The sequence below is a fragment of the Carassius auratus genome, unplaced genomic scaffold (genome assembly GCF_003368295.1).
Source record: "Carassius auratus strain Wakin unplaced genomic scaffold, ASM336829v1 scaf_tig00215316, whole genome shotgun sequence".
Classification (NCBI taxonomy): Eukaryota; Metazoa; Chordata; class Actinopteri; order Cypriniformes; family Cyprinidae; genus Carassius; species Carassius auratus.
Window position 1 is genome coordinate 363,972 of NW_020528035.1, and position 144,179 is coordinate 508,150.

Below are 144,179 nucleotides of genomic sequence, written 5' to 3' on the forward strand. Positions count from 1 at the left end.
CTACCCCTAAAATTAAGTTTGAGTATTTGAATTAACCGTGAAATGGAGGAGAAAAGAAAAGAAAAGAAAAATTAATGCAATAAATAAGAGCAAAAGGCAGATGAACCAAATGCCAGTTACAAGAAGTGTCAGTCAGGGACACATGACTACTTGCGATCGGTTATGTAACGGTAGCAGGACAAAGAAAGTTTATAAGTGCAGCAGGTCTTTAGTAATCACCAAAAGAAGGTAGTCTAATAAATCATATCCAAAAGGCAAAGGAAAGGGTGTGCAGTAATCCAAAAGGTGTATGCAAATGTAACAGCTCTGCATAACAAAGACAATGACTGACAACTCAGTGAAAAGAGGGTTATGTCACAGTGGGATAACTAGGAATCTAGGAGCACATAAAAATAATCAATAACATACATACAGTAAGCTAAGGAAAACCAAATTTAAACCAAGCCAGACATATCTTTATCTGCTTGAGAAGACTGTAGGTGCTATCAAATCATTAGTTTACCCAATATTTCAAGTCCAATTAATATGTTAGTATAGAACAAAATCAAAATCAAAACTTGTTTATTAACTTTCCCAAAAAGTCTCTCATCTATGCTTAGCCTAGCTTCACCAGAATATGACAAAAGTCCCTGGATGGTCCAGTATAGGTGTGTCCAGCTCTGTTCCTGGAGATCTACCTTCCTAAAGTTCTGCTCCAACCTTATCAAACACAATAGCTGCTATAGCTACACTCTTCATTTCACAGTCCTGCAATAATGACAAACAATCATCTCACATTTCCTGTCCTACACCAAACTATGAGTGCAGTTGCATTTTAAAGCCAATTCATACTGCACAGAATGACACAGACCAGTGGCAAGAACCGACTGAGTAAAGCATGTCACTTCTTAGATGTTACGTTACAAAATTATTCTTCGTGTTCAGTTGGTGAAAAAAATACTGACCAATGGCAACCATTGCAGACGGGAGTAACACACTGATAAAACAAATCCAGACAAATGTATCTGTTGTCATTTGTCTGCATCTGTTGGTGCACAATTGGCCTTTAGATCAAATATATAATGGTGATTAAGTGGGCATTAATAAATATATAATATATATAATATATAATAAATATATAAGTGAGCAGTGATAAATTTTGCTAAATAAAATGATCCTGCTAGAAGAATAGCATGAGAAATGGATTATGTCTGTTATAAGTTGAATTTAGCATATTATGACATTTCAGTGTGGTTGAAAAACTTCTGGAAAAAACCAAATTAAATGATATAATATGTGGAGTGTGTACTTGAGGGTATTAACTGTGACAGAATGATTGACAGGCTGTTTACAGAGACGGAATAATTATGTGACACAATTTTATGACATGGTAGTATATCCTTAAGCCTATTGTTCTGCTACACACTCAACCTGTTTCCTCTCAAAAAGATTATATACTTTTAGGGCACAGTAAAAGTAGATAAATTTGAGAGTCTTAGAGACAAGTTCATAAAACTCAGAAGAAACTGAATTATTACGCATCGATATTAATTAATTTAAACAAATTTGTATGATTTTTCCCATGCTGAATATAAGTTTAGGCATTAGGGTTTACAGTGTGTCTCATAAAGTTACTAGTTATGCCAGTGTGTGTATGTGTGTGTGTGTGTGTGTGTGTGTGTGTGTATATATATATATATATATATATATATATATATATATATATATATATATATATATATATATATATATATACTTTTTTGTTTATTATTAAAAACCTGATGCACTTAGATCCTCACCTAAAACTTCTCTTTGTCCTGCGACCATTACATAACAGACCACAAGTATGGCTCTAGCAGTAGTTCAGCTCATCCTCCTTACCCAGGGTGAACATCTCCTTGAGGAACAAACAGTTCGGGGAAACAGGTAGACTTTCCCAATTGCTCCCTCATGTACTTTATATATGCAGGCTTTAAAAAGCCCCTTAAAGTCATGTTGCCTCCTGATGATGACTTTGTGCCAAATTTTAGATCTGGGTTTCTGGATTATTGGATCCAGTGGGTAAGGTGAATGAGGATCACAATCACCTGTGGCCCAAGAACTCCCAGAAATCAATCTGATTTTGAAATATTGGCTTAATTTTTATTTTATTTTCTCTTTCATATGGAATTAAAACAAAGGATTAAAACAAATAAGAGCAAAGGCAAATGACATTCATTAAAAAAAAAAGCATTACGGGATCCATCTGTACAGATTATTAAAGAAAAATTAATGATTAATCTTTTAACTTTGCATTCTAGTTGCCATATTAGACCTTTGGTCATTTTCCTGAAGGTTTTTCGCTTTAGTTTTGCTTCCTTCAGCAAATAACTACATCATTCCACAAGCTACTCTTACCTTGCTGTGATTCTGAGAGTCACTCCAACTGTCTGCCAACAAAATATAAAATGTATTTCCTGAAACACATTCACTTGAAAGATGAAAAAATACCTTAGCTAAAGTCATTCTCAACGCATATTACAAGTCAGCTTGACCACACCTGTGGTAAGTGGGTTGTTAAGTTGTAAACTGTAACTGTAATAATGATTATCCTCCTTTAGCCTTGCTGAACCCAAATGCGATTCACATAAATACTGTTTCTTTATACATTTTGATTGTGGCAGTGCAAAACCACCACTAGTGGCCAATGCTTTACTTCACTGTAGTAGTAGGTTGCCATCTTTTTGAAGAATAGCGCTTTATATACAGTACTGTTCAATATATTATATACTGTATATGAAATATGAAATGAAAACAAACACATCATGCAAATAGGGCTGTTTGGTAAAACACAAACCTTGGTTTGTCTTTGTCTTTTTTGGACCTGTTTTCTTTGGGGGTGAAGAAATACATAGACCACCTGGTCAGTTATTTTCTGAGCTACTCAATGTTACGCACATCTTTAGGACTATTGTTTCAAAGCAATACAGAAAAATGACTCAAGAAAGTAATATGGGAGCGAAAACCAAGAATCCTCTAGTTACTGCGGCAGTAACTCGGCAGCTGCTAGCAGTTTCGTAGTTTGCTATTCAGGATATAGCCATGGACTTCAGCCACTGATAGTGTAATAATAAGAGTCAGCAAGAAATAACAGATTTTGCCCCTTATCTTTTTAAACAGCCATGGTATCAGATTTGACAGTGGACCTCAGTATTTCCATGATTCATCAGGCAGTCATCTTTATTTCATTCATATCGTGTTTTATTATGCTGTACATGTGTTAGAGAACATGAACACATTTCACAATAATATATAAACAATTCCTTGTCACTGCAAATTCATTTTCAGCATGGAATTACTTTTCAGTCTTTAGTCTCTATTAGTCTTTATAATATTAATGGTGTCTGTCATTTTCAAGCACTATCGAACACTTTTTTTTTGTTGTTGTTGTTTTTTTGTCTCTATAATCGTGAATGAAATTGCTGTTTGGGATGTTAGGAGATGAGAAGGACATAAACATAAGGTCAAGTCGGTTTCTCCTATGTGCTAATGTTTGTCTTTTACCTGTAGGTGTTAGGTAGAAATAACATTTTGCCATTACATAGTACTACTGAAAATATAAAGTAAGCACCTTGTTGATTCTGCATGGGGTCAGCATGCAACAATGTCATGACTATTGTTTTTTAATTGCTAATATTTTAGATTTTACGACTTTTGAAGTCATAAACCTCCTCACGATAGACTTGTTGAGTTCTTTTGTTAAATACCTTCTATATGTCAGGCTGACAACTGCAAAATTATTTTTTACGAGTGCATATCTCTTCTCCAGAAATCACACATTTCTTCTAAATATAACAGAGTCTGTCAAAAATTACACATGGGCGTTTTGGACACGTGAGAGTTTACAGGAGGGGCCCTCTGATATAGTCTGTGCTCAGGAACTCTTGGACCACAACTCTCACACCATAGTCACACCTTCTCACACGCCTGGATTCTGAGCAGACAGGTAAGCTATTTAATCACTAATATACTAAAATATACTTATGTGAAGTATAAGGTTTAAGACTAATGTGAAGATAAAGATGCTTCTAGTTGAATATTTGTAAAGGGTTTGTTTAGTATTTTATGCTTTACAAGACCCCTTAGATTTAGATTTAAAAAAATGTTGATTCCCATTAGGGAGCACATACATTAGTCTGTTCAAGAGAACATCATAAAAGCAAGATAACAGTGTGTGCCAGATAGTCTGTGCAATATGAGGAAATGGTGGAGATAAGTTATATGACTTTTGAACATTTTAGTGGACTGGACATTGTTAAAATGTATTAACAAGTGTAAAAAACAAAAAGTAATTATAATAAAAATACAGTTAAAATTAACGGATGCAAACTAAAGGAAAAGCTGTTTGTAGCCGTTATGCCCCAAAATGTTCAACTATGAAATTATACAAGATCTAAGCAATCTTTGTTCTTTATCTTTTTATTACTATAAATCAAATCACTTTTTTCACTGTTATTTTTTTTTCCATTCTTGTTTTAATTGTTTATAATCTGAAGTACTTCTTTGAGCTGTTATGTTAGGTAGTTCTTCTCACCCTCTGCTAACTTATTTGCATGACAAACATTTCATACAAAGTGTGTAATTTTGAGTGCTTTAAAAAGGCATATTATTTTTTAAATATTTACAATAATTTAAAAGGGACTAAGGAAAAAGAACGATTGAAAATAATAAAGTAAGACTATATATATATATATATATATATATATATATATATATATACATATATATATATATATATATATATATATATATATATATATATATATATATATATATATAAAGATGTACAGTGTAATAAAACAATGAAGAGTATATCTGTATATATTTTACATCCCTTTGGTTATGGTTTTACCTTTTTCCCTTATTTCCTCTTTTTTATTGCCATAGCTGTTGTTTTGGTTTTTTAATGGTTTTTATGATTTCATTAAGTACTTTGAGCTGCATTTTATACACGTAAGGTTGTATACAAATAAAATTCATTATTATTATCTCTTGATCAAGGAAGCACTGTGTAAATTCAAGTCTTTCACAGCTGCACACTGAATAATTAAGGCAAGGCATGTTAATTGACATAACACATTTTAAAAACTGGGTAATTACTAATTAGTGGACAAAACATAACTGCTAAAAATGACCAAATGGGTTTAAATGCATGAATCTCAAAGACTTAAATTGTAAAAAAAATAGGTGCAGTGCAACTGTTTAATTACAGAATGTAAATGATGAGAAATGTGTTTCTTTTGAATATATATATTATTAACATATGATAGACATATATGAAATATTACATAATCACCTATATTGTTTGTCTCAGGATGTTCTGTGACAAGGTGCTGTCCTTTTTGAAGAGCCTATTGAGGCGAAAGCCACTGGAGCCCGATGGTGAAGAGTCCAACTTCAAGCGTTGTTTAACCACACTCGACTTGGTGGCCCTTGGGGTGGGAAGTACACTTGGTGCTGGGGTCTATGTCCTTTCTGGGGAGGTTGCCAGAACAGTAGCTGGTCCCAGCATCATTGTGTCATTCTTCATTGCAGCAGTGGCATCTGTGTTCGCAGGCTTGTGTTATGCAGAGTTTGGTGCCCGAGTGCCCAAGACTGGCTCTGCCTACCTGTACAGCTACGTCACAGTCGGAGAGGTGTGGGCCTTCATCACCGGCTGGAACTTGCTGTTGTCATACATCATAGGCAAGAATAAACATTAATGCCCAGCATTAACAGTCCATTCAAACAACATGCTTTATTTGAGCTGGCTGTTGTTGTTCATTCATATTGACAACACCCAAAAATGAAATTTTTAAAGACTGGAACCATAAATCTCTGAATTGCCCCTTTACAAAGACCCGTCCCCCCTTCATTACTGTTGCTATGTCTGACAAACCATGGCACTCTCATGTCACATATCATCTTCTCACGCAGTGAAAAATACATCACTGGGCAAAGAGAATACTGACTATGTGCCGACAAAGAAGGCAGAGTAGATTACTTTTGGTATGAAACAAAGTCTCAGCCTTCAAATTTTGATATTTTTAAAGAAATGTAAAAAATAAATGTTCAAAGATCATAAATGTCTCATGACAGGTCGCTGTAGTGCCTGTTTACTTGTTATAGCATGAGATAAACCTGAATGAACATCAGAAGGTATAGTTTATCTGCGGAGAGATGTCAATGCACACTATTTTTCAAGTTCATGTCCACCGACGTTAATATACTCTCTTGTCTGGTTTGTTTGTCAGACAAAAATGGCAGATTCTGTATTATAATTGGTCAAATCGAACAATGTTCTTCCGCGGATGAAAGCAATTCTAGTTTTTAACCACTAATGGGCAAAAAGTTACATAATGTAGCTTTAGTCTAAAAAACCATGAACTCACAGTGCCTTTAGCAAACGCAGCTCAGCTCAAATATGATTTTCCATAAACTATTTAACATCCTCCAATCATTTTTTAATCAGTGATGTTAATCTTACAAGATATATTTATTACATTACTAAATTATTATGCCTATAATTATATGCCCTATAATCCTTCTTATCAAATGTTTGAGATCTACTATCAGTTTGTATAACTGAACTGCTTGATCTGAATGACTTTATTACAGGTACATCCAGTGTGGCAAGAGCATGGAGTGGCACTTTCGATGACTTGATTGGAAAAAAGATTGCCAATTATTTGAGTGAAAATACGCCAATGAATTTACCTGGCCTCGCTCCCTATCCAGACTTCTTTGCAGCTGGCCTTATTCTGGTTTTGGCAGGCAAGTAAAATTACCAAAACATTTTGTAGTGTAAATAAATGAGTTATGTCAAGAGACAGTAATTTGAATCAACATGAGTTAGATTTTTGTTGATTGTTTAAACTTTTTAGGTATCCTTGCATTTGGGGTGAAGGAGTCTGCCATTGTCAATAAGATCTTCACAGCTATAAATATGGTAATTCTGGTTTTTGTCATCATTGCTGGATTCATCAAGGGTGACATTGGAAACTGGCAGATAACAAAGGAGGAAATTTGGAACTACACATCAACTGCGTATGTTGCATTATGACAATTATTAGAGCATTTGTGGTAATGGGAAAGAGTTTGACTGCGTTAAGTTCAACAGCTTTAAATATTAAACTAGGAAATTGAGAAACTGTTTAACACACATTTTAATTACTTTTTTAAATTACCACAATACATTGAAATAATTTTTTTGACTGCTATTTTTGTTTAGAAATATCTCCTCAAATGAAACTTTATCCAGTTTTGGAACTGGAGGATTCTTTCCCTTTGGTTTTGAGGGAACTTTTGCTGGAGCCGCAACCTGTTTTTATGCCTTTGTGGGATTTGACTGCATTGCAACTACAGGTACTTCAACAAAATCTAAATTCACAAAACATCAAAAAATTAAATTAAATGAAAAGTAAAGAAACACTAGGCACCTGAACACATTCACATTCCTGTAGTCTGAACACATAATACACATGCAGATGACATCACTGTTTTAACAAAATTGCTTTTTTGTAGTTTATACAAAGACAACAACCATATTATTTTAAAAAACCTGCAATTTGAACCCCTTTTTTTCAGACCCCTATGTGTCCCAATGTGCCTACTTATACTAACCTTAAAGTATAGGCCTACTTTTTTGGTGAAGAAAAAAGACATTTGAGTATGTAGTAGAAGTGCAGGCAAACTTTGGGACATACTATCACATATTACAATTGCATATTTAAAATAGGCTTTGTCACACTTGTTACACACAAAGAGTCACTGTAAACTGGCCTGTCAATCATCTTGTCACAGTTAACATTCTCCAAATTTAATTAAATTTTACTTTCTACCCTATTGGAAAGAAAATAAGTAGCACGCTAATGTGCCAGCCTTGAGTCTTTCATGTGGAGAACTCTCCTCATATTTTCTGCATAATGATTCATTTAAAAGCTAATTGCTGAACGGAAGTTTATAAAAGTTCATATTATTGTTGCATATGTAGTATAACACTGATAACATTGAAAAAATATTTTTTACTAGGTTAAATGTTGATCATTAGTAACTTAAACCATCCTTCGGTCACACCATGTTTGTAGTTTTTTAACACTTTTTTCGTGTTCGTAGTTATGAACCAAATCCTTCTCCAAAGTCCAATGCATTGTGGGAAATATTAGCAATAGAGTGTGAATAGATCCACACTTCAAAAAACTACTTGAAATAGTAGACTATCCGGGGACTTTTGGCATACTCTTTTCAACATTTAAATGCTTTGGGACACACTTATTCTAATCTCATATACTATATAGAATGGATAGTATGAACTTTGGGTGATGCAGGGCTAGTTTCCTAGTGTCGACCTCTTTGTTACCATGGTTACCTATTGTTTGCACCTGTTCTTTTTAATTTACTCATTAGGTCAGTTTATTTTACACCCGTTTAGTTCAGTTCCTGCAGATATCATTGCATGCATGTCCTCCTGGAAATTATCCTGGATATTTCTGTTTTTGGATTAAGGAGTATTTAGTTTTAAAGCCATTTGTCATGGATAGTTACAACAAGCTTCAGAAGTCTTGGAGCACAGTAATCTTAAAGTACTTTTTTCAATATTTTTACAATCTGTGTATGTGTCTTAATTTTTTAAATCTCTATCACCTTTATCTAGGTGAGGAGGTCAAAAATCCCCAGAAGTCTATCCCAATAGGAATTGTGGCTTCTCTTCTTATCTGTTTCTTGGCTTATTTTGGCGTTTCGGCTGCTCTCACCCTCATGATGCCCTACTACCAACTAAGTGTTCAGAGTCCCTTACCTGTAGCCTTCTCCTATGTGGGCTGGGATCCTGCAAAATATGCTGTGGCTGTTGGATCATTGTGTGCTCTCTCAACAAGGTGATGCAACACATTGACCCATAAGGCACTTACTACGCCAGACACATACTGTTAGGACTATAAAAAGCAGTGTTGCGTGATCTGTAAGAGGATACTAGAGAAGATGCTCATAAACTAAAAAGGAAAGCTGTTCATCAGTTTGGTTAAATTAGCATCATAAAATCAAATGTAGTATGCATAATGCAGGGCTCTATTGTCACAGTTGTCAAGGATTTATGTTAATGCAGGATACATCAGAACAGAAGTTAATTATTTAACATATATCAGTGGGAATAGTCAAAACAGTCCTTTTTATCATTAACAGTCTGTTTTATTGTTTGGTTCTTCATTCTACTAAACCACCAGCACATCCAGGTTCACTAGGTTCTATATGGGAGATAGGTTTTTAACTTCCAATAGTCAACTTTACACAATTAAAAGAGCAACTATGAGAAAGAAGCAAGTCATTTGCTTAAAAGTGCAAAATGTTTAAAATAAATTACAAGGTTAAACTAATGAAACAACATTGTAATGCAATTGGTTTACTACTCCACAGTTTGCTAGGGGCCATGTTTCCAATGCCCCGTGTGCTGTTTGCTATGGCCAGAGATGGACTGCTGTTCAAACCATTGAGTAAAATGAGTTCCAGACAGAGCCCTGTCATCGCCACACTTGCTTCTGGAATAATAGCAGGTAATTCTCTTTACCAAGCAAACCCGATTCCAAAAAAGTTGGGACACTGTACAAATTGAGTAAAAAATTAATGAAATAATTTATAAATCTCATAAACCTATATTTTATTCACAATAGAATATAGATAACATATCAAATGTTGAAAGTGAAACATTTTGAAATGTCATGCCAAATATTGGCTCATTTTGGATTTCATGAGAGCTACACATTCCAAAAAAGTTGGGACAGGTAGCAATAAGAGGAAAGGTTAAATGTACATATAAGGAACAGCTGGAGGACCAATTTGCAACTTATTAGGTCAATTGACAGCATGATTGGGTATTAAAGAGCCTCTCGGAGTGGCAGTGTCTCTCAGAAGTTAAGATGGGCAGAGGATCACCAATTACCCCAATGCTGCATAGAAAAACAGTGGAGCAATATCAGACTGGAGTCTATCAGAGAAAAATTGCAAAGAGTTAGTCATCATCGCCCACATTCCATAACATCATCCAAAGATTCAGAGAATCAGGAACAATCTCTGTGTGTAGGGGTCAAGGCCGGAAAACCATACTGGATGCCCGTGATCTTCAGGCCCTTAGATGGCACTGCATCACATACAGGAATGCTACTGTAATGGAAATCACAACATGGGCTTAGGAATACTTCCAGAAAACATTGTCGGTGAACACAATCCACCGTGCCATTCGCCCTTGCCGTCTAAAACTCTATTAGTCAAAAAAGAAGCCATATCTAAACATGATACAGAAGCGCAGGCATTTTCTCTTGGCCAAGGCTCATTTAAAATGGACTGTGGCAAAGTGGAAAACTGTTCTGTGGTCAGATGAATCAAGATTTGAAGTTATTTTAGGACAAGGACAACCCAAGCTGTTATCAGCACTCCGTTCAGAAGCCTGCATCTCTGATGGTATGGGGTTGCATGAGTGCGTGTGGCATGGGCAGCTTACACATCTGGAAAGACACCATCAATGCTGAAAGGTATATCCAAGTTCTAGAACAACATATGCTCCCATCCAGACGTCGTCTCTTTCAGGGAAGACCTTGCATTTTCCAACATGACAATGCCAGACCACATACTGTATCAATTACAACATCGTGGCTGCATAGGAAAAGGATTTGGGTACTGAAATGGCCAGCCTGCAGTCCAGATCTTTCACCCATAGAAAACATTTGGCGTATCATTAAGAGGAAGATGCAACAAAGAAGACCCAAGACAGTTGAGCAACTAGAAGCCTGTACAATTTGTACAGTGTCTCAACTTTTTTGGAATCTGGTTTATACACCATGAAAATAGTAACTAATCTATGACATACCCTAGGTAACATCAAATCAAATCTCTTTATTTTCATAATTACCACACCAGCCCCTTGTCTTCTTTGAATTTTTGGCTCTATAATTCTGTTAGTGAACTATTTCTGTTTTTTTTTTTTTTTTTTAGCAATAATGGCCTTGGTGTTTGACCTGAAGGCTCTAGTAGACATGATGTCTATTGGAACACTATTTGCCTACACCCTCGTAGCCATCTGCATCTTAATTCTTCGGTAAGCTTCAAACACAATACATAATATAAATAATAATCCATGAATAGTATTTTAGATTTTATGACTTGTTTATTTTTATTCCTGATGTACCCACACGGATTTTGCAAAGCACACAGAATATACATTCACACTGAAATATGTAATGGCACCTTAATTTACATAACACACAATATGATGAAAATTACATAATTGCCAAAATTTAATATATCAAATAACAGTTTTTATAACAGTTTTTATAACAAATAACTTTTTTACTGACATGGGGTGGGGATTCTTTGTCATTACCTCAATGCAATTATATGAACTTACGTAATATCAAAATAAATGACATTACAGAATTGATGCTAATAACAACCAATTCATTTTTTACACAAGTTCACATTTTCGAGTCAAAGTTGATTATGTTATTATGTAAGGTTTTCAGCAGCAAAAGAACAAAATCACTCTATGGCCCACCAGTGCCTCGTCACACCTGCCACAGACCCTGAGCATACACCCATGACGATCATGTACCCTCAGTCAAAGTTCCATTCTATCCTGCCATTCAGTTTGTCCTGGAAGCAGTGCCTGCTGCTTGCTTCATCCGAGAGCCAGAACCTGCCGTTTGCTGTCATCTTGGAGTGCCCAGTGCCCAAGTTTGGTTTGTCCTGGAGACAGCAGCTGCCATCCTGGATTTAAGTCTGAACCCCTAAAGCCCTTCTTCCTCCACTGATACTATTCAGCTTGTTGATCTGTTTGTTTCCATCTGGAGCCTTAGACATTTCTTCTCTGCTGGTCCTGTCCAGCTCTACGCATTATCTGGTTCTGTCCCGGTCCCTGGTCTTTTCCCCTCCACTGGTTCCACCCACCATGAAAGTCTCTCTGGTTCTGTCCAGGTCCCTGGTCCTTCCTCCTATGTTTCTGCCCTGCATCAGAGTCTCTCTGGTTATGTCCAGGGCCACTGGTCATGCTCCTCTAACTATGCCATTTGTTTGCATGCTTTGTTAAATATTTAAATCCAAAAGCATCTATGTTTTACTATAATAAGTGATACATTGATCATAATGAATACATTTTTCAGGATTTAAAATTAGTCACACAGAAGTAAAGTATTACGAACAGCCTGCTTATTCAGTCGAATCTGTTTCTGTTTATTTGTAGTCACAGTAGCCAATATACATCACATTTAGAAATAATTATCATTTCTATATTTTTATAAAGGTTCCCCAACAAAAAAATATCTCCAGACAAGACTTATGATGACGGATAAAATATGTTACTAAATAAATACATTATTGTGATAGAGAATAAGAAGCTGACGTCTGATTTTTGTCGCTTATAAATATTTCTGCCTTGTATGGTGATTATAATCCATATTGAATCAAGTTATTTCAAACACTCACTGCTGACTGAAAGTGAGTTTTGAGCTCAACTTATTTAAAAAACAAATTATGCTGGTATTATAGCTGTTAGCTTTACGAAATGATCTGCGGTGCTGACTCTCTCCAGACGGGATAAACTCTGCCTTTGGTTTATAGCCACTCCTCTAGCACCAGCTGGCCCGCTCAAAGCCAGGAAGTGACAAGCTGTAACTTGGCCTACATCCCTTTAGTGTCACAGTGGTCTTCCTTTTTTATTTATTTATTTTTTGTCTTCACCATTGATCTCTGTCTAACTTGCTCCACCTTGGACTTCTGATCCCTGGGCATTGCCTTGCTCCTCCAATCTGCCAGCTCAGTGGTCCTCAGTGCCTGTGAGCTGGCTATGCCTTGGTCTCCACCTCCAGCAGCTACTTCTTGAGCATTTGATTCCCACTGTTGCCCACTACACTGTTTGATCCGTGATTCTCCAGTTGTGGTTTAGTCTACCTTCCATTGGCTTCCCCAGGATTCTCAGTATGCCCTTATTTGTTAATGTGATTTCTGATTATTTGTCAACCGTTTCTAGTTAAGTCAGTCAATATCCTGTATATGTATACTCCTTTGTCAATTGTATTTGTTTCACAAGCTGTCTACCCCCCACTGCCCCCCCCCCCCCCGGACTTCCTTTTATTTGAATTATCTCCGTCTTTCAGTAAAGTACTATGTTTTGATCCACACCTCAGTTTTTCATTTGTCTCCCTTTCAACAGTGTTACATAATTAGTACTCAAACCCCCCCCCCAAATAAAATTCATTTTTTTTTTTGCCCTTTTTGGTACTGCCTAATAAAATGGTTTACTCTACATTGCACAATACCAATACTACAAATTTTCACAGTATTCAGAGCAAACAAAAATTTTCAGAGCAAACACAATAATACAGCAGTGCACTAAAATCAACTATTTTTGTCCACACAGGTACCAACCAGAGCTAGATGAGATCAATGAGAAACAAGAAGTTCAGAAGAAATGGAATCCTTTTTGCCCTTCTAAAAAGGCATCTGCTACAAGTTCTAAAGTTGTGTCTGTGCTAACCATATTTACCAGTGAGTTTCCGTTTTAATCATTTGATGCTTCAATCTGATGAATAAGTGTATGATTATGGTGATGAAGTGTAGCTAATGCTTCTGTAAATTGGACATGCTGGCAGTATGCAAATTAGTATGTAATATGCTATATCTAGAAATGTTAATTTTTTAATTCTTGCACAATCACAGAGAAGGATGGGAAATGTACTGTAGTTTAGTCGCACAAGCCCATCATCTCACAAACAAGCTAAATAAATAGTTTCTCCAAAAAACATTAGCACAAAGTAGCACACAAAATAAATACAAACTACATATGCTACATTCTACTGATAAATAGCATTTTGCTGCAGCCATAATTCTTTGTAAAAAATACCTTAGAATTAATGGAAATTCCAAAGCTTAGTAACTAGTAACTAGTTCCATATTGAAAATTAACTCCCTATGCATTGTCTTTTGACGACTTGTATGCGGAAACCCCTGTTTACTCTGTTCATGAAGCCTGATTTGTTAACGTTTGTGTAGCTGCACAAACCAATGTTGCTCGAGCCTGCCAGAGGGGGCAGAGTTGACTGCTATATAAGTTGGCCCTGAGCACCATTTCATCAGATTCTTCTCCTTCAGCAATGAGACCATCTCTTTACTGACTCTGCGACGAAGCAAGAAGCTCAGCCTGCTCTCTCTCTGTCAAATCAGGAATCCTTCAGAGGACAGAGTTTCCTTGTGGCTATCTGGTGATTTAAGAAAAGAGCAAATTTTCTGAGCAGATTTCAAGTCGCGCATTGGTTCAAATGTCGGGAGTGTAGCTCAGGCAAGGATCCCTTGCACGTAGTGGACGTCACAAGGAGTGTGTCGCCTGTCTGGGGGTTTCCCATGCAAAGGCTGCATTTACAGAGACTTTGTGTTCTCACTGCGAGAATATGTCCCTCTCCCATCTTCGCTCGTGGATCGCCTTTTTCAAGAAGGCAGTCCTCCCAGATCTGTTTTTCTGACTCCTTTCTCTCCAAAGGAGGAATCAGCAGGCCATCTTCTCGGGCTCAAGTGATGTTGCATCAGCCCAGCGTCTGCGTGGTTCACTCTCACCGCAGCGCATCATTTCGCTGTTGTGCTTTGCACTTGAGGCTCCACGCCCCTCATCGGATGCAAGCAGACTCATTTCCTTTGGTGCTTCTAAGGAAGAGCTGTTTGTCAACGACTCAGTGTCTTTGATTGCATCTGACGCTGACAAATAGGCGTGTTCTGGCAAAGAACCTGAAGCTCCCCCTCCATCTCAGTCTACATGACTGAGCATAGACTCTAAATGCTGATCCGCATTCTTGTGCACATTGTGGAGGAATTTGGCCTTGAGTGGTTGGCCTCCTCGGTGAATGGTTCCTGAAGGGACAACGTCAGCCTTTGTCCCGTCAGCGGTTTTGGTCTGAAAATCAACCCAGTCCCTTCAGTACTGGATAAAACCCGCATTCCATCCCACGCCTGGTGCCTGGGCCACATTTGTCAAGGTAACCCATCACTTCCTCAAAGCTTTGGCCCCTTGGACAACTTCTCACCTCTTCCAGTCAGGCTTAAGTTGGGAATTACCTCCTAAAGGTGGTCACAACAGATGCCTCCAGCTCAGGCTGGGCTGCTCTGTACGAGGGCAACCCGGCATACGGCTCCTGGTTGTCCGACAAGCGTTGCCTGCATATCAATTGCCTCAAAATAATTTATGTTTGTCTGGCCCTGAAAACCCTTCCTGCCAGCCTTAAAAGAGCACCACATCCTTGTCCATTTGGACAACACGATTCTTTGTTTTACTTATCTTTTTTTTTTCCTTTTCATTACCTATTTGTATAGTTGTACTTTTACATTTTATCTGTATTTAATGTTCTACTGTTAGTGTTATCTGTATGCACCAAGGGTCTGAGAGTAACACAATTTCAATTCTCTATGTATGTACTGTACATGTGGAACAATTGGCAAAGCAGACTTGACTTGACAGTGGTGGCCTCTGGTCCAGTGGAATCTATCTTGTGGAGGTCTGTGCGGCCGCTGGCTGTTCATCACTGTCTACCTTTATTAGATCCTACCATTTGGTCTTATCTGCTTAAATTTAGCTTTTCCCCTCCCCGTGGGTGGGAAGAGTTTCATCAAGAAGACCTCAGAATATTCTCAGGTCCCTTTGTTCAGGCTTATGGAGCACTTGCTTTTTCTATAAAGTGCATGCATGGTGGCACTTAACTTGTAAATAGAATCATTTTGACATGAATGCACCATTGTTTAAGTTAGATTTTAATGGGTATTTCTATAATTTTTGCGATTTTATGCTACAAATTAAAATCCACTGCAACTCCTGATTGATTAGAAGAGCAGGTGGTTAGTAAAAAATTTGAATCAAATTATCATAAATAGCAATAATAGCCAATATCATACCAGGACAAGAAAATTAAACCTTTCCAGATCAACAATAAAGTTAATTTAACCTACATTTATGCTATAATGATATCATGTTAACTCTCTCTTCTCCACCTAATTTTTACTTTTAATGTTATTTCTAGTTGTGTTTGCGGTTATCCTGAGCGTGACCATCACAAAAGGTGTACAAGCTGGTCTGATTGAGGAGTGGTGGATCATTTTGATTATCACTTTGGTTGCGGTGGCGTTTGTCCTGACTATCATTATTATTTGGCGACAGCCACAGAATGGTACCAAAGCTGCATTTATGGTAAGCTGTCCTCACTGTCCAACACTTTTTACATCATTTTAGCAACAAGAAATGCATAAAATGTGCATGAATGTGTTATTCTAACACTGGTTCTGAAGTAAATTTGCTTTGGAGCCCAGATTTTACATTCAACAATCCAACACAGTACCAAAATGACAAATTCATTAATCAGTAACAAAAACGTAAATCATATTTTTTTTTTTATTTTACCATCAGTACAGTAGGTCAATATAATTTCCAATTTTACATTAACATGACACAGAGCAGAAATGTACTTTCATCAATTTAACACTGGGCCAATTAATGAAACCCTATGAAATTTTGTCTTGTTCCATCATCTGGTAATACAGCATATTTTCATTTAATTGCAATTAACATGCCATTATGTTTCAATAAACTTTACATACAGTTTGCACTTAAGTATTTTCTATTAAAGTATTTTATTTCTAAGAACCAAGTACCACTGTTGTAAAAGGGGTCATGAACTGAGAAACCTAAATATTTTAACAAATAAGAAGTCATTGTACTATAAAAAAACATCCGGTAAGTTTCAGAACTCAAAACTTTCCTCTTAGTCTAAAAACAGCTTATAATGAATCCAGTCTGCCAAAACAATCTTTTATGGAATGCTCTACTCTAAGATGTAATGGTGTGGATAAGCACCGCCTCCACAGAGGAAGGTGTAAAAATATTGAAAACAAAGTGGACCTCAGAGAACAGTACAAAATAAAATAAAAAATGAAGGCAGGTCATGACCCCTTTAAGAACTTTGTAATGTTTGGGTTAGAATTACAGTAGTTCAAGATTGCGTTTGGTCTTGGTCAGAAACTTTTTACATTTTTCTGTAGGTCCCACTTCTGCCACTACTCCCAATTTTCAGTACATTCATCAATGTCTACTTAATGGTCCAGCTGGGGGGTGAAACTTGGATTCGCTATGCAGTGTGGATGGCAGTGGGTAAGACAACAATCACTATTTATAAAGAGTCCTATATACACATTTAAAAAGTGCTGTCTGGCTGTGAGGATGTGGTTTGGAGAAGGTTTGAAAAGTAAACTTATCAAACTCTTTCAATCACAATTTAGTCAGCAAACCTGTTACAACATTATTTAACAGGCCTGAAAAGGAAAGGTTATAAGAATAGACAAATGTATTATTTGAAATTGCGAAATATAAAATTTTTCCATGTATGAAAACAACCTTCACTGGACCAGGACCCATGTAATAATCAATATCATTCGGAGAAGCGTTTTACCATTATCAAAACTTTTGACATGTATGCAAATTTCAGATTTGACCAATAATTGTATACCAATTGTATAAGTTTAATTGTATTTTCTAACAAAATATAGGCTTGCTCATCTACTTCTGTTATGGAGTGCACTTCAGTGTACAGAAGAAACGGAACCAGTCTTCCAAACATCGCATCAGTGTTGAGACAATTGATGTTAAATTGGAGGACAAGAAAAAAATGGGATCTACTACACCACCACTACAAACCAAGCTTTAAAGCCAACAATGATGTCAGTGCGTTTTTCCCGAGACAGAGAAACTACAACATGATTTTTGTTTTATACTGAAATTTGAATAAGTATGAAGGTACTGCCCCAGTGTCAATAGTTATTAAGCAGCTTTTATTTTTATTACATATTTATTGTTATTGTTACTAATCATAAAGCCTATCGATTACACAGAAAATCAGGTACTAGTATAAGGTACTAATCAGGTACTACTCAACCCATGACATTTCTCTTTCCACCACTTTTACGTTTAAAATAAATTTATATAAATGGACTTAGCTATCAAATATCATTGCACAGCACAACACTATAGTTAATTAGTATGCTTTGTGAAAAGAACAATATTTTTTTATCTGTTAAAAAAAATACTATGATTTTTTTTTCCTAGTTGAGCTTGAAGAGGTTCTGTAAATGTGAACACTGTAAGAAAATGTTCTTCATATGGCTCTGCTGTGTATATGACCTGTCTTATGTAGCACATAATCTTTTTCCAGGCCTCTGTTATGACTGTTATTTATCATATCTGAGTGTATTCACCATTGCAAGGCATATTAAACAATATTTAAAATACAATTATTTTCAGTGTTGTGTATTACATTTAAAGGATTAGTTCAATTTTAAAATAAAATTTCTTAATAATTTACTCACACGCAATCGCGCATGTCATCCAAGATATTGACATTTTTCTTTCTTCAGTCGAACAGAAATTAAGTTTTTTTTTGTTTTTTTTTTTTATGAAAACATTCCAGGATTATTCTCCTTATATTGGACTTCAATGGCTATCAAACGGTTGAAGGTCAAAATTACCGTTTCAGTGCAGCTTCAAATGGCTTTACACAATACCAGACGAGAAATAAGGGTCTGTAACAGAAATGAGTCGAACCAGACAAATTAAAGAGTCTATCAAAGCTGTGTGTTTGGAACACGAGCCGAATTCCTCAGGAAGTCATAAAACATTCTATGCCACAAGTCCCAAGGAAGATAACCAACCAACCAAGTTGTTCACACAACAGCTTTCAACATTAACACCACTAGAACAATTATTGACAATTTTAATTCACAGAAAAGATTGTCAAATTTGTTGTTCATAATTGAAATGCAACGCTGGACATCACATGGAAACCCATGATATCAAGTTAAACACTTCCATTGACTTCCTCCCCACCTAGCAGAACCAGACTGAAATTCCTAAGGGGGGAAGGGCTTTTGTCTCAACAGAAGTATTTGTCAAGAGAATGGCAAAGAAACTGCTTTTGTACATATACAGTATTGTTCAAAATAATAGCAGTACAATGTGACTAACCAGAATAATCAAGGTTTTTCGTATATTTTTTTATTGCTACGTGGCAAACAAGTTACCAGTAGGTTCAGTAGATTCTCAGAAAACAAATGAGACCCAGCATTCATGATATGCACGCTCTTAAGGCTGTGCAATTGGGCAATTAGTTGAATTAGTTGAAAGGGGTGTGTTCAAAAAAATAGCAGTGTGGCATTCAATCACTGAGGTCATCAATTTTGTGAAGAAACAGGTGTGAATCAGGTGGCCCCTATTTAAGGATGAAGCCAACACTTGTTGAACATGCATTTGAAAGCTGAGGAAAATGGGTCGTTCAAGACATTGTTCAGAAGAACAGTGTACTTTGATTAAAAAGTTGATTAGAGAGGGGAAAACCTATAAAGGGGTGCAAAAAATGATAGGCTGTTCAGCTTAAATGATCTCCAATGCCTTAAAATGGAGAGCAAAACCAGAGAGACGTGGAAGAAAACGGAAGACAACCATCAAAATGGATAGAAGAATAACCAGAATGGCAAAGGCTCAGCCAATGATCACCTCCAGGATGATCAAAGACAGTCTGGAGTTACCTGTAAGTACTGTGACAGTTAGAAGACGTCTGTGTGAAGCTAATCTATTTTCAAGAATCCCCCGCAAAGTCCCTCTGTTAAAAAAAAGGCATGTGCAGAAGAGGTTACAATTTGCCAAAGAACACATCAACTGGCCTAAAGAGAAATGGAGGAACATTTTGTGGACTGATGAGAGTAAAATTGTTCTTTTTGGGTCCAAGGGCCACAGGCAGTTTGTGAGACGACCCCCAAACTCTGAATTCAAGCCACAGTACACAGTGAAGACAGTGAAGCATGGAGGTGCAAGCATCATGATATGGGCATGTTTCTCCTACTATGGTGTTGGGCCTATTTATCGCATACCAGGGATCATGGATCAGTTTGCATATGTTAAAATACTTGAAGAGGTCATGTTGCCCTATGCTGAAGAGGACATGCCCTTGAAATGGTTGTTTCAACAAGACAATGACCCAAAACACACTAGTAAACGGGCAAAGTCTTGGTTCCAAACCAACAAAATTAATGTTATGGAGTGGCCAGCCCAATCTCCAGACCTTAATCCAATTGAGAACTTGTGGGGTGATATCAAAAATGCTGTTTCTGAAGCAAAACCAAGAAATGTGAATGAATTGTGGAATGTTGTTAAAGAATCATGGAGTGGAATAACAGCTGAGAGGTGCCCCAAGTTGGTTGACTCCATGCCACACAGATGTCAAGCAGTTTTGAAAAACTGTGGTCATACAACTAAATATTAGTTTAGTGATTCACAGGATTGCTAAATCCCAGAAAAAAAAAATGTTTGTACAAAATAGTTTTGGGTTTGTACAGTCAAAGGTAGACACTGCTATTTTTTTGAACACACCCCTTTCAACTAATTGCCCAATTGCACAGCCTTAAGAGCGTGCATATCATGAATGCTGGGTCTTGTTTGTTTTCTGACAATCTACTGAACCTACTGGTAACTTGTTTGCCACGTAGCAATAAAAAATATACTAAAAACCTTGATTATTCTGGTTAGTCACATTGTACTGCTATTATTTTGAACAATACTGTATATGGACCAGAATGAACTCAAAAAGACTTATAAATGAATCAGTCCATCGTTTCACTCCATATTAATTTATGTGTAACCCACACATTTGACTATCATGTTATAATCACCTATTGTGTATGTTTTTTTTAATAACTATGGGATAGCTGAAGGATACATAGTCATGTCTGGTATGTGTGTGATTGAATGTACTTGCATGAAATAGCCCTGACAATCATTTATTTGTCACATGTATCATATTCGTGTTAAAGGAATCATGTCCAAAATTATACCCTGCAAGAGCAGGAAAATTCGGACCACATGCTTGGTAAGATAAACATATGATTTATGATAGCCCCAAGCCAAGACAATATCTGATTGGTCAAGACAACATTTGAGGTGTGGCCAACAGGCCAGTTTAAAAACTGAGGACACCATAAAATCTTTGCTTTTAGTCTCTAGCTTTTAGTCTCTAGCTATGCTGCTGCTATCAGTCATGCCAGTTTCTAGTCTCTAGCTATGCTTCTGCTAGCTTGTAGCTTCTAGCCATGCTGTTTAGTCATCACTGTTCCTTGAGCACGGTTCCAGCGTGCTTCGGCCTGCAAGCCGGCTGCTACTTAGCCACAATGAGAAGGAACACAACCTTGTCTTGTCAAACTTTATTTCTTTTCTTTTCCGTTTGAGAGTTTCGTGTTCTGAGTTAAGTTTTGTAACGTCGACCTCGTCTGCGCGTTTCAACTCCAACCAGCCACACAACTCCAGCTTCAGACAACGCCCAACAACCACGGGCTTCCCAAGACGTCACTTCAGCCACTACTGAACTTCCAGCCAATCAGCGACACCGGGATACCCCTTTCAACGGGAGTCCCTTTCACAGGAAACCAAGGCAATGTATCCCCAGATATTTGTTGTGCTGGTATATCTAATATATTTTTATCCCCATTGAGGAACTCAATGCGAGGGCTAATTACTTGATTGATGGCTGTTCATGTCTATGCAATTTAACGTATTGCTGTAAACTTGGGATTCCATATTTCCATTCTCTTAAACTCATCTTTTCCTAACTTTCGATCTTCCTGCAACTTGTGTGAATGTGTGAGTGCGTGCGTTTATGTGTTAGATTAGTTTATATGTCTTAGATTTATCTAATAAAGCCTTATTCATATTGAAAAGAGAAGTATCTTGTGTTTCGTGCTTACAAGTTAATGTCTTAAACTGCCGATCTTGTTACTGTGCTAAGTGATAGTGTTTCACTATAGTTTGGATTTTAGTATCCAGCGCAGATTTGATGTTAAACGGCTCGTTCACTGAATCGCAGTACGTCTCAGTGACCAGCCGTGAAACAGTGATTCTGTTCAAATTCCCTTTAAAATGTTAAATGACCCCTTTTGAGCTAAATTGACCTGTTTCCATTACAGGTCTTATAGTGATGGATTGTTGCATGATAGAAGACTAGTTAGATATGCAAAAGCGAAAACCAGTAAGGGCCTTATAAGTAAATAATATTTTGTAACTGATACAGAACTTAATAGGTAGCGTTGCAAAGACTGTAAATTGGGTTAATGTGATCATATTTTCTTGACCTGGCAAGAACAGTAGCATCTGCATTATGGACTACCTGTAGCTTGTTTATTGAAGATGTAGAACAATCACTTAGCAGTAAATTACAAAAGTCCAGTCTTGTCATGAATTAATGAACTAGCTTTTCTGCATCAGGAACAGGTAGCATGTTCCTTAACATGGCTATATTTCTAAGATGGAAGAATTCTGTTTTTGTAACATGGGAAATATGATTTTCAAAAGTTGCTGTTTAATATAACACCCATATTTTTGACTGTAGAGGAAGTGACATTGGTAATCCAATCTTTAATATTTTTAAAAACACTCTTTTAGCTTTAATAATTTAGAAGTTGCATCTGGTCTTGTTGAAATATATAGTTTTATATTAAATATTAAATATATATATAGCAGTTAGCAAATTGTGGCACTTCGTACTTTACTTGCATTAATTGAGATGATTCCCCATTTAAATAGTGATAACGATCTGACAGGTAGGATCTAAACCATCTTAAGGCCTGTCCTTGAATACCTGTATAGTTTTGTAATCAATCTATGTCGAATGCAGCACTAAGATCAGGTAAAACTAGCAATGAGATGCAGCCTTGGTCTGATGCAAAAAGCAAATCATTTGTAATTTTAACAAGTGCAAATAAAAATCAAATAAACTACTCACAGTGAATGTAAATTGGACAATGGCTGAGACATCTGGTGGATCTTTTACACCGTTAAGCCTAGATAATATGCTTGATGAAGTCGCTCAATGACGAGGAAAAACTAGATGTGCGAAATGTGGAGGAGAACATGTATATGGTAAATGTGAACAAGATGCTGTATTAAAATGTTGTAATTGTGGTGGCAATCATAGAGCAGCTTATGGAGGTTGTGAGAAGCACAAAGAGGCAAAAGATGTCCAGAAATGCAAAATTATTTATAAAGTTTCCTATGCTGAGGCGGTTAAAAAAATTGAAATGGAAAAGAAAGATAGTAGCCTAATTGGAATGCCAGAAGTGTAATTGCAAATGGTCAAGAATTTAAGAGATATATACATAATCTGAAAGAAAAACCTGAGGTCATATGCATTCAAGAAACATGGTTAAAACCACACCTTGATTTTGTATTGAAAGGATATAATGACATTTGATGTGATAGAGGAAAAGGCAGAGGAGGAGGGTGTATTTATTAACACTTATTAAATTAGGAATACCGTATAGGTTTATTAATACCAAGGATCATGAATGTGTGGTAATTGAAATATTTAATAAAGATAATGTTAATTTTACTATCATTAACTATTATAATCTATGTAAAGTAATAAAAAGAGTGAGTTATTAAAAATTATAGTTAAGAGAAGCCACAGAGAGATTTGGTGTGGGTACTTCAATGCTCACAACAGTTTATGGGGTAGTAAACAGACAGATTTAAATGGTGAGGCAGTGGAAGAAATGATGAATGATAGAATGTTAATGTGTTTAAAGAATGGTTATGGTACTAGAACTAATGTTTAGAAAAATTAAACTTCTTGTTTAGATTTAACTCTAGTAGATAGGAAAATTGCCAGTAGATGTGAATAAAACACTATACAGAATCTTGTAGATTACAATCTGCAACTAGATGGAGGTACTGTTACTTCTTCAACAGTCAAAAATCTGGGTGTTATATTCGACAGAAACTTGTCTTTTGAAAATCATAGTTCCCATGTAACAAAAACTGCATTCTTCCATCTTAGAAACATTGCCAAGCTACGAAACATGTTATCTGTTTCTGATGCAGAAAAGCTAGTTCATGCATTCATGACCAAGTTCTGTATCAGTTACAAATTATCATTACTTACCTATAATGCCCTAAATGGTTTAGCTCCTTCGTACCTAACTAGCCTTTTACCACGCTAAAATCCATCACGCTCCCTAAGGTCACAAAACACTGGACTTTTGGTAGTTCCTTCCTAGGATAGCAAAGTCCACTAAAGGAGGTAGAGCTTTTTCACATTTGGCTCCCAAACTCTGGAATAGGCTTCCTGATAATGTTCGTGGTTCAGACACACTCTCTCTGTTTAAATCTAGATTAAAAACGCATCTCTTTCACCAAGCATTCAAATAATGTATCTCTTAAATTGTGAGTTTAGCTGTATCTGATCAAATGTGCATTCTTATTCTTTAGCTTGGGTTAAAATAATTAATTTTACTTTGTTGGACCAGCAGCTATGCTAATGATGTCTCTATTTGTTTCTATGTTTTGCCAGGGGATTTACATCCCGTAGTAACTAGGATTTACACAAACTCCAGTCTGGATTCAGAACACCTGAAAAGAGATGATGCTGACCATCAGAGGCCCCCGGATGATGCTAACCCTGAATCAACAACAGAACTAACAAATATTGCTACAAGTGTGACTGAATCATAAAATAATTATTAATAATATTAATGTGGCTGACTACAACTTGTATACATTTTTCAACAAATCCTGTCATACGCGCACAAACTGACAGTCACCACTTATAAGCTATTACTAAATATTGTAGAAACATAATTTTCTGTAAAGTTGCGTTTTGTATTGTAAAAAGCGCTATACAAATAAACTTGAATTGAATTGAACTGAATGTGAATGGGAAATAGATCAAAGCACAAGCATGGGTAGTGATCACTTCCCAATTACATGTGCAGTTGATATTGAATTTAAGATTGAACAGAGTTATTTGCCCCAAAGATGGAATTTTAAAAAAGCAGACTGGGAGAAATTTGTAGAAAGATGTGGGAATGGGGAAAGTATATCAATTAATAATGAACAAACAGTTGATGAAATAAATAGCAGTGTCAGTTATTTTATATTGTATGCTGCCAGCCAAAGCATTCTTGTTAGTCAAAACCAAAAGAAGCAAACCAATGTTCCATGGTGGAATGATAAGTGTTCTGAGGCTATCAAGGACAGGAATAGAGCTTTTAAGAATCTGTGTAGAACATTAACAATGGACAATCTTGTTAATTACCAAAGGAAGAAGGCATTAGCCAGAAAGGTTATTAAAGAGGCTAAGAGAGATTCATAGAGACAGTTTTGCTCAACAATAGGAAGAGAGACCACTTTAAATAAAGTATGGATTGCGATTGCAATCCGTCAAATTTTTATCCTTTTTGCTTCTTCCTCATGTATAAGCGTGATTTGAACTCGAATAACATTCCGTAGTCCAGAAACTTTCTTTAGGTAAAGTTTAATAACAAAATTAACTGGAAAAATGTTACACGGTCAAAAAAACTGTTTCGCTTCAATATTGCATCACAAAAAAAATAACTAACGGCCCTGGCCGGAAATGACATCATTGTCAATATGAAATATAATGCACATATTCAATTATTTACTTTTATAATTATTTACAATTCTTAACACACAATTATATATTTATTCCACATCTATATAAAAAACAAATAAAATGAATAACATATGGCTCTTACACATCCGGCCTCTAATTGGTTGGGCAGGAGACCAAACAATTATTATAGACATTAATACTAAGAGCCCTTAAACTTGGACATTTATGCATAAGAAATAGCTACTTAGTTCTTCCACGTTTCTTTAATTATCTTTACTCTTGATAGCTCCTTGTTAGTCCTCATGCTTAAATTGCTTCTTGAATTAAGCACAATTTATTTACAGGTCTCTCCAGTACATTTGTTTTGGTCTTTAACTTTACACGGCGTACAGTTCCACTGGAGTCTGGTATGGTTTGAATTACTCTTCCCATTATCCATGAATTGCGAGGGGAAGAACTGTCCACAACTAGAACCACATCGCCAGTTTCAAAGTTCCTTTTTAATTTTGACCATTAGCAGTAGCGTTCTTGTAGAATGGGCAGGTACTCATGAGTCCATCTGCTCCAGAACAAATCAGCAAGGTATTGGATTTGCCTCCAACGTTTTCTCGCATATTGGTCCTCCTTATTAAAGACACCTGGTGGTAAGATGGGTTGAGTTTTCAACAACAGTAAGTGGTTAGGTGTCAGAGGCTCAAGGTCATTTGGATCTTCTGAGGTACTAGTTATTGGTCTGTTGTTGACAATGCTTTCCACCTTGCACATGATGGTATGAAGACTGTCATCATTAATAGTCTGTTCCTTTAAGAGAGCGTTGAGTATCTTTCTTACAGTACGGATTTGACGCTCCCAAACCCCACCTTGATGAGAAGCAGCTGGACTGTTGAAGATTCATTTAATCCCTCTCTGTAGCATGGTGTTTCCAATTTTGTTAAGGTCCAGGTTCCTCAGTGCTTCTCGCAATTCTCTTTCTGCGCCGACAAAATTTGTTCCATTGTCTGAGCGCATGACTGACACCTGTCCTCTTCTACTTATAAAACATCTCAAAGCGTTTATGCATGAATCAGTGTTCAAACTATCTGCTATCTCAATGTGTACTGCTCTGATTGTTTGGCAAGTGAACAACATATCTTTTTACAGTACTCCGACCCCATTTTATGTCGAAGGGTCCAAAGTAATCTACGCCCACGTTCGTGAAAGGGGGTTTATTAGGTAGCAAGCGGTCTTCTGGCAAGCTTGCCATTTTTTGCTCACCAACTCTTCCATTGAGTCTGCGACAAACTGCACATTTATGGATAAGTTTTCGAATTGCTGAATTGGCTTGGGGGATCCAGAATTTTTGTCTGAGAGTAGATAACATGTAGTTTCGACCACAGTGTCCACCTCTTTGATGAATATCATTTAAAATGAGAGTTGAAATCTTGGAGCATTTTGAGAGGATTGCGGGATGTCTGGATTCCTCTGGCATGGCTGCTCTGTTGAGCCTACCTCCCACTCTTAGTATCCCATCCTGAAGTACAGGGTCAAGCTTGAACAACTTACTTCGTTTCTTAACAGGAATATTCTTTCTCAGAGCCTCAATTTCATCCTGAAACTGTTGTTTTTGACTGACTTGAATGAGCTGAATTTCTGCTTGGTTCAGGTTTTCCAGGCTCAATGACCTTTTCTCTATTGTTGATCTGTATTTTTGCATTTGCTCCTGTAGAAGAGATGCTTGTTTTTCTGGGTCTTTCTCTGATTGAGCAATGGAGTCTTGGAATTGTCTCCTTACTTTACATAATTGTAAAAGTGTTTCTTTTAGTCCTATCATCCATGCCACTGCCTTTTTCAGACGAAACCAGCTTGAGTAGAAATCAATTAGCTTGCTTACAATGTCCTTGCCTTCTTTAATGTTAAGAACATTGACTTTGATTTCACCTTTGATTTCAGGGTCTTGTTGTGCTCCTTGATTAATTTGATCTCGGCTTTGTGGCCATTCTTCTTCTGGTTTCCACAAAAAGTTGGGCCCTTTAAACCATCTTCTTGCACAAAGTCCTTTGCTTTAAGACCTCTAGTAGCTTGATCTGCAGGATTTTGTGCTGACTTGACAAACCTCCATTGTAATGAAGTAGTAGCATCCCGTATGAGTAAGATCCTGTTTGCTAAAAATGTTTTGAAGCGTGCACTATCATTGCCAATGTAGCTGAGCACTGTAGTGCTATCCGTCCAGAAAACCGACTGCTGTAGTGGAATTTGAAGCTCTTGTCTAAGTATTTTGTCTACTTTGACGGCTATAGTTGCTGCTGTCAGCTCAAGTCTAGGGATTGTGATTTGTTTGAGAGGGCTAACTCTTGACTTTCCCATCAACAATGAACAATGTTTCTGATTTTGTTCATTTGTAAGTACCAGATAAGTGGCTGTGCCATACGCACTCTCACTTGCATCAGAGAAATGATGCAGTTGCGCTTCTGTTGTGTTACCAAACTTTTCTGGTTTTACACACCTTTTGATCCGAAAGTCTGAGAGGTGATTTAAATCTTCAAGCCATTTGACCCATTGATCAGCTCGTTTACCGTCAATCTCTTCGTCCCATCCATATCCTTGTTTGCACATATCCCTCAGAAGAAGCTTGACTGGTAAGATGAGTGGCACCAGAAACCCAAGAGGGTCATAAATTGAGTTAACAACCGAGAGAATACCTCTCCTACTGAATGGCATCTCTTGTACCTTGATCTTATATGTGAAAGCGTCATTTTCTGTACACCACTGGATGCCAAGTGCTCTCTCAATATGCAGAAATATGCAGAAAATCAAAAATAAGTCAAGGTCCTTTATTCCACTGGCCCTTTGTTCTTCTGGAATAGACAATAGTACTTTCCTACTATTGCTTACCCACTTGGTTAGGCAGAAACCTCCTTCAGCGCACAACTTCCGAACATCACTTGCTAAGTCAATAGCTTCTTGTTCTGTAGACACAGATTTCAGGCAGTCATCAACATAAAAATTGTGTATAACTGTTTCAACAGCCTTCGGACATGCTACTTCTTTCCTGTCCTCAGCAGTCCTTTTCAGTGCATAAGAGGCGCAGCTAGGTGACGAAGTGGCTCCGAATAGGTGCACCATCATCCTAAATTCTTCTATAGGTGCATTCAAACTGCCCTCTGGCCACCAAAGAAAACAAAGCAGATCTGCATCCTCTTCAGGAACCCTCACCTGATAGAACATCGACTCCACATCTGCCATCATGGCTATTGGTTCTTCCCTAAATCTGGTACGGACACCAATGAGTGTGTTTGTGAGGTTCGGACCTTGTAGCAATTGGCTGTTCAAGGACATGCCTTGAAACGAAGCAGTACAATCAAAAACCACTCTTATTTTATTTTTCTTTGGGTGGTACACCCCGTGGTGTGGTATGTACCAGACTCTGTTGTCATTGCGAACAAGCTGTTCGGGGGGAACTTTAACTGCATATCCTTTGTCTATTATACTTTTCATGAAGCTACAGTAATCTTCAAGCAAACTTGAGTTCTTTTGAAGCTTTCTTTTCATGTTAGCAGCACGCAGTTCGGCAACACATCGATTATTTGGCATTTAGATTGCTTCATTTCTCAGGGGTAGTCTTACACAGTAATGCCCATTCTCAAACTTAGTCTTTTCCTGCACCGATTGCATGAACTGTTTGTCCTCCATTGACATTTCCTCTTTCTCCTCATAGTGTCGCTCTGGGAAATCTGTGTTGTACTGTTGAATCAACAATTTCTCTATCTCCACCACTGAGAGACGATTAACTGTATGATGTGGCAGTTTGGACTTTTCTGCAGTGTTGCTTTCTTTCTTGATGGGTCCATTCACCACCCAACCCAGTGCAGTTTTCACAGCATAAGGTCCACGCTGTTGACTGTTTATGATGTATCATGGCTCCATTGCCTTTGCATTGTTGGCTCCAATCAGAAAGTCTACATTTACATCAATATTAGGTATGCTTACTTCGTTTAAGTATGGCCATTTTTTTATGTGTTCTTGTTTAGGAATGTTCTCACTTTGAACAGGGATACTGCTGTGTGTGAAGACTTTAGGTAACTCGTAATATTTTGTGTCTTCCAGTGCACACACTTCCAAGTCTGTGAGAATGAAACTGTTTACTAACTTCTGCTCATCTGTTTTATTTTGACACATAGTGCTCAGTAGAATTTGAGTTGGCTTCCCTTTCAGGTTCAATTTCCTTTGCAGTTCACCAGTACAAAATGTAGTTGTACTTCCTGCATCCAAGAAAGCATATGTTTCTACATATCTATCACTCTTCTTCGACTTGACTTTTACTGGCACTATTGACAGCACACAGTTATCTCCTCCAGACTCTGTGTTCTCACTTGATTGGTGATTAAGGGAGACTTGGGCACATGAGATCTTCTGTTCTTGTGTTTCAACATCTTTTGTACCTTTTTGGTTATCTTTAATGTGCAGAATGTCTGGGTGTTTTTGAGAACATTCTTTACATTCCATTCTCTTTTTGCAAGTCTTGCTAAGATGGCCTTGAGTTAAGCATCCAAAACATAAGCCTTTAGACTTCAGGAAATCCACACGTACATTATGTGGCTGCTCTTTTATTTCACTGCATGACTCTAGAGCATGATCCTTGGTGCAAAACATACATGGTTTTTCAAAGGCGTTGAGGCTCTTGGGGGGACTGACTTGTTTCCTGGACACAATTTGAGGCCTTCTTTCCTCCATGCAAATGTTGGTTGCAAAGCTGCTCTTTATTACTCCTTTTTTAGTAGGATACTTTTCTTTCTGATTTCCCTTTGCTATTACAACATTGCGATGGTCCAGTATGTCACCAAAGAGAGGGTCCATGGCCACTTTAGCTTGACAATCAATGAAGTCAACTAAATGAGGGAATCTTGCTCTGAATCCTTGTCTCTCTTTGATGTCGTAAGCTTCTGATCGCCACCTTTCTTTCATCTTGAATGGTGGTTTTGACAGTATAACTCTCATATTGGTAGGATTGTCCATTTCCTCCATGAACTCTCCATCTTCCATTGTATTCCGACAACCAATCAGGAACAGACAATATGCACTCAAAGCTTTACCATCATCAGACTTGATCTGAGGCCACTTTAAAGCTTTATCAATATAAGCACTAGCTATGATTAGCTCGTCTCCATAATGCCTTTGGAGCAATTGTTTTGCTTCCTTGAAACCTCTGCTTGATGGCATATATTCACAGATTCTTACAATCTCTTGTGGCTCCCCAGCGGTGTACTGTTCAAGGTAATATAACTTGTTTTTTTCATTGTCTATCTGGTGTTCTCTGGTATGTTCAAAGGACCTGATAAAAGATTTGAAAGTCAGTGGATCACCAGTAAACACTTGGATGTCTTTACTTGGAAGCTGAATTTGTCTTTGCTGTTTCACAAGTAATTCAGTTAAGTCATTTTGCTTCTGCATAATTTGAATAAGGCTGTCATCTGTTTGACGATTGTTACTGTGGCCTGTGGCTCTTGATGCGTCAAATGGTGGTGCAAGTAACACTGGGATTGAGATTGCCTTCATTTGAGTTTTTTCCACAGATGAATGACCTGGTGAATCATTACTCAGTTCTGTTTTCAGCTCTGAATACTTCTGGTGGATTCCCCTCCTTGGCTTAGATTGTACACTGCTTCTGCCGTCATCTGATCGTTCATACTCTTTTAGGACCTTTGATTTATCATTGCTTTCTGCAAGAGCTGTTTCTATTTCAAGTTCCTCCATTTTTGCTTTAAGTTGCATTTTTTCAATTTCAAGTTGTTGTTTCTTCTTAAGGGATGCTGCCCTTGAACTGCACGTTTTGATTCTTCTCTTGCGCAAGCTGATGATACTGAGGAGGAAACTGATCCACTTCCAACATCTGAATCATGTTTTTTAGATTCACTCTTGTTTGCAGATACCTGTGAGGCACTGTCGTGAGGACTAACATCATCCTCCATATCAACATTATCTTTTTGGCCTTTTTTATCACCAACAGCAGCTATCCAGTTTTCTGTTTTCTTTTCAAAATCTCTCAGGGAGTCCAATTTAGGATGAAACCAATTTTGTTGATCTGCAATCTTTTCATCTTCAGGCAAAAGATCTTGTACTTTCAAATTTAACTCAGTAAATTCGTTTAGCAATTGTGCAAAGTCAAGTTGCATCAAATCTTGTACATTCTGCAGATTTTCTTCATCAATCATCAACTTTTTAATGGCTTTGCTTTTACTGGTAAAGGCGGGCGTACACGGTGCGAATTCGGATGGTCGGAAGATCGTATGTCCACACACACGGCACGAGTGAGTTTATCTGAAAATCGTACGGACGACATGATATACGACACGATTTTACAACCTGCGAATTCCAGAAGCAATCGCACGAAGTTGATAGACGCGTTCGACTTGAAGCAGCGCTGCACGCACAGAAGGATCACTGTATGACATTACCGCGAGAGCGATATGAGAGCACACATATCCAATGCATTCGAATCGCTCTCGCCGTACTTTGATGTCATACAGGTGATCATTCTGTGCGTGCAGCGGTGCCTCAAGTGGAACGCGCCTAATATAACTGCTCTCCCTCTCTCATAACTGCATATAAAATATTGATACGAGCCGTGACTGTTTCCTACACGTACAGGTTATTTTTCAGCAATAGGAAACCGGGACGTTTGGTTACCCTGTGTGTGTGTGTTCTTGTATATGGTTTATAAATATCTGAAATGGGTATTAAAATGTAAACATGGTTTGTGAGGACAATTACTGTGCTCTCGTAAACCAAATGGCTTTAAAAAATACTATACGGTGTTTAATAAAAATTTTAAACATGCATTTTTCGTGATGGATAGAGGTAGTGTATGGGGATATACAGTATAGAATACCGTTACGTTTATGGAGAGTCTCTGTAAACTACATATGCGTGTGTGAGCGAGAGAGGGAGAGAAAGAGAGAGAGAGAACTAAAAAGGCATTGGAATGCGTTGCTAGAAACATCATACAGCACTCGCTGTTCCTGTCAGACTTCAGCTGCCGTCTTCGTCTTTCTTCTGTGGTTTTCCTAGTTCTTGATTGGTCAACTTCTGATAAATCAACAAATCGGCTCGTTCAACAGCACAAATGGCACGAATTCAAATCGATAGCTCACGAACTTTTTAGACATGTTTAAAAATGATCGGGAGGTCGGGAAGTGCTCGTAAGCCACTCTGCTCAGCTCGTAATTCATCGCAAATTATATGAGCCGCGACCATACGAGAATACGCGATTTCCACACAATTGAAAAAAATCGCATGCGAACTCGTACGACAACAAAAATCGCACCGTGTACGCCCGCCTTAAGAGCAGATAATTTCGCTCTTCTTAGTCCAATGCGTCGGTGAAACTGTTCTTCCAACGCTCTTTCAGTGGGTTTAGGCGCCCTCTTGTGTTCAGAAAGTGCAACGTCCTCTCCCTCTTCAGCCATCTTAATTCAGTCAATGCACAAACTGCTTGCAGACGATTAAAAGTACGCAAAACACCTTTCTGTATCAATCGTATACATTCCAGTTTCTTCAAACATGCATTGCCTTTTTATAGCTGATTTAAAGTCCGTTACCTCAATCAAAGAGCCGAACTTTAACAAGTAGCGACGTTCTTCTCTGTGACGCAGTTTTAAATCCACTGGAGAATAAAGCACTGTCCACTATTCATATTCCACGATCGTTAAACATTTCAGTGTTCAAACACCGACGTTGATTTCCTTGATGATGTCTTTACCGTCGAATCAAGTGCGCACCTTCCGCACACTTTCACTTTAGTTTTCCATTTTCACTGCAAGTTTTTTGACTTTCTTTGTGATTGCAATCCGTAAAATTTTTATCCCTTTTGCTTCTTCCTCATGTATAAGGGTGATTTGAACTCGAATAACATTCCGTAGTCCAGAAACTTTCTTTAGGTAAGGTTTAATAACAAAATTAACTGGAAAAATGTTACACAGTCAAAAAACTGTTTCGCTTCAATATTGCATCACAAAAAAAAAACTAACGGCCCTGGCCGGAAATGACATCATTGTCAATATGAAATATAATGCACATATTCAATTATTTACTTTTATAATTATTTACAATTCTTAACACACAATTATTTATTTATTCCACATCTATATAAAAAACAAATAAAATGAATAACATATGGCTCTTACATGGATGATGATTAAGAAGATGATTTTAAGCCTCCACAGGTTTCTGTCTTAATTAAAGAAGGCACACATGCAATCTCAGATATGGAAAAAGTCAATATGCTTGCTAGAGCTTTTGCAGACATATACAAGGGTAGCCACCTGGAGGAAAGGTATAAGAAAAGGAAAGAAGAGGTAATGAAAATAAATAGGATTATCTTAGATACCAAGGTGTCTAATATGTCTATTATGGATTCTGAAATTAATATGTCAGAACTTAAAAGGGCATTGAGCAATACTGCATACTCTGCACCAGGGACGGACAACCTGTGTTATGCTATGTTTAGAAAATTGCCTGATAATATATTGTCACGGTTGGTAAACCGTGATCTTGGGATGTTTACACTTTGTGGTGAAGTCTGTGTGTTCCGCGTCTGCACTGATTAGTTGTAGGCGTCTCCGTTAATTGTATCAGCAACAGCTGCCACTAATTACTCATCCACTATATAATGGCTTGTCTCACGTCTTGTGTTTGTGAGATCATTGTTCTATGTTTGATGTGTTAACCCCCCGTCTGGCTTCAGTGTTGTTTTGCGTTTGGATGTCTGTGTTTCCCCAGAACCTCATCCACTCTTCGCACGTTCACTCAGCCACGGACACTTACCTTCGGCTCTATTCCCCGCAGTTCCTGTGCCACTCTCTCCTGCTGCCTCACGCCATCTACATCCTGATTACTCACATTCTCTCCACCACTGTCTGGACTTCCCAACGCTTCACCATCCCCTCGGAGTATCGCTGTCTCATCGTCATTGTTTGTTTATGTACCATCGCCATATCTTCTCATTAAAACTTTAAACTCGCTATTGTTTCCAGACTGTCCTTTCACCAGCCGTCACAGAACGATCTCACCAACATGGAAGCAGCGAGCACCAATACCCTCACCGACTTCATGCACCACAGTGTCAAAAGAATTGATCAGCAGCAGGAGAGTATCTCGAACACCGGACGCGCTGTCCAAGCGCTGGTGGCACAGGTGTCCGAATTCACCCAGCAGATCCATCAGCTCACATCTCCCACTGCGCCCATCGCACCGCCTGCGCCGTCCGTTCCCCCGGGGATTCCCCAGGACCACTTCCGGCCAGAGCCGTGACTTCCGGCACCGGAGAACTATGCGGGTGAGCCAACCTTTTGTAGAACATTTCTTAACAAATGCTCGATGCATTTCGCTCTACAGCCCCGCACTTTCGCTATGGAGGAATCCAAAGTAGCGTTCACCCTCACACTTCTCTCTGGCAAGGCTGCCTTATGGGGAACGGCGGTGTGGGAGAATCAACACCCGTGTTGTGCCTCGTTCCACCTCCTATCGGACGAAATGAAGAGAGTCTTCGACCAGGCCACAACCGGCAGGGAGGCCGCCCATCGCCTCTCGGAACTCCGGCAAGGATCTTCATCTGTAACCGAATACTCCATCGAGTTCCGTACCCTGGCGGCCGCGTGCCAGTGGAACGAGGCGGCGCAGTGGGATAGATTCCTGCATGGGTTATCTGACCCATGCAGGTGGGTAGAGCTCGGCTGTCCCGGAGGGAGAGGGAACGGCGGAGGTCCCAAGGACTATGTCTATGCTGCGGAGGCTCTGACCATAGCACCTACTCTTGCCCGGTAAAAGATTCAGCCTGATAGTAAATCTGAGGCTACTATCGGGTGGGATCTCCGCTGAGAAGTCCTCACCTACATCATCGACCCTCCTTCCGGTGAGACTGCGGTGGAAGAATCAACATCATGAATGTCAAGCCCTTCTGGACTCCGGAGCCGAAGGTAATTTCATTGATTCTTCACTTGCACATCACCTGAACATTCCTGTCCTTCCTGTGTCTCTCCCCATCCATGTCACCACACTCAATGGCCAGGAACTGCCTCACGTCACACACCATACAGAACCCATCACACTGATCACATCTGGAAACCATCAAGAAACCATATCCTTTTTCCTCATGGACTCCCCTGTTGCTCCCATTGTTTTAGGTCACCCCTGGTTGTTCAAACATAATCCACGAGTGGAATTGGGTTCTAACACTGTCACATTGTGCAGTGAAAGTTGTCATGAGTCTTGTCTGGTTTCTGCTTGTCCTGTTGTTCCTGTTTCTGTTTTTCAGAAGGAGACCATGGTTTTGCCAAACGTGCCCGTGAAGTATCTGGACCTGAAGGAAGTGTTCAGTAAGTCCCGGGCTGCTTCTCTTCCTCCGCATCGTCCCTACAACTGTGCCATAGACTTAGTGTCAGGTCTCTTTCTATTCCTGAGAGGGAGGCCATGGAGAAATACATCATCCATCCTTCCTCTTCTCCAGCGGGGGCGGGGTTCTTTTTTGTGTGTAAGAAGGATGGCTCGCTGCGACCTTGTATTGATTACCGAGAGTTGAACAACATCATTTGGTCCGCATCAGGAAGGGGGATGAATGGAAAACTGCCTTTAACACCCCTAGAGGGCACTTTGAATATTTGGTGATGCCGTTCGGGCTCTCCAACTCGCCCAGGGTTTTCCAAGCACTTGTGAATGACGTGTTGAGAGATATGGTAGATCAGTTTATATATGTTTACCTGGATGACATACTGATTTTTTCTTCATCTCTCCAGGAACATGTTCAACACGTCAGACGAGTGCTCCAGAGGTTACTAGAGAATGGGCTTTTTGTCAAGGCGGAGAAGTGCGTATTCCATGCACAGTCGGTCCCCTTCCTAGGGTATATCGTGTCGTCTGAGGGAATACGAATGGACCCTGACGGCTGTGATAGATTGGCCATCTCCAGATTCCCGTAAGGCCCTACAGTGGTTTCCGGGGTTCGCCAATTTCTATCGTCGTTTCATTCGTAATTTCAGCCAACTAGCCTCACCTCTGACAGCCTTGAGTTAAGGTCTGAAGTTGTCCAGTGGGGTCATTGTTCCAACATGGCTTGTCACCCAGGGATAAATAGAAGTAATGGGTTGTTAGACAACGATTCTGGTGGCCACGTATGGCTCGCGATGCCCGCAATTTTGTTTTGGCTTGTTCAGTTTGCGCCAGTGGTAAGTCATCTAATCAACCTCCTGATGGGCTTCTTCAACCACTTTCTATCCCTTCGAGACCCTGGTCCCATATCGCTCTAGATTTTGTTACCGCCCTCCCGTCCTCTAATGGCATGATGGTCATTTTGAACGTAGTGGACCGGTTCTCGAAGGCGGCACATTTCATTCCCTTGCCCAAATTACCGACAGCCAAGGAGACAGCGGTTACTGTTTTAGATCACGTCTTTCGGCTTCATGGCCTCCCAGTAGACGTGGTTTCAGACAGGGGATCTCAGTTTATATCCAAATTTTGGAAAGAGTTTTGCAAATTATTAGGAGCGTCAGTTAACTTGTCGTCGGGTTATCATCCCCAAAGCTACGGACAATCTGAGCGAGCCAACCAAGATTTAGAGAGGACGTTGAGATGTTTGGTCTCCAAGAATGTTTCGTCCTGGAGTCAACAACTCTCTATGGTGGATTACGCCCACAATTCGTTGCCAGTGTCAGCTACGGGCCTCTCTCCGTTTCAGTGTAGTGTAGGGTACCAGCCACCAGCGTTTCCCAGTCTGGAATCTGAAGTCGCGGTCCCCTCCACCCACGCGTTTGTCCAGAGGTGTCACCGCACCTGGACCAGAGCCCGTGAGACTCTGCTCCGGGTGAGGGAGCGCACTAAGGCCAAGGCCGATCGCCACCGGTCAAAGCCTCCCGTCAAAAAGTGTGACTTTCTACCAGTAACATTCCATTGCGATCTGTTTCTGATAAATTAGCTCCCAAATTTACTGGCCCGTTCACTATCACCAAAATCATTAGTCCGGTGACAGTCCGCCTCAAACTACCTCCTGCGTACAAGAGGATACACCCCGCCTTTCATGTGTCCAAAATTAAACCCGTGTTTTATGCACGTATTAATCCACCTACTCCGGTTCCCCCGCCGCCGCGTCTCGTAGATGGGGATCCGACATATTCGGTTAATTGCATTCTGGACTCGAGATGGAGGGGAGGAGGATTCCAGTATCTGGTGGACTGGGAAGGTTACGGTCCGGAGGCGAGGAGTTGGGTACCTGCTAGGGACATATTGGATCACTCCCTTATTGATGAATACAGTCAGCAGGTAGGCGCTTCTGGGAACTCCAGGAGGAGTTCTTTGGGGGGGGGGGGTACTGTCACGGTTCTCGGGATGTTTACACTTTGTCGTGAATTCTGTGTGTTCCGCGTCTGCACTGATCAGTTGTGGGTGTCTCCCTTAATTGTATCAGCAACAGCTGCCACTCATTACTCATCCACTATATAATGGCTTGTCTCACGTCTTGTGTTTGTGAGATCGTTGTTCTATGTTCAATGTGTTTACCCCCCGTCTGGCTTCAGTGTTGTTTTGCATTTGGATGTCTGTGTTTCCCCAGAACCTCATCCACTCTTTCGCACTTTCACTCAGCCACGGACACTTACCTTCGGCTCTATTCCCCGCAGTTCCTGTGCCACTCTCTCCTGCTGCCTCACGCCGTCTACATCCGGATTACTCACCTTCTCTCCACCACCGTCTGGACTTCTCACCGCTTCACCATCCCCTCTGAGTATCGCTGTCTCATCGTCATTGTTTATTTATGTACCATCGCCATATCTTCTCATTAAAACTTTAAACTCGCTATTGTTTCCAGACTGTCCTTTCACCAGCTGTCACATATATTGGAAAAGAAAGTTATAAAGGTGTTTAACAAAGTATGGAATGAAGGTAAATTACCAAGCATGTGGAAATGGGCAAGAATCCTTTCATTTACTAAACCAGGTAAAGATTCAAGTGACCCAGGAAATTATAGGCCTATTGCACTCACTTCACATTTTGGAAAATTTATAGAAAAAAATTATGCGTTTGAATTATTTTACAGAATACATAAATTAACTTAAAGGGTATCAAACTGGATTTCAGAGATGCAAGTCAACAACAGATGCTCTGGTCAAAGTATGCAATGAAATTGAAAAGTCGTTGATAATGAAAGAAGTAATGGTGGCAGTTTTCCTGGATATTGAGCCTATGACACAATGTGGAGAGAAGGTTTATTTATTAAATTAGGAAAATTGGGAATTAATGGAAAAACGTATAATTACATACTTGACTTTCTCTCTCAACGTTCCATCAGGGTCAAAGTGGGAGATGCAGTGTCTGATGAGTTTATTGTTGAAAATGGGATTCCTCAGGGGAGTGTAATCAGTCCTATCTTGTTCAACATAATGATTAATGACATATATGAAAAACTGGGAGATAGTCACGAAGGTCTATTATATGCAGATGATGCTGTCATTTGGAGAAGAGGACGTAATATTTCATATGTTAATGATAAGATTCAAAAGGACATTCATGTACCGGAACAGTGGGGAATTGATTGGGGTTTTTAATTTTCTATTTCAAAGTCACAGGTGGTGTATTTTACTAGGAAAAAAAGTCCCTGAAACTTATAAAATTATGCTTTATAATCAGCAACTTGAAAGAAGTGAAAAGTTTAAAGGGGGGGGGGGGGGGGGGGGTGAAATGCTCGTTTTCACTCAATATCCTGTTAATCTTGAGTACCTATAGAGTAGTACTGCATCCTTCATAACTCCAAAAAGTCTTTAGTTTTATTATATTCATAAGAGAAAGATAGTCTGTACCGATTTTTCCCGGAAAAACATCACAGACTGGAGGCGTGACGTGTGGGCGGAGCTAAAGAATCACGAGCGTCAGTAGGCTTTTGCGCTGAGAGCGTTTGGAAGCTGTGACATTACCCAGAGCCGTTGAAAAACATATTTAACGGCTCTCACATTACCTTGAGGAAAAAACCATCATCCAAAATAAACCATGGCTAACAGTCAGATTCAGCCATTTATTTATGATCCAGAATCAGATCCCGAGGCTGAAACTGAACGAGAGCAGCAGCAGCAACGACTCGCTCCGAGCGGGGCTCGAATCCGGGTCTCCGATGGGAGGCGGACGCACTAACAAGGAGGCAGAGATATTTTAAGCAGTTTTACTCACCGCCTGCGGTTCCAACACACGATCGTGAAATGCAGGGAACAAACACAAACACTTGCACAACTCCGTTGATGCTCTGTAAAAATAAACTCCAATGCTGTTTTTTCTTTGGTAATCTGTTCAGGGTTGTCTTGCCCTGGCAACCAAAAACACTCCTTTTGTGACATTTCGCGATGCTCTCGCTCTGATCAGTGATTGTCTGTGCACAGCCTCTCTCTGCTCTGCTATACGGGAGCACGCGCTCTTCCGGCAGACGTGCCCTTAGCACCCATATAAGGAAATTCCACTCCATCTAACGTCACACAGAGCTATACTCGAAAAAAACTTTCCGAAACTTGTCACAAACCGGAAGGAGTATTTTTGGAACAGAAATACTCCTTCAAACGTACAACTTAATTTTTTTAACTTTGTCCATGTTTAGCATGGGAATCCAACTCTTTAACAGTGTAAAAAACTCAGTATGCATGAAATAGCATTTCACCCCCCCTTTAAGTACCTAGGAATATGGTTAGATGACAAACTTACATGGAAATATCACATTGAATATATTGAAACAAAGTGCAAAAAGGTAATTAACCTTATGAGAATGGTCACTGGGCATAGTTGGGGAGCTGACAGGCTCTCTCTGATTAACATAAATCATTGATAAGATCAACTATTGATTATGGTTGTATAATGTATAGCTCAGCATGTAAGACATCCCTTAAGAAAATTGAAAGAATGCAGTTTAAAGCTTTGAGGATTGCCCTGGGTGCTTTTAAAACAACTCATACAAGTGCTTTATTAATTGAATCTAAGGAAACCCCTATTAATTTAAGGTATGAAAAATTGACAATAACTTATTGGGTAGGTTAAAATGAAGTTTCAATAACCCAGCTCTGTCAGTACTTAGTGATTGTTGGGAATATTCTAAAAAGTCCAGTGGATTTGGTTGGAATCTTGACAATATAGTGAATCATTATGGATTAAAAGAGTTGAAGTATGGCCCAGCATTAGCTTTAAGTAGTGTTCCTCACTGGCTGCTTCCAGTTCCAGAGGTAAATATTGATTTATTAGCGGGAAAAGGTGAACATCACACTAAGCAAAGTTTTACTGAAGCCTGCTTAAGTTATTTAAATACTTCATATTATGGATATTTGAAAATATTTACAGATGGCTCTAAAGAACCCAAAGGTCATTGAGGTATTGGGATACCAGGATTTGAAAAAGATGGGTATAGAGTGAGTGACCATTTATCAGTATATTCAATAGAGATGACTGCAATAATAACTGCCCTTAGGTGGGTTGAAGAGACTAAACCTCTTAGATCAGTTATATGTACTGACTCTATGGCAGTATTACAAAGTTGTATAACAGATAATGCTATACGTGAAGATTTGGTATTAGAAGTAAAGCATCTTCTTTTAAATATTATAAGCCTTCGACTAGCTGTGCAGTTCTGTTGGATTCCAGGCCATTATGGAATAGATGGCAATGAAATTGCTGATAAGTTATCTAAAAAAAAAAAGCTCTGGAATTAGATCAAGTAGAAATTCACATTCCATTGAGTAAAGGAGATGCTAAAGCTTTAATTAAATCACAGATTATACTAAGATGGCAAGATGAATGGGATTCAGAGAGTAATGCCAGACACTATTATAGGAACCAGAACTGTGTCGGAGGGAAAATAATCACCTCATTGGGTCTTAATAGGCATGAAGAAGGTATTATAACCAGATTGAGGTTGGGCCACATAGGACTGAATTCCACTTACCTATCATTAATAGGTAAACGTAATGGAATATGCTCTGAATGTAAAGTATTGTAGGATGTCACCCATGTTTTATTTACATGTAAGAAATTTGATAAACTAAGACAGAAGTGGAAAGACTCAGACGCAGAAAATTACATTCATAATATTTTACAGGAGCAATGTATGCAGGGAAAAAGAAGCAAGTATTTTATTACGTATCTTAATGATAAGTAGAAGAATTTAGCTGGGTTAAATTATATATGTTATATTTTGAGGGGGGTGCGGGGTTTTGCTATTATTTTATGATTTTATGATTTAATGTGTCAGTTACCAACGTCCTTTTACACACTCCTGTGTAGTAGTGCAGTAGGTGGCGGTATATATCGTAAAGATATGACCCGCCAATAAGCAGAAGAAGGAGAAGAAGAAAAAGAAGGTGGCAGTGTTTGCGCCATTTGAGTGAATACCAACCATCGCATTTCAGAAGAAGAAATCCAAGAGTCCTATCGATATTTACAAATTGATCAAGGAGCGCTTCTTGGCGGAAATTTGGGTGATTATTAAAACTGTTTGCATTATTTTGTTGTGTAAGAGCAATTACAGAATGTTCTTTTGTAAGTTAGTTGTTTCATTTGTTAAAGGTGTAAAGTAAAAAAAATAATCAACAGTGCCAAAGTTAATCAAACCATTCTGCAAAGTTACCGGTAAGTTAGTTATTTATCAGCGTGCGACATGTTTTTTGCTCGTGTTTACATCTGCACCTTCACGAACAATGTAAATTCCTTGGGCAGTTTTAGCGTTTGAAGATGCTTTTGACAGACATTATATTTAGCTATGGGTTAGCTCTGCGGCTAACTGTACTAAGGAGGTTGGCTACGGTCATATTTTGATGGTTTATTGTTCTAAATCACTGCAAGACACATGCAAGATAAATTTCATGTTAAGGTGCAATTGTAACAAAATAGCAATGCTAATCTAGCCTAAACTAGAATGTCTTTTAGACCACAAAACCGAAGAACATTCCTCAAACCTGTCACATAAAACAGACTCTAAAAGGGGTTGGGCCATGACTTTGTAAACAGGGATATCCTGTCATTTTTTAATTAAAATTACCCACACTTTAGTATTTTTTTTTTAACATAATTTAACTTGAGGTGGGTCTATGTAATTAGCACTTGTCTGATAGATTTACTCTTTTACAACAATTGGAAAGCTCTACTTTATGTACCATTTAAATTGTGATGTCAGGCCAATAGTATACTGTTGTAAATAGCTGCGAACTCTAATCTTGTGACGTGTTAATTGTCATAACAAACCAGATTATATTTAGCATTTTAATATTATATCGACATTGATTAATAAGCAATGTCTAGTTAGTGTAAGCTTGAACTTTATGTGTGTCAGTTTCTTAATCTCTACCAGCTTTGTGAATTGATAATCATAAATGAAATAATTTAGTTTCAAATGCTTTTGCGAATTGCAAATCTATTAATTAATTTATAGTTAATACATACAGCTGATGTGCCTCTTCTATATATGAACATGTTTTTAATTTCTAAATTAAAATTAATTCAACTGTAAAAAAAAAATTATGCTATGGTGATGCAGAAGTCCTGATATCACAATGATGAAATAAATTCTCATTAACAGAATTCAATTCTTGCAAACCTTATTAAGGTGTTTGGCATCACACTAGTCCACCAAAAAAAGGCACTTCCAGTATATCTTAAGTCTGACCCCTCTTTAGTGTACATTTAAAGAGAGTACATATTACAGAAATAAAATGATCCAAAAGAATATTGCAAGTGTCTGAAAACATTACTTTTTAGGCTGAATATTAACTGCAGTTAATAAAAATGGTTGATGCATTAAATTTATAAATTAAATTTATATTAAATGCAGTGAAAATCCAAAATGAAATTCCAAATATGCCCCGAAAAAGAGAAATCCAGGAATCGCTGCAGCTGAATAAACAGATTTATCTGCTTTCATTAATAATTCAAGGTGACAGATAAAAACACGACTGGCAATATATGGTTTATCGGAGTTCTTATTATAATTTTCATCATAATAAAGTATAGCTATGATGAAACCCTGCTGAAAAAAAAAAAAACATATGCTGGTTAGGTATGTTTTGATGCTGGTCCATTGCTGGTTTATACTAGTCATGTGCTGCAAAGGACCAGCATAAACCAGCATAACATCGACAAAACCTACCTAACCAACATATGCTGTTTTTTTCAGCAGGTAATGATAATCGACATAGCCTTTATCACTGCTAAATTAAATATTATGAGCCTTAATTATTCTAAGAAGCCACATAATCTCGAAGGATTTATTTTTAACACTCGACTGAAGTTATGAAGTGAATTTGGAGACAAAACATGTTATTAAATGTGGTATTTTCACTTGCTAACAGATGGAGTAGCATTTACTACACAGAGACGTAGTTCACTGAGTAGATATGCAAACAGCTGTCATTATTGCAAATGATTTTGTCGTTTTCATAATCCTACGATTATATTGTCTGCGATTTTGCATAGCTTATCAAAGAACTACAGCTCTGTGTAGTAAATGCTGTTCCACCTGAAAGCAGGTGACGGAGATTTACTGCTGCTAATCACATATTCAGATTTACTGACAAAATGTGCAAGACCATCGCAATTAATCGCATTCGACTAATCGTGCAGCCCTAAATATTTAGTGTCATTTCAATTGAAACTAGTATGTCATGTGGTTACATAAATTTATAATTACACATGTAATGATGTTTTAATTTAGTACATAAAAAAGAAACGAAATGTAATTTCAAATAATGCACTACAGCTAAATTGATCAAGTATGTTTCATGTGCTTTAGTAATTTAGTCACATCAAGTGTATTACTTAAAACACAAAAGATTAGTAAAACAATGATTGAAAATAAATAATTAAATGTGACATTATTTAACATTTTACTTAAATGTTTACAGTCATGAAAGTGTACTCTCTCTGTGACTCTGTAAAGACTTGGTGCCACTGTCAGCTTAATCACAATAATAGCAATAAATATAAACAAAGTAATATTTTCCAGAACTTATATGGTCAGTTTTGTCACTAATACTATTCTTCGAGTGTTAACGCATCAATATTTTTTGGATCTTTTTTTTTGCCCCATTCTGTGTAAATCATTGTAAAAATGTCTCAGTTTTTTTCTGTGTTGCATGATAACATATACATGCAATATAATAAAATCTGTTATACAGTATAATAATATCATCCATGTTATTTTTGTATTGCTGTAGTAGTCTAATGATCATCTCTGGTGCCATTTTCTCAGTTTAAGAAATCCATAATCAAACGTAATTGATTTACCTTTTCTGTTCTGACTGTGTGAACTCTCCGACTGCTGCCTGATTCTCTTAACTTGTCTGTAAAGGTTGGCGATGGACACATTTGATGGCAATGCCAGTGAAGACACAAATGAAGCCGAGACTATTGGTGCGCAGAGCCTGTATTCGACGCTCGGCTTATCATCAGAAGATTTGGGTGCACTTGCTCAGATTCCTGAAAGTGAAATCAGCGTAGAAACCCTCCCTCATCTAATCATGCAGCTCAAGGCGAAGAGAGCCCATGAAGAGTCAGCTACCGCAGACACCGACTACCGAGACAAGTCTGGAATTTCACAGGACAAGCTGAATACACCTGAAAGATGCACCAGTGACAGAAGCAGAAGCCCATTGACTTCCAGCTCAGCGCGGCGCTCTGGGAGCCATGGGAGCCATGAACATCATGGGAGAGGGGAGGGGCATAGGAAGGTTGAGAGGCACACAGGAGGAAGAAAGGACCTGGGTTACAGGAAGTCATCCCGGGAAAGACAAAGTGGCTGTCATGTGACTGAGGAGACGGAGTCTGGTGACATCCCAATGGTTTTCCCACACAAATGCTCTCTTTGCAAGTGTGTGCTGAATTCCATGAAGGTAGCTAGCAAAAATAAAAAGATATGTGGTAAATTGTGCACCATGATAAAACAAACAATTAAAGGAAAACAACAAAAATACCTAAAAATGGTATGTTAGCATTTTGTAAAATCACGTATTAAGTCTGGGCATTGTGACTAATGGTTCAAAAGAGTTTATATGATAAAGCAATCCATGCTGCTATCAGCATGTAGTACTACTTAACATTGGGAAGTGAGGGAATAAAAAAAAAAACCAGACAAGTCAAGGCAAGACAGGGATGATGTGAAGAGTTTCATTTTGGTTCCCTCATTTTATGGCTTCAGATGTGACTCGTTCAATCATGTTTTCTTTGGGTCCGAAGAAGTTCAAAAACAATCCGAAATATTTCAAAAACAAATGTATTTAATTTACTAGAATATCCAAAGTTAGGCGGCATCATTTAAATAAATATATTATACTCATGCACTGTACCATGATGTATGATTTTCTTTTTGGATGAAGGTTTTTTATCATAATCCTAAATGCATATGTTTTGTTTTTTTTGACTGTCAGACATGGAAAGACCATCTTTCAGGTGTCCGCCACAAATTGCGTGAATCAGAACGAAGTACTCGCTCATTTCCACCCCCTAAAAGACCCAGCAACTCTGAATGTAAGAATAATAATTTCATTACTTCATTATTAAATTAATTACTTACACCCCAGTGTCTTTTAGTTCATGCCAGAGATCATCTGCAAGCTAGTGTACTCCTAGAAGTGGACAGATGTAGAAAATTACAGCAAATATACAATTAATTTCCCTTTTTTCTTGAAATTTACATTTATTCGTTATTCATTGATTTAAACTGCAGACTCCGTTATCCAAAGTGACTTACATATGAGAAATACAAGTTATTCAACTTAAAGAGGCAAATAATATGAGTGCTTGTAATACAAAGTTTAGAAACATCTTTTAGAATAGTACAAGCTAGAAAAGGGAGGGATTAATGGAAAGTAAAAGCATATATAGATATTTATTTATTAAGATGCAGTTAAGTGCTCATAGTAGAGATAAACCAAAAATATTGATCTTGTCAATTCCTCTGTATAGCTCTCATGATTGTGACATTAGCTAAAACTTATTGGCTTTTTATAAAACGCCAATTCCTTAAGTGTCATTTTCGCCAACTTGCTGTTTAAAGAGGAAATACATCAACATGTGAAAGAAAACTGGCTCATCATGCCATTTCATAAGGTTTTTAAGGTTTAAAATGTAATTATATTTTAATTTTAAATTTCACTTGTGCAGGCTCATTTATGTATAGTGCTGTATACAGTTTTATAACAACTAAATTGCACAAAATTCATAAATTTAACTAGTTTTTTTTTTTTTTTTTTTTTTTTTTTTTTTTTTTTTTTTTATAAGGGGATCACTACATGTCCACCATGTCAGACCACTTCTACCCTCCTAAGGTAATTTAAGTTGTGTGTTGCTGTCTTATGTTCATTTATGTTATTTTTGCACACAAATAGCTTCTTTTTTTCATGTGGTTATGTTATCCTCAGTCCAAAACAAGAGTGGTAGTAGCCAAGTTTCCTATGGGTGCTGTGGCCTTAAGTGAGCTTTTAGAGCTTGGCAAACCATTCGGGACAATTGTGAAACACCTGGTGTTCCCAACAAAGGTAATTACACACCAGAAAGACACTATACTGTACATTTATTCTCAGTGGTGACCCATTTTGTAATTTCACAAAAATTTGCAACTTTGTTTTGCCCACCATTGCTTTATTTTTGTATTGTGATTGAGCAGTAAACATGCTTAACAGTGTCTTGTATGACTTATGTAACATAATTTTATTACAGTGATATTTAAAGGGTTAGTTCATCAAAATGTAAAAATATTTTACTTGCACTCCTATTGTTTTAAACCTGCATGACCGACTTGTGTGAATGTGAAAGGTGAGGTTTAGCAGATAGCACCATAAAGATTCTGTCATTAATTACTCACCCTCATGATGTTCCAAAACCATAAGAACTTCGTTCATCTTCAGAGCACAAATTAAGATATTTTTGGTGAATTCCATGAGCTATCTGACCCTCAGTTTTCATATTGGGGTTTAACTATCCCTCTAATTGATGGATTGGAGTTACCTTTGGATTACTTGCAGATTATTGTGATGTTTTTATCAGCTGTTTGGACTCTCATTCTGATGGTGGTATTGCGCCCGTTCACTCATTCACCCATTCACATTCCAGTCACACTCATACACACCTAGTATACGTGAAACAAGTTTGTTTTTTTATAGGTGTTTAAGGTGCATTAATTTTGTTTGCTGGGTAACAGGGATTTTTGGAGTTTAATTCTCACAAGGAGGCTCAGAATATGGTCAGTCACTTCAAGTTGAAACCAGCCTTCATAAAGGAGAACCCAATAATCCTGTACTTATCACCAACAGTGGAAGGCATTCATGTAAGTAGGAACCCCACAAATCACAACCTCTATACTTTGTTTAACAATCTATCCATTTATCCTGGATTTCCTTGACCGTTACATTTTGTTTGCATGTATTTGATTGACAGGCACCCAACAAGTTTGATGCGCCTTCACCAAAACGAACAAAACGTTCAAATGCGCCTTCGGTGGTTTGTTTTTCACGTTTGCCTTCAGGGGAGGGCGTGGAGGCTGAAGTGCTGGAGCTTGCAGGCATGTTTGGTGAGGTGTGGCAGTCAAAGTTCACTGACTGTAAGGTGAGGATTACCATCTTGAAGAACTTGTGATGTCAACTTGTAGTGAAACTCAAGAAGTCTTTGTCAAGTCAGTGTAAAGTCTTTTAATTTACAAACGAGTGGCGGTGGAAAATGTACACTTATCAGCCACAACATTTAAAACCACCTGTCTAAAATCGTGTAGCTCCCTCTCGTAATGCCAAAACAGCTCTGATGCGTCGAGGCATGGATTCAAAAAGACCTCTGAAAGTGTCCTGTGCCCTCTGGCACCAAGACATGAGCAGCAGATCCTTTAAAGGTCCTATGACATGAAAATTTCACTTTCTGAGGTTTTTAAACATTATAATGAGTTCCCCTAGACTGTATATGGTCCCCAAGTTTCTAGAAATTCTAATCGGTGTAAATCGAGATTTAGCAATCTTTCTCTGCCTTTGAGAAAATGGAAGCTCAAACGGGCTGATCTTGAATCTCCTCCTTTTGACGTTATAAGGAGAAATGTTACCTCCCCTTTCTCTGCTTTGCCCGCCCAAATATTTACATATAATTAGGTCGCAATGTCAGCACAGGCATTACAAACAGACTTTTATGATATGGATTCGACAGCACCGCCACAAACAGTGAGTAACAGTGTTCATTAATGCCTGATCTGTGATCAGTGATTTCTGATGTGTAGCTAATCATTCAAGTTCACACAGGCTTTCTTTCTAAATCGTTTAATACTGTTTATGCATCAGTGAATCAAGCCAGTGACTAAACGATCAACTTCACGTTGTTTCTCTTAGTAGCATGAAACAAATCTGTCATACAGTTTACAGAGAGCAATCAAAGAACGCTCCCTTTTTTTCTGGAGCTGTCACACATCGGGAGTATTACTTCACTCTTGCCTAAACTGCCATAACAATGAATGACACTGTTATGCTGCACAACAGAACTCTTACTGTGTTCATGTAGTTCATTCGTGTATTTGCTGTTAGTTGTGGTGAAAACATTTTGTGAGAGAAAACGTGTTGCAATAATGACGAGATCACTGCATTCATGCGATAAACAGACTCATTGCTCATCACTGCAGCCTTTCATGTGATGGGAAAAGATCGAAAAAATTATTATATAATCAACACTTCCACGATTCGTTAATCTCGACAGCTGTAATAGTAAAAAAATAAATAAAATAAAAATATATATATATTTTGAGAGGGGTTCCAGATGTAATGTGCATTTCGAATGCAAAGGTGTCAGCCAATCACAACAGTTGTGGTTTACTCGGAGTCTCACAGCAGACACGCCCCTTCAAACAGAACATTCAAGCCAGAGGGCTAATATGAGGATATAAAAATGCTTTTTATTTCTAAATTTTAAATGTAAAAATCATACTAACAATATAAGTACACCCAAGGAAACATTAAAAAGCATTTAAAGAAAAGGAAATAATCCATGTCATGGGACCTTTAAGTCCTACGAGTTGTGAGGTGTGACCTCAATGGATTGGATTTATTGATCAGTGGTTCTCAAACTTTTTACTGTTGTGTACCACCCCAGGGAGCGGTTGCACCAGCTAGATGTAAAAAAGCTGGGTGTAAGCCTTATGCTGTGCTTTGCAATGTCCAGCATTACGATAAATATTTACAACTGTTGCACCAACTAAAACTACGATCAGACACAACTACGCCCTGCATAGACGATGCACGCAGACCCTGACACATTGTCCTGCAGTGATAGCTGAGACGACCTTCACACTGCAATGGCTACAACTACTGACAGCCTATAAAACTGAATTGCTCAAGACTTCATAACAAGTGAAGCCACTGCACCATGATTTCACTGAGTGAACATTTTCTAACAAGTCCGCATCTCCTTGCACATTCCCATATGAAAGATTTCTTCAAACAAACATCAAAAATTAAGGCGACAGGTTAAGTAAAATAAAATGCATGTAATACAATGCTTCTCTCTAGAGTTATTTTTTCTAACTCACTATCAAGTTTATGTACAATGAATGTCTTTCTTGAGGTAAATGTGACTTTACGTGACATTTTCTATTTTACAGATGTCTTTCTGTGGCTGAAAAAAACACATTTATAGTTTGTATTTTGTGACAAAACCGACAGAATTCGAAAGCTCCACCACATACGCCTACTCCAGTTTGAGAACCGTTGCTCTAGATAGTCAGTTGGATTGAGATCTTGGGAATTTGGAGACCAAAGTAACACAGTTAGCTTTTTGGTATGTTCCTTATACCATTCCTGGACAATTTTTGCAGTGACACAATGCATTACCCTACTACATTAGTGGCCACTGCTTAAATCACTGTTGCTATGAATGGATGTTCATGGTCTGCAGTAATCTTTAGGTAGGTGGTACATGTCGAAGTAACATCCACATTAATGTCAGGGCCCAAGGTTTCCCAGCAGAACATTGTGCAGGTCAAAACACTGCCTCCGCCAGCCTGCCTTCTTTCCATAGTGCATCTTGCTGCCATCTCATCTCCAGGTAAACAACATTCATGTATCCGGCCATCCATTTGTTCTAAAAGAAAATGTGATTCATCAGACCAGACAACATTCTTCCATTGCTCCATGGTCCAGGTCAGACGTCACTATGCTTTGGTGGTGGACAGAGGTCATCAAGGCCACTCTGACGGGTCTGTGGCTATGTAGCCCCATATACAGTAAAGTGTGATCCATTGTGTTCTGACAGTATTCTTTCACAGCCACCATTGAGTTTTTCAGCAGTTTAAGCTATGGTAGCTCCTTTGTCTTTCCTTGCACTACTCTTGGCAGACATTAATCACTGCGTACCGGGAGCAGCCCATGTGATTTGCTGTTTCTGAGATTTGTTGTCTAACTGTCACTATTTAGCCTTTTGTCAAAGTCACTCAAATCTTCTAGTTTTCCAATTTTTCGTGCTTCGTACATGTGAAATTCAAGAACTGACTGTTCACTTGCTGCCTAAAACAGTAAATCATGTCCTGTAACAGGTACCACTATAACAATATAATCAATATTGTTCACTTCACATGCGAGTGGCTTAAATGTTCTGGCTGATCAGTGCGTATATATTGATACTTCACTGAGATTATTAAATTGAATCGGTTTATTAAACATTTTAAATTAATTGTATGAATTCATTTTCACAGCCTTTGTAGAAATACATTTTGTTTGTTTGTTTGTTTCAACAGTAAAACTCTTGTATGTCTATGTGTGTGTAGGCATTGATTGAGATGGTTGACTGGCGTGATGCTGATATCATGGTGAAGTATTACTACAGTAACCCACTGAGGATTCAGGGCAAAAGTGTTAAAGTGTCCATGTCGCACATCACAACCCTGAGGTAAGAGACTTTTGATATCCCAAGCCCTAAAGAGGTACTTAGACCAAGGAGTTTGATGTTTAATAAAGTAAACAAATGTTTCAAACAGATTAAAGTGCAAAATAATTATAAAGAACAATAGGTAACAATTTACAATAAGGTCTTATTAATTAACCTTAAAAATGAGCAATAACTACATTTGTTACGAAAGTTATTATTCTTTGTTAAAAAAATACAATTCTTATGTTAGCTCGAGTTAATTAAATCATACAGTTACAATATTTGATTTTAACAAGGTGCTAAACTAAGATGAATAAATGTTTAGAATAATTTTTCATTGGCAGTTTATACAAACTAATGAATTAACTAATGTTAAATAATGGAGCCTTAATGTAAAGTGTGACTAAATATTAAAGAATCAAAAAAATTTCAAACAATATCTAGGGCATGTAGTAGTCCAGATTAAAAAGTAATAAAGTTTAGATCAGTGAACACTGTGGAACCAAATAAATAAGAAACGAATGTTTAAAAAACCTTCCGATATCAACAGAAGTCAACAGGCTTTTCAAAATCCCAAATATCTTTTGCCATCATCTTGTCTGTCTCACCTCACTCTTCTTGTCAGTCAGCTCGCGATAAATGAAATCTGATCTGATACGACTGTCGTTCGGCACACTCCATTGAGCAGCCACGTCCAGTTTTAATTGTAGTGTCTGTTCTCTAACTGAACTAAATACTTATTTCGATTAAATTACTATAAAAAAAAATTAAATGACGGTTGAGGTGGTGCTGCAGTGGGCTAGTGACATAACCTGTGTTGCGGCTTTACATGGGTAAAACCATCTATAACAGCAAGCTTACTACATACATTGGTGTTGTGCATTTTACCCAGTTGAAGGGAAAAACTATTTTTAATGATTTCACAAAAAAGGGGGGGGGGGGGGGGGTGAAATGCTATTTCATGCATACTGAGTTTTTTTACACTGTTAAAGAGTTGGATTCCCATGCTAAACATGGACAAAGTTTCAAAAATTAAGTTGTGCGTTTGAAGGAGTATTTCTGTTCCAAAAATACTTCTTCCGGTTTGTCACAAGTTTCGGAAAGTTTTTTCCGAGTATGGCTCTGTGTGACATTAGATGGAGCCGAATTTCCTTATATGGGTCCTGAGGGCACTTCTGCCGGAAGAGCGCGCGCTCCCGTATAGCAGAGCACTGGGAGCACAGGCATTCACTGATCAGAGCGAGAGCATCGCGAAATGTCACAAAAGGAGTGTGTTTTTGGTTGCCAGGGCAAGACAACCTTGCACAGATTACCAAAAGAGAAACAGCATTAAGGGACCAGTGGATGGAGTTTATTTTTACAGAGCATCAACGGAGTTGTGCAAGTGTTTGTGTTTGTTCCCCTGCATTTCGAAGATGCTTGTTTTACAAACAAGGCCCAGTTTGACGCCGGATTTGCACATCGTTTATTTCTTAAGGATAATGCAGTCCCAACGAAAAAGGGTCACGATCGTGTGTAGGAACCGCATGCGGTGAGTAAAAGCACATCAAGTAAACAACATGCGATGTTGTCATCAAACTGCACTTTCCACATGTACAGCTTAAAAAAAAAAAAAGACGACAAAGTGGAACTTAGTCATTTTCCAAAACCGCTAAGCAAATATATACAGTTTCAGTACATACCACATAGAGACTTCGTTGGTGATGCTGCTCTTGTTAAATTTCAGCCTCTGGATCTGATTCTGGATCATAAATATACGCTGAATCTGACTGTCAGCCATGGTTTGTTTTGGTTGGTTTTGTCCTCAAGGTAATGTCACAGCTTCCAAACGCTCTCAACGCAAAAGCTTACTGGCGCTCGTGATTCTTTAGCTCCGCCCACACGTCACGCCTCCAGCCGGTCGTGTTTTTCCGGGAAGAATCGGTACAGACTATCTTTCTCTTATGAATATAATAAAACTAAAGACTTTTTGGAGTTATGAAGGATGCAGTCAATGATCAGTTTTAGTCTCTTCTGTGGTGGTTTCAAGAGAGAGACTGGAAGGTGGCCGCTTGGTCTGAATATATATGTCTAGTTGTGGGGCAAAAAGTGTGTGGAAATGTAATGGTGCTTCATTTAAAGTACTATTTTAGTCAAGACAGTCAGTTCAGATTTTGCTGTACAGGAGCTCAAGACAACATTATTTTAAATGCTTTCTTAACTGAAAACCTTTTTTTTTTTTTTTTTTTCAGAGATAATAGTCCAGAGTCCAGAAAATCTGACTCAAGCAAGTACAGAAGACTAAGAGAAGAGTCTGTATCTAGTAAAAAGGACAAAGGCGACAGCTCAAACCAGGATGCCACAGAGAAAGAAGACGAGTTGATCAAAAGTGAAGACAAGGTTCTTGATGTTGAGGAGGGAATTCAGTTGGAGGATGAAACTGGGCTGCTTGATGAGGGGTCAGAAGGCAGTGTGGCTCAAACTGAGGAGAAAGAAAAAAAGGAAGAGGAGGAAAAGATGGAAGAGGAGAAACCTACCACTGCTGAGGAGGAGAATAGAGAGAGAGGTTCAGAGCAGAATCAAGAGGAAGAGGTGAGTTGATAGAAGGCGGTGTGTGGCATTTAAAAAATGCATTTTATCTGGGTTTCAAGTCACCTTTATTTATATACCACTTTTAACAATACAGATTGTAACAAAGCAACTGAACAGCATTAAATAGGAAAATAGTGTGTCAATAAAGCAAAAAGGCAGTTCATCATTGAATTCAATGATGTCCTCATCCAGCTCAGATCAGTTTAAATAGTATCTGTGCAATCAAGTTGACGAAATCGCTGGAAATGAAGTGTCCTCAACTAAGCAAGCCAGAGGCGACGGCAGCAAGGAACCAAAACTCCGTGACAGAATGGAGAAAAAACCTTGGAAGAAATCAGGCTCAGTCAGGGGGCCAGTTCTCCTCTGGCCAGACAAAACCAGCAGTTCAGTTCCAGGCTGCAGCAAAGTCAGATTGTGCAGAAGAATCATCTGTTTCCTGTGGTCTTGTCTCGATGGATGTATAGGAGGCAAGGTCTTGACTGTGGATCTGTCTCTTGGGCTCATGTAGTTGTCCTAGTCTCCACAGACATTCAGGATAGTAGAGGTCCTCTCTAGGTGCTGATCCACCATCTGAGCTGGATCCGGGTGACTCAGTGAACATCTGATCTGGTTACAGACTGGATCTGGTGTCCTCAGAATAAGAGAGAAAAAGACTAATATTACAGTAGATGCCATTCTTCTAGCAAGTACATGGTGTGTTATGAGAAATGTTCCCAGTTCCGGTTTTCCTCATTAATGCAGCCTAAAAAACCTTTTTGAATATTTGAATATTAGAAATCTGTTAGTGTGTTATGTGTGAACTAGGTTAAAGAGGTGGGTCTTTAATCTCAATTTAAATTGACAGAGTGTGTCTGCCTCCCGAACAATGTTAGGTAGGTTATTCCAGAGTTTGGGAGCTAAATAGGAAAAGGATCTGCCGCCCGCAGTTGATTTTGATATTCTTGGTATTATTTGAGAGTTTTGAGTACGTGCTAAACCATTCAGGGTGTTATAAGTAATAAGCAAGATTTTAAAATCTATATGTTTGATAGGGAGCCAGTGCATTGTTGAAAGAACCAGGCTAATCGGGTCATACAGTACTTCCTGGTTCTAGTAATAACTCTAGCTGCTGCATTTTGGACTAGCTGGAGCTTGTTTACTAAGCATGCAGAACTTTTGAAATGGAAAATTGCAGTTTTACAAAGGCTCTCTAGCACACCTAGGTTCCTTAATAATGACGAAGAATTGACAGAGCAACCATCAATTCTATATTTGAGTTGTTTTAAACTCAAATATGCTGTTTATTTACAAAGACAGCGCCTATTTAAAAATGTGTTTCGCCGATTTTGGAGACGATCAGCTGGAGCTGAGAGCTCATGTTACCGACAAGAGCAGTCTCGACACGGCTAGTCCTTCTGACATTTGCCGCTGGATCTGATGTCTCTTTAGTGGTTAAACATAAAATATAATTTGTTTTGGGTAAATCTTAAAAGTAATCTTTGGTCTTTATTAAATTAATCTATTTTTTCTATCTTTCTATCTATCATACAGCTCCGGGTGTCCACATACAGCGAAGAGGACTTTGTCCTCCAATGTTGTTTCGGATTCTGCCTCCGCTTACTATGTGATAATCACATCACTACTAGAGCAAGCTCTTGATTGGTAACGCGGCGCAAAATTTTGCCAAAGTTCAGATTTTTCAACTCGTGTGAATGTGATGTCTATTCACATCTTTGCATTGACTTAACATGTAAATCACTCACAGTTAATACTTAATTTGCGTCAATGCACCATAAGACAGCGATCTAGGTTATTACATTAAATTGGTATGTTTCTCAGGGCCTTGAAGAAATGTATAGCTTAGCATCAGCATAACAGTGAAAGCTAATCTGATGATATCTCCCAAGGGTAACATGTAAAGCATGAAAAGTAACGGCCCTAGTACTGAGCCTTGAGGTACTCCATACTACACTTGTGATCGATATGATAATCCCTTCATTCACTGCAGTGAATTGATGGCGGTCAGATAAGTATGATTTGAACCATGCTAATGTACTTCCATTAATTCCAGCAATGCAATAGACCAGTGATCCTCAAATCTGGCTCGCGAGATCCACTTTCCTGCGAAGTTTAGCTCTAACCCTAATCAAACACGCATGAGTTTGCTAATCAGTGTCTTCAGGATCATTAGAAAATCACAGGCAGGTGTGTTTAATTAGAGTCGGAGCTAAACTCTGCAGGAAACTGGATCTCGCAAGCCAGATTTGAGGATCACTGCAATAGACCCTTTCTATAGGGGTGCACAATAAATATCGGCTGGTAATCGGCTAGTAAAGCTGGTTATCTAATCAGTGGTAAATTCCATCAGGTGCGTGATTTCACATAGAGCAGATGTTACTAGAAGTTGACTGATATATTGGTCGGCCGATATATCAGACCGATATTTGTCATTTTTTAATATATCGGCATCGTCCAATATCCGTGTTTAGTAGTGCCGATTTAAAGTCAGGCACGTTGACAGGCACCCACGTGTTTGTTATTGGTGGGATGGAAAGTGCTGCTGCTGCATGTGAAGGACCCCAAGCCAAAACTTTTGGAAGATTCAACAACAGTCCTGGGAGATAAAGGTAATCGGAGAATATCACTCTGTAAATGGGGTGGAGAAGTTGGCAGCTCTCACAAACACTGCAGCGTGATTGAGGGCTACGTTACTATGCCCCGCTCACAGACAGCACCGTGCTCAGAGAGAAAGCTGTCCTAGAGCTGCCCAGATGATGTGAGTGAAATTTGTTCAGAAGCATGGTTTGATGCAGACAATAGCCAGGTTTCCATCCAACACATTTACATTTAGGGAAGTCAATATTCGATAATTTCCATTATCGATCGTCGTTTAAATTAATGACCAATTAATAACCTTAAAGCTGCAAAATGAGTCTTCAGCGGTATTATTATTATCTGCAAAAGCCACTTGGAAAAAAAACTGTCTCGACCGAATTAAAGGGGTTTTAGTCTGAATAAAATGCTAGTAGCAGGACTGTAAAATGAATAGATTTGATTATGATAATTTGATAAAATTAAGAGAGTGCGCCATATGTTTGAGATAATTTTACTTTGTTGACTGTTTCCCGTCAAGGAAACCGATGAATGTGCCTCTTTAAATGGTTTTGTGGTGCTCGTTGTTGTATTTTAAAACGCAATTGCAATGTTTTCAAATGACACTTAAAACCACTTTTGAGTGAGTCAGTGGTGGTATAAAAATAAAACACTATGACAGAATTGACAGACAATTGACTTTTTTTTTTCATTTTTATTTTTTGGTGAACTATTTAACATTAATAAAACAACAAAACACAGAGCAAAATCACTCGCTGCGCTTGACTGAAGAAATTTAATACAATTGCTTTAGGAATTATATTTGTTTGTTCAATTTCCTGAACAAAGCACTGTTAGTTTTATTATGTGTAGTTGTAATGTGTGTCTTTGTCATTATTTTATCTTTGTTATATTTAGATCTTCACCCTCTTTGGCCTAAATATCTGCCATTCTTTTTTTCTTTTTTTTTTTTATGAGGCTTTGTCTTTATAATAGGGAAATTAGTTTGGCTGTAATGCTTGGACAACTTTGTGAATCGTGAGATTTAAAAAAAATAATAATAATAAAATAAAAATTGTGATATTATATTTTTCCCATATTGCCCACCCCTACTATTAATGCATGTTAAGTCAAATTTAAATCTGGAGATTGACTTGGGCAATCTTAGACCTTCTATTTCTTTGCCCTGATAAACTCCTTGAATGAACTGGCAGGGTGTTTTGGGTCACTGTCCTGATCCAATGCGATAAGTCAGAAGTCATTTTCTTGAATATTGGTAGCCAAGATGATTCTGGAAACTTCTGCATTCATTCTGCTACTGTCATCATACATTAAGTCATCAGTAAAGTTGAGAGAGCCTGTTCCAGAGACAGCCATGCATGCAAAACTCTGCAGAAGCAATGGATATAACTGATATGACCCATTTCCTGCTTTTCCTGCTTTTAATATCTAAACAGTTAATGGAACTGGACACAGCTGATTACTTAGAGAGACCCGTGAGCCTGCTATTCCAATACTTCTGCTCACAACTCTACAAGTGCTGATCTTCTTATTTGGAAAAAACGTGTATTGAAGCACACAATAATGAAATATGACAATTTGTAGTTATTATTTTTACAGATTTCTTTTTTTTTTTTTTTGTATATGGCTAATTGCTTAATAAAAAGGAACACTCACACTAACAAAGCATCCTTCCCAAACTTCCTGCTGCCCTATATATGTTCTCACATTGGCTGTAGGTCATCGCCATGTATTTTTCATTCAGAACTAATTTCACCCAGCAGGATTTTGAATTGCAGACACATCCAGATATTTAGCATGCAAAATATTTCATGAGCGTCTGCAATGCATCTCATCTCTCAGATCACGTCTTTGATAATTCGCACTGCGAGATTATCACTCGCAAGAACTAGCACCTCCAATTTCGCAGCATTTGTCTTTGATTTCACCAAACCTGTTGGCGAGTGGAAATCGGGGGTAAAATGGTGCAGTGTGAACTCTGCATAACTGTAAATGTATTTGTCATATGTATTCATTCAGATTTACCTACAGTGTATCAAGCCTGACATCAATCAACCAACCCACACCTGACCAAACAAAGCTGACATTACACAATACTGTGTAGATAAATATGTTTTAATTACATTTCACCATGTTTTCTAGTGTTATGGTTTATAAATTATATATATATATTTTTAAATATGCAGAAACAACACAAGCATGTTGATGCAGTCTGGCTATAACAGCAACGTGTGTGCTTTTATGTCTTATTTCTCTAGGGTGATTTGGATGATGCAGAATTTCCAAAGAACATAGAAGATTTTGTTACATTGGATGAGCTGGACAACAATGCTGGAGGTGATTCATTTTGATAAAATATTAGGAGGTCAAAAAATAATGAAACATATGAATTCATGAATTGTTCGTTAATGTGCATTTCAAAAATAATGAATGATCATTTCATAGTGAATTTAAATTCAAATCATATACATTTCTCCCACAATGTACTTTGTCTATGACAGTCACACTTTTTCCCCTTTTTTCCAGATTCTTCTGTGCCAGAGGTAAGTATCACATCTCTTATTTACATTAAATGTTGGATGTCTTAGGAAATAAAAATATATTTTCTGTTCAACAGCATGAGTGATAGCAATGTGTATTTTTTTATTGCACAATCACAGGATAGTAAAGTAGTGGTGCTCTGGCCTGTAAAGAACCCTGACTTGATGAAGGATCTTTACAGTCTCTCTGCACCCTTTGGCGGTATGGTGAAGCATACTTTATCGATGTTCAGACAAGAGGTCAGTGTTTTGTGTTTACAGTTGTGTAAAAATGAGTAATGCAAGAAATATCGGGGGGGGGGGGGGGCTTGTTTTATAATATATAAAAAAGGCATCTGGGCTGCATTTTTCTGATCAAAAATTCAGTTTAAAAGGTAATATTTAGTATTTTTACTGTATTTCAATTAAGTAAATTAAACTTAATTTAATTTAAAAAACCAAACTATTCACTGGTTTATACGGTGTAATACTCATATTTTTTTTTAACAGCCATGGTTCAACAACAAATTAGAAACATAAATATACTGTTAAAAAGTTGATATAAAAACAACAACAAACATTTATTAGAATGTTGATTATTGAATAAATTTGCCTAAATTATTAACTCATTGACGAAAACTTTGATTTCCATTTTAGTAAAAAAATAAAAATAAATTTTGCATTCGTTATTATGCCTTATGAGCCAAAGATAAAAAATAAATAACTACAAAAAAATAAATAAAGTGAGCTTTATTTAATACTTTATAAATACTTTATTTTCACTTTATATAAGTGAGATTTTTGCAGTCAGTGCACATAACACACTGTAATTACTATATGTTAATCATGCAATAACTGAAACAGCCAAAACCAAAACAGCAGTTGTTGGTTCTCTTGATAGTTATTGTGTCTTCTATCCAGGTGTTTTTAACCATACTACCACGTAATATGCTTTCAGTTTTACTAATCACAGTTCTCATGAAATGTTCAGGTTTTGCCTTTGGCTGTTATGTTTGCTTGTGTTCTTGTAGGCTATGATCGAACTGGAAACAGCTGAAAAAGCCCAGGAAATGGTGCAGTTCTACAGAAATCACAAGGCAACAGTATGTGGCAGGCCGGTGTCAGTTTCCATGTGCTTCACCATGAAAACAATAGAGGTATGTGTTACTGCTTTGTGCTTTAAATTCCATTAACTTCTCACAATATTATGGTTTTTACTATATATATTTACTATAAATTGTTTCCCAGTGTAGTCATAATGTCACGGCTTCCCTTAACAACTTGGTTCACTAAAATAAAAGAGATAAAACATTTTGTGTACTTTCCCTCATGTGCTCTCAAATGTGTGAGCCGTTTTATTTACAAGAATTTTAATATTGCTACACATCCATGAGCAACATCAAGAAAGTTCTGAATAGAATAAATAGAGGAGAAAAGATAGAATATTGGGTGGAAGGGGAAAAAACATTCAATACATACGTTTTGAAATGATTTGACATATAATATGTAATGGCCAAATAATTGAAAGATAAGGATAATTTGTGATCATTTGAGAATATAGTTATTCCAAACGTAAATGATTACCAAATTAAATTAAAAATGACTGTGATGCTTTCAATTCTTCACACCATGTTTAGAGCCCAAGTGGGAGATCTGTTTTTATCAGCGGTCTTCCCAACCAGAGGTACCTACGACAGAAATACACAGACAAATCACTCTTCGAACTGACTAAACCTTTTGGAAAACTGACTGGTTACTCTCTGCACAGGTATCAAGGAACGGTACGTATACACACTTCCATTCAACACTATCTGCACTGCAAAAAAAAAAAAAAAAAAGTCTCATCCTACTATTTTTGTCGTTTCAAAATATCTAAAAAATTCCTAAATTATTATTGAAAAGTAAAATATTGTAAGTAAAATATTTTTAAAACAAAATACATGTACTTATCCCACTACCAGATTATAATTTTTATTTTCAGCAAAATTAACTTAATTTAGTTGTTTTTCCCCTGGGAACGACTAAATATCTTACGTCATTTTGCTCATCTAGTAAATGCATCTTAACTTAGTAATTTTTTTACATTGAAAATCTAAAAATGCTTTACAGAAGAAACACAGGAAATGCCTATAGTTGTAGCTGGATAATCAAAAGATTGAACTGCTTTTATTGATTCAACATGACAAATAAACACATGATTATGACAATAATCACAATATATGACACTAATAAGCCACAGCATCTCACAGAAAGAATTATTTCAAACACTCGACCGATGTTATAAAGTTAGTTTGGAGTAAAAATATGTAATTGAATGTGGTATTTTCACATGCTTTCAGATGGAGCATAGTTTACTGCACAGAGCCATAGTTAACTGAGAAGCTATGCAAAAAGCTGTCATTATCCCGAATGATTTCTTCAATTTCATATCGTCTGCGTTGGGTTTTTTGTTTTGTTTTGTCAGTGAACTACAGCTCTTGTGTAGTAAATGCTGCTCCATCTGAAAGCACATGATGATGATTTACTGCTGAACTGGCTATACTAAACATTTTTACATGACAATCGCATTTAATTAATATTGCAGCCCTAGTAAATAAATACAAATACATGCAAAAATTTATGTTTACATACCAAATAAATTTACAGACCTGCCAACATGTACGCATTTTTCGTACTCTGCATGCATTTTGACCCATAAATACGCTTGTACGATTCGCTGCTCTCTAGGTACGCATTTTGTTGCTTATCGCATTTTGCCGATTTCAGTTTCTATGCAATCTATGATGCTGATTCTGCCGCTGATCCACAGCGTATAAGTGGAGTGAAAAGCTTTCGGCCAATCAGAGCGCTGCATGTTAACCAGCCGCCCACCTACCAAAAGTAATGATTATGAATATTTTATGAATATAATTATTAATAAACAAGTGTTTTCTGTAACAATGTCGTGTCGACTGCAAAGATAAAGTTGACGATGCTGTCTCGCGATCTTCGCAGTAGTGAACGTGCCAGAGAAATGCACTTTTCATACTGATTAACGTTACATAAGCAGAGAGCAGTCAGTTTTCTTTCGTTTTGAATTGTTCTGTTCAACCCTCTGGAGTCGATTAACGCATATACGCATTATGAGTCATTTTCTCCTGATAACCCCGAAAAGAACTTAAATTACACTTTCAGTTTTAATCGTACAGACAAGAGCAATACATCAATCGAATCTGTAAAGGGTCTACTTTTATTTGTATACAGACATAACAACAAAACTTTGTGCACTTATAAAATGAAGATAACAGACAAGGTGTGGTGTCTGCAGCCTTTGTCTGCGCTGATCTTCATTTACAAACACGTCATTAAAATTAACTGTAACTCTGTGAATACTCAACGAAGAGACATGAGAGAGATATCTATAGAAAGCCTGACATGTCTACTTTAAAACCAAACAAGTGCCGTATGAAAACAACGGAATGTCCGTTTTTCACGTCACCCTTCATTATATCTAATTCGACCACAACCCAGCGCAGAACGCGCTATTCAGTTTCTAATGTTAAATAAAGTTTTTATTTTTATTTTACTGTTTGCTTTTTCCAAACTATAATTCCTGACTAAATGTATAATCAAATGAAACATTATGAAGTTTCAATATGCAATACTATACCATTCAAAAGCTTGATATAAATAATATAAATGTAACAAATAAATGTAACCGTAACAAATGTAACAAATAATGCTATTCTTTCAATTTATCCCCCCGAAAAAACCTGAAAAAAAATATTCTCCACTCTTTTCAACATTAATAATAATCTATTAATATTAGCACAGAGATGTTTAGTTCTCTCGTGACAAGAAAAGTCATAATTGCCTCCAAAGGCAGCATTTGTTACAGCATTTGTTACAAAGAGACTCTGTAAAAAAAAAATATATATATTTGTTGACACTTTAGTAGTTGATTCACTACTTAAAAAAAGCCAAATCTGCAACCTTTAACACGTTAAACAATGCAAAAGTTTAAACACTATACATGGAAAATTATAAAAAAAAAATGTTGTTTGTTTTTAGCAAACTGATTTTATATATATACAGTATTGTTTAAAATAATAGCAGTACAATGTGACTAACCAGAATAATCAAGGTTTTTAGTATATTTTTTATTGCTACGTGGCAAACAAGTTACCAGTAGGTTCAGTAGATTGTCAGAAAACAAACAAGACCCAGCATTCATGATATGCACGCTCTTAAGGCTGTGCAATTGGGCAATTAGTTGAAAGGGGTGTGTTCAAAAAAATAGCAGTGTCTACCTTTGACTGTACAAACTCAAAACTATTTTGTACAAACATTTTTTTTTTTCTGGGATTTAGCAATCCTGTGAATCACTAAACTAATATTTAGTTGTACGACCACAGTTTTTTAAAACTGCTTGACATCTGTGTGGCATGGAGTCAACCAACTTGTGGCACCTCTCAGCTGTTATTCCACTCCATGATTCTTTAACAACATTCCACAATTCATTCACATTTCTTGGTTTTGCTTCAGAAACAGCATTTTTGATATCACCCCACAAGTTCTCAATTGGATTAAGGTCTGGAGATTGGGCTGGCCACTCCATAACATTAATTTTGTTGGTTTGGAACCAAGACTTTGCCCGTTTACTAGTTTGTTTTGGGTCATTGTCTTGTTGAAACAACCATTTCAAGGGCATGTCCTCTTCAGCATAGGGCAACATGACCTCTTCAAGTATTTTAACATATGCAAACTGATCCATGATCCCTGGTATGCGATAAATAGGCCCAACACCATAGTAGGAGAAACATGCCCATATCATGATGCTTGCACCTCCATGCTTCACTGTCTTCACTGTGTACTGTGGCTTGAATTCAGAGTTTGGGGGTCGTCTCACAAACTGCCTGTGGCCCTTGGACCCAAAAAGAACAATTTTACTCTCATCAGTCCACAAAATGTTCCTCCATTTCTCTTTAGGCCAGTTGATGTGTTCTTTGGCAAATTGTAACCTCTTCTGCACATGCCTTTTTTTTAACAGAGGGACTTTGCGGGGGATTCTTGAAAATAGATTAGCTTCACACAGACGTCTTCTAACTGTCACAGTACTTACAGGTAACTCCAGACTGTCTTTGATCATCCTGGAGGTGATCATTGGCTGAGCCTTTGCCATTCTGGTTATTCTTCTATCCATTTTGATGGTTGTCTTCCGTTTTCTTCCACGTCTCTCTGGTTTTGCTCTCCATTTTAAGGCATTGGAGATCATTTTAGCTGAACAGCCTATCATTTTTTGGACCTCTTTATAGGTTTTCCCCTCTCTAATCAACTTTTTAATCAAAGTACGCTGTTCTTCTGAACAATGTCTTGAACGACCCATTTTCCTCAGCTTTCAAATGCATGTTCAACAAGTGTTGGCTTCATCCTTAAATAGGGGCCACCTGATTCACACCTGTTTCTTCACAAAATTGATGACCTCAGTGATTGAATGCCACACTGCTATTTTTTTGAACACACCCCTTTCAACTAATTCAACTAATTGCCCAATTGCACAGCCTTAAGAGCGTGCATATCATGAATGCTGGGTCTCATTTGTTTTCTGAGAATCTACTGAACCTACTGGTAACTTGTTTGCCACGTAGCAATAAAAAAATATACGAAAAACCTTGATTATTCTGGTTAGTCACATTGTACTGCTATTATTTTGAACAATACTGTATGTATATATATATATATATATATATATATATATATATATATATATATACACACACACACACACACACACACACACACACACACACATAATAAACGCATAATAAACACAGTACACATGGATATATTATGTAAACAAAAACTTAATTTTGTATGTGATTAATTGTGATACATTTTTGACAGCACTAAATTTTAGTATAAACAGGACAAAAATGGTAAGATAAGCTTTTTTTGCAGTGTGTGATAACAGCAGAGCACAATTTGTGAATATTCACTTTTTCATGCTGTTTGTTTTTCCTGTGCCTTGTCTTGTTACTTCTCAGTGTTACATGCAACTGGAAAGTACAAAGGCAGCTGAAAAAATGGTTGCACATTACAGTCGGAGTCCTTGCGAATTTTGGGGGTCGGTGCTGAAAATAGCTATGTGCAGGAAAGGGGATTCTCTGATTCGCTGGTAGGTATTCACATTAAAACCGTCACTTACTAGAGTGGTTACACAAATGATAAAATACATTTCCACTGTTGACTGAGGCAATAGTAAGGATGTACAGTTGGCCCCAGACAGCATTTAAGCACACTTTAAAATGTCATTGAACGAGAAATATGCAAACAATTCTTGCCGGAGCATTTTTCAGAACTAACTTCACTTTTCTGTAGTACAGGTCATTAAAGGAGTAGCTCACCCAAAAATGACATTTTGAGGAAAATTTACTCACCCTCAGGCCATCCAAGATGTAAATGAGTTTGTTTCTTCATCAAAACCGATTTCATCACTTGCTTACCCATGGGTCCTCTGCAGTGAATGGGTGCTGTCAGAATGAGTGTCCAAACAGCTGATAAAACAGAACAAAAATCCACAAGCAATCACATGACTCCAGTCCATCAATTAAATGCTTATTGTGGTAAAAAAAGGCCATCGCTTGTTGTTCTCTCTCATCAAAATCCACAGACGTATTTGCTTAATATATGCATATTTCCCTCTTGATTGAGACGAGACAACTTTTTCACTGGAGGAAGAAATATTATTGTTAGAGGATTTGTTTTTGTCAGAAGCAACCATTGAAAATTAACATTTTAATGATGAATTCGTTTCTTAAAAAACATGCAGCTATTTGCCTCACAAGATGTTAATTGATTGATTGGAATGGTGTGGATTACTTGTGGGTTATTGTGATGTTTTTACCAGCTGTTTAGACTCTCATTCTGATGGCACCCATTCACTGCAGGGGATCCATTGGTGAGCAAATCGTGTAAAGCTAAATTTCTCCAAATCTCTTCCGATGAAGAAACAAACTAATTCACATCTTGGGTGGTCAGAGGGGTAAGTACATTTTCAGCCTATTTTCATTTTTGTGCCATTCCTTTAAGTGTGGGCATATTCAGATTTTTAGTTTTTTAAGTTAGACCGTTTTTTTTTTTTGTCTTTTCTTTTGTTGTTTTATTTGGAACCTAACAAAATGCTTTTTGATACATTTTGTTTGCTTGTGCTATGTATTTATTTTTTTATAAATAGACAGAACTGTTTGTGGTTCCAGCAAACCCATCGTTTCCTCATAAGTTCACCATCAAGTTAGGCACATCCACCATAACTCCTTCAAAAACAGCCAGAGGCCTTGGAGTTATGATTGATGATCAGCTGACTTTCTCAGACCACATTGCTAAAACTGTCCAGTCCTGCAGATTTGCTTTATTCAACATCAAGAAGATCAGGCCCTTTCTTTCAGAACATGCTGCACAACTCCTTGTTCAAGCTCTTGTTCTGTCCAGGCTGGACAATTGCAATGCTTTCTTGCCAGGTCTTCCAGCCAGTTCTATCAAACCTTTACAATTAATCCAGAACACGGCAGAAAGATACATTTGTCATAACCCGAAAAGAATACACCCCTTTTCATTAATCTGCACTGGCTACAAGTGGCTGCTCGCTTAAAATTCAAGGCATTGATGTTTGCATATAAAACTACCACTGGCTTTGCACCCCTTTATCTAAATTCATTATTTCAGACTTATGAAGCTTGCGTTCTGCAAGTGAACGTTGCTTGATTGTGCCATCCAAAAGAAGCACAAAGTCACTTTTACGGACTTTTAAATTAAATGTTCCCTCCTGGTGGAATGACCTGCCCAACTCAATCCGAGCAGCTGAATCCTTAGCTCTTTTAAGAATCGGCTTAAAACCCATCTCTTCCATCTTTATTTGACCTTCTAACTTTAGCACGCACTATTCTAATTCTGTTGTTAAAAAAAATATATATATATATATATATATATATATATATATATATATATATATATATATATATATATATATATTAGTACTACCTTTCTGATCTTTTTGTATTCTATTTTCTTTTTATTTATTATACAAATTAAAATACCTCTAACACTAGCTTGCTCTATTCTTTTACTATTCTGTTTTCTTTTTATTTATTATATTATTTAAAAGCCATTGCTACATGTACTGCATTTAAGCTAACTGAGACTTGTTATAGCACTTATATTTCATTGCTCTTTTTTATGTTTTTCATTGCTTCCATTGTCCTCATTTGTAAGCCATTTTGGATAATCGTGTGCTAAATGACTGAATGTAAATGTAATGTTAAAAATATAACTGACATTATTAAGGTGACATCAGATATAAGGAAACACTATAAACGACTATTTAAAAAAATATTATCAGCAATATTATTGCAGGTGTGTATAAACATTATTTGTAACTGACTACCTTGAAATAGTTTTTACAAAATTACTTCAGCCAAATTCAGACATATAAAACTTTCATGTAAAATTGGAAACTAGGAAAATCTTCCTAGTGCAGAGAACATTTTTTCATGTGTGCATGTAATGTAACTACCCTTGGCAGAGTAACAAATAATAATTATTTTCTCTTGGTTGTGACATCTTCAGTTTATGCTCTTTTACTATAGGAGATACCCTGAAAATGCAGAGGAAAGCGAGTTTAAAAAGGAAACAAAAGAAATTAAACCAAGCACTGAAAGGAGAGAAAATGACCAGGTAATCAAAACTGGTGCAAAGGAGGTAACATGGACACATTTGACCAAAATTCTTCTTATGCTTTAACTAGAACCATTTTGATCTAAAAAGTCACCCTTAAATGCAAAACTTAAACTTAAATGGGTCAGTTGAAGGAAAGCTGGCCTAGGAATATTTGATCTCTGTCGGTAAAAATCATTTAAGAGAAAACGTGTGTGCAGAACCAGCACAGTTCTTTGCCGGATTGTGAAGGGGTTGGTGGAGATCCAGTTTGTGAAACTAAAGATTCGGAAAAGAATAGTCAACTGGACAAAACCCCTCTCAACCCTTATCAACCAGACCAAATTGTTGGTAAGTCCATCACACACTTGCATGTATTATGAACTCCGTTTGGGGGAACTAAATTAGCTAGAGTGGGGGGACTATATTGGCTATAATTATTTGACTATACAAAATTTTGCTTCAAATGTTTTTTTCATTAAATGTTGTGCTTCATAAACAACAAAAATTATCTAATAATTTGAAGTTTTATTGCCTTTGATATCTCTTTCTTCATTTTCTAAAACTAGTTTGCCTTATTCAGGTGTGAACTACGTCATCCCAGTGACTGGCTTCTTTTGCAAGCTGTGTAACATATTCTACACTGATGAGAAGAAAGCAAAATCAGAGCACTGCCGCAGCCTTGAACACTACAACAACCTCAAGGTGACTGCAATAAATTTTTTCCCATGTATTTTCCATTTTCCTAAAAATGGTCTGTTCTTCTTGGTTCTATTAAGCCACTTCTTCTGAAATATGTAATGGGCTCAGATTGGTTAGCTTGTGTGCTTCCGGGGGCAAGGGTTTTAGGGTTTATGATGTCACAAACAAAGTAAAAAAGTAAACATTTTCTCTGAAATTGGTTAATGGTCAAATGGCATGCAGGTAAACAAAATATTTAACTTTTTATTATGTGTTTTAATTTGATTATTTTAAACGTATTTATTTTAATTTCACATGGTTTATGATTTTAATTCTGAGCTTTTCATTCAACTCAAAAAAAAAAAAAAAAATGCAGTTCCTTTACAAACCCCAGTTTGGGAAGCCTTGATATATTATAATGTTTAAAACACTTCAAGTTGTTAATTCTATAAGTATAATGTATTTTTTTACTGTTTAACTTTTTTACTTCATTATAGAGCAGTATTATCCTTTTAAAAGCAATGTGATAAACGAGGACAAAAGTAATCTAAAAGTAATGAAAAAGTCTGATTATATTTACCTAAAATGTGTAATATAATGGATTATGTTACTGACTAACATTTTTGTAATGTAATTTGGAATCGGTAACATATCAATATGTAGTTTCATAACAAGGTTCGAGAGGAGCACGTCAGATACTTAGCCTAATTAGCACAGGTGGAGCCACTTAAGATAATCAACCTTAGGGTATAAATACAGCTGATTTAGCCTACCTGTCTCCAATGACGGTTTATCAGCATCCTGGTTCACTCTGTCTGCCATCTTATCACAGACCCAATTTTCCTTCCACCGAGGAGATCCATACCGGGGATTTTTCAGATCTGCTACTTTTGCTGATACCCATGATCATTAAACACGGCCGCTGAGCACCATCAAACGTCATTGCGACAGCTGCTCTTCTCGCCAAGCCACACGTCTTGGCCAATAGACCGTGCAAAGCCCGAGCTCGCCTCACTCGACACCACGATTGATCCGATCAAGACCGGGCTCTCCTCGAGCGCTGGAATCACACCTCAGTTCTTACCCACCGCGGCTCAGCCTGTCACCGCGGCTTTTCCGGCCGAGGCACAGTTTGAGGCTGCCTCCTCTAGCGGCGCAGACCGCGCGTCGTAACCAATACATTTTCAGGTGAAGACGCTAAATACAGGTTCGCGGCTAGAAAGTAGTGTGGGATCTGCTTGGAGTTCCGATCACATACGTATACGGAAATTTCAGATCCGATTTGAGCCTCGGATGCGTTCAAATATTTGAACTTCTGCGACTAGACCATATGCGAACGCCCAACCAGATGTGATGTATTCTAATCAAATCTATCTGTGCAAGGTCAGAATTACCAATATTTTGTTAACTTTAACATTATTCTTCAAACACTATTTATGTAAAATGGTGGTTTATAATAATTATGGGAGAAATAATTATTAAACCATTATTTACTTGATTAGCCCCATAAAACCTACTGTTTTATTTTGGGGGTCATCTGATTTGTGACGATGTATTCATAAATTATATTCATTAAAATTATTAATTTTACCATGGTGAACATGCCAAGGTAACAGTTGCTGCACGACCAGTTTGAAAGTTCTGCACGACTGCCTAGAGGGAGAAATGTGACAATCGTGTCCAAATTTCGTGTGCCATGGAAGGTGGCTTAGTTTGTTAAATGAGGTTATGATGTAGTTCTGTTGGATGATGATGCCATTTTTTTTTTACCACGAAGCCAAGGCATTTTTTCCAGAGTCGTCATCCACACTGAAATGTCCAAAGATATTATCTGCCTTACCATTCATGTTTAAACCTCACACAGACATAAGTTTCATGCAATTATTCTGACAGGAGCAATTTATTTAGGGACATATTTCGCCATTTACTGGCATGATCGCTTAGAATTTATCTAATATACCACTACCCTCGTTTTGCCGTAGGGCAGCAAGTGTGAGTAAAAATTCTGTTGTCTTTCTAGGACTATAATATGAAAAGCATGAAAGTAAATATCTTTAGAAACTGCTTGGAAGTGAATAGCACATAACTGCAATTAATGTTATTGCCATGATCATGTCTATTGGTATGTTTTACAAGACTAAATGATATTCATTGTTTTCAGAAGCCTCTGTTTCCACAGTCTATACTACAATGTGAAACCAGTGTTCCAAATGTATCCATTTTGGAGGCTGTTTAAAAAGGCTGGAAGGCCAGAACAAGAGGAATGATGCTTTTCCAACAGGAACGTACTAATGTGGACAGAGGCTTAAGGAATTATCAAATTAGGCAACCAATCGCTAAGCTGGCAACACAGTAGGTTACGCATTAATTTTTTAGGTTGCCCCATCAAATGTTACTAACCTGTCTACTCTTCCCACAGCCAAGGAGGGGGAAGATGGGCCTAGTGGTTAGAGAGTTTGACCCCTAACTCTAGGGTTGTGGGTTCGAATCTCGGGCTGGCAATACCATGACTGTGGTGTCCTTGAGCAAGGCACCGAACCCCCAACTGCTCCCCGGGCGCTGCAGCATAAATGGTTGCCCACTGCTCCGGGGGTGTGTTCATGGTGTGTGTGTGTGTTCACTGCTGTGTGTGTGCACTTTGGATGGGTTAAATGCAGAGCACGAGTTATGAGTGTGGGTCATCATACTTGGCTGAATGTCATGTCACTTTCACTTTTTTTTTCACTTTCAACAACTACAGCAGTCGAAGCAAGCTCCGCAGGCGGCCAAAGCAGCTATCTCTCCTATTCTTCTCGTGCTCCCCTTTACTTATCTGCTTTCCGTATCTCCTCACTGCCGCAGCAGTGTCTGCACCCGCAGGAGCCTTTTCTGTATCTACCACAGCAGTGTCTGCTCCCGCAGGAGCCTTTTCTGTATCTCCTCACAAAAAAAAAAAAAAAAAAAATCCTTTTTCATCATTCAATGGGTCGTGGTTCTCCTCTGGCAAAAGTCGACATCACCTCCGCTTCACAGTTATGCCTATTCATCCTAGGTGGTGGTGATAGTATTACGTATCGATTATAGTCAAGACGATATTAGACTCATTCTCCTATAATTGTATTTTATTATCCTTATTAGGCGGCCTACTATAATTCAGCTACCAAACTGCTCCGTTATTCCATTTCACGCTTGCCCGTGCTTGCAAGGATGATTCGAGCCTGTAGGCAGTGAGGAAGTCTCAATCCACAAACAGACATACATCGTCTGCAGATACAAGGTATTTCATTGCACTTTAACAAGTAATCTGGTATGCACAATATTCTAAACAAGCCTCACTAACTAAGTTTAATGCCACAGTTATGTTAGAATGTATCTCATTCTTTTGTTTCTGTGGTGTTGTGTCGGTCTCATCATGAGGCGCGTACGACCAATGCATCAGTTTCAACTAAACCTTACTCCAAATATATTTACCTGTTTTGAATACTATATTTAACATGTTCGTTTACATCCATATTAGGGTTTAATTGTTGAACTTTAAATGAAATCCTCTATTGTTTCACCATTGACCGATTTCCAGATCATTTAGATAGATAACTTCCGTGTGCAGATGCGGCAATTTTTCACAAGACAAGCGAGATGACAGTAGTACCCGATTACCCAGATTAGCTGTTTTAAATATAATAATTTTATATTTAACATCAGTTTATCAGTGCATCTGAAAGTATATATTCTTTTAGACTATCGGTGATTCCATAGGCTTTATTTCTTTCACCTGCATGGTTTAAAACAGCAAAAAGTCATGCCACGACAAGAACATAGTCTCTCTCTCTTCCTCCACCCAAGCACGATTACATATGTTTACTTATCGTCGATCTCACGCACTGACAAGATGACGATTGACAATGGCCATATCGCTGATTAATGGCACTCATCTGGGGTACACTGGCACAGGAAATTCTATTTATTTTTTGTACACTTAATTTTTCAAATACAATGACTGCACCAAGATTTTCTGACTATATCGGAAGCAGCTCATTGGATTTGTTAAACAATTATGCAGTAATCCTCATAAGCATCTACCCTTTAGACAGCCAAATTGTTCCTAGTATTGAACCCCTGTCAGGCACTGCAAGAGTGCTCCCGTCTTGATCCAACCTTTGCCTTTTCCATAAAAAAATAAAATAAAATTCCCTCCTTCACTGTCTGGCCAAATACTGGCCATACAACTTTACCTTTCTGTCTTACGTTCGGAGTGGCTTTCCCGTTTGATGTCGTGAGTATTTACCTCCCTTCAGACGTCGGTGAGAGTCTCCCATCTAGACCACATTACTTTTCCTTTCTACAGTCGGCGAGGCTTACCTATTCGACTCCGTGAGTATTGAGCTCCCGTCAGATGTTGGTAAGAGTCTCACGGCTAGACAACTTTTTTCATCCTTTGGTCAAAAAGGCTTACCCATAAGATGCCATCAGTATTGAGCTCCCACGGAATGCTGGCGTGAGCCTCCAGGCCACACACCCTTACCTTTTCCTCCTACAGTCAGCGAGGCTTACCCATCCAATGCCTTGAGTATTGAGCTCCCATCGGACTTCGGCGAGAGCCTCCCGGCTAGACAACCTTACCTTTTCCTTTCTATGTCCGGAGAGGCTTACCCGTCCAATGCCTTGAGTATTGAGCTCCCATCGGATGTCGGCGAGAGTCTCACGGCCACCTAACTTTTCGTTCCTGTTTGACGGGTGACAGTACTCGCTGTACTGTCTCCAAATAGGTAAAGTTGCTCCCACTGGAGTACATAGGCTCTTCCGACCTGCTAACCAGCTGACTTTCTAAATATTAGCCCCCGCCAGATCTCAACGCTATTGTGGGGGGGTCCTTAGTCTGGCGGCTGTCCTTTCCGCTATTGCTTTTTGGGGGGTACTCTAGGTTCGGGCCTTTCCAGAGCTCGGAGCCCCTTCCCTGGACAGCACGCCAAATATGCATTATAATACTTCAGCTAATTATATGTAAGTGTGGACTCGTGAATTGTAAGTAATCTACCCACTTCTGGTTGTGTGCACGGGTGAAATTTAACTAAAAAAAAAAAAAAAAATGTGCAAAAGAAGGCGCAAAAATGTATTTCTCAAAAGTCTTTAAGGATACAAGTATCAAAACAAAACCTTACAGCCCAGCATAAAAGCTGTCAATATGGTACAACGCTGCCTCTTTGACTCTTGCTGTTGATTTGAATGGTGATGGTTTTTATTTTAAGTGTCTCAGAAATGTAGATGCTGCTTTTCTGATGTTCATTGTATTTTTGTGTCTTTTTTCCAGCTGCTAAATCATTCCAATCCAGTCACTAGAAATTTCTCAGTTTGTGAATTGTTGTTACCAAAGCCATTTATTCCTGAACTTTCTTCCATCTGTTACTGGAAATTGCTGGTTGATATGTCATGAAATCAGTACGTTGGGAATGTTGTGAACAAATACGATCTTCTCATTCGTGAACGAGTTGAATGAACTGATACATAGCTCGTTCATGAATAAAATGAATGAGAGTATACAGGGTCAGTCGGCCAAGAATGTAAATCTCGATCAGCAATCAGCAGATACAAAGCGCAGTTATGGGTGCACAAACATTTGTTTTCATATTTAGCATACAGAACATAATTCCATGTTTATTCCCCGATTTATTAATGTGAATATATTATATATGAATTGTCTGAATAATTAAAATGTTTAATTATGCAAGAAAACCTTGTGCTTTGTTCATCTGAACAACTTATTTAGACTATTTATTTAATGTGATCATGCTCACACTTTAATAAAGCCAAATCAGTTTTTGTCACAAGTAAATACATTTGTCGACTTAAGACATAACACATAAGACACTCTTTTTCGACACCTGCTGAATCAGTGTACTGAATGAATCAGTGAACGAATCAGAATTATTTTGGTGAAAGAACTGAAAATCAATGAATCTCTTGAAATAAACATTTCCATCACTAAATTCCACGCAACATAAATGGATTTAAAAAAAAACAATGGTTTTTAGTGACCCGCCCCAACCCGTCCCACTAATAAAGTGCCAATTTCTTTACCCACCCCGACCCGATCCGTGGGTTACTAGAGGATACCATCACTAGAGCATCACTAGAGGATACCATTCCCCGGAGCTTTGCATTGTGTATTTGTCTGAAAGACAAGTTTCATAAAATTCTAAATTTATTATAGCCTAGACTTTCTAGCAAAGCTCGCTCCGTTTATAATCACTAAAAAGCTTTCAATCATCTTAGTTTATGGCAGTCTCATAAGGTTCCATTGTTTAAATCGCATCTGCACTGTTATGAGATTATTCATGAACTTGAAAAACTGCGCTTAAAACAGTTTTCAGGGGTGAGTGAATTTTGACTAAATAAAACCCCTCTAATTGGCCTGATAGGTCTGTGATTGGCTACATTGTAAGTTTAATGCAGAATTCATAACACTCATATATGTGAAAGACAACCGGACACTCCAGATCACATAATGCCATGGAGAATTTAGAAATGATATTAAGAATTTGAGAGAATAAATCTTTTCTCAGATAACAAAGATAACAGGAACTCGGCATCCAGTCTCTTCTCTTTTGGAATACGATTTTTTTTTTGTTGTTGTTGTTTTTTATATATACACTGTTTTTTTCGAAATGCCGCCACCACTTTCACCCTTTTGTGCAACAGCAGCTGCTCTGGGAACGTGATCTAAGCTCAAATCTGACTTTACGGATCATTTCATTGTGGAGCAATGGGGGAAAAAACGGCACATAGCAGGAAAAAAAAATTAAAATCCTCACTTTTTCACACCGCGAATGCTTGTGCCTGGTGTGAATAGCCCCATAGGGATCTATTGTTTAGATTCAAAAGTGTCTTCAAGCCGAATTTTCACTTTCAGTGTGAAAAGCCCTTTATGCAGAAAAACGATCGGTCTGTGCAAGAGACATTATTTACAACATTATAAACACAAGCACATTTTGCATCATTATTGGGTGCTTTAGTAATATAACTGCATATATATGTAGTCATTGCTTGCTTGCATGAACTGGTGAATCAGTTAATTGAACCAGCTTGCGAAAAAGTTAACTTCCCCATTTTACTGAGGCTCTGGATTAAAGATAATAATGTTGTAAATTACTTGAAGTTTATTGTACAGACTGATCATTTCATTTCATAAGAACTCAATATATTATCAGGAGCCACGGCAATTAATCTTGTGTTGCCTGTATATGGTTTTTTGACCATATACAGTCACCTACATTTTGCATGGCCTGAGGACGAGTTCATTTTTGGGTGAACTATCCTTTTAATAGTGCTTTTTTAAATTTATTTTAAATAATATGTAGGACAAAATTATGACTAGTACAGATAAGTGCCATGTGATGTGCCATCGATAAAACTGCATGGCACAAGCTGGCATCTAATCTCCCAGCCAATGAAATGACATGTTTCCTATGCCTCTTGTCCTGGTTATGTGGATGAACTTACATATTGTTTTTTTTTTTTTTAGCTTAAACATGCTGAAGTTGTGGAAGAGGCAGATGGACACCAAGATGGCTGAGTGAAAAAACACAAAGAAGACAAAGGCCTTGTACTTTTGAGCCATTGTTTTTTATTTGTTTTCATTCCAGTTAATTTCCATATTCTTTCTGTTCAAATGTTTTGTTTTTCACCATGTTACAAGAGTGAGTGAGTGAGTGTGTGTGTGTGTGTGTAAGGCAGATTTTGTGGACAAAATTGTGTAGCCATTGTGATGGTTTGGATGTTCAACAATTAGCAGAACGAACGTGTATATCAGCTAAACGAGAATGTTACATTAAGCTTTGAAATAAACTCATGTTTGTTTACTGTCACCTGTATGCATAATATGAAATCTTCTCCATTTCTACATAAGAGCAGGGTACCATTAGTTATGCATGCCTCTTCAGTGTTCATGACCGGTAATGAAATACACTGTGTGTGAGAGTGCAGATTTACTTTGACACAACACTGAAATCTAAAATGCTTAAACCTCACAGAATAAAACTATTTGTAAAGAAAATGCTATATGAATGAGTGTACAATATTCCATCAGGTCAGCAGACATTACAAATGTATCTTACCACAAACCAATACACTCTACCTTGCAGCTTGTGTCTGTGAAGGTCAGAATTAAATGAACGTGGAATGATTTGTATAAGTAGAGGCACATTTGTGTAAATATATTAACTAATGTTCCAATTTAAACAAACAATGGTCTGGTCAAGAGTTTACCTTTCACAAACACATAAACAACTTCCAGTGAATAGCAAGATATATTTGCAACAATTATCGAAATTATAGACATTTGTGCACACAACTGAGACTTATATCTAGTCCTCACTTTTACAATAGTCAAACAATTTTGCATAAAAACAACAACAAATGTATCTACATTCCAATAAATTAAAACTAAACCAAGACATTTAGAAAACAGCACAAAAACAATAATGATGGTTAATTTAAATGTTCTAATAATAAATTGATTTAAAATCAAACCACAAAAATAAAAACTAGAAACACGGAACTAAACAGCCAAACATTTCAGTCATAACTGGAAAGTATTTTGATTGTCAAAGGTACTGTGTATAGACGTCAAACTTCACAATCTGCAATGCAGTCTTAGCATCAGAAACATATTTACTTTACATGCATGTTAATGCATACAATTAACAAAAGTTGAAAATAGCTACATTTAAAATTACTTTTAAATAAATACCACATTCTTTCGTATTAGATTTACTTGCGGTGACACCAGAAATTTCTGCACAACAATTAAATTTTTTGAAGACACTGAATGACCTGAGTCGATTAGTTTGGCGCATTCTGCTAGCAGGTGCATGAACCTTTATAGTTAGTATACACATAAACAATAATGTACATTTGGTAGCAACTGAGCACAGTATTATTTTAATCAAATACATTTATATTTTAAGCACTGTTTATTTTGTATATATTGACACACTGATTGGTTACATATAACTTTAAGTAAAATAGACTTTTCTTCAGAATGTACCTATTGCACAGCATGCACAACTCATTCAGCCCAACTGGTAGAGTATGGGCTTGCAATGCTGATATTGTGGGTTTAATTTCACAGGACACAATTCCTTAAATTGACTTTTATGTAGCTTCAGGTAAAATCATGAGCATAATGCATAATTATAAATGAACGCTAGACATTCAAGTACCAGATTGTCAGCTTACCATTTTTAAAGGGCTACATGTTTACAGAGATGTATATTACAAGAGACTTTAAGAGTTGAGCCTTTTGATATTATATTCAATTTAAATTATTTATTTTGCACATTTTGGCCTTGATCTGGAGCTTGCCTGAGAGACAATAACAGCCGGCACAGGTGCATTGTGGATGAAGGGACAACATTCTGATGTGTGTAATTCAAGGACTGGTGTAAGCAGCAACAGTCCACAGTTTATCTATATACATACACAAACGTACACATTCCTCCTACAACTGGAGCTCTAGATTTGGCTTTGGGCTCCAGTACATTTTTTAAATATTAAACTATATGGTGTTTAGGGATTACTCTGTTGTCCGTTATGTCGAGGAGAGTCATACCGCATGATTTGCCGTGGGGTGCCGTACCCTACCATGCCAGATTGAGATGCTCCACGACTGCTTCCCATTTGCATGCCAATAAGACTGCGACCTTGACGCAGCTGCTCCTCAGAAAACTCCCTCTTGTGGACCTTGGCTTTCCTAAAACATAATTAAAAACATTAAAATGCAGTAAGTGTGTGCTTGCATTAAATGGAGCAGCTGTATTAGATTTAGTCCCGTACATCCAGACTTCTGACTGTTGGAATAAAGTCTGGTCCAAGTTGTTGACAACATCAAATACATTTTTGTGGATTTTCTCTGGTCTTGAAAATTAAAATAATAGATTGTTTTACCTCTGGTAACTCAACAGAATGTTCAGAATTTATTTCAAAGATGCAAAGCTATTAACCTCAAAACTAATTATTATTCATACATGCTCATTTGCCATGTAATGTCGTGATTGGGACACTTGCACACTATAACAAGACTACTGGCTTGTGCTCTATGTGAACACATGCCAGTCCACAACGTACAAAAGCTGTGTTAAAACACTGAATTTCAAGTATAAATGAAATATTTTCCATCACTGATTTTTGTTTTTAAGTTAATCCAATGCAGTGCCACTGGTTGTCTTTGCAGTCTAAAGAAATCTGATGATCAAGACATGAAAATGGTATATGCTATTTTTATTATTATTATTTCTTTTCTAATTAATTCTTTTTTTATTATGTGATACAAATAAATCATTACACATAATGTCAATATTATAACATGACATTAAAAAGTCGTGAAATAAAGTCAAAATGGACAAAATAAAAAATAAAATAAAAAGTCAATTATGACAAAAAGTTGAAATCATGACATAAAAAGTTAAAATATATCTCTTTATGTCATACGACTTTTCATCTCATAATAATGCGGACCTTGAGCTGGAGCTTGAGTGGGTCACACTACACTATACTACCCATCTACACTATTGTTTTGCTGCCCACAATGCTAATGCAGACCTTGAAACCTCCAGTGTCAGTTTTACTCCTTGGCTGTTGGTGTCGCTGTTGGACAGTGTTTTCTCTACTTCCTGCTGGCCTTCTGTAGCTAATCATAGCTCCTTGTAGCTGGTTTTATTTTATTTTTTCTTTAGAATCTTTATCTTACTATCACTCTCTGTTTTTTGAAGTGATAAAATATAACTTAATTCACACCATATTTCTGATATTATCGATCAATCTTATCAGATTAACTTTGATCGTTCACTTTTATTTTATATCCGTGAGTGCAGTACACCTGCAAAGCTTTAGCACTCGTTAGCTTATCATAAGCGTCTTCATTCGAACCTATCACTGTTTTCTTTTCTCCTTTCCTCTCTCTCGCTCCAGTTTTCCCACAAGTTCATCAAACAACCGCAGTAAGAATATTTCATCAAGCACGGTGAGTAATGGCTTCTCCTGCTATTGTTATTTGCACCTCTTGCCACATGTACAGTTTATCCATCTCTGTCGCAGATGAGGGATTCACATGTGATAAATGCAGGGAAATAGTTAGGCCGACAGAGAAGATTTCAGAATTAGAGACACACATCCTTTAATTGAGGACAGTAAGAATGTTAGGGCACTAAATACGGCTTTGGATGCGTCTAGCTCAGGGATTCCTGTACATTGTTCGGATCCGGAAACAGAGCCCCTGCAGCAGGGCAACTGGGTGACGGTGAGGCAGGGTAGTCTACACTGCTCTTCTGTTCCGATCAGACCATTAAACAGGTTCTCCCCACTCAGTGATGCACCCACTGAGAAACCTGGTGAAGGGGCTCTAGTTATTGGTGATTCTATTGTACGGAACTTGAATATAAAGACACCAGCCACCATAGTCAAATGTTTACCAGGAGCCAGAGCACCTGACATTTTGGCAAATTTAAAAGTGCTGGCTAATGCTAAACGTAAATACAGTAAGATTGTTATTCATGCGGGCGCTAATGATGTTCGACTTCGCCAGAAGGAGATCACTAAAAATAACATTAAAGAGGTGTGTGATCTTGCAAGCACGATGTCAGACACTGTAATATGCTCTGGTCCCCTCCCTGCTTACCGTGGTGATGAGATGCATAGCAGATTGTCATCGCTCAATGGCTGGATGTCTAAGTGGTGCTCACAGAATAACATAGGTTTCATAGACAATTGGACGAGCTTTTGGGGCAGACCTGACCTGTTGAAAAGAGATGGTCTTCATCCCTCCTGGGGTGGCGCCACTCTTCTCTCTAGAAATATGGCAAATAGTCTTAGAGTTTATACTTTACTAACTGGGGCCCAGGTCAGGAAGCACACAGACTGGCTAAACAGACCATCTGCTACTGTAGCTGCCTCACATCACAGAGGTCAGCTAATTCTCAGCACATCTTTTTCTATACTCTTTCACCTAGATATCACACTATAGAGACTGTGTCTGTTCCCTGAACTAGAAAATACAAAAAACGTCCAAACCAAGTTAAGATTAACAATTTAATTGAGGTTCAACAAATGAAAAAACAGATACAATATGGATAAACAAATGATAAAGCTTGGCTTATTGAATATCAGATCCCTTTCTATGAAAACACTTTTTGTAAATAATATGATCACTGATCATAATATAGATGTACTCTGTTTGACAGAAACCTGGCTAAAACCTGATGATTACTTTATTTTAAATGAGTCCACCCCCCAAGATTATTGTTATAAACATGAGCCGCGTCTAAAAGGCAAAGGGGGAGGAGTTGCTTCAATTTATAACAACGTTTTCAAGATTTCTCAGAGGGCAGGCTTCAAGTATAACTCGTTTGAAGTATTGGTGCTACATATAACATTATCCAGAGAAGCAAATGTTAATGATAAATCCCCTGTTATGTTTGTACTGGCTACTGAATACAGGCCACCAGGGCACCATACAGACTTTATTAAAGAGTTTGGTGATTTTACATCCGAATTAGTTCTGGCTGCAGATAAAGTTTTAATAATTGGTTATTTTAATATCCATGTCGATAAAGAAAAAGATGCATTGGGATCAGCATTTATAGACATTCTGAAATCTATTGGTGTTGGACAACACATTTCAGGACCTACTCATTGTCAAAATCATACTCTAGATTTAATACTGTCACATGGAATTGATGTTGATAGTGTTGAAATTATTCAGCCAAGTGATGATATCTCAGATCATTATTTAGTTCTGTGCAAACTTCATATAGCCAAAATTGGAAATTCTTCTTCTTGTTACACGTATGGAAGAACCATCACTTCTACCACAAAAGACTGCTTTTTAAGTTATCTTCCAAATGTATCCAAAACCTCAGAACAACTTGATGATGTAACAGAAACTATGGACTCTCTCTTTTCTAGCACTTTAAATAAAGTTGCTCCTTTAAGCTTAAGGAAGGTTAAGGAAAACAGTTTGACACCATGGTATAATAAGCATACTCGCACCCTAAAGAGGGCAGCCCGAAAAATTTAGCGCAGCTGGAGGAAAACAAAACTAGAGGTATTTCGTATTGCTTGGCAGGAAAGTAACCTATCCTATAGAAAAGCATTAAAACTGCTAGATTCGATTAATTTTCTCTTTTAAAAGAAAACAAACATAACCCCAGGTATTTATTCAATACAGTGGCTAAATTAACTAAGAATAAAGCCTCAACAAGTGTTGACATTTCCCAACACCACAGCAGTAATGACTTTATGAACTACTTTACTTCTAAAATCGATACTATTAGAGATAAAATTGCAACCATTCAGCCATCAGCTACAGTATCACATCAGACAGTGCACAATAGACCCCCTGAGGACCAGTTCCACTCATTCTCTACTATAGAAGAGGAAGAATTGTATAAACTTGTTAAATCATCTAAACCAACAACATGTATGTTAGACCCTATACCATCTAAGCTCCTAAAAGAGGTGCTTCCAGAAGTCATAGATCCTCTTCTGACTATTATTAATTCCTCATTGTCATTAGGATATGTCCCCAAAACCTTCAAACTGGCTGTTATTAAGCCTCTCATCTCTCATTCTGTCCAAGATACTAGAAAAGGTGGTATCCTCACAATTATATTCCTTCTTAGAGAAAAATGGTATATGTGAGGATTTCCAGTCAGGATTTAGACCATATCATACTACTGAGACTGCTCTCCTTAGAGTTAAGAATGATCTGCTCTTATCATCTGATCCTGGGTGTATCTCTCTATTAGTTTTATGGGATCTTAGTGCTGCGTTTGACACAATTGACCACAACATTCTTTTGCATAGATTTGATCACTTTGTTGGCATCAATGGAAGTGCATTAGCATGGTTTAAATCATACTTATTTGACCTCCATCAGTTCGTAGTAGTGAATGAAGATGTATAGATCACAAATGCAGTATGGAGTAACTCAAGGCTCAGTACTAGGGCCGCTACTCTTCACGCTTTGTATGTTACCCTTGGGAGAAATCATCAGGAAACATGGTGTTAGCTTTCACTGTTATGCTGATGATACTCAGCTCTATTTTCTTCGCGGCTTGGTGAAACACACCAATTTGAAAAACTAATGGAATGCATAGTCGATATAAAAAACTGGATGACGAGTAATTTCTTACTGCTAAATTCTGAAAAAACAGAGGTGTTAATTATAGGACCTAAAAACTCTGCTTGTAATAATCAAGAACACTGTCTAAGACTTGATGGTTGCTCTGTCAATTCTTCGTCATCAGTTAGGAACCTAGGTGTACTATTTGATCACAATCTTTCCTTAGAAAGCCACGTTTCTAGCATTTGTAAAACTGCATGTTTCCATCTCAAAAATATATCTAAATTACGGCCTATGCTCTCAATGTCAAATGCAGAAATGTTAATTCATGCATTTATGATCTCAAGGTTAGATTATTGTAATGCTTTATTGGGTGGTTGTTTTGCACGCTTAGTAAACAAACTACAGCTAGTCCAAAATGCAGCAACAAGAGTTCTTAATAGAACCAGGAAGTATGACCATATTAGCCCGGTCCTGTCAACACTGCACTGGCTCCCTATCAAACATCGTATAGATTTTAAAATATTGCTTATTACTTATAAAGCCCTCAATGGTTTTGCACCTCAGTATTTGAATGAGCTCCTTTTACATTATAATCCTCTACGTATGCTACGTTCTCAAAACTCAGGCAATTTGATAATACCTAGAATATCAAAATCAACTGCGGGCGGCAGATCCTTTTCCTATTTGGCACCTAAACTCTAGAATAACCTACCTAACATTGTTCGGGAGGCAGACACACTCTTGCAGTTTAAATCTAGATTAAAGACCCATCTCTTTAACCTGGCTTACACAAAACATACTAATATGCTTTTAATATCCAAATCTGTTAAAGGATTTTTAGGCTGCATTAATTAGGTAAACCGGAAACACTTCCCATAACACCCTATGTACTTGCTACATCATTAGAAGAATGGCATCTACGCTAATATTTGTCTGTTTCTCTCTTATTCTGAGGTCACCGTAGCAACCAGATTCAGTCTGTATCCAGACCAGATGGTGGATCAGCACCTAGAAAGGACCTCAACAGCCCTGTAAGACAGCGGAGACCAGGACAACTAGAGCCCCAGATACAGATCCCCTGTAAAGACCTTGTCTCAGACGACCACCACGACAAGACCACAGGAAACAGATGATTCTTCTGCACAATCTGACTTTGCTGCAGCCTGGAATTTAACTACTGGTTTCGTCTGGTCAGAGGAGAACCGCTATATAAATAAAGGTGACTTGACTTGACTATGGATCTGTCACAAGACTATTTAATTTAATTGCCTACATCAATTAATGTGTGACCAACTTAAAGCCAGTTCAATAGCCTCTGCAAAGACTGTATCCACCAGGTACAAATAAAACAATTTGATTGGCTGATGAATCTGTTGAATCTTAATTTAGATTCTACTAGTATATGCACTGTTGTTAATTCTGCACGGGCTGAAATAGATAAGATCTGTGGGTTCTCAGTCATAGTGCTAATGGGTGACACCCTTCTTTGTCCAGCTCACCTATGAAACCAGTCTTTGTCTCCATGGTAATGTCCATCATCCTTTGTCAGAGCTTCACTTCCCAGAGCCATCAGTGTCCTCTGGACTGCAGCCATGTCCTTTCCTTTAAAACAGAGTGAAAAGCCTCATGAACATGATACCTGTGACAGTGCTTGCCAAAGGCATCTTGTACAGTCCTATATACACCATGTAATGACAATAGTTCAATCAGGAGTTCCCTTTCTGTTGGTCATGTTCGACATTACATCAGAAGAGACTGATGAATGGAGTCTTTCCCAAGAACCCAATCACCTTCGAGTGGTAACAGAACAAGCCAATGGTATGCTTAGTACCTTGCTCTGTCCCGCTGTGTGGGTATATAAGAAGCAGCAAAAACAACTCGCATTCAAGCTGAGCACATCTTTGCAGTCTTTGTGCAGTCGATATATGGGTCCTCGTGATGGCCACGATTGCTGTGTCACATATCTGGGCTTTCAGCATGCTGAGGCTGCATTCGTGGATGGTTCAAGTTCTCATTGTGGGGACATGACAATCTCAGTGATAAGATCAAGACCCGATTACCTTAAATGGTATAGAGTACCCTCTGCCACACCCCAATCTAGTTCCTTTTTCCATAAGAAGGCTACTTTTGCTGGTGGCCTGGGTGATCTGAGGGTTATGGTGTGGACTTCTTCGACGAGACAGCCTCTTAGGGCATTACCCACTTCACAAACGCCTCAGCCTATGGAGTTCCCGGTGGTCTGCTGGGTCCTCTCACCAGGATCTCAGCATCTCATTCGGAGCTCTGGAGGATGACCAAATGTCGATTGTCGCATCACAAGGTAGGCTTGAGTCCTCACCTTCACCAAGTTCCCACTTGGGATCTCGCAGTTGTTTTGACCACACTCCAGAGAGCTCCTTTCGAACCCTTACTGTCAATGGAGCTGAAATTCTTATCTTTAAATACTGTACTCCTGACGGCTTTGGCTTTGGTTAAGAGGGTCGGGACTTGCAGGCATTTTCAGTTGACAAAGCATGCCTGGAATTTGGGCCGACCAACTCTCAAGTCATCTTGAGACTTCGGCCTGGATACGTGCCCAAAGTTCCCACCACTCCTTTTAGAAATCAGATGGTGAACTTGCAAGCACTTCCCCTGGAGGAGGCAGACCCAGTCCTGGTGCTACTCTGTCCAGAACGTGCGCTCCGCACTTACATAGACAGAACTCAGTGCTTCAGGACCTCAGACCATATCTTTGTCTGTTACGGAGGCCAGCAGAAGGGAAAGGTTGTCTCCAAGCAGAGGTTATCCCACTGAATAGTGGATGCTATTATCTTGGCTTATCAATCTCAAGACCTGCCATGCCCCCTAGGAGAGGGCTCTCTCAATTAGGAGTTTGGCTTCCTCCTGGGCGCTGGCGCATGGCCAGCACTTGCGTGCATGCCCTGACGGTCAGTCCCTGTGTTGGACTAGGTGTTTCCATCTGTTGTGATTCCCCTCATGGGCAGTCCCACGTGTATATTTCCACAGTAATTCTCTCTCGGCAGCATGTGTCTTTCCCTTGGCAAGCCACCCTTGCCATTTCTGACGTTGAAACATTTCCACATTGTGGTCTGAGTACCTCAGAGATTCATATTTATAGCTGGTTGATTTGTCCTTTGTAAGACTTCCTATGAGCAGGCAGTCTATTAGCATACTTCCAGCTGAAATATGCTACCCAGTGCATTCTGTGTTAGGTATAGCCCTTCGCTTGTGCTGGCCTCATGACAGGCTGCTATCACTTACACAGGTTACTGGAAGACAGCCATTGTGGTGTTTTGGAAGGGACCCCATTCGTCAGTCTCTTCTGACATAATGTCGAACGTGTCTGAAAAGGAACATCTAGGTTACGTATGTAACCCTCGTTCCCTTTAGGAGGAAAAGGAGACATTGCATCCCTTTTCCACAATTGCTGTTCTGCTGAATGGCTGGGTCACATGGCTGGGCTCCTCAGCGAAGGCTTGAATGTGAGTTGCTCATGCTGCTCGTTATATACCCACACAGCGGGGCGGAGCTTGGGATGCAAATTCCACAGACCAAGGTACTCCGCATACCATTGGCTCATTCTGTTACCACTCGAAGGTGACTGGGCTCTATGGCAAGACTCCACTCTACAGTCTCTTCTAATGTAACATCTCTGTTCATTCAGAGAATGAGTGTTACATGCTAGTAAACCTAGATGTTCTCAACTCTGGCCCTTGAGGACCACTTTCCTACAGAGTTTTGCTCCAACCCTAATCACCCTAATGAGGATTTTTGACATAAAAATAAATCATGAAGGAAAATTTACATCTCATTCAGTCAAACTGATGGATATGGATAATTTGTAATGCAACCTTATGATTTTGAAATTATAGATATTTGATTAAAAGCAATGCGTGCTACATAAAATACCGTTGCACCTAAGTACAGTATAAGTCGCATCAGTCCAAAAATACGTCATGCCGAGGAAAAAAACATATAAGTCGCACAGTACTATAAGTCACATTTATTTAGAAACAAGAGAAAACATTACCCTCTACAGCCGCGAGAGGGCGCTCTATGTTTTCAGGGTTAGGCTACAGGAGCACTGAGCAGCATAGAGAGCCCTCTCGCGGCTGTAGACGGTAATGTTTTCTCTTGGTTCATTTCTCTTGGTTCATGTCAAATTAATTTTGATAAATAAGTCGCACCTGACTATTAGTCGCAGGACCAGCCAAACTATGAAAAGAAGTCTGACTTATAGTCCGGAAAATACGGTAGACATCATTTATATCTATAGACAAAATCCCTAATGAGTTAAATAGTGCCAGAGTATATATAAAGGGCAGTAAGGTGGATATTGTTAATATTTGTCCCATTTCTGTTCAATGCGTGTTGTCAGAGATAATGAAAATGAATGACCAGACTGAATAAAATAGAAACAACATTTAGCATGATCTTTAGTCATGTTTTAGACTTCATGTATGTTATATACAGTATAACTGAGGGGATAAAAAAAATAATTGATAGTGGTAAATTATGCAGAACAGTTATGTTAGATCTCGGAAGCCCTTTGTTACTGTAGATTATTAAATTTTACTATATATTAACTATATATAAAACTACTATAGACTACTATAAAATGAAGAGACTATTAGGTGGGTACAATCTTATCTTGAAAATAGAAGTCAGAGAGTATATGTTAAATGTATGTTGTCTAGCTTGTTACCAATTACGTGTGGTGTTCCTCAAGGAAGCATTTTAAATCCTCAATTTTTTCTAATATAAATTACTTAAATGAACATATTTGGTGGAACTCTTCATTCATATAAAGCAGCAATTTTAGTGTCTCATCAAAGCAAAACGGTCTAAAGATAGTTAAAAGAGTCAACTTTGTTAAACATAGTTAAAAGTGTCAACTTGGTTTTTGAGTAATAAACTTCCCTTGCATTTAGTTCAAATTCAGTCCATTCTGTTTGTGTGTGTTCATGCACATTACCTTCCCAAAGATCAACAGTTTGGAATATGTCTCCTCTGTTAACACCATAATCTTCAGCAGCTTGCAGGAACTGAGAAATCTTTTCCATTTGCTTAAAGACCATACTAGTTTCTGTAATTTTCTTAATTGGTTCCTCACCACTGGGGTACAGACTGTTAATGAGCCGGCAGAGAATCTGTGAAGGGGTTAAGAGACAGGAAGAGCGAAGTGTGAAAGGAGAAATATAAGTTCTGCCAGATTCTTAATAATACTATGTCATCCTATTGATTACTAAAACAATAAGAGACAAAAATCTGTCTGTGTCTTATACTTAGAAAGGTGTTCTGTAAAATCACGCGATCTCAGTTTTTTTTTTTTTTTTTTGCATTTTATGGGTCTTAAATAGCGGGAGGAAGACTGCAATTAGTTCTTCACAAATCATAGTAGTAGTTTTCCAAGCATGATTAGATGGTGCTCTATTTCTGGTGCATCTGTGAAGTGTGTATCCATGCATAATTGTTCAGCTAATATTACCCAAAATGTATTTCAAAAACACAAAAACATGGCCAGGATTTTATATATATATATATATATATATATATATATATATATATATATATATATATATACAAATTGAAGTTAAATAGTATGATAACAAATTTTGTTAGAAGCTTAATGCTTGCATGAGAAACCAACAGTAGGGAGGTGTGTGTTCTCAAGAAGACGATGTCCTAATACGTTTACACTGTATTATTACATATTCAAAAAAAGTGTTCTATCCCATCATCAGCAAAGTTAATGCTTTTAGTGCACAGTAACAATTAACAATATGGTACAAAATGCCCTGAATATTTTTACTTAAGTATATTTTACAAGAAAATACTGTTTTGGCTCTTCTACTTCGAATTTGTTCTGAATTGCTGTATTTTTGTAATTAAATGTAAAATACTGTAAAATACTGAGTGAAAATTGTTTCTCAACATTCACACATCCACAATTCCTTTTCATTGTACAGTATTATAATCATGTGACATAATAATTTAATTGTTCCGCAATGTGATTATCATTCCAAATTATGATTCCAGCTCTCAGATGTGTAAGATATAGGGAAAGGTTTACCAAATAATTTTAGGTTCCCCATGTTAAAAATTAGTTGTTGACATTAATATTACGATTTTAAATGAACTCTTAAACACCTCCCTTCCTTCCTCATATTCCTTATTCAACACCTACTGTTCCACTCATGAGCCATTTCTGGAAGTTCTGTTTGCCAGGCTCAGGTCGTTCCAGGTCGTCACCACACTGGGCCATGATCCATCCCACAAGCCGAGCCTCCAACTCTGCATCATACTTCTGTTCAATCTTCTCTTGGACCTCACGGCTGAGCCCATAGCTTGGTCCCCTGTTTGCCATGGTGGCACTCAGACATTAACACCAACCTACAATGGTAAAAAATCTCAACCCCTATAGGGTGGAAACACACATAACATGGCTTTTATTTCTTATTTTAAATTACTATACGCCTACTAAAACAGATTGGCTACAGCTTAAGCTGTGAATCATACTGACAGGAGAGTTCGTCAAAATCGCCAATGATTTATTCCTGTTCTGGATTCTAACTGGAACTTATTATTGTATGTCAACGATTGATAGATTTAATTTGTTTATCCATTCAAAAACTGACCGGCTATTTGTCCTCCAAACGAGTCCCTTCTAGACATGCAACAGCAATACGATGATATTGATTAAATAGACCAGCGTTTCCATTTGGTCACGATTATTAACAGCAAACTGACATAAATGCCAGCTTGTGTCCCACGGACTCTAGTTCAAAATTAAAACAGGCAACTACATCGCTTTGTTTACACCCGATTGTGTAATATGCCCTTATTTACCCACAGTGTAGTGAGATATTATGCATCAACTCACTTGTGATGGAGGCTGTTTGTTGTTTTCCTCGGCCGTGTAATGTCCGTCTGGTGGCACCATGAAGGACCATTCGTATGGGGCAGGGGGTGGGACGCAGCTCAGCATCCGTCATTACGTGGAAACAGCCCAAGCAGAGCATAACGCATCATCCTCGCTGATGGAGCTCTACATTAAGGGTTACGTAACAGGGAAGGTTGCGCGCATTATTGGCGTGACGTGTTGCAGTAGCAAGCGCGTTAAGCCAAAAAGGCATTGAAATCCGTTCGGAAGTATGGCAGAATTGTGTGCATGAAAACATCAGTGTGCGTACTTAGAAAAACAGGTCATGATTAAGAACAAGGTATCATAATACAGTCGGGGATGATGCAATAATATGGTCTCGTGTTAATTGGCGTGATCTTTACATTCCTCAAATGCTGATCTTCACAGTGATAGGCTATTTATAATGCGATTTTGATAAATGCAACAAAGGTGTAAATGTACAGTTATTTATAATTAATTATGTTATAGCCTACATACAAAAGAACATACAAACAGGAAATTGGAATATAAAACATAATAGGCTACCATAAACCTATAATAAAATAAACAGGCTATATGTAAAGAGGGAAGGAATGCGTATTTTAGTTGCTGACATCAATTTCTACAGTTTATTTTTATAATAACTTTTTTTTTTACAGTTAACTGTCAGTCACTACAAAATAGTTTAAAATAATGTGCCATGATTAACATGTCGTGTAATCTATGGAAGGCTGTCCAGTGCCACTTAAAACTGAAACCAACAAAAAATGAAAATGTAAATAAATAAATGTTCAAATTGCCTTTAAAAAAGATTTATTTAGTTTGATTTGTAGCAAAAATGTATTGACATTTTTTTTAAAGAAACTTTGTACTAAGACTTTGTTTTGCCAAACACTTTTCTTTATCTGATACATAACCTATTTAATAATTAATACATTGATGATGGATTACTTCATTTTATTTAGAAGCATTTTATACTATGCTGAAAAGCATTGCTGCAGACTAATTGAAATCTCTTAGAGACCTCAGCAGCAAAAACTGGCAGCTGCTCTGCTCACAACCATGAGATCAGCAAAGCTGTCTCAGCACTCGCCATTGACTTAATCAGTTGATCGTTTTTGTCCATATCAATCACTGTTGGCCTGTGTGTGCATCCAGCTGTGCTCTTACATCCCTCAGCATGTCCATGTAGAGCCTATTGGTCTCACTATGGAGAGAAAGAAGACATTTATTTCCTTTGAATTGCTCTCAATATTGTAATTTAAATTATTTAGGATACCCACTCAGCCAGAGAACGGTCAAACACCAGGTTTCCCATGTCCATGTAATACTGAGCATTTGTTCTCAAATCAGTCCAGTATTCATTTGCCTGCCGCAAAGACAACATGATGCTGTAATACTAATTACTTACTTTGAATGAATATATTCATTCTTTTATGTGTTGGACTATATCTTTTTTAAAATTAGTTTTCCATTCCTTTTACTATTGTAAATATAGGCTATTCAAAATGAATGATTAGGTCTTGAAGGAACAATTCCCTCAAAAATGTAAACGTTCTCTACCTCAAGACATCCAAGATGTAGAAGAGTTTGTTACTTCATTTAGCATCACATCACTTGCTCACCAATAGGTGCTGTCCAAATGAACAAACAAACTCATTTTAATTTAATTGATGAACTATTTCTTTAAGTAGGCTAATTAAATAACTGTATAAATCAACATCTTAATTCAAACATCCAGAATTAATCTAAATCTAGAAAATGATATTTCATGTTTAGAACCTCTGAAGAGAACAAATAGAACATTTTTACTAGGCTATAGAAAAACCTTGGGGTAATGCAGATAGTGCTACAGCTTTTAGAGATTGCAAATATGATTTAAGGTTCATTTCACTCATCACATCATACAGTCACTATAATATAATATAAGTCCAAGGCTAGTGTTCACCTGCTCCTGTAAGGTATAACCCCATTGGTTCTGTGCATAATTGGGGTCCCAGTATCCAGACTGCCTCTTTAGACGTAAAATTTTCTTGGCCTGCTCCCCCTTCACAAATGGAGCAGTGAACGCACCTATGAGAAATCTTGATTATTAATTTGTCAACAAATTTAGTCAAATGCAATTCTCATTTACATGCACACAATGATGGTCTTTCAAATGTTCTTTGCTGTATACAAGCACAATTAAATTGCACTGATTTACTCACCGCTTATGAGAGTCATCAGAATCACTATATGCCTCATGCTTTTCATTTTTGCACAAGCAAGGTCTCTGCATAAATAAAATTCACACATTATCAATACACATTTTAAAATGGTGAGAAGTATCTGCTCCATATGAAAAAGTACACTAATAGTAATCATAAGCATATTATAATTATAGTCATATCACTAAAGTTCAAACAAATGTAAACCTCAAAATATGCATTTAAAAGTAATTTGGAGAGCTGGCTCTCAAGAACACACTTAAGAAACCAACATTACACTGACCACAACTATTGCAAGTCACAAGTTCATGAAAGAAAAAAAAAAGGCACACAAAAAAAGACTAGATTAATTATGTGCCGACAGCAGTAAAGTCACATTCTGCATAAAAGCAACCTGAATTGACCTATGCTATCACTTTCTCAAAAAGATCTGCTGAAACTGTAGTTTTGAATATTGCAGTGTTCAGAGTTTTACCTGCGCTGTAGGAGGCTAAAGTCTGCGAATGATCACGGGAGGCAGTGTGTAGAATTTGGAGCTGTGGTGTGAGAGCGAATAGAGCACTCTTTCAGAACAGATCTGAACACACAACTCTGGGGGATATGTGACCACGGATATGAACTATTCAACTAGAACAGCTTCAGCTTTCACACATCTTAAAGTAAATATATCAGTTTTGCACGAATATACACTACAGGCCATAAATAAAATGTAATTTATTCCTGTGATGCTAAGAATTTATTTGGAATAATGATGGATTAGACTGGAGTAATGATGCCGGAAATTCAGTTCAGTTTTAATAAACTAATATACTAAAATAGAAAACAGTTCTTTTAAACTGTGATGTCACAATATAAAAATTGTAATAATTATTCCAAACCTTTGTCTGGTAGATAAAGTACTCCCAAAAGACATAGGTGCCAGGAAGCTTTTAAAGAAACACTGTGCAGTTGCAAACTCAAAATAGAAAATCAAATGCCAAGCTGCAGACTTTTACTTTAATAATAAAAAAAGACTTCTTTTTCTACATGACACAGATTTATACATATTTGAAAACACGACGTGGTACATTTGACGTTTTATAACATTTTGAAATGTTTAACATGAGCTAACAGAAATTGGAAAGGCTTAGAAATGAATGAGATAACAAGATGCTGACAGAGAAAAGTGATAATACTTGTGGGTAATCAAATTCTGGGAAAATTTGTGCTCCAAAAATGAAAGTAAAAAGAACACACAACGTCTGTAACCAGAGGAATCATCGTCAGACTAGCACATAAATTACAGTTGGCCAAAAAAAAAAAAAAAAAAAAAAACTTCTTGAAAGGTAGACACTGTCTTCTCTATTACTGTTCTGGCTGCATCCTTGCACCAGTGCATGAAGAAAAAACAGGTGCTGGAACAAAGAAGTCAAAGGAAGAAAACAAAAACAACAACACAATGAATTACCAGTTAAATAAAGCCCCTCTTAGCATTCCACATAAATGGCTTTATATAACAATACTGTGTGGTTCACCAATCCAACCTGTATCTTGTAGTATATGACACAAAAGTTTTCTACCTGTAAATATTTCATCATTTGTGCACAAAGTGATTCAAAATGCTTAAATATTCTCTGTCCCATTAGCCAAATCCCTTCTTATATTAACAGCATTTTCTAGCCACAGCCTTCCTTCTATGGTCAAATATAAAACATTTTCTTTGTCCAAGATTGCCCATAATCTGATTAAGCAGCTCACAATAAAAACTGCATTGTCATTAGCATATACAGCTTTCTAACTACTTTCTTCAGAAGTGTATCCCTCTGGTAGTGATAAACGAGACAAGCTTTCATGAAATGCAAGACAAAGACACTGAAAAACAATGGCTACTGTCCATTTCAGAACAACCACCAAACCTTAACCAACTCAATGTTGGAACTCCTTAAAAAAAATTTTTCAAGGCCCTACGTGACACAGCATTACAATTATGATCACATTAAGATGTAACGGGAAACAGGAGTAAAAAAAAAAAGTTAGATGTGGAGTTCTCAGTACTATGGTTACAATGTTTTAGCATTTTGGTTTGTGATGGAACTGAACTGATGTTAACACTTTACAGTAAAGTTTCATTAGTTGGCATGAATAATAAACAATACTTCTACATTTATTAATCTATATTATTTTACAATTAACCAAGGTTAATAAATTCTGTAAAAATATATATTACTCATTGTTAGATAATGCATTGAATAATGTTAACAAATTAAACCTTATTGTAAAGTGTTACTGAAGCAATTAATCACTGAAATTTTTGCTTTGTCATGGCTCTTAAATCTCAGGAATGCTTATCTATTTAAACTTGGCATAATGCATTTCATTATATTTGAAAGCTACTGCAGCGAATCACAATTTAAATGAATAGTTCACTAAAATATTGACATTTGGTGAATATTTACTTGCCCTCAGGGCATCCAAGATATATAGATGAGTCTATATCAGAACAGAACAGTCCTCATCAGAACAGATTAGGAAAATTATATCTGCAGTGAATGGTTGCCGACAAAATGAGAGCCCCCTCACAATCACAATAATAACAATAATCACATCACAATGAATCCAATCCATCAGTTAACATCTTGTGAAGCCAAAATAAATAGAACAATCGTAAAAGCATTTCAACTTTCATCCCAAAATACGTCCAATTGAAAAAGTCCATTCTGTTATCCTTTCATATCAAAAGCGATGGATATTTATTAAGAAATGTTCTGTACTATTTTCAGTGAAAAAGCAATAATATGAATAATAAAAAAAAAAACTTATTTTAACAGATTTTTGCTTCACAAGATGTTCATTGATGAACTGGAGTGGTGTAGTTTATTTGTGGATTATTGTGTTTTTATCAGCTGTTTGGACTCATTCTGACAGCACCCATTCACTGCAGAAGATCCATTAGTTAGCAAGTGATGTGAATTCTCCAAAACCGTTCAGATGAAGAACCAATCTCTTGTACATTTTGGCTGTCCTGAATTCTCCGCAAATTAAAATTTTTGGATGAACTATTCTTTTAGATTTTGGCCTGTCCCTTTTACAAAGCTATCATATGGTTTCAGGTCACTATAGAAGGAATAAAGCACACAAGTCATGATGACTTTTTTTGCGTATGCCAGGATCTGGTCATTGTATGGTGTTCCATGGAAGTCAGTCATACGTCTCTGGAAAGAAATTAGAAATTTTTGGTGATTCTCATTCAATTCATTTGGCTTCTTTCACTTTAAAAGCCTAACCTCCAAACCTGAAAGCTGTACACACTGCTTTCCCCATCCCAACTAGTCCATACTGTCCTCACACCCATTCTCACCCCAGTGTGGTCAATTTATCGATAAGATCATCAATAGTGTACACCATGAGCTTAATATCATCTTTCGCTGACATGCGATGTTGCCCATGTTTGCGTATAATGACATCTACGTCATTGCTGAGTACTCGCTCTGCGACCTGCATAGAGACGTGCCAGGGAACGTCAGAGTCCTTGAGCCCATGAATCAGACGAACAGGGCAGGAAACAGGGATGGGGCTCTGGAGTATGCAGTGGTTCTCCGCTTCCTTCAGAAAGTCCACGCTAAGTGTGTAGAAACCCTCTTCATTGTGCTTGGTTGGGAATTTCCAAAAGCCCTGTTCCTCAATCTCCTTCTTTGTCTAATGAAAGGGAAAGAAGTTTTGGATATATGGAGTTATATGACATGCCAGAATTATTTATACATGGCAAGTCTGTTTTAAAACTCTTCCATACCCTTGTAAGGCATAAAATAAGGTGTTGTTTCCAAATTTAGATAACTGGTCTTTATTGCCGGTGTTCTAAATATAATCAAAAAATATGATTACTTTGTATTAAGTTGACAGTTTATTAATTTTTTGCTCACAAGTAATGTTAGATAGTCTGTGTACATTTGGATAATTTGGGTTTCAATTTGGTTGATTTGTCTTTTATAAGACTCATTGGTAGTAAAAAAAATAAAAAATAAAATAAAATAAAAAATTATATATATATATATATATATATATATATATATATATATATATGCAATCTATGCCTGCCAGGTAATTAATTGTTCATTGCATAAATATGAATGTTCCTTGCATGTCCAAAATGTCCTCTTTCAATTTAATATTTAAAAGGATATTGAAGATTTTGGTACCTCTATTGGTAGGGAGTTGAAGGCAGTGACGAAGTGATCAGCAGCAGTTGAGATGCCCACTAAAGCAGCTGTCTTCTCTGGCCGTGCAAGAGCAGCTAGCAACATCAGCCACCCACCCATGCTGGAGCCCACCAGAATCTTGAACATGAAAGAAAAATGCAATTTAAGTCAAAAAAGGTATTTTAACAAACACAAATCAGAACCTTTCCATAGTGGAGAACAGCAATATGAACATGGGATACTGGTCATATCAGTCCTGTGCTAGGAACAGTTGGGGTGTTTTTAAAGACAAAATAAACATGGAATCTGACTGCTTCCTGTAGACATCATCTCATGGCAAAACAAGTCTAGGCTAGAGCTGATTTTTCTTTGGTTATGTACATAATTTGATTAATTTGTATTCAGTTAATCAAAGGGATATTTGTGTAAAACAATATTAGATCAAATGATGTTTTTCAATTGAAAGTAAACTTCTATTTGTCCAGACTATCCAGTGTTGTCATGCTGTTAATCCACTCACCTGTGGTCCCTCTACCAGTTCATCCAGTACATACAGGACATCTTTCTTCCAGGCACCAATGTTGTAGTTACCCATATCCCCTTCAGATGACCCACAGCCAGAATAGTCAAACCTAGAGAAAGTACATTTATCACAACAGCAAGAGAGTTAAAATGTCAAGAAGACACTAACTATTATACAGTCGTTCTCGAGTCAAGAACAGGTTGCATCGGTTTTCGGATAACCAGTACTTCTTTCGGACAGTTCGATTCAATAAACCGGTTGAAGAAAACGGTTCACCGGTCCTTTGCGCTCGACATAATGACGTCATTGGCGATGATTGCCCTTGATTCAAGCCTTCGGTTTACCCATGCTCATAACATTAGCACAGAATCAGTTCAGAATCAATCACCAAAAGAACCAGTTCGGTTCAGACGCTCTGTGTGTCTGTCTGCTTCACGCTGAATCACACATAAACAGTATCATCAGCTCTTCGGTTCTCGAATCGGATGCGTCTGACAGTTACGGTTCTTGACTCGAGAACGAGTCAGTCTGTTGTTCGTTATCTGGCTTGGCTTCAGTTCTTCAGTTCTCTCCTCACAGCAGTTCAGTCAGTGTTACTGTTTTTACACTCGCAGTCACTCGCGGATAAATGCGTATTTGGAGATGCGAACCGTTTAAAAAAAAAGTTCGGTGAACTGGTTCAAAAAGATCCGGTTACATCGAATGAATCATTTTATGACCCGGATATCACAAACTGCTTTGTTTTGAACTCTCTCTCACAACAGACATGGAAGAGAAGACAATGCTGAATAAAGTCGTAGTTTTTGCTATTTTTTGGACCAAAATTTTCGATGCTTCAAGAAATTCTAACTGACCCTCTGATGTCATATAGACTACTTTGATGATGTTTTTCTTACCTTTCTAGACATGGACAATATACTGTTCACACAGCTTCAATGGAAGGACTGAGAGCTCTCGGACTAAATCTAAAATACCTTAAACTGTGTTCCAAAGATAAACGGAGGTCTTACGGGTTTGGAACAACATGAGGGTGAGTCATTAATGACATAATTTTGCTATTTGGGTGAACTAATCCTAACTATACTTGACTACTTAAATACTTGTTTATTAAACTAAAGTCAATGTAACATTTGCAACTGTGAGAATATTCAGCAAAATATATGCCTTGGTACGGTTACTCCACTATATCATGTTATGAATAAACGACAAAAAAAAAAATAATAATAATAATAATATTATTATTATTATATATAAGAATATTTTAATATATTATAATATATAATTATTTTTAATATAACAAAATCCTCCCTCCCTTAATTTTGTAAATACTCAAAAACACCTTGTTTTTTAATTTTTAAAAGTACTTGATAATTACCTGAGGTATGAGTGACCTAAAGACTTGCAGAACTCTTCTAATGCTTCTGCTTTCTGTCCACCCATGACAGAGGCAAAACCAGGCAAGAAAACCACTCCAGGACTCTTCCCTTTCAGCTTCCTGTAGGCCAGCTTTGGTAAATCAGGCCGTGTAGCATACTGAATTGTGCTCTTGTGTCGAACACCTAAAACACAGCAATACATTCATGGTTTCTCTTTTTAAGGTGTTTCTTGAGATTGAGTGGTTGTCATTTTAACAGTACATGCAAGGCAATATGAGAGTGATATTCTGTATATATATTTTATATTCTACAGAATTCTACATTTACTGAAGAAGCATTTTTAACAAAGATTTGAAACAAAGTATCTTATATTGTAATGCTCGACAAAACAGATGTCTATACGATTGATCTGTTCACTTGCATTGATTTGTACAGTATACTATTTCTTCCTTAAAAGCACTAGTATTAGAAAAATAAGATTTAACTTGATAATTGTCGTTGGTGGCGCTTAGACAGGACATCAAAAACAAATGATTTCCCCTCTGTTGTCTCAGCCATGTCCAGAGCAGGTTTACAATCTTCTGCCTTGCTAGCTCCACTTTAGTTCAGAAATAAATCACTAAATCGAAAACGGCGAGTTACACTAATACACCACAATGATATAATCTGAGCATTTACAGTGCAACGGGAAAACTGAAACTACTACAAAAACACGTAACGTTATCCATTTTGATCCAAGATACTAAACAAGCTAGCCACACCTCCACGTTTATAACGCCCCCTGGTCGCAACACATCGAAGTTCTTGCAAAATCACGTTTTGCAAGAGCTCCGCTTACCCGCTGAAACGTGCTGGAGAGCAGTGAATTTCCGGACGTTTATTTTAAGAACCTTTGAGTAATTTCTGAGCACAGTTAACGCCATACTGCCCCGCTTTCTGCGGAGACACAGAGGTTGGCACAAGAATACAGTCCGAATAGTGTCCTGAAGCAATCAGAGCCTGACTGCACATCACTGCCGCCTGCTGCCGCGGAGAGCCACAGCGAGCACAGACAGCTAAATAGATATATTCGCTGTTTTCTTCTTACTATTTGAACATTTCTCCCTCTCTCTGTGTGTAAATGTGGAATCGGGTCTCTGTAATGTTGCCGTTTCGTTACCATTGTTAATATTTTAGTTTTGCGTATATCTGTGTCAAACGTGGATGTGAAAATCTGTAATTTAATCAATGCTTTGGCAATCTAAATACTTTCCCCACGAATAAAGCCATTTGAATATGGCCAGACAGACGGAGAGATGGGTGAGTGAATGGATGGATAGATGGACAATCGTTGTGTTCTTTTTGCTGCTTTCCTCTCTCTCTCTCTCTCTCTCTCTCTCTCTCTCTCTCTCTCTCTCTCTCTCTCTCTCTCTCTTTCTCTCTCTCTCACACACACACACACACACACACTTTTTTTATCTGTGTAAATGTGCATGATAGATAGATAGATAGATAGATAGATAGATAGATAGATAGATAGATAGATAGATAGATAGATAGATAGATAGATAGATAGATAGATAGATCAAGAAAAATCATTGTGTACTTTTTCCTCTCGTTATTTTAACTTTTTTTGTACATGTGCATGTATGTAATTTAATGTTACCAATGCTTTGGCAATGTAAATAATTTTATTTATTTATTTATTTATTTATTTTACCATGCCTGTCATGAAGCCACATAAATCCTTACAGAAAGATACTTAGATTGGATAGATAGATTTTTGGGTAAACCGTCAGATGGCGCTGCAGCTCCACTGCAAAAGCTAGTGTTTCTCTCTCAAGCTTGAGCTGGCACTGCGCCTGAAGACTGATGCACCAGGAGAGACATGGGCACTGGGCAGAGAGAATGACAGCAGCCTACTAACTGAAGTTCAGGTAATGATTTCACCTACGTTTCCCAATTATAAATAAAGTGGTTGGCAGATACATTTAGACTGTAACATGCTCATTGTGTTAGTTAACTTGCCGTTAAAGCTGTTGATGTTGCAGTTTAGAATTTGTAGTCATTATCTGATTAAACTTTACATTTCTGTCTCTAAGTTTATTTCTGCATGAAATAATGTGAAGTTGGTTTAAAAAATGTTTAGTCGTTTTATGAATGGTAGGCAGACAATGAGTCAGCAGGAGAGAAAGAGACCCCTTGTTTAATTGCCATGGTAGGCTAATCATATTTTCCACCACCGTTACTACAGTTATTTGACACAATAATAAAAAATGTGGTAACTTCCTAACATGAAAAAAAGAAAGCAACAGAATGACATAAAGGTCTTGAAGGTTACACTGAAGAATACCTCGTGTCAGTGTATGTTTTTAAAAGTTGCTACATTAACTTCAGGCCTAGAGAAGGGGGCGTAATCGAGAGAGAGAGAGAGAGAGAGACTTCTGAAGTGGCCAACCGTGACTTGTGGCGCTCTGCAATTTTTAATATACATTTAGTCATTAAATATGTGGTTGTTGCGATTGTTAGATGATCTATCCGTCGGTCGGCTATCAAAAGCTCTTGAAAATGACATGAGCTACATTAATTATGTTTCCATGCCTCACTAATACACTGTGCCCACCTTCAGAGTGTTTGTGAGTTCATTTGTTCAACTAAATGACAGAATCCGCTTCAAACCGAAATTATGCCGCTTCCAACCGGTGACGACGACCCCCTCCTCTTCTCTTTTGCGCACGCCCCCTCATTTCCAGAACGATTCCTTGTTATGACATCCCGGTAAAAGACAGCCACAGAGGTCTCTCACCTCGACGCTAAATTCAATCTAATGAATGCAGACCCCAGCGCTCTCGTCGCTGAAAAGAGGCCAACAATTTAGCAATTTCTGCTGCTTGTGACAGGGCTCATGACTAATTCCCATATTTAAATGTGAACAGGCAAAGCTGGCCCATTTGACGGCAGCCAAGCGCATTTTATCAGGCCAGAAAGACATCAATGGCACCGGGGGTAGGAGGTGGCTGGAACTGTTTAACTGTGCAAAATTCAATCAAAAAGAGAATTTAGAAGGCTGTGAAAGTTTGGACAGCACCGCTGAAAAACATACAGGCGGATACGCGAGTGTGTGTGTGTGTGTTTTATAGCATTATTGTATGTCTTGTCTCTTTATATCAGTTTACAAGAGTTAACACTTGAAAGCGCAGTTCTAAGTCAGCCCTGTTCATTATTTCCCGACCTCTTGACATTGCAGGTGCAGATTCGAATAGCAGCCTCTCTCCCTCGCATTGTATCTGTGGTATGGAGTGATTAAATTCTGCATGAACAACATCAAACTGTGTGACACTGAGTAAAACGCTCGCTTATAAACACTGAATTCATTTTAAGTTTCGAATGCTTAGCCCTGTGTTAACTCTGTCACACCTCTCTCTCTCTCTCTCTCTCTCTCTCTCTCTCTCTCTCTCTCTCTCTCTCTCTCTCTCTATATATATATATATATATATATATATATATATATAATATTATACACCTACATAACGAATGGGGACTATAACGGTTTAATTAAAATGCTGTGTTTCGCTCGATTTTTTTAACTTTATGTAATGTTACGTCTGAATTCAGTTAACTTGCTACTTGTTAAATTGTACAAAAAAAAATATACTTTTTTTTTGTTTTTTTGTTTTTTTGGGGGGGGGGGGGCGATAAAGGGAGAGGCAACAGCGGGCCACTGCCACATGTTGAAGTAAATGTACATTTCTTAAAGTTAACATAGTGTATTTGTTTATTTATTTTTATTATCGTATCATCTTTAAGTTCATCTGTAACTAAATCGTTCTTTTAGAATCTGGGAAAATATTAAGTTTAAATCTCGTTTAAAGTTTGTAGAAGAAACTGATAAAGGGAGAAGCTACAGCGGGTCTCTGCCACATGCGGATTAATAAGTAAATTTACATTTATTAAAGTTAAAAAAGTGTATTTTTTTAATTAATTTTTATTATCGTATCACCTTTAAGTCCATCTGTAACTAAATCGTTATTTTAGAATCTGGGAAAATATCAAGTTTAAATCTCGTTTAAAGTTTGTAGACGCGCTGCGAGCCACGCGATTCCCAAGAAGCTCTCATTGAGAGGCCACGTGTCCGTTTCCAAAGCCTCTCCAACTTAACCACCTCCATTGTACGTCTAACCCAGATCGGCAGCGTCCCTCCACATAAAGGGATTTGCAATTTCAAGATATTCCAGCTTAAATGTTTTTGACAGTTCCCTCGCTTTTGCCTCAGCCTGCTTATTTTAACTGTGCCAAATGGGTCACCTTGGGTAGCTGTCTGCGCGCAAAGGGCTTTTGCGCGCATTCAGTCCGAATTTTTTCCAACTTTCCTTGACAGGGAAACCAGCTGCTGGTCGTGAAAAGACGGCTTATTAATTGTCCTTTGTCATGCAGAATTGCTTGATTTCTAAAGAAACATACAAAGGCTCTTTTTCAGGATTCAAGTATTTTGTTTCGTGCGCATTTTCAACTCATCGAATCAGCTGCAGCGCCTCACCGTCTACCAGACTCAGGTACTGACGGCCTGCCTCTTTTGTCCGCTTTTAATGCTCTTGTAAATCAGGCAGACTGATTTGTTACAAGCTGCTCTTTTAATCTGATAGATAAGAGACAAGTCTAAGAAAAGCCGTAAATGAAAAATTAGTTGGAAGAAAGACAAGGGCGAGTCTGCTAGATGGGGGTCTGTTGACTCAAGCGGCCCTCGAGCGTCAGGCAAGCCCTCTCAGCAGCCCCTGTCAGGGTCACGTCAACAATTCGCTTTTATTCCCCTAAAAAGACACTGTAGCCCTTTTTGCTTCAATGAATTGATCGGCGCAAAATTAAGAATAAATAAATTGAGAATTTTGAGCACCAGGCTTAAAACTCCCCCAGGGCGCGTACCCCCGGGCTATTGAATGGATAAAGGGCGCTTTGCAGAGGACGCACGGTGCAAAATGAGACTGTATGGTGTAATTAACAAAATGGCCTAATCCTATATCTTCACAAATGCAAATATTAGAGTTTTGTTAAAATGTTTAAGTGAACAATTAAACGAGCGTTTCCAAGAGCCGTGCAGTATCCCGAGGACACAATGACTGGAATAATTTAGTAAATGTGCTGATCTTACCAGGTCCTTTGTTGACACCGATGGCTGATGATAAATTCCCAGCAAAGGAAACAACATTTAAAACCAATTTCAGTGATTTCAATGAAGATTTAAACTGCCATGGTAATGGAGTAGGGCACGTCGAGACCTGCATCCCAGAATGTGGCAGTGCCTTACTAAAAATCCGAGATCCAGTTCTGGTGCGCAAAAGAAGATGAAAAATAAAAAAAGCATGGAATGCCCTTTTCGCGTAAATAAAATAGCGTTTGTTTATTTTATTTTATTCCCGAAAGAGCACACTGGTGTTTCTAAATTGCCAAAGGAATCAGTTTCTAAAGTTGACTGGAATGATAGAGCAAAAAAAAAAAAAAAAGAAAATGTAGTAATTTATTATTTAGGAAATTATCGATTTATATCATAGACACAAATGTATGTTTTCCTGAAATACACATAATAAAATAATTGTTTTGCTTATAGCACCGATCACAAACGCAACATACAAACATAAAAATCTCCATAATCACCAAGTGTCCGTCTAGACCCCTTTAAATAAATTTAAATACAAACATCGATTAATCTGTCTCGTTGACTCGCATATTTTATTCATTTGCGCATTATTGTCTGTGTATTAATACACTACTTTGGGTTTTATTAACCCGCTCTCACGAGACTGTTAAGAACCGTGCGCTAAATGGCTCAGTGTTTAACGGAGAGGCCCCGCGCCTGGGGGACACCAGGCGCTTTCAGCTGCGTCCCCAGGGAATACCACAGGGATCCCGATGAATACGCGTTTCTTTGGACTTCTTGACGGAGATCTATACCGATGCACTTGAGTTATAAATATAGAGGCACGGAGAATCTGTGATTTAGATAAGCGTACATACTCTCAGCGTTCCCAAACTTGAGAGTTTTAAAAGTCAGGATTTTGTATAAAAGTTATATCTGTATTTTATTAGTTGTTATCTTTACTTAGACATCCTAGTGATCTTTTACAGACGGTCACAGACACTCATGTTTCATCCATTAAAAGACCTTATAAGTGTTTATTAAAACTAGTTGGCGCGCGCTTAACATGCGCTGGTCATGTTGGTGAGCTTTATTAAATTACGCCTTAGGGTTTCCCCCCTGGCGAAACCTTTATGTAGAGATACATATTATATATAATACACATTAATATAAAAATTCAGAATATTAAACCTTTTATTGGAAACGTTTTATGGATGATTTTCCCACAATTATCATAGCAACGTGATCCCATCTTATTTATAAAGTGTTTCTAATTGTTGCAGTCATGATTGAGCATATGATGCACAGAACTTGTGCTTCTTTAGCATCATTTCCAGAATTTTCATCCTCTATTTTAGCTGTGCGCTCTTTCAAATAACATGTTAGAAAAAGTTTTAAGGGGAATATTACAAAATGCGTCAGAACTTTAAGAATTGTGCTGCATGCACAGGCAATTAAACCTTAAATTAAAATGTATAACCTTGGGAGACTCAGTCTCATTAGAGGTAAAAAGTCATTTGTGGCTTTTGCTGCTTTCTAACATTAAACGTATGACAGGTGTAATGGATAAACCAACTGAAATGAGACATTTTGTCACTAAGAAATATTCTTTATTTTCAGCATTAAGGTTTTTTAAATAAATAAATATTCTCATTACAATAAAAGTACAATAACAAACATATTTCCATTCCGTCGCCAAAATGTGCTTAAAGCTACCCTGTACTCACCATCCATACAAACAAAACAACTGAATATCATTAAAAGATAATAATAAAAAAGTACAAATTAATTTGATAATACAGATTAAAAGAAAAAAAGAACAATTTGGTGACAGGAAATGTATTTGAATGCGTAACTATGGGCTTAAGTTGTTTTCAGAAAAAACTACAAACATAGAACATGTATACAAATATACAACATTAAAGGGATACGCAGACCCCGAACATATATAAAGTTTTTTTGTTTTTGTTGTTGTTTTTCTTCTTCTTCTTTCTCGCTATTTACAGGTGACGGCGCACGCAGAGACCGTCGCTTTTTGGCTGCATTCAAGATTCCACTGGTGTGGCGTACGGAGTCTTTTGAGGTGGCGGTCATCAGCAACGCGCTAGAGTTCATGGGCTTACGGACAGGTCTGCGTCCTCTTTTTCTGATGTCGGAGGTGACATGGGGAGGTCATCTTCTTCCTCAGAGCACCGGACGGAGGACAGGGAAGACGAGCACTTGCAGTTGTGCGAGCCCGTCCTGTGGGAGCCGCTTTTGCCTTCTTTTTTGTGCTTGACGCGGCGGTTCTGGAACCAGATCTTGACTTGCTTCTCGGAGAGGTTGAGGTAAGTCGCGATCTCTATGCGCCGAAGTCTCGACAGGTACATGTTGGAGGTGAACTCTCTTTCCAACTCCAGGAGCTGCGTACTCGTGAACGCAGTGCGCATGCGTTTGCTGCTCTGAAGTTGACTGCTGTTATTCTCTGTAGAAGAGACCAAAAAAAGAGTTAAATTACATTTGTCGATACGTGTGACATTAAAACATCATTTAAGTTACAAAGGTAAACTTTTTATGGTGAATGACGTCAGTCACAACCTACTTACCTATGGATATGCAGTGGAACTGTCGTGGATCTGGAACAGGGTATGTGGCTTGGTATAACCCCGAGCCGCTGAGGTTTACGCCGCTAGTCGCCGAGTGCTGTCTGGATAGCGCAGTGTGACAGTATTGGGAGCCGAATGCAGGAAAGGAAGCCTTGATGAGTGGGAGAGTTGGAGGCGACGGGTGAAGCTGAGACGTGACGCACAGCGGGCAAAAGCACAGCAACCCGGCTTTTCGAGAGTGGCATGAGCCGGCGGAGAGACTGTGGAGAGGATGAGACGGATGCACGGCGTAAGGAAATAACGGCGGGCTGTTCTCAGTTCCCTTGTCGCTGTTCTCCCTCAAAATCAAGGAATCCACAAGAAACGATCTTGGCATCTTGGCTGCCCTGAGGTTCTTCACCTAATGTCTGAGAGTTCGAAAAAGTTTCTCTTTGTCAGTCTCGTACCAGGATGCGTACCCAAGGCTGGATGGCGGAATGGTGCTGAAGAGAAAGAGTTCCTGCTTAAATAGTTGGAGAGCCAGTGCGCCCATGTGACGGTTACGCTACTAGCGGCTGAGAGCTCTCAATAGGGTTTTGTGCCTTTTCTCTCGGCATTCACTCTGCACGCTTCCCTATTATTTCACTTGTTAACTAAATGAACTGCATAATGTAGTCTATTCTTGTCAGCCCCACCCACACTGCAAGAGGCGGTACTGCCCCTTCTCCCTTTTAAAATTTGCGCTCCTTTTATACTATTACTCTTTAGAGTCGCTTTAAACTTTATTTTCTTTCTCACACGATCACATGGACACTATTGCTCTTTTAATTAATTTCATTCAAAGAGGTTCCTAATTTGTTCTGCGTGAACTCATTAGACATTCGGTGCATATGACGTATGTCACGAGGCTCATCGGCAAAGTTCCACCTGCAACTCAGCCCATCATTAACTATTTTAACAATTAAACGACTTGTTTCTGAGAGAGGGTTTCAGAAATCGGATTGCATTATAGTTTAAGATACTGACATAATACATAGTTAAGAAAGAAAACAGCTTTCAATATCTGATAAACGTTTTGTTTTTGCATGGGAATCTTTGCTCTTTGCTTTCTCGAACCAAAAGAATTACTTCAGATATCATTCTTCTGATATTTTTATATGGATGGTTTATTTATTTTTCCTCCCTCATTTGAGTCTATGTCCGTTTCCAATGTTTTACCCACATGCAGGGACAACATTAGGCTACATTACAATACTTAATGCATAGCCTAAATCAAATTAAAATTGCCTATATGCAAATCTCTGTTTTGGATGCGCACAACAGAAAGTATATTATTTAGTTATTTATTATTATTATTAGCCTATTATTATTTTACAATTAGTATTTAACCATTACTTTTAAATATACATTTTAAGGATGTGTATGCATTCTGGGGTAATTTATAATTTCCACTAGCGAAAAAATAAAAAGAAGAAGATAAAGATAAAGAAGAAAAATACGCGTCGCGTCACAACCTCAAAGCGATGAGGTTAAAAAACAGTGATTAATTCCTTCGCGCTGGCCCCCGCAGAGTCCGGGAAGGAATATATAAAAATAACCAGGTTTTCACTCTCCCAGCCCTTATTGAATGTCATTGTGGAGAGTTTTCAATGCGAGAGAGAAAGGCTCGAATTAAAGTGTGTGACAGCGGCGGACAAAGTGGCACAAAGCCGACTCTGTCAGTGAGGGCCCGAATGCACGGCGAGTGAAAGCCCCTGCCCGCCGCGCCCTGATTGAATTAAGTAATAGGAAAACATTTTCTTTCACTTTAGGTTTGCTAAACAAGATGTTCAAAGGAAAAGGAGATACTAATGTGTGAGTAAACAGCGAAACGTGCGTTTAACATTCTATTTTGAATATATTTTAAAGTTGGAAAAAACACTATATGGCGAGTAGCCATAGACGTTATTAACATTACATAGACACTGAATGTAACATAACGACAATTAAAACAGAAACAAACGTCACTAAATTAAACTGAATTTCAGTAGTTATACATACATTCGTATACATCATTCTCATAACAACAAAATTGTTGCGTTTTCCTGCTGTTTAGGATGAGTGTAAACACCTATCCGGAAAAGTTAACGCCTAATCGACGTTTTTAACCTCATTTTAATTCTTTTACAGACAGTCGTAGTTTACTTTTTTAAAACTAGAATAATCTAGCCTACTAAAAAATCTAAAAAAAGATTTACAAACCACGCTTTCAGTGAAAGCTTTGACAATTGCTAAATGCGCGCCACGGATGGATGGATGGATAGATGGATGGATGATGGAGGCAACCAAAACACCAGATCGTGCAACTGTGCAGTTTATTGGACCGTAGCTACTCAGTGAGTATACGTATGACCTATACATACGTCTAACACTGCTAATATCAGTCCGGGTAACACTGATGGTTCTTGACAAATGCAACAATTATTCTTGCCCTCTTTCTGTATATCCCCGGAACCGAGCCGGCTCGCGTAATAGAACGCTCTTGTGTTCAGAACCAAGCCTCGAGCCTGGTAATGGACTGTATAGGCTCAGCCATTTGTTTTATTTTGTGGAAAATGACAAGGGACCCTCGTCCGAACCTCACTCCACTGGAATCACCACTCGACTCACATAAGGGGTATAATTTTGTTGCAACTTTGCAGCACCGTAATAGCAGGTCTTTGCCGGACAAATTAGGAGCAATTAAACCCTTAAACAAGCAGCAGGTACAGAGTCACACGGACAAGAGCTTGTTATCCGATAGGGAGTGAAAGAGGAATGGTGAGATAGGGGGATTAAGCCTTTCATTTTCCTCGACACCGCGTGCCAGGCGCTCACCATTAACTAATTGGAGAGTAGCTTCACCACCCGTGCCCCACCAGACCTTGTTTTTTTCCTAGTCAATAATTACCAAATGGCTTGATGATGTTATTATAATGTAAAGCGGACTTAATATCAAGACATTTTGCTTTATTTTGATAACATCAATTAAAGCCATTAGAGTCTCCTTGGGGATTTGTTAAGGCTATAAAACCCCCACAAGAAGATCGTTTCATTGCTCAGAGGTTGCGCATGTCATAGCACAGGATATAGTTCTCCTGAATTCATTAGGGGGTACAAATAGAAACAAATGAGACCTCATTCTAAAGAATTCGATGGGAAATATTTTGAGTTCCTTTTTAAGAGCGCATGGTACAGGCTAAGCACAATTTGATAATGTTTGAGATCTGAAACCTCTTCTGTTCTCCATTTAATGTCATTGCAGAAACAGTTTAGATATTAAAATACCTCATTCGTGGTTTTGATGCGGGCATGCTGCACATGGCTTTGTATTTCAGTCTAATTTTTTTAATTGACTGAATATACATTAAATTGTTTATTACCTTTTATAGTGAAAATCGTCAATGAGTCACGGTAGTTCCCATGGCGAAGCACCTGCGATCTCTTTATCAGCCAGTGTGCGCTTCTGCTCAGGGAAGCTCATCCTCATTTGTCCTCTCGACTGGAGACCGACTAATAACTTTGACCTCCGCGCAGGAGATGGACACTGCCCTCCAGAGGTGTTCTGTCTAAGCACAAGCGAACTGTTGCTTGTTAAACTGTTGCTGGGACGCGCACCAAGGAGTGCGTTTTGCAAATCTGCGTATTAAATTAAATAAAGCAAGGAATTATTTTGTACAGTTATGACATGAAATTGGATAAATTAGTTTTCAACGAATTTATTATAAAATTAAACTAAGTATTTGTGATGAAAGATTATTATTAAATATAATTTTGATTGTTGTATTACTTAAATTCTATAATAGGCTATTTATAATCTACTACTATCTGTACAAGAGCACAAAAAATTTACCAATAGTAACACCAATTATATAATGTATTCTATAGTTCTATAATGCATTTAATCACATTATATATACAGATATAATGTGATTAAATCCATTATAGAACTATATATATATATATATATATATATATATATATATATATATATATATATATATATATATATATGCACAGCATTAAAAAAGATTTTTAGAAAGGTCATTAACTTATAAATTATAATAATAATAGAAAATTAAAGGTGTAAATAAAACATAATTTGATTTTTTTTCCCCATTGTTTCTGTTTCTCTACTTTTAATTTAATGTGTTGCTTTTCTTTGTAGTTTGAATTTCTGAGTGAAAATTATTTATACACCATTTTTTCATTGCAGCAAAAGCTGTAATGTAAGATTGTTCATGGTCAGAACTTCAAACTGACAACAGTATGAATAAAAATAACAGATCATTGATAATCTCTATGCTTATGAATTTATACCTCATTCTTGACAAAAGTTTAAAATATCAATAATAAAAACCCATTTAGCTACTCAAGTCATGCCTGGGGCTATTCTGGGATGTTGTTTTGTTCTGCAGGCCTGCAGCTGCCAGATTCACCCGGCTCCTTTTTCACACCATTTGTTTTCTCTCCTCTCAATTGTGAGTAATAAAATAAAATTAAGTGAGCATTAAGTTCATTGGGTTTGGGGGTCAATGGCTTCCGTATGGTGTGAATTATTCATGGTTGGAGACTGTATTGGTTAGAGACAGGTTGAAGTGCATGCTGGTCCTGTTGCCCCCACTTGTCTGTATGGAGGGATCTGTCGTGAGCTAACAGTGAAACAGGATTTAGAGTCCCACTGGGATTTGCCTTAGCTGGAAGGGGCGCTGTGGCTGTCTGTGGGTCCCCCTCCTAGATCTACCCCTGGGGCTATGACACAGACTGCTGCAGGTTCCCCTGCTTTTATAAGGGATGGATGCTGAAAAGCTCTGAAAAGTATCTTTCATATGCTGCTCAGCCACCAGCCCTTGTTGCAGTTCATTATAACTGAGAGACTGGTGTTAAATTGTTAAATGTGCATTTTATGCTTAGGAGTTCCAACCAGACATCACACCTAAACACCAGATGGTAAGAAAACACAGTTATGTAAATAATCTCCTTTCTGTACATCCATTCATTTTTTGTGTGTTTTTTATGTTTATTTATTTGTAATTATTTTTTATATTTTCACTTTTTTTCCTGAGGGGCCTTATTGAAGTGTCATTCAAGTACATCAAAATCACCCAATAATGAAAATATCATTTATTGGTAATAAAATGTAGCCTTAATTTTGAGCTTATTATATACCATTAAAGTAATACTGATGGAATGGAATCGTTTCTACCATTTTTATTTAACAAGCTAATGCAGATGCAAAACTTCATAAATCTGTTTATTATTCATCAATTCAATTAGCGCTGGGAGAGTGCTCTCTTTACATGTATTTTGGACACTTGTAAAAATGTAAAAGTGTCACTGAATACGATATCAAACCATTTTTGAGAAATGAATATTTCCATGATATCTCGCCCTTAAATGTATTTTTTAATATAGCGTTTATTTAATATGTCATCTATATGTTAAATTCTTACATTTAATAAAATTAATTTAGTAAAATAAGATATTATAGGGATGTTATTAATCAAATGAAATCACCACCAACAAAATCCATTATTGTGCTGCAGAGGTGACACAGAAGCTGCATCTGAAGTGCCATTTAAATTTATTTACACAGGCTGTTTAGCTCAGAGGACATGAATGCATGTATACAGCAGTTAAAAATGCATATATGATACTGTTAACATTTTAAATATACAATTTAAAATAAAATAAGAAATATGAAAAGATGGGGAAAAAAATTAAGTTACGTTTTTTTAAAATATGAAATTATAGTAGCTAGAAGTAAGTCATTGAATGATTCACTCAATTTATTTTTCTTCCCCAAAATGGCTGATTCATTCAGGAATGGCACAAGTGACTGGCTGTAGTTGAAATCACATTCTGTTTGTATAGTTTTTTTTTTTGAATAAGTAGTTACTTTTAAAAAGTATGTATGAAAAGTATGAGCATGTGTAAGTATGTATTAATCAGGAGGTAAACAGGATGTACTACATTCATTATGTTATGATTGTCATGACCTTGCAGTGTCAGATGCCTCATTTCAGTGATATTCACAAATCCTGACATCATGGCATTATAAAGTGTCCACTGAATGCGCATATCAGAATCTCGGCTGTAGTAGGACATCCAGGTACATTTTGTAGGTGTGTGCGATATATTTGGTCTGCGATAATATCGTAATTGTTTTTTTAACAATGTGCGATTTGACATTATCTAGTATTTTGCAAAAAACATTCAAAAGTGTGTTCTTTCACTGTATGATTCAGTCATTCTAAATGCATTTAGAATGATCACAAATTCAAGACATGATGACGGAACATGTATATATTTATACCATTTCATATAGTAAAAATCAATTTCACACAAGAGTGCCGTTTTTCTAAAAATATTACCATGATTACAATTGCGATTTAGATTTTTTTTTTTTTTTTACAACGGTTCAATATACAAGTTAATTAAGATACTTATGTTTTAGACACGATATTGCCTGTTTTTGCACTATTTCGACAACAAAAATAATTCCAAACAAAGCCACAACGATCCATCTCTGAGCAACATGACATGTTTCGTTCCTGAATGAATCAACCACTTAAACGATTTGGTTCAGTCGCAATGACTCATTTATTGACAGTCACTTGCTGCAACCTGCTGTCGGTTTTAATTTCACATATAAAGTATCTTTTATTATTGAAATAATTTCAAATATCAGTAGTCAATGTTTTATGTTTAATGTATCAAAACAAAATTTGTGCATTTGTAATTGTAGGTTAAATGCATTCATGTCTTGCATTAAACAGTGTGTAAATCTAACTGCCACTTCTGCAGCTTCTGTGTTGCACATGCAGCTTCTGTGTTGATTTCATTTGCTTGGTAACACAGATTATTCTAATTCACTGATTAAATGTAAGAATTTCATTCAAAAGATGATGGAAACGTTTAGAAAAAAAGGCTTCATAAAGGTAAACATGCCCACAAAATGTAAAAATAAGTTTAAACTTATTGGAAAAGGTAAATTACTCTCAATGTGAACTGACCAACACAGAATATGAAGAATATTAAAAACTTCAGTCAGCTGTCCATGGCCGTCCTTAAGATATCCGCACAATAACACACGTATCATCTAATTATAATTATAGATAAAATCCCATTTCTTGTCAATATTGCACACTAACTGTTTGATGAATATGGTAAATTCGGACAAACTACTGTTTTCGCCTACTGTCTAGTAGGAAAGTACATATACTCAGATGCAGCCGTAGACTATATAAATTGGTAATTGAATCAATTGGTCAACCATGTAGGATTACTTTGAAACATTACGCTAATAATCTTTTTTTTTTTATTTTAATAATCTTACTGCTTGTTTTCTTTACAAAAAAAAAAAAAAAACATCTTCTCATTGCTCATTTGTTGATTTTGATTGCTTCCATTGTCCTCATTTATAAGTCATTTATATAAAAGCATCTGCTAACTGTCTAAATGTAATGTTTGAAAAATTTTAATGTGTATTTTCTTTGGCAAAACATCCTTTTTGTAACTTAATTGATGTATAAAACCAATATCACATTTTAATTGTGCTGCTATTGGGGAAAACAGCACGCTTGCTTGTGATATTGCTCAAAGTCTGTTTAAAATGTAAAAAACAAGAATAACTTTTTTTTCCAACAATATATAATTTCCAGTCCTGCAGTGCATTTCCCAAAAGCAACTATGATCACAAGTTGTTGCTACCAAAAGAGCTAGATGGAAAATGCAACCACAGTTAGCTAATGATGCTTTTGGGATATGCACCCCTGGCACAAACACACTTTTCAAGCATGAAAAAAATACATACACTGTCAAAATGAAGACAAAGGTATTTGGACACTTCGTAGTCATCAAATGTATATCTATACTGTCTTTGACACCTGTGCAAACTTTAGAACTAACTTCATACATCCACTGACACATTGAGACTAGTTGGTTAAAAGCAGTTGCAAAAAGGACTAGCTGAAGATAAATGTTTTATAATAATTTTTGCAGATATTTTCTATTGAATGCATGAGACATTTTTTTTGTTTGGAATGTCCCAATACCTTTGGGGGCCATTGTATTTGAAATAGCATTACATTTATTAAACACAGAAAAACAACTTTCTGAAACACATGAAAACAAACCTTTATTTGCATTTTTAATCTCTAAAAAAAATGGCATTTAAATAAAAACAGGAGTTGTTTGGATAGATTTGGAAGAATGAGCCCCAACATTATACACATTTTAATATATTTTTGTTTACAAAATAAAAGAGTAAAACTGGTTTTATAATGCAAGTCTGTATGTCTTATAATGAACTGTTTTATAAATAAGTGTAATTATTAAACACTTAAATGATTTGTTAACAGTGCCAAAGTTTCTTTGCTAAAGAGGAAATTTCCTCATATTCTTGTGTGAGAAAACCATGCTGTTGGTATAAAACTAATAAGAAATCAGCAAGGGAACCATCCTAACTTTATAAACTAATGTTGGATTGATAGATGGTATCTAAGATTTTTAATATCTCATTGTGAATCTGAATTGCCAGTTGATGTGAATCCATTAGTTCTGGTACAGCAACGATTGAGAAGTCATCTTTTCCCCCCTATTTTGTGTTCAAAGCTCTGACATACGCTTCAAAAGGGGTTTGTCTTTATCCATGGAAGTTAGTTTCCAATTCAGTGGACATTTGGTCTTTAAAAAAATGGTGGGTCAAACCAATGAATTTAATGAACTCTCCAACACAAAGAAAGTGTTTTGCCATTTGAACCCCCATAAAGGCAGATAGGCAGGTCAGCAAAGTTCTTTCAAGAGGTTTGTACACATATGTGACAATGTTTAGAATGCAGACCTCTTCAGTGTCCCCATTGACAAGACTGTTCAAAGTGTTGAGGACGGCAGTGATGGTCCTGTCATCCGAGGTTTCGCTATTGTTCTCCCAATTTGAGCCAGTTCCTTTTTCACTGCCCAAAACACTCCCAGACAACAAAAGTCAAGGAATGCAAACCACATTTTCCACCTCTCAGAGTGACTGCCCAAGCAAAACCGGTTCCAGAAGGTCCTTAAATTGTCGCAGGGTACAGAAAGATGTGTTTGACTTTTCTCATCATTTCCACCTCCTCTGTGTTTTTCTCTTAAATCTTCCCTTCAATGGCCTGTCCTTCAGCATCTGCCTCCCACTTGTTCTGTCCATCTTTTGGGAAGAGATAGTGGGAGGAGTAGAGAGAGGGATCAAAAGGGAGGTACAGGATAGGATTAAGGGATGACGGATGGGAGGGAGTTTGATTGGAATCACCTGCTATTTGATGTCCACGCTTAAATCGATTGATTTTACTGTTTTTACAATGTAACAGGGAAAATGTGCCCTTGTTACTTTAAGAGTTTCTATTATTTCTAAAAAAATTATATTGTTGGTGTAACTCAGTGTATCATATTGATTTAATCAAATTAACTATTAATTTTTAATTAACAATAATCCAATTATTTGTCTAGTATAAATCTGTAATTTCGCTGTTACCACACAAAGCAAATTTGGGAGCTGTTACTGTTCCTATGCAAAATTAATAAAAGGATTATGATTTAATTCTTATATTAATGTTCAACTTTATAAAATATGCAGTGGCTAGTTGCATAAAATGTAAGTCTACATATAGGGTCGGATTAAGGGATCTAAAATATGGTCATGAAGAATAATTATATTAATATATGGTTTAGAAATACTAATAAACAGCTAATATAGTAATATGCATGCTAATAAGAAACTAGTTAATAGTGAGAATAGGTCCTTGAAATAAAGTGTTACCCATATTTTGAAAATAACACAAGGGGGAACCAGCTTTAACAGTGGGTGTTTAATGAGTATTATCTTATATGTAGATAAATCTCTTGTGAAAAATAAATGAAAATTCTGTCATTGTTTACTCACACTCAAATAGTTTCAAATCTGTTAGATATTTCCTTTTCTTTGGAAAAAAAATAAAAATGTATACATTAGTTAAAATCTTCCAACAGGTTTGAACAACTTGGGAGTAAATTATAACAGAATTGTCATTTTTAGTCAACTTTTCCTTCACGATTTTAAAGGATTTATTCTTCTCATACTATCTAGCATTCCCCTTTCACACTAAGTTTTGGAAATTAAATGATCATTTGCAGCCAGGCTGATCATTAATATTAAGAAATGTAATTAATATGTTATTTTCCTTATTGTTTTTATTTAATTTTTTATGTATAATAGCCTTTTTTATGTTGTCACTTTTTGCTTGACTAAATGTGAAAGAAATTAGCTATAAATGACAGACTAAATACTACAAAACACTAAATAACAACTGTGTTGTAATGCTGCCCTATCACAGGGCAGAGCTAAAGCTGGGTTGCATATATCAGACTATATAGAGATGGTTGTACGGACAGCGGGCTGAAAGCTTCTCTCTCAGGGTAATAAATGAGAAATCTAAAAAGCCCCATTTGCATGTGCTATAAAAGCCTCCTGATTCATTTTCATAACCCAATATCCCCTTTTCTTCCCAAATCTCCATGGAGTGTTTTGTGTTTTAGAGCTGCCTTTTGTTTAACTTTTCCTTTGATTTTTTTTCTCCCTGGTTTCTTTCATTCTTGCATCTGACTTTTCCCCTTTACTAATGACCAGGGCAACTGCTCTCTCTCTCTCTCTCTCTCTCTCACTCTCTCTCTTTCTTACTCTGTGTGTGTGTGTGTTGAGTTATGACAACAGGCGACGCTAGAGAGAAGGCCTGTGCTTGGGGTATAAAATTTGTTGGGTGTGTTTTTGTGTGGCTGCAGTATGAACGGGTCAGTGGGCAAAAGCAGAGGCTCCCTGCCTTTCTGCAGATGCGCATTATTGAGGGGTCGACACGCGGCGGGACGCAGTCCTGAGGAGGGGCCACTGACGACCCCCTCCTCCTCTCTATCACCCTGGAAACCAGCTTTCAGTGGACCAGAGCAAACCAGGGGTGCAATGACACAGACCCAGATCCAGATGAAGCCCGAACGGACCTCTGTGTGGCAAATAATACCCCATTTGTACCCAGTTTGTCTAACATAACAAGAGCTGCCGGCATCACCATGACAGTTTGTCATGAGAACGACAGACCTTATAAATGAGTATTGTATCCCGCAGCCAGCGTTCTCATGCATAGACCACACCAGAGAAAACAACACACAGACCATACTGTCGAGTTTATGAATGAAACTTAAACTTTGATGACTCTATTTCTAAACCATCTAAACCATTAGTAAAAAATTTCTGGTATTTTAAATATGATCTAAATACAACAGTAGATCATAATTGACTAATATAGCATACAACCTGTGCCCCCAAAAAGTGTTTGTCATTGCACTGGATAAAAAATATCAAAACAGGTCACATCTCCAAACAAATACTAAGCCTCTTCTCAGAAGTGAAAATAACCAACTGGTTCCAATAGATTTTTAGTGGAAGTGTGGTCCTCAGGTGGCATAATCACAGGGGAGGTTTATCCAGCTTTTCCCTGGTGACGACTGACTGACTAAAACTGAAAAGGCAGACAATTCAACATTGGAATCCTTGGTAAAGACTGATTGAGTTAACAGTTCACAACTAGACTCACTGAGTGAAACTGGACAGGCAATCAGTTCAGTGACTGAAACTGGACTCAGAAAATTCATAAATATTATTCAAAATTGGGAATACAGATAGATTTAAGTCAAGAGCATTGATTATAACTGGACAGGCTGACATGTCACAAACATGCTCATCAATAGAAACTGGACCGATGGATGGTTCAACATCAGATTTGATTAAATTGGGACTGACAATAAATTCAGATTCTACTGAAGCATTAGGACAGACAAACAGCTCCGATTTAGATTCCTTGTCAGACAAGACAGACCATTGAGTTGTCCAAATCAGACACATTGGTTGAGATAAGATGGACAAGCCAATCAGCCACCAAGGCTGGTTCAGAGCAGGATAAAAGTTCATAAATGGCCTACATAGCCATGAATGGACAGGCAGAGAGTTCACAGAAGGCTTCCATAACCATAACATGACAGTCAGAGAGTTCACTGATGGCCTCCATAGCTGAGAAAAGACAGTCAGAGAGTTCACTGATGGCCTCCATAGCTGTGATAGGACAGGCAGAGAGTTCACAGAAGGCTTCCATAGCCATGACATGACTAGGGATGGGTACCGAAACCCGGTATTAAAATTGCCCCGGGGCTAAATTATGAAAGTCCGTAGTATCAGTAAGATCTGACAGTATCGGCTCTGCTTTTTTGTACTGAAGGGGAAAACATTAATGTACTATGTATTTTTGCTTAATAATGTTATCGTGCACATTTTATCTCACCAAATATTTCTAATGTGTGATCAGATTAAGACGTATGTCTGTGAGATCTCTGAGATCTCTCATGTGCGCCGCGGAGGCTGTCTGTCAGTCACACACACACACTACAACGAGCGCGGCGCATGCACAGACATAACAGTATGAAAACTCCCATTTAATAATAAAGAGTGACGATGGTGAAGAGATTTGCTTAAAGTTATCGTGCACATTTTATCTTACCAAACATTTCTAATTTGCGATATTATTAAGACATTTGTCTGTGAAATCTGCAAGAACTCTCAGGCGCGCCGCGGAGGTTGTCTGTCAGTCACACACACACACAACAAGAACGAGCGCGGCGAACACACAGGCATAAGGGGCCGTTCACATATTGCCTCTTTTGCGCGCTCAAGTTCTTTATTTCAAATGTAAAAAAAGTCATATGCACGCTCATAATGGAAGCGACGCGTTCGCGGAGCACACGCGGTTCGACGAGCTCGTTTTTTCCAGGCGCGTCCGCACCACATCAAGTTAAAAACATCTCAACTTTTCAGAATTCCGCAAACGCACCACAGGTCATGTAACTTCCTCACCTTTTCCATAACAATGTTAAAAGCTCAGCCAAGATGACGGAACAGCTGATAGCTGTATGTGGATTTTTAAATTTATTTAGTAGCAGTGCTACTGCAAGCAGTTTTTAGTGCTGCAAATCCATTTATCCATTGCTAAAATTTCCACGTCTTCATGGAGAGAGCATGGTTGCTCAGCAACGGCAGACTTCTCAGGAGCGCAAGTGCCCGAAGGCTTTGGGGGAAAAAAAATCTGAAAGAGGCATGCCTAGCATTTTCCACGCATTTTTAGATGCGATATGTGAACGGCCCCTTACAGTACGAAAACTCCTGCTTAATACAAAGAGTGATGATGGCGGAGACAGCAAAACATTCTAAAGTATGGTTATACTTCACTAGAGTTATGCAGACAATGCTGGTTGTCATAAGTGCAACAAAATTTTTGCATGTAAGGGCAGAAACACAAGCAATCTGTCAAAGCATCTTTCAAAAGTGCATTATGTGCAGACAGAGAAATGCAAAGTTTTCGACTGCCTAACACAACACAACGTAACACAACACAAAATACTGATAAGAATACCGTTAAAGTACCGGACCGTTAAGCAGTATTGGTAAGAGTAGTAATACCGTTAAAACCTAAACGATACCCATCCTTAGACATGACAGTCAGAGAGTTCACTGATGGCCTCCATAGCTGTGATAGGACAGGCATAGAGATCACAGAAGGCTTCCATAGCCATGACATGACAGTCAGAGAGTTCACTGATAGCCTCCATAGCCGTTACATGACAGTCAGAGAGTTCTGGAATATGGAATGGGCACCGACATCTCTGGAGGTTCTGCACTTGATTCTAGACGATCAGCTGAGACATGGCTTGATTTTGGATGTGACTTCGAATGAACAGATGTAACTTGACTTGACTCATGAAGAGCAGCAGTGACTTGACTTGGCTTGACTCAGGAATGGCAGCTGAGACATGACGAGGCGTTATTGTGGCTGCGATTTTGCGAACAAGACCAGCTGTCGCTGCCATTTTATGAGTGTAAACTGGTGCATCTGCCATCTCAGTCACATAGGCAGTGTCACGTTCCTCCTCAGCGACACCCACAGTGAATAAACAGACAACACACAACAAAGCATAGTCCATAAACTGACAGAGTGATGAACAGACAAGGTTCAGACGAGAGCAAACAGATAAGGGCAAGGCAAGAAGGTAATCCAAAACAGGTTGAAGGCTAACAATATCCAAAGGGCTTGACAAGAGGGGTAATCCGATAACATGAGCAATGGTCCAGGCAATGTGCAAAAAGTCCAAATGACAAGACAAAAGAAAACCAATACAGGCAGATAATCAGGAAACAGGTGATCACAAGACAAAACAAGACCAAGAACTGAGACTGGGAACTAAGACAAAAAAAAACTAAACTAAACTGGTTCTGTAATGAAGCTATCGCTCAGAGAGTGATAAACACTAAACAACACTCGGCAGTGTAAGAAGGATCTGACTGGGCATAATATAGTGTTTGTGATTGACTGCAGGTGAGTCCAATCAGTGCAATGGAACATGAAAAATGTAGTCCAGGGTGACGTGTCAATATAATAGAAGGGTCACCTCTGGTGGCAATCGGACAAAAGGACACAGACCGGATTCATGGTTTACAGTGGTTTACAGTAAAATGGTAGGCTAATGTAATGTGATGATAATCCGTTTACATTGTTCACCATATGTTAAGGCAATGTATAGTTAATGGTTATAATTAATGGGTTTTTACTATAGCATTTAACAGTGACTTTATGTAAAAATCACTAACTTTTTTTTTACAGTGTTAAAACCATGAGAGAAGATATTTTTAAAACATTTGATTGTCTAACTGGCTCTGTTTGGATAAGCCAAGCTTGATGTTGTCAAGAACACTTTAAGGACTAATTCTCACTATCAACTAGATGCTTATTACTATGCATATTACTAGCATACTGGCTGTTTAAGAGTCCCAATAAAGCATTTATTTATGCCTTATTCTGCATGACCATATTTTAGATACCTTTATTTAAATTTAACAACTACTTTACTAACTATGAATGAGGAGAATACAATGATTTGTTTGTTCAAGAAAAACAGAGAATATGTGTTTATTCTAAAGTGTTACCAAGATGGGTTTACTTTCATTTTGTATTATTTTCTACTATTATGTGCAATTATTTTAATCTAGTTAATTCTAACTAATAACTACTTGCTTATTAGCATGCATATTACTAGCATATTGGCTATTAATTAATACTTAAAAAGAATATATTCTGCATGACCATATTCTACCCTAAACCTACCCAATACCTAAACCTAACTACTTACTAACTATTATTGATAAGCAGTAATTCTGAGTCTATTGAGGCAAAAGTTCAAAGTAGTTAATTAGTTAGTAATGAGAATTGAACCTTAAAATAAAGTGTGTTGTATGTTACATGTTTTTATCATAGACTATCATGCACTTTACCATGGATTTCAGGGACTTCTGCTTCATGTTGTACTTAAAATCTCTTATATATGTAAAATCACACAATGTTTTGGTTAGTGCATCTGCATGTGTTACAGTTATTCAGGGCAGGTTGCCATTTGCAAGGCCCTGGGGTCATTTGGTCAAAGTTCAAAGTTCTCTCACACTTAGTCTAAGACACACACACACAGACACACGCACACAGACACACACACACACACACACACACACAGTCTCTGGGCAGGTGCAGCTCCTGAGAGAGAGGGATGGAGGCCCTTTGCCTCTCCCACCTCTTCACGCTGCTCAACCGCAAAATAAGAGGGGTGTGAAAGGGTGCACTCCAAAAAGCCATCACCTGCTCCCTACAATTTGACCAAACACTTTCTTAAATATGCACAGACTACATCCACCAATCCCTGCTCTCCAAGAGCTGAGCAATCATGCTTCAGATTGGCAAAACATTAACATACATGCACACCAAACATGGACAAGAGTTGGGGAGCAACAAACAAGTTCAAACAAAAGGTTTCAAAGGAAGTGCAAAGGCCTTTCCTAAAATTATTAGTATACAGGAAACAATATAACTCACAAGATTTGGAAATGATTGGTTTGGCTTTTTAGAAGAAGATCACCAAACTAGCCATAAAACCACTGAAACTCACCTGATTCAATGTGCCAAAAAGATATAAAGCATGCATTCTTTGAGCAATTTTATGAACACATATTTACAGAAATGGCTTACCATTCAAATTCAAAAGAAATATGTTCAGATTTTGGTTATCAGATTGAATCAAATCTGGAAATGGGTTGTTCAAAAGAAAGATCTAATTAGATCATGAAATTCAGTCTTGATCTTGAACATCATTATGTGTTTTTCAACATGTTTTAGTAAGACAGTTTGATCCAAAAACTCAGGATTCCACAAAAAGATTTCTGGACCAAAACCAACACTATCTCACGGCAATTTGTACGTATTTTATGAGGTGGCTGATTCGTACAGATTTGTATGACCTCACTCTTTTTTTATACGATTTTATATGATTTATCTTAAAACGCAGTGTCGGTTAGGTTTACGGGCGGGGTTAGGTGTAGGTCATTCATACAATTTAATAAGAATTGTGCAACTCATAAAATACCTACGATTTGGTAAACTCATATGAATTTGTACGAGTGTGGTCGTACGAATTCGTACGAATTAGCCACCTGGTAAAATATGTATGAATCGCCGTGTGATCCGGCTGACCAAAACTCGTCCTCTATACAGTAAGTCAAAAACATGTCCTAGTTTTACAAAAGTTATTTTATATACCGTACATGAAAAGCATATTAAATGCAAGCCAAATGTCTTAATGTTACAAATAACGTTTGTGAAAATAAAATGTCAAAATATGGGTGAAATAATGTTCCATCTTCATGCAGCATAACATTTATTCAGTGTATGGACGGTTACTTTGGAAATGTAATAGCTTACAGATTATTATTTACACTATTTGAAATATAATAGGTAGTGTAACTATTTCAATTACTTTATTAAATAATATAACTTGATTATTTATCTAAGCTTCTAATTAATGTTTTCAACTGTTATTCACTTTCAAAGCATTAAAACAGACAGGGATAACCTTACTGTAGTATTCAAAACTGATTACTATCAGACTTTCAAAATCAAAATATTAACTGACTACATGTACTTATTATATGGTTAAGATTAGGGTTTGTCTTATATGTTACTTGCATGTAATTATGCATAATGAATTGTTATTACAATAGTAAGTACATGTAAAATGTGTAACAAGGACACCTTAAAATAAAGTTTTACCGAAATCAGTTAAATCTGTTTGTGTGTGTCTGAAAATATTTAGACATAACCCCCTTTGTAATCAGAAACATCTCCATAAGTAACTGTAATTTAAACTACAAATTTTATTTCAGTAACTATAACAGATTACAGATACATTTATTTTGTCATTATGTAATTCTGTTACATGTAACTATAGTAACTCCCCAACACTGCATATATTTCTCGTAAAATAAAACAGCAAGTGGGCTTATTACCATTATAGGTAGAATAATACAGATCAAGTCATCTGGAAAAGTATGTATATGATTTAGGGTTATCCAATTCAAATATTGCTTTGAAAAACTGGCATATTAAAAATAAGATTAATTACCTGATCCTGGACACCAAAACATTGGATTTCTAAATATGGATAAACCAGATTAAACTTGAACACCTGCATGTGCCAAAGAGTTAGGGACTGAGAAAAAAGGACAAACGTGATGAATCTGGATCACAAAGGCAACATATGTAGAGGTGGAATTAAATCTTCCAGTACCCTAAAATAATTTTAGAAAACCGCATATGAAACAAGTCATTATATCACAATACCCTTCATCAAACTCACATTCTCAATAAAAAAAGCAAAAAGTCCAAATCTTCAAACAGGCCATTTGCTCATTCAATGATTGAGGCAGCTAAAGAGAGTGGGAAACCATACAAATGAGCAGAATATTAGCTGTAAAGGCACCAAATGGAGAGATGGGATGGCATTTTTCAATACTGGTTGCAAACAACTGGATAATAAAGCAACATAAATTTTAAGCTTTCTAACTAAACTTCAGCACCAACCCAATCATTGAACCACAATATAATTGGCCAGAACGCTTACTTAAATATCAAAGTCTTCAAAGAATTCATCGCTAGTATGCATGCTTTAAGCATCCTTAATTTTCATTGGTCATGGCCATAGTGTTCACTGAATTGGTTGAAGGACTGGAGTTAAAGAGCGAGAGGAGAAATGAGGAAGTTTGTTTAATAAAGGCAACAGTTGGGAGAGATAAGAGGACCTTTTCCAAAGATTCTTCTAAAATAAATACAAACAACTGATAATAAGCACCAAAATGCTGGTATGCACGCTTTTGGCATCTGAACTTTAGATTGATCATGGCCATAGAGTTTGCTTAATCGACTCACCAAATATTGGATGTGGTTTAAGAGCAAGATGAGAAGAAACGAAGAATCTTGGTCACAAAGGCAACAGTTTGGAGAGATGGAAGGACATTTTCCAAAAATACAAACAACTGCATCAAAAGCACCAACCCAACTGATAAACCACGATACCACTGACTGAAACTCAGAATCTTCAGCAAAGACAGCAACAGCCAAATATCAAAGTCTTCAAAGGGTCTTTTGCTTGTATGCACGCTTTGAGCGTCTGCAATTTACATTGGTCATGGCCATAGAGTTTGCTGAATCGGCTCGCAAAACGATGGATGGGAGTTAAAGGCAAGAGGAGGAGAAATGAAGAATCTTTGTCGAAAAGGCAACAGTTTGGAAAAATGGCAGGAAATTTTCCAAGTACACACAAGCAACTGCATCTCAAGCACAAACTCAATCGACTAACCACGATACCATTGACTGAATCTCACAATCTTCAGCAAAGACAGCCAAAAGCCAAATATCAAAGTCTTCAAAGACCCTATTGCTGGTATGCATGCTTTGAGCGTCTGAAATTTACATTGGTCATGGCCATAGAGTTTGCTGAATTGGCTGTGAGAAGAACAGAAAGCTAAAGAAGGAGGTGAGGGAGGTTGTGCTTTGACTCCTCGCTCCTCCCAGCTGCAGCCCAGCTGCACCCCCCCTCCATTGTGGCAGTGAGTGAGTGTGTCCTCCCGTTTAACAGTGCTGGAATGTCGCTCCTCCACACCACTGATGGATGAGACCTTGTTTCACACTCCTCTGCCCCTCCCTCTGAATGCTTCTTTCTCTCTTTTGGACCCTCTCTCCTTTCATCCGACTCTTTTATTGCCGGACCAATAAAAGTCACCCATCCTTCACTTTTTTTTTTTTTTTGCGTATTTGAGTGTGTGTGTTGTATCTTGGAGATGAGGCTGTATGGAGAGTGTGTCGTGTGCATACAAACACCTACGCAAATTCAAATGAAAACCAGAGGCTCGAAAAATATATAGTGGCCCCATAAAGTATTTAGACCCTAAAGCTAGCTAAAAACGTACACTACACAGTAGATACCAAAAACTGAATGTGCATTCAGTAGATAACGTTAGCATCACTGTTTGGTACTTTAAGTACCAATTCCAAAATGGTGTTAGATGCTGCATTACCTTCTCACATTTCATTTTTATGTACAGTAAATTACACAGTTCAATAAAAAACAATGCCATGCACCAGGATTTTCTCTGTCATCAAGTCATTCTACCCTGTGCATGTTGTACCATTTATGCTCGTATTTTGTCTTTCTCTTTCTGTTATTTTACACTGTAAAATTTTTTGAGCAAACTTTATAATTCAATGCAAGTATTTTGGGGTCCGTCAACTGTCTTAAAAATTGTCTTAAGAATTTTTTGTTTTCTTGTTTTATAATTTAGAATTTTTTTATTCACTAAAAGCTGCACAAACTGCTTCATTTATTGAATAAATTCATCAAGACAGCTACAGATTTCTTGTTTTCATTTGGCTTCTGTGGTACAGGTACTGATTTTCCTGTTGTCTCTGCTGGTAAAGCATAATAATAAGTAGATTAATATTTTTTGTGAATGTTATACATCCACAAAAAAATGCTTAAAATCACTTCGTTAATAGAAGAAATTGCTGAGATATTCTTTAATTTGTTTGCACAAGCCACTTTGTATTTAATGTAATGAAATTCATACTCTTTTAAATGTAGCTTAACTGTCCAAACACTTTTTAAGGCCACTGTATACATCTGTCTGCATATGAACCTTTTACAACTCTGACAAGATTAATTCAAATGGTTACGCACAATTAAAAACGAGGTCTTACCATTCAGTAAAATCCACAAGAGTTTAAATCGTTTATGTAAAATCATCATAACATTCTAATCTAATGCTTTGGCCCAGTGGGCGACTAATATGCTGAATTCAGCTTTGCTCAGCTCTAATGTGGCACCAGTGTGACCCTCTGGATATAAAATGGTGTTTTATTGAGCAGCAGGTCAGCACTGTTGGCTGACAGTTCCGTTGGGAAGTTTAAAGAGAGTTGTTTAAAAAGTATTATTAGAGAGCAGTTACACAACACACAGCTCACAAGAGCACAACATTCCCACCAGAGTCAAAGCACTCATATCAGTGAGTCATACTGAACCAACATGAATACACACAAGCACACACACAGTTGAAATACAAAGACAAAAATCTACACATCACATAGAGAAATACACACACACACACATATACAAGAAAATAAAATACACAGAATGCAACATGACCACACTAACAAATAATGTGATATAGACATACATTTACTTGACAAATGCTGTGTCTGCAATTCTGTTATGTATGCAATCATATAAGAAAACCATCACCAATGTCATTCCTTAAATTATTAAATTGTTATTAATAATTGTCAATTACATTTAATGAAAAATAATTTCAGGTACTGTGGCAGAATGCCTACAAAAGGAATATAATGTGCGACGTACAACCAGTGATTTTGAAAAAAGATGCTTGAGAACAGTTATTTTTAGAATGAATATGGGTAATTATAATGAGACATTTGACAAATTAAAAATGAAATGGAAAAAGCAATGATGAAAAATTATAAAAGGAAATATGTATTTTCTATATTATAGATCAGTGGTCCATACACAAATTAATTCTGTCACTTTAAGAAGTTACTCCTAATGTCAGCTCGCTATGTGTATAAGACACCTGTCCACACAATCTGGATCTTCTATTCCAACTTCTCCCACCACCATGGGCAAGACCAAAGACAAGATTGTAGATCTGTATGAGGCTGTAATAGGATACAAGACCATCAGCAAGAAGCTTGGTGAGAAGGAGACAACTGTTGGTGCGATTAAAGGTGGAAGAAATAAAAAAATAACCATCAATTGGCCTCAGTCTGAAGATCTGACCTCAATAGGGTAAGGAAGATCAAGAGAAAGTTGAGGGATCAGCTCCGAACTACACGGGAGGATCTTGTTCAGGATCTTAAGGCAGTTTGGACCACAGTCACCAAGCAAAACATTGATAACACACTACGCCACAATGGACTGAAATCTTGCAGCAACTGCAAGCCCCCTGCTCAAGAAGGCACATGAACAGGACTGTTTAAAGTTTGCCAAAAAACACCTAAATGATTCACAGAAGGCTTGGGAGAAAGTGCTGTGGTCAGATGAGACCCAAATTTTGCTCTTTGGCATTAACTCGACTCGCCGTGTTCAGAGGGAGATAAATGATGACTATGATCCCAGGAACACTATCCCTACAGTCAAGAGTGGAGGGGGAAACATTATGCTTTGGAGTTGTTTTTCTGCTAAGGGTATAGGACAACTTCATCACATTGAGGGGCAAATAGACAGGGCAATGTACTGTAAAATCTTGGACGAGAACCTCCTTCCCTCAGCCACAACACTGAAGATGGGTAATTGTTGAGTCTTCCAGCATGACAATGACCTGAAACATACCACTAAGGAAACAAAGGAGTGGCTCAAGAAGAACTGCATTAAGGTCTCCAGACCTCAATCCTATAGAAAATCTGTGGAGGGAGCTCAAACTTCGAGTTGTTAAACAAAAGCCAAGAAACCTTAAGGATTTAGAGAGGATCTATAAAGAGGAGTGAATCAAAATCCCTCCTGAGATGTGTGCAAACCTGGTGACCAACTACAAAAAATGTCTTACCTCTGCTTGCCAACGAGGGTTTCTGCTTGGGGATCAAATACTCATTTCACTCACTGAAATGCAAATCAATTCCTAACCTTTACATAATGTGTTTTTTTTCTGGATTTTTTGTTGATATTCTGTCTCTATCCATTAAAATAAACCTACCTTAAAAATTACAGACCCTTCATTTCTTTGTAAGTGGGCAAACTTACAAAATCAGCACGGGATCGAATAAATATTTTCCCCACTGTATTCCAAATCCATATTATACAAAATAAATGAACTTGGACTTGAAAGCAAAAAGTGTAATGTTAAGATTTTTTTGGATAATTTCTGTTATTAGATTTTGATATTATAATGTGTTATATTTTATTATGTTGTTTCGTCACATGGTGTAATGTTTGAGAGTGAAACAAACCAATTCACAGATTTCACACAATGTTGCTTCTTGGATCTAATTTCTCACCTCTTGTAGGTTGATTGGCTTTTTTATTTAAAGGAAAATTACAAAGAATACCGTGACAGAACATGATGTTAAAGATAAAAAAAAAAAAATACTTTTAACTAATAATAAAATTGAATATTCTCAAATAGTTTTTTTTTTTTAACAGTTAACTTGAATTCATAACATTTCCAAGATTAAATACTATACTTTTTACACCAAGCAATTTCATTTAGACATTAAAAATGTAAATACTAATTTTGTATGTCTTTGTGACTAATGGTCATTAATTAAAATGGTTAAATACAATTTAAGCTCTTCCAGTATCTGTGGTCTGGTTGATTATCATATCATATAAACTTTAAATTTGTGCATTTGTAAAACACATTTAAATGTATGGCCCAGTTTATATAAAAGGTCAGACATGGGTTTGTAAGTATTCATTTACAATGTAAGCTTAACAGGCAAGAGAGCTGAAAAAAATCATAAGCAGAATTTTGAAGATTGTACTTTGGTTGAAGCACTTTCATTAATCTTTTTTTTTTTTTCAGCTATGATATTTATGGCACTTTTTTCTAGGTGTTTGAATTATATGTGGCATGAGTTCACTTTTCCAGTCAAAAAAAGCTTTAGGAATAATTTACTGAATATGTTGAATGTCCGATCGATGCATTCAGAATTAACTAGAATTAGTGTGTCAAAAATCACAGTCCATTAAAAATAAAATGTCAGAATCTCTTGAATGTATTACATGCTTATAAATAGTGACAAATATGAGGTTGGAGTTGTTTCTATGAGCCTTAATGATAAATAATGCGCAAAAATGTAGAAATTAACGTAAATGTTTTTATTATTACTACTACTAATACTGTTATTACATTTTTTAAAGGCAAAAGGTTAATTTGTTTGAAACACAGTAAAATTGACATTAACATTTCCTTTTAGTTTGCCATTTTAGAAATTTTGTATTTTATATTTTTATCTAATTGTTATATTATGATAAAAGGAAGTGAACCAATGTGATTCCAATTTCTCTCTCGAGACAATTTATGACATGTAAAATGCTCTGCATTGTAGTAAATACCCACCTGTGCTATATTTAATTAAAAACACAATTTCATAATATCATAATCATTATTTCATAATGATTAATATATTTAAGGCACAAATGAAAAGCTCTAGAAATATTTAACCATGGCATTCAAAATGAAACAACTCAGTAGGACAGCATGCAGAAAACAGGGACTTGCTAAAATGTTGAGCGTTTGTGTTTTCGTTGGTGGCTCCCACTCAAAGAGAATATTACAGATTAGAGAATCATGCTCATTAGAACAATTACAATCCACTTAAGACTATTAAGCACCTTATTTATTTATTTTGCATTTTCTTACGGTTTATATGAAAAAGTGAAAAAGGTGGGTTGAAGATAATAAAAGATGAATTAAATTAATCAGATAGAAGCTCAGCACAATTTCTTTAATTTCACTTCTTTATATCTTTATTTACTCATTAAATATGAATTGGCAAACCAATAACTTTTGGATTTGAATCATGTGTAGTGCAATAATGCTTATAGAAAATGTTTAATAAAATTCTAAAATTATCCTTGTATAATGCATGCATTAAAAAAACTATTCAGAGATAAAGCAAATGTAACATCTGAAAAAAAAATGAATTTATCAAAATTTCTACCCTGCTACTTTTATTACTGTTTTTCTTTCCTTTTTGTTCTGTTATTATTGATGCTGCTGTCCTCTAAACTGTACATAATAGATACAATATATAATTAAATATACACTTAATATAATTTAGTGCCAAAACTAAGAGTAAATCCTAAAATTAAAGAAATGATTGTGACAAGCTGAATGGATAGATACAGGGATGTTGTAATTACAACATCCCTGTATCTATCCATTCAGCTTGTCACATTTTGGCATTTCGTTAAAATATTTTTACAATGTAATTGTGTTGCCCTATTAATGTCCGCATGCTTTCTAGAAGTTAAATGTCTAGGATGTGTATATAGACTAACTGAAATATCTTCAGCTGAATGTTACTACGTCGCCCCCTGTTGATAAACAAAAGCAACAGCAATTATAGGTACTAGATCATGGTACTTTGTTGAAGCTAATGCTTGCAGTCATCTCCTCAGGACTGATTCACCATTATGTCTACTTTGCTGTAATGTCATTTTAAATTATTGGGGGAAAGGTTCCAGCATCCCCGAATCAGCCGCATTAGCGCGCTAACAGCACTGAAATACACACTTGACAGTTCTCATCCGCACTGGTACCAAAGTAATCTCACAACATCTGGTACTATGAATATCACAGTTTTGTTAGTAGTGCCTGTGTGTCAGTATGCATATCTCTCTCTGTGAGTGAGTGAGCGCATAACTGCACAAGAAGGCATACGTGTGCGCGCGTGCTTGCGCGCGTGTGTTTTGTCTGTCAGTCAGCCCAATCCTTGTAAAACCACTTGAAGCAGAGAGAAATGTGATTGGGCATTATAAACATAAAAGGGAAACAAGGGCAGTAATGAATTTAGGGAAAATGAACCCTAATGGCACTGGCATTACTCGTGTTCCATATAACAAATTATTGGAAATTTGACAAGCACACCAATTTAACTCCTCATGTCTGCCTGGAGCTCGACGGAGTCCTCTTCGCCTCGCCACAGCAAGACAATTTCGGCTCATTTTCCTATTTATAACAATAGAACCAGCCATTAAGACAAATTAATGTCATTATCAAGTCCCTATGAAAAAGACAACTACCTGCGTTTCGAGCAGCTTTAGTGGCTATTCACGATAATGAAATCCGCTGTACAGCTACTGAAAAGAAACACTCCAAGTAATTATTTTCTAGTAGCTTGTTTGTCTGCCGGCCGTTCGTTTGCTTTCAGCTCAATTATCGGTGCGAGCGGTGGCGTGGAGGCGCGGAGAGAGCGGTACGGGCCGCCGAGCGAGAGGCCTAATTGGGCAATTACCGTCCCGTTCCAGGGCTTTTAGCTCGAGCTGAGTGGGGAGAGCGAGCGCGCGGCCCGGAGTACTCCACGGAGCTACACACAGATACACACTACACACACACACACACTCGGATACTCACACAGACAGACGCCAACAGAGAGTGAGACGCGAACGCCGCCATCATCACCACCACCACCACACCCACATACAAGTCTGCATAGGAGCCGATAACAGAGACGCGTTATGTGAACCCGTGTCAGGCAAAGTGAACTTGCGTTTCATTTTCAAAATAGCATTAGGCCTACTGTTTTGTAACAGTGATGCATAATGCTGAAGAAAGTGGATTCCCCGACCTACACTGTAAAAAAGTGAAACTGTTCGTTTAAGGAGCTTTTGGTTTGGTGTAGCCCAAGGGTCTGCAACCTTGAAGCTGCTGGAATGAAATGGAAATTCACTCAATTCTAAAACAAGTTGTGGCTATTTTTGTGAACTATTCATTCATGTTCCATTTTTTATGTCTTTGTCATTTTAAAAATAGCATTTCATAACTTCAGGTAAAACAGCAGACTTTCTCTTGGCTAACACAGGCCTATAGGCAACCACCCCCCACCATCTCCTCTTCCCATTTACTGCAAACTCGCATACAGATCTGCTTTCATCCAAACAAGCTATTGAAACCAAATCGCCGTAACACCAAATGTATATTTCCATAATCTGTTTCACTTAGTTGTATACATAACTGTAAGATGAAACAGATTTGATGCTATTTCTCTTGTTACTTTAAGCTGCATTTTCATTGCTTTTGACAAACAACTGGCTATAAAGTGTTGCAAAAACAAACAAACATTAAAATACATTAAAAAAAATACAAATACAATACTACTAGTGTTATCAGTGATTACATTTTTGTCTTTTATCATTTAGAAGGAGTAACACCACACTCACGATCACCAAGGTGACAGACAAACAAGACTGCAAATCTCAAAAAAAAAAAAAAAAAAAAAACTGTCTGCACACTTGAATCCTTAAAGCAAATTGAATCTCCAAGCTTTCGGTCAAATGACCATGCAACTATTATGCCCTGAGGATGGCCGTTTGACCGAAAGCTTGGTGATTAAATTTGCTTTAAGGATTCAAGTGTGCAGACGGTTTATTGTCTTACATCATTTAAAAACTTTTGTAGAAAGGATGGTTATGAAAAGAAATCAAAAATAATTAGTTGATTTTAATACTTCAGTCCCCATAATACGTTGCCTCCAAAATTAGGCAATCAAACTTAACATCATGGTCAAAAGGAGATGAAAACAGAAACACAGTTGTTTTACAAACAATTTCAAAGTTCATTTCAACTGCCAGGTGATGAATTGTGGTAATTGTATCCTCAGGTTGCAAACAGTGAAAATAAAGCTCAACAGCAATTAATTCACTGCAAATTGCAAGTCTGAGCTTATGTTTCTAGTATGTGACACTGCTTTTGACTTACACTTTCATATTGGTATTGCTGCATTTTTTCTGTTGCTCACATCTTTGGCTATTAAGTAATATACACTTGCAACCACACAGTGACACATTGGCAATAAACCACAACATTCTAGCATTGCAGCTGCAATTATATATACATATATATATTTATAAGTAACCTCTCTCTGCATCTTCTTATTGCCCCTTCCATTCCTCCATTCTCTTTTCTGTCTGCTCCTCTTATATTCTCTAAATTATTCTTTGTATTTACTCGTTTTACATTTTCTCTCATTCTGTTTCTCTCATCCTCTCGTCCTCTCTCTTTCTCTCTCTGGATCAGAGTGCATGTGTTAATTAAACACTCTTTCAGATCATTCGCTGTCTAAAGTGGCTCCAGAGGCAGAAGCCATTAGGTAGAAAGCCCCGCTATCTGCATCTCCCACATTTATTAAAGTGAAATTCATCCTGTAATTACCCGCCTCTGCGTTGCCCCACGTTTGCCACTCACCTCCACCATCAACACCTGCCCAACGCGACACCTTGTGCTATTTCCCATCATGCCACAGGGCCAATTAGACCTTGAGGACCCCACAAGCCGCTGAGAGCTGGATAATTATGTTAATACAAAAAAAATCATTCCACTGATAAAGGATCATTATGTAAAAATAACAGCTAATGAAACACTACCTTTGATTTTATTTGGATTAAAACAGTTGGAGGCACTATGAAGTACTGATATAAATCAGAAAATGTTGAGAGTACTCGTGCTTGGCGAGGAAGGATTTCTTTCCCTTTTCTTCAGAATTTCAAGAGGGGATTGATGGTTCCTCACTCGAGCTGTGGAAAAAAGTTTTGGTTGATGAGAGACAATTTTGACTCCAAGGATTGTCTTTGTCCAAGAAAATATTCGAAGAGCCTCCTATCTAAGCTGATATATATCTCTGGTATTTATATGGTATATTATTATATAAAAAATATATGAAATAATTTTTAAGTTTTTTTTAATGAAATTAATTACTTTTGCATTTTCATTAATATTAGAATTTAAATAAGTTTAAAACATTTTGCTGTGCATAATATGCCTGTGCATATTTTTCTCCTTATTCAGACGAGACAAGATTTTCACTGGAGAAAGTAATATTCACTTCACAGGAACTTAATTAATGAACTGGAGTTGTTTGGTTATTGTGGATTACTGTAAAGTTTTTATCAGCTGTTTTTATCAACTCTCATTGTGGTGGCACCCATTCACTGCAGAATATCCATTGGTGCGCAAGTGATGCTTAAAATCTGTTCAGATGAAGAAACAAACTCTGCATCTTGTATGGCCTGAGGGTGATTAATTGTTTTGCTAATTTTCATTCAAGTTCAATTCAGTTAAATTCAGGTTTATCTGTATAGCACTTTTTCTGATTAAAATCATTGCAGAGCAACTTTACAGGAAAAAATAATAATTTCTATAATATTTAGTAGATTATCAGTGGTCAGTTTATGTGTATATGGCAGAAATGTACAGAAAAATCAAACAGATGAAATCAAAGAGGCAATGAACACTATTAACATCAATTATTATACGATGCAATCACACTTATAGCAAAATTGGGTAGTTCTGTATGTTGTTTCAGGGTTAGCATCATCTGAGGTCCTCTGAGGGGGTGACATCATCTCTTCTCAGGTGTTCAGGATCCAGATTGGAGCTTGTGTAAATCCTAGTTACCTTGGGATATAAATACCATGGTAAAACAGAGAAACAAATAGGGACATAATTAGTGTAGCTGCTGTTCCAACCAAGTAAAATTAATTAGTTTAACCCAAGATAAAGAATAATAATGCACATCTGATCAGATAGATGCATTATTTGAATACTTGGCAAAAGAGATGCGTTTTTAATCTAGATTTAAACAGAGAGAATGTGTCTGAACCCCCGAACATTATCAGGAAGGCTATTCCAGAGTTTGGGAGCCAAATGTGAAAAAGCTCTACCTCCTTTAGTAGACTTTGCTATCCTAGGTACTACCAAAAGTCCAGCGTTTTGTGACCTTAGGGAGCGTGATGGATTGTAGTATGGTATAAGGCTAGTTAGGTACAAAGGAGCTAAACCATTAAGGGCCTTTTAGGTAAGTAATAATGTTTTTTAACTAATATGGAACTTAATAGGTAGCCAGTGCAGAGACTGTAGAATTGGGGTAATATGATCATATTTTCTTGACCTGGTAAGGACTGGTTTGGACTACCTGTGGCTTGTTTATTGAAGATGCAGGACAACCACCTAGAATTGCATTACAATAGTCCAGTCTAGAGGTCATGAATGCCTGAACTAGCTTTTCTGCACCAGAAACGGGTAACATGTTTCGTAGCTTGGAAATGTTTCTAAGATGGAACATTGCTGTTTTTGTAATGTGGGAAATGTGGTTTTCAAATTATAAGTTGCTGTCAAATAAACACCCAGATTTTTGACAGTAGAGGAAGTAATAATACATCCATCTAGTTGCAGATTGTAATCTACAAGATTCTGTGTACTGTTTTATGGAAAATAAATAATTAAAATTATTGGTTATCCAGTTGTTTACATTTTTAACACACTCTGTAAGCTTAGATAATTTAGAAGTTTCATATAGTCTCGTTGAGATAGCCGAGAATCATCAGCATAACAGTGTAAACTTATCCCGTATTTTCTAATAGTATTACCAAGGAGCTGCATCTATATTGAAAATAGCCTAGAGGGCCTAGGACAGATCCTTGTGGCGCTCCATATTTTGCTGATAATAAATTAGATTACTCCCCATTAATATAAACAAAGTTGTAGCAATCTGACAGGTAGTGTCAACCCATCTTAAAGCCTGTCCTTGAATACCGTATAGTTTTGTAAACAATCTATGACTATTTCATGATCTATGTTGTCAAATGCAGCACTAAGATCAAGTAAAACTAGCAGTGAGATGCAGCCTTGATCTGACGCAAGAAGCAAGTAATTTGTAGTTTTAACAAGTACAGTTTCTGTGTTATGGTGGGGCCTGAAACCTGACAGAATTTTTTTTTGCAGGAAGGAGCACAATTGAGCAGACACAAATGGAAGATTTGAAATAGGCCTATAATTTGCCAGTTCACTTGGATCTAGTTGTGGTTTCTTAATAAGAGGCTTAATAACTGCCAGCTTGAATGGTTTTGGGAGATGATGGCATTAATAATATTGAGAAGCGTTTTTTCTGCTACAGGTAACAACTCTTTCAGTAATTTAGTGGGTACAGGATCTAATAAACATGTTGTTGATTTAGATAAGTTTATGTAGGTCTTCCTGTCCTATAGTTGTAAAGCACAGCAGTTACCTTTGGGTGCATTTAATGAAGCTGGAGTATTAGACGCAGTAGAATCTACATTTGTTATTGTATTTCTGATGTTATCTATTTTATCAGTGAAGAAATTCATAAAGTCATTACTATTAAACTGTGAGGGAATATTTAAATCGTGTTTCATCGGGTTATTTGATATTCTAGCCACTGTGCTAAATATAAACCTTGGACTGTTTTGGTAATTTCCAATGAATCTGTGGAAATGCTCAGCCCTGGCAGTTTTTAGAACCTGTCTATAGCTATATAATCAAGTGCATTATCAATGTTTAAATGATTTTATGTAATGTCCGTATTTTTTTTTTTTTTTTAGAAAAATTCATATTTCGTCTGAAAAAATAAAAAAAAATTACGGTGTGTTATTTGTTCAAATATCTAACCATAAAAACTCTGTATAACTCTGCAGAGGAATATTCTATTCAAGCCTGACAAAATCTCTTTAGACATGTCACTCAAAATACTGTTAATAGTCAAACAAAGATGTGCTGCATGAGCAACAAACAAAGACTCATACAACCCAAAAACAGAGAGACGTTGAAAAGAAGGCAGTGTTTAGGATAGTATAAGATTCCCTTTCGACAAGATACTGTGCAACTTCTGTATGGTAACATCCTTTTTGTTTGAAAGGTGTGCCACTATCCAGGGTGCCAGTTAGAAGAACTGGTATCCTTGCACTAATTAGCAAACTAGGAAGCTCCTAAGGCTGCTTCATGAATGCTCTTTCTGCAAGCGCATCTTTCTCTTGGCGCAGTCAAGCGTGTACAATTATCCACCTGCTGCTTGCAGGCGGCACATTTTTTTTGTCAACCATCTCCTTTGCGACGAAGTTCTTTCTCCAAACATTTGTGGTTCATGCCCTCACAGCTTCCTTAGTCTAAAGTCCCATTTGCTGAATAGACTGGAGGTTCATCATTATGCACTTTAGTTCTGTAATAAAGGGCAGCATTGTTGAATTCGGTCTGCATCTAACTTTTAAAATTACTCCTATATTTAACAGGTTAAAGAAGAAAATTACACCATTACTATATACTTAAATAGACTCAAACATTACCGAATAAATGGAACAATGCAATTATAGAAAAAAACTTTTTTTTTAAATACTTGCAAGTACTTTCTTTTTTTTTTTTAACACACAGTTAACCATCCAATCACCCAACCCCCACAAAATAAAAAAGAATAGTCCTATTCTACTGTTCTCTTTTAAATTTAGGCTCTTTTTGCATTCAGACTCTTTCTTCCCCCTTCTTTCTATTCCTGCCTGCTCTTTGAAACTCAAACCTTGTTGATGGAAACATAACAAGCGCCTCCGCTATGGCCTATGACCTCAGCCTATTTGCACTTCCTGTGCACAGCTCTCTGATGGGAGGGATCTGTCGGTGCACCTGCAGTTGGGCAGGTGACAGAGGAATTCTGGGTGAAATGGAGCCTTAGAAACACAGCAGCTTCTCTCTGACACGAAGGTTAAAGCCATTGAGAACAGCAAAGATTAGAGGCTCTTTGTACCCATCAGCGTTAAACAAATTAATCTATTGCTGCTCAGCTGACTGTAAAATCTCTAGATTTACTGTTTCAATGCAGCTAAGGCCTAAGCCACAGGGTCATCCCATGCTGCCTTTCCCACAATGTCTAAAACACATATTAGAAAGCCTTTACAAAGTTTTTGTCTGCTTTTTAAGACTAAGTACATAAAAAGAGCTGTATGCGTATCTCTATTAGGGGATTCATTTTAAAATAAATAAATTAATTAATAAAATAAAACTAATATAAATAAATTGCAAAGAGACAAAATAATAATTACAATAAATACATTTAAATAATAATAACAATTTATTAATTTACAAACATGGATCAGAAACAAAATATTGCTCCATTTAGCATATTTTTTTAAAAGTTATGTTTTGCAAGAAAAGAACAAAACTAGCACAAAATATAAAAGAGTTACTTTTATTATAAAGTTGATCGTGTCGTAGTTATTTATTTATTTATTTATTTAATTCAATGGAGCCTTTGAAAAAAAAGTGTCAAGAGAGCAGTATAAAGGTATAAAGAGGACCAATGAGCGTTGTGGTCCGGGTCAAATTGTGTCAACTCGAGTTAAGCACAGACGAGCGCACAGAAGCTGACCCACGAGAGCTCAATCTTTTTACGCAATGATATGCTATTAAGAGCTCTTGGGTTATTAAATGCATTCCCAAATTAAAATGAACTAGGCAATTTAATGTTGTTGTTACACAAACGTCTAATAACATGCGCAAAATATCCCTTCTACAAACAATTCTAGTCTTTTATATAATAGCATATTTTATACAGATTTTTCCTACTGGTAAAAATGTAATAGCCTATAGTATTATACTTTTTTTTTCACGCTGCATGTTAAATAGGCTATTCAAAACATACCGATAAATAACTTTTTATATTAAGCAACGTTGTACTTCTTTCCAAAAGACATCTACAAATCTCAGAAAATTACATAACATTTTAAATTACACTGCAGCGGCGCGTTCAAGTATTTTAGAATTTGTAGAGAAACAGAAGTGCAGGAAATGTTTATTAGGTTTTTTAAAAAGAAACTGTCTGGACAGTAAAGGGAATTTAGTACAGTAGATGGCAGTAATGCAACAAATTGGATGCCAGCTGCCGCAAACACCAAAGAAGAAGATGGAACGGCGCGTTGGCGTGATGTCACACGTGTGCGCCAAGATACGTTTTGTCAGTCAGCGAAGTCTAGTTTTATTTATTCATTCCGAGGTCAAATTTTATGTTTATGACCCAGATTATTTGTCTTGAAATTACCTGACTGATATCATTTTCTTCGTCCTTGACGTCGGTTCCGTACGACTCTAGTGTAAGTAACTCCGCTTCGGTCAGTTTTGTGTTTGTTAGTGAAAATCAAAGGACTATAACGTTACTCTATCAAAAACTTTAATAATGGAGTAAATGGTTTTGAGTAAGTATTTTATGATTTGTATATGGTGTATTTTGAATAAGTGTCTGTTTGGTTTCACCAATTCTTTGCGCTTTTCAGTTGTTAACATTACTGGTCAAAAGCATTTTTACAAAGTTCTTTTAATATGTTTTTGTAATACGTTTCTTATGTCTGCATTCTCAATTGTAATATATGTTCTTAATATTCATGTAATGTAAAGAATCGTGTGATACTGAAGACTGGAGTAAATTCAGCTTTGCATTAAAATAATTTATTTACATTTAAAAAAAATATATTCAAATAGAAAACAGTAGCCTAATATTTCACAACCTTGCTGACCAGGAGAGATGACTTTCAAGAACATAAAAAAATAAATAAAACTGAATTATTTTTAACTTTTGACCAGTAGTGTACACTGACATTATAATCTGAGGTGGACTAAAAAAATGAAAGACCCTTCTTTGTAATGTTCATGACACTTTCTTCTAGGATGTCTCTGGGATTCCTGAGGTTTGTTTTGAGTCAGGCACTAAGCCCCTGTCCTCTTCGACCCGTCAGCCTGGTTGCCTCACGTCTGGCAAGGAGCCCATCAACCCTCAGGCCAGCATGTTCTTGCCACTTCTCCACAGACACTGAGGGCGGGAGCACCAGTGTGTCCGATTTCCAGAAGGAAACTAAAAAGTCGGACCCGAGAGCACGAGTCACTTTTGCCAGCGTGGGTAGGAAGATTGGCCAGCGTCATATACAGTTATTGGGTGAGGATGGAGAGGAATTGGGTACAATGCACCGTGCTGATGTGATACGACTGATGGACGAAACAGGGCTGCGGCTTGTTGCCATAAATGATGATTGTGATCCTCCATTATACAGACTGATGAAAGGGAAACAGATCCATGAAGAGCAGATGAAACTTCGAGACACACAGAAAGCCAAGAAAGGTGCGTTTCAGTCCAAAAAAAAAAAAAAAGCTGAATATATAATCAAAGCTGCAATATTGCAGTCATACTACAGTGAGAATCAGACTCCAATATCCAACAATTACTTATAATAAATATACTTACTTTATCACTTTAAGTGATAGTTGAGCCAAAAATGTACATTCTTACATTATTTACAACTCTTAAGTCATTTTGGGGTTAGTTATTTTGTCTTGCAAGTGTATGATTCTCTAGCTCCTTATTGTGCTTCATTGAAGAAACTTTTTATTGCATCTGCAGGGCCTGTCCAATCAAAGGAGCTCATTTTTTCCTCCGATATATCCCTTCATGACTTGGACACTAAACTGCGGCAAGTTGTCAGTTGGCTGGAAAAAAACAACCACGTCAGACTCACCATCAGAGCAAGAACTGACGGTGGCACACCACTGGTATGGAAACAGAATATGCATTTGTTTAGTAATTCAGTCTATTTTTCAGTTGTCCATCAGCTAAGTTTGTTGTTTAAAGTGAATAGTGTTTCACTGTGCACAAAGAAAGTCTTTAGTTGAAGGAATGTCCCAGAATCATAACAAGACTAATGACAAATATCTTGTCTCTGACACTGCAATATAGTAATAACTTTTCTTTACATAAATATGCATATGGTGGAAGTCTATGGGACAAGTTTACCAGCGAAACTAACAAATAAAGAGCAGTGTGAGCAATTTATAAGATCCCACAACAATGGCCAGTTTTGGCAGTTTATTCCACTACAGAAGAACAGAGAATGTTAAGATTCTGGAAAGTGACTTTCTACCTTCTGTGCTGTGTATTACCAGCCAATATATACAGCTCTTAATTTCATAGCATTTATATACATACAAAAATCCATACAAAAAATGTAAGCTATCTGTGAGGCTGTGTAAATCATCCTTTTACCAGTGAAACTACCATTCTGGATTATGAGCTAACTGAGGAAAATAAATAATTTTGAGAATCATTGTGTGTATTAATGTTTGTTCCAATACAATGATTTATGCCATAGTAATATGTTTTATAATTGCATCATTTTAGTTTTGTTTTTTGTTTTCCTTTTAAACAGGACAAAGTCTTAACACAGATGGTGGAGAGGATATCAGTGCCTGTTGGCTTTGTATCAAAACCTTCGGTGGTTCGTGGTGGTCGTGCTGCCATGTGTGTCCTTCGGCTTGCTTCTGCTAAAGAATTGCAGAAAAGAGCAGAGACTTCGAACAAGAATTTAAAACATGACTCAGAGACCCCAGCATCTCTTCATAACTCAAATGACTTCAAACAACAATAAAAATCTATGCAATTTCAATACAGAAGTGTATTTATTCAGACTCCAAAAACTTTTGCTTTGGAAATTTTGCTTTAGAAAGTTACTTGGGTTCACCGTAATATGACTCAAGAGTCTAGACCACTGGACTCTACCCTAACAGCGGTTCTAAAAGGTGAACCACTGGATTTGCAGGGTCATTAAGTTCAGAATACATTGTTTTTGTATGGCTGACAATGCTCTCTGATTTAATGGGATCAGAACTATGGGAGGTTTCTGGGAAGTCTGGTTTTGGAATTTTACAACTTTCAGAGCTGAAAGAATGAAACTGACCAATTAATTGAGGGTTCATAGTAGTTTCTGATTGGCTACTTTTGTGGCACCTAAGATACACATGAATTTGAAGTTTTTGTTTGATGTTTGTTGCCACTCAGACAGGATGCCAGGGAGCGTTTTGGCCAGGGTTTCAGCTAAAAGAGACAATAAGGTCTGTTATTTTCAAATTGAAAATTCTTTAAACACCAATTGTTTGATATTTCATCGACTTCTGATTCAGCTGATCAATAAGTAGTACTATTATATACTATTGTAATAGATTTCGCTAAGCCATTTCACTGTGTATGGTGTAATGCTCCCTTGAACATGACTATAGACTGTAATTCTGTTGTGACACCACATCCATTTGCATTAAAGCCTTTTTTTTCTCAACAAAACCTAGTCCAAACTAGTTTTTCATAACAGTTGAATTATAGAATTTATGCACCAAATAAAATCCTTGGATGGAACACAAAACAATTGCAATAGTAATATTTTCTATCTTTCTGTAAAGTTAGGCTATTTTGTTTTATTTATTTATTATTTTTTTTATTTTTTTGTGGTTTACATCTCCATCCAGTTCTATCCTACAAATGTGTAGCCCTTCACAGTGCAAGAATAGTCTGCAAAGTTATGACAATAGGCTTTTCACATAAAGTGATACGCATCTAATGACTTAATGAGACAGAAAAAAAAAATCATCAGTCTCACAAAGCTATTGTATGAGAGCAGGAGACTATATTTTTCAAAACTATTTATCAATTTATTAGCTGCTATATGTAAATGACTAGAAAAATAACAATGTGCTATAAATGGTACAACTATTTGTGCCAGAACCTAGCACAAAAGCAGAGGATTAATAAAATAAATTTGCATTACATAGAAAAAGAGTAACCAGTTTTCTTCCAAAAGTAATCTTGATTTTTACAGAAAAAAAAGGCATACAGGTTTGGAATGAACAACTGAACCATTCCTTTATGAACAACAGAACAAAATAAAGAGACAGGATGAAAGAGTGTAAAAAAAATTACAATAATGGTAGCAGCTAGGTGTGTGTGTACACTCATGGGTTTTCAGCCGGGTTTTTTTTTTTTTTTAATTCAAATGTGCACTCGAAAAACATTATTAGAAATATGAAGACGACAACAACAACAACAAAAATCACATATATAACGTACCTACAGCCCTTAAATACATTACACCATGGTACTGAATGATATTTACATGCCAGGGCTCAATAATTAGGATGTACCACAGAACTATCACTTGCATGTTTCCGCTATTATTTTTGGCATTGTGTTTTTAGGCCTTGCGAATATATTGTTGTTTCAGTCAGTATGGTTTTTTGTTGTATTCCACTGTTTTCTATGATATATAAGTGCTATAACAAGTCTCAGTTAGCTTAAATGTAGTACACATAACAAGGGCTTTTAAATAATATAATAAATAAAAAGAAAACCTATATAATAGAAAAAGAATAGCGCAAGCTAGTGTTTAGAGGACTTTTTTTGTAATTCTATAATAAATAAAAAGAAAATAAATAGAATACAAAAAGATTAGAAAGGTAGTTAGAATTAAAATAGTGAGTGCTAAACTTAAAGGGTTAAATAAAAATGTAAGAGGTGTTTTAAACTGATTCTTGAAAATGGCTAAGGACTCAGCTGCTCGGATTGAGTTAAATTAAATTTAAATTAAATTTATGCATTTAGCAGATGCTTTTATCCAAAGCGACTTACAGTGCATCCAGGCTATCAATTTTTACCTATCATGTGTTCCTGGGGAATCAAACCCCCAACCTTGTGCTTGATAGCACAATGCTCTATCAATTGAGCTACAGGAACACTTGAGTTGGGGAGGTCATTCCACCAGGAGGAAACATTTAATTTAAAAGTATTTAAAAGTGATTAGATACAATGGTTCGCTAAGGTATACATTGGTTTGTTCAACTGTATATTGTTTTAGATACATTGGTTTACTCACGTTTAGATATTTTTTCAATTTATTATATACTGGCTTAGATACATCGGTTTCCTCTATGTATATTGGTTTCTTCAAGTATTGGTTAGGATTTATTGGTTTATTCAAGTATATATTATTTAGATACATCGGTTTCCTCAACTATGTATCGGTTAGTATATATTGGTTTATTCAATTATATTCCAGTTTTTATGTATTGTTTTCGGCAAATACATTGGTTGGCTCAAGTATATATTAGTTAGAACATATTGTTTTCTTCAATTATATATTGGATTAGATACATTGGTTTGTTGAAGTTTGTACATTTATACATTGGTTTGTTGAAATACATGTTATTCTTTAGTTTAATTACTGCAGGTAGATATGGTTGAAATACCAATGAATATGAATGAGCTTAACTTGGAAATGGCCTTTGTGTATCAACTTAAAAGGACATTCTGAGTTCAACAAGCAAATATTGGAGCAGTTGAGCCTAAAGATATTAAGGTTCGAAACCTTGTTAGGACTGCAAAGAAAGTTCCCTGTTGATATTCACTGAGTTACAGTTCATTTTAATGATGTGTTTGTAAATGAAGATCACTGCAGACAAAGGCTGCAGACAACACACCTGGTTTGTTATCTTTATTTTATAAATGCTCAAAGAAGTAGACCTTTTACAGATTCTATTGATGTATTGCTCGTATCTGTACTATCAAAACTGAAAGTGTAATTTAAGTTATTTTCGGGGTTATCAGGAGAAAATGACTCGTATATGCGTTAATCGACTCAAAAGGGTTAATGGTGGTGTGATGCTCAAGCACCATTTATGGCTTATGGTAACAGTAATCAAGACGCAGATAAAGTCCCCTTCCTTGATGCTCTGTTCTCTCCCAAGGGTCTCTTTGGACCACCAGGCGAAGGATTTGTGAGCGCTTCATGGAGGCACAGTAATCGTCCCAAGTTATGCACAATTTTCTGCCAAAGCGCTCCAGCTCCACTGCTACCTCTAGTCGCCCTAAGTCTATTCTGACTCAGCAGCCCGCTTGGCCAGCCCAGCACCTGCCACTCCCACTGTTCAGCTACCCTCTTCCTAAACACCAAGGGACCCTGATTGCATTTGACCCTACGCCTCAGACGTGTTCCTGATCTGCGGTACAGGAAGAGGATGATGGCAGGTCTC

At 37.3% G+C, this 144,179-nt stretch overlaps 7 protein-coding genes across 11 annotated transcripts; 3 read left to right on the forward strand and 4 right to left on the reverse strand.

Moving 5' to 3' along the window:
- The first annotated feature begins 3,908 nt into the window (after window positions 1-3,908).
- On the forward strand, window positions 3,909-18,300 carry LOC113094256 (cationic amino acid transporter 2). The gene is made up of 12 exons (XM_026259948.1): window positions 3,909-3,964; window positions 5,333-5,703; window positions 6,616-6,771; window positions 6,882-7,044; window positions 7,229-7,362; window positions 8,651-8,873; window positions 9,409-9,545; window positions 10,981-11,083; window positions 13,400-13,527; window positions 16,041-16,207; window positions 17,056-17,164; window positions 17,560-18,300. Exons 2-12 carry the CDS (start codon window positions 5,334-5,336, stop codon window positions 17,715-17,717), a joined length of 1,848 nt encoding a protein of 615 aa, XP_026115733.1. The 5' UTR covers window positions 3,909-3,964; window position 5,333; the 3' UTR covers window positions 17,718-18,300.
- A 23,476-nt stretch (window positions 18,301-41,776) lies between these two features.
- On the forward strand, window positions 41,777-76,215 carry LOC113094233 (matrin-3). 2 transcript variants are annotated; one of them, XM_026259919.1, is made up of 20 exons: window positions 41,789-41,923; window positions 42,012-42,074; window positions 44,788-45,328; window positions 45,863-45,962; window positions 46,716-46,762; window positions 46,856-46,972; window positions 47,635-47,760; window positions 47,871-48,038; window positions 51,223-51,344; window positions 53,555-53,894; window positions 58,745-58,823; window positions 59,013-59,029; window positions 59,147-59,266; window positions 60,037-60,162; window positions 60,643-60,786; window positions 65,029-65,159; window positions 67,627-67,714; window positions 67,915-68,044; window positions 68,277-68,398; window positions 75,873-76,215. In XM_026259919.1, the coding sequence occupies exons 3-20, from the start codon at window positions 44,795-44,797 to the stop codon at window positions 75,921-75,923; spliced, it is 2,562 nt and encodes an 853-aa protein (XP_026115704.1). In that variant the 5' UTR covers window positions 41,789-41,923; window positions 42,012-42,074; window positions 44,788-44,794; the 3' UTR covers window positions 75,924-76,215. The 2 variants fall into 2 exon arrangements, with proteins under 2 accessions (XP_026115703.1, XP_026115704.1); XM_026259918.1 differs by lacking the exon at window positions 42,012-42,074 and having other exon boundaries at window positions 41,777-41,923.
- A 128-nt stretch (window positions 76,216-76,343) lies between these two features.
- tagln3a (transgelin 3a) lies at window positions 76,344-89,728 on the reverse strand. 2 transcript variants are annotated; one of them, XM_026259924.1, is made up of 5 exons: window positions 89,356-89,728; window positions 88,660-88,865; window positions 87,448-87,622; window positions 83,972-84,074; window positions 76,344-78,101 (listed from the first exon to the last, which is right to left on the reverse strand). In XM_026259924.1, exons 2-5 carry the CDS (start codon window positions 88,837-88,839, stop codon window positions 77,918-77,920), a joined length of 642 nt encoding a protein of 213 aa, XP_026115709.1. In that variant the 5' UTR covers window positions 88,840-88,865; window positions 89,356-89,728; the 3' UTR covers window positions 76,344-77,917. The 2 variants fall into 2 exon arrangements, with proteins under 2 accessions (XP_026115709.1, XP_026115708.1); XM_026259923.1 differs by having other exon boundaries at window positions 88,660-88,890; window positions 89,356-89,722.
- A 436-nt stretch (window positions 89,729-90,164) lies between these two features.
- LOC113094239 (uncharacterized protein C3orf85) lies at window positions 90,165-92,461 on the reverse strand. Its single transcript, XM_026259925.1, has 5 exons — window positions 92,059-92,461; window positions 91,584-91,648; window positions 91,325-91,449; window positions 90,660-90,745; window positions 90,165-90,583 (listed from the first exon to the last, which is right to left on the reverse strand). Exons 2-5 carry the CDS (start codon window positions 91,627-91,629, stop codon window positions 90,508-90,510), a joined length of 333 nt encoding a protein of 110 aa, XP_026115710.1. The 5' UTR covers window positions 91,630-91,648; window positions 92,059-92,461; the 3' UTR covers window positions 90,165-90,507.
- A 104-nt stretch (window positions 92,462-92,565) lies between these two features.
- Window positions 92,566-98,653, reverse strand: abhd10a (abhydrolase domain containing 10, depalmitoylase a). 2 transcript variants are annotated; one of them, XM_026259921.1, is made up of 5 exons: window positions 98,496-98,653; window positions 97,657-97,840; window positions 96,279-96,390; window positions 95,759-95,896; window positions 92,566-95,258 (listed from the first exon to the last, which is right to left on the reverse strand). In XM_026259921.1, the coding sequence occupies exons 1-5, from the start codon at window positions 98,578-98,580 to the stop codon at window positions 94,917-94,919; spliced, it is 861 nt and encodes a 286-aa protein (XP_026115706.1). In that variant the 5' UTR covers window positions 98,581-98,653; the 3' UTR covers window positions 92,566-94,916. The 2 variants fall into 2 exon arrangements, with proteins under 2 accessions (XP_026115706.1, XP_026115707.1); XM_026259922.1 differs by lacking the exon at window positions 98,496-98,653 and adding an exon at window positions 98,143-98,425.
- Window positions 98,654-104,355: 5,702 nt separating this feature from the next.
- On the reverse strand, window positions 104,356-106,044 carry gsx1 (GS homeobox 1). The gene is made up of 2 exons (XM_026259957.1): window positions 105,353-106,044; window positions 104,356-105,231 (listed from the first exon to the last, which is right to left on the reverse strand). Exons 1-2 carry the CDS (start codon window positions 105,726-105,728, stop codon window positions 104,879-104,881), a joined length of 729 nt encoding a protein of 242 aa, XP_026115742.1. The 5' UTR covers window positions 105,729-106,044; the 3' UTR covers window positions 104,356-104,878.
- A 32,193-nt stretch (window positions 106,045-138,237) lies between these two features.
- Window positions 138,238-141,441, forward strand: mtif3 (mitochondrial translational initiation factor 3). Of its 2 annotated transcripts, none has more exons than XM_026259984.1 (4): window positions 138,238-138,535; window positions 139,004-139,452; window positions 139,732-139,880; window positions 140,534-141,441. In XM_026259984.1, the coding sequence occupies exons 2-4, from the start codon at window positions 139,005-139,007 to the stop codon at window positions 140,750-140,752; spliced, it is 816 nt and encodes a 271-aa protein (XP_026115769.1). In that variant the 5' UTR covers window positions 138,238-138,535; window position 139,004; the 3' UTR covers window positions 140,753-141,441. The 2 variants fall into 2 exon arrangements, with proteins under 2 accessions (XP_026115769.1, XP_026115768.1); XM_026259983.1 differs by having other exon boundaries at window positions 138,238-138,433.
- Window positions 141,442-144,179: the final 2,738 nt, after the last annotated feature.

What these genes read in the sequence shown, in the direction of transcription:
- LOC113094256 (XM_026259948.1), top strand. Translation starts at nt 5,334, where the DNA reads ATGTTCTGTGACAAGGTGCTGTCCTTTTTGAAGAGCCTATTGAGGCGA. An exon ending in TTGTGTGCTCTCTCAACAAG is followed by an intron (nt 8,874 to 9,408) that starts GTGATGCAACAC and finishes ACTACTCCACAG; the next exon opens with TTTGCTAGGGGCCATGTTTC. An exon ending in ATCTGCATCTTAATTCTTCG is followed by an intron (nt 11,084 to 13,399) that starts GTAAGCTTCAAA and finishes TTGTCCACACAG; the next exon opens with GTACCAACCAGAGCTAGATG.
- LOC113094233 (XM_026259918.1), top strand. Translation starts at nt 44,795, where the DNA reads ATGGACACATTTGATGGCAATGCCAGTGAAGACACAAATGAAGCCGAG. An exon ending in CAAAGTTCACTGACTGTAAG is followed by an intron (nt 48,039 to 51,222) that starts GTGAGGATTACC and finishes ATGTGTGTGTAG; the next exon opens with GCATTGATTGAGATGGTTGA. An exon ending in TCGCACATCACAACCCTGAG is followed by an intron (nt 51,345 to 53,554) that starts GTAAGAGACTTT and finishes TTTTTTTTTCAG; the next exon opens with AGATAATAGTCCAGAGTCCA.
- tagln3a (XM_026259924.1), bottom strand. Translation starts at nt 88,839, where the DNA reads ATGGCAAACAGGGGACCAAGCTATGGGCTCAGCCGTGAGGTCCAAGAG. An exon ending in AACTGTTGATCTTTGGGAAG is followed by an intron (nt 84,075 to 87,447) that starts GTAATGTGCATG and finishes TCTGTTTTAAAG; the next exon opens with GAAAGGACATGGCTGCAGTC. An exon ending in GACAAAGACTGGTTTCATAG is followed by an intron (nt 78,102 to 83,971) that starts GTGAGCTGGACA and finishes ATTATGTTTTAG; the next exon opens with GAAAGCCAAGGTCCACAAGA.
- LOC113094239 (XM_026259925.1), bottom strand. Translation starts at nt 91,629, where the DNA reads ATGAAAAGCATGAGGCATATAGTGATTCTGATGACTCTCATAAGCG. An exon ending in TCTGATGACTCTCATAAGCG is followed by an intron (nt 91,450 to 91,583) that starts GTGAGTAAATCA and finishes GATTTCTCATAG; the next exon opens with GTGCGTTCACTGCTCCATTT. An exon ending in TTTGACCGTTCTCTGGCTGA is followed by an intron (nt 90,584 to 90,659) that starts GTGGGTATCCTA and finishes TTCTCTCCATAG; the next exon opens with TGAGACCAATAGGCTCTACA.
- abhd10a (XM_026259921.1), bottom strand. Translation starts at nt 98,580, where the DNA reads ATGGCGTTAACTGTGCTCAGAAATTACTCAAAGGTTCTTAAAATAAAC. An exon ending in TTAGGTCACTCATACCTCAG is followed by an intron (nt 96,391 to 97,656) that starts GTAATTATCAAG and finishes TACTTTCTCTAG; the next exon opens with GTTTGACTATTCTGGCTGTG. An exon ending in AACTGGTAGAGGGACCACAG is followed by an intron (nt 95,897 to 96,278) that starts GTGAGTGGATTA and finishes TTCATGTTCAAG; the next exon opens with ATTCTGGTGGGCTCCAGCAT.
- gsx1 (XM_026259957.1), bottom strand. Translation starts at nt 105,728, where the DNA reads ATGCCAAGATCGTTTCTTGTGGATTCCTTGATTTTGAGGGAGAACAGC. An exon ending in GTTCCACTGCATATCCATAG is followed by an intron (nt 105,232 to 105,352) that starts GTAAGTAGGTTG and finishes TCTCTTCTACAG; the next exon opens with AGAATAACAGCAGTCAACTT.
- mtif3 (XM_026259984.1), top strand. Translation starts at nt 139,005, where the DNA reads ATGTCTCTGGGATTCCTGAGGTTTGTTTTGAGTCAGGCACTAAGCCCC. An exon ending in CACACAGAAAGCCAAGAAAG is followed by an intron (nt 139,453 to 139,731) that starts GTGCGTTTCAGT and finishes TTGCATCTGCAG; the next exon opens with GGCCTGTCCAATCAAAGGAG. An exon ending in CTGACGGTGGCACACCACTG is followed by an intron (nt 139,881 to 140,533) that starts GTATGGAAACAG and finishes CCTTTTAAACAG; the next exon opens with GACAAAGTCTTAACACAGAT.